The 129,104-nt window shown below is 56.7% G+C and overlaps 3 protein-coding genes across 7 annotated transcripts; all 3 read left to right on the top strand.

The window, feature by feature from the left end:
• Positions 1 to 1,329: 1,329 nt before the first annotated feature.
• On the top strand, positions 1,330 to 81,484 carry ERGIC1 (endoplasmic reticulum-golgi intermediate compartment 1). Of its 3 annotated transcripts, none has more exons than XM_028528715.2 (10): positions 1,330 to 1,541; positions 39,447 to 39,508; positions 45,909 to 45,981; positions 56,323 to 56,417; positions 60,138 to 60,262; positions 62,635 to 62,739; positions 64,369 to 64,429; positions 68,621 to 68,721; positions 71,059 to 71,181; positions 79,783 to 81,484. In XM_028528715.2, exons 1-10 carry the CDS (start codon positions 1,345 to 1,347, stop codon positions 79,888 to 79,890), a joined length of 1,050 nt encoding a protein of 349 aa, XP_028384516.2. In that variant the 5' UTR covers positions 1,330 to 1,344; the 3' UTR covers positions 79,891 to 81,484. The 3 variants fall into 3 exon arrangements, with proteins under 3 accessions (XP_028384516.2, XP_035870420.1, XP_035870421.1); XM_036014527.1 differs by lacking the exon at positions 1,330 to 1,541 and adding an exon at positions 1,588 to 1,976; XM_036014528.1 differs by lacking the exon at positions 1,330 to 1,541 and having other exon boundaries at positions 39,193 to 39,508.
• A 5,779-nt stretch (positions 81,485 to 87,263) lies between these two features.
• On the top strand, positions 87,264 to 91,151 carry RPL26L1 (ribosomal protein L26 like 1). 3 transcript variants are annotated; one of them, XM_028527889.2, is made up of 4 exons: positions 87,264 to 87,339; positions 87,716 to 87,892; positions 89,623 to 89,763; positions 90,787 to 91,151. In XM_028527889.2, exons 2-4 carry the CDS (start codon positions 87,725 to 87,727, stop codon positions 90,913 to 90,915), a joined length of 438 nt encoding a protein of 145 aa, XP_028383690.1. In that variant the 5' UTR covers positions 87,264 to 87,339; positions 87,716 to 87,724; the 3' UTR covers positions 90,916 to 91,151. The 3 variants fall into 3 exon arrangements, with proteins under 3 accessions (XP_028383690.1, XP_028383691.1, XP_028383692.1); XM_028527890.2 differs by having other exon boundaries at positions 87,291 to 87,335; XM_028527891.2 differs by lacking the exon at positions 87,264 to 87,339 and adding an exon at positions 87,340 to 87,432.
• A 6,397-nt stretch (positions 91,152 to 97,548) lies between these two features.
• Positions 97,549 to 120,168, top strand: ATP6V0E1 (ATPase H+ transporting V0 subunit e1). The gene is made up of 4 exons (XM_028528358.2): positions 97,549 to 97,728; positions 101,313 to 101,360; positions 112,901 to 113,030; positions 119,677 to 120,168. The coding sequence occupies exons 1-3, from the start codon at positions 97,625 to 97,627 to the stop codon at positions 112,992 to 112,994; spliced, it is 246 nt and encodes an 81-aa protein (XP_028384159.1). The 5' UTR covers positions 97,549 to 97,624; the 3' UTR covers positions 112,995 to 113,030; positions 119,677 to 120,168.
• The last annotated feature ends 8,936 nt before the right edge of the window (positions 120,169 to 129,104 follow it).

Raw genomic sequence — 129,104 nt, forward strand, 5'->3', positions numbered from 1 at the left:
CAATAGGTCTGGGCTGGGGCCGGGAATCTGCCCACAATGCCCTAGCCGCTGGCCTGTGGACCACGCTTTGAGGAGGAAGACTGTGGTCAGAGGCCCACCACTGCAGGACTCCCTCCCACGCAGGGCCAGCCAACGGTCCGCTGAGCCCAGTGGCTGCTCAAGCCCTCAGGTTTCCAGTCTGGGCTGAGATTTCTTCCTCTCCCAAGAGTCCAAGTCCCTTATCGAATGAATGAATGAATGAATGAACAAATGAACGACAAGAAAATGCCAGAGATCAGAGGGAAAGCGAGGCAACTGATCAGGTTGTATGTAGATACCATTGGGAAGAGTTTGGCTCAGGGTCCCCCCCCCCACAGCAGCCCCCCATACTGAGGCTGTGCGTTCCAAATCCTCCCGGAGGGCCAGGTACCAGCACAACCCTCTATTTATAGACAAGCTAACCACCTGCAGGCCCCGCTTTTAGAGCAGGGGCTCCACCTTCCTCCCCTGGGGTTTTTCAAGCCCCAAGACATGGAGACACCGCAGCCTTGATGGGGGGAAGGGAGGTGTGGAAATGGGGAAGTTTGGAATGAGTGTCCTATAGAGGGGTCTCAGGTGATCTCAACCGCCATCTCCTCTCTCCTCTAGGTCAGGGACATGTGGACTACCTGTGACTTTCACACAGGGAAACGGAGGCTCAGAGTCCAGGTGGCCATCTGCCTCTGAGACAACTGGCGTGTCCTGAGTACCCTGGGAAGGTGAAAGCAGAGACAGCCACCCAGCTGACCACAGCAGCTCCGGGGGGCTGAGCCCTTATGCCGTGCCAGGGACTGCACCAAACCAACTTTCTCATTCGATCCCTAGGGGAACAGCCCTTGAATAAATGTCCCAGTCCTCTTGGTGCACATCCGGGATGGGGGGGGGGGGACTCTGCGGAGAAGCCAAGCCCCCCCCTCCCCGCCCCCAACTCCAGAGGTGCAGCAGGGAACTCCCTGTTGGTCAAACGGTGCACCTTCCAAACCAGGGCTGCCTGCTCACCCGTCTCACCCAGTGGCAGGCCCTTACTCCGAGCTAGACGCTGGGTACAGCCCAAATCCGGACCCTTCCATGTATTGGTCACAACTCAAGGAATCTGTTGACAAATGCAACAAACAGAAGCTCAGAGAGGCCGCGGGGCTGCCCCCAAGCCCCAGAGAGAAGGAGAGAGGGAGAGGGTGAAGGAACACAGAGCGCGGGGCTTGGCAAAGATGAGGGTGTCGCTAAGGGCTCCTTTCCCTCGATCTCCCAAGAGCCGCCCCTCCCCCTCCCGGCCCGCGGGCCCCTTAAACCAGGCGGCGGAAGGGGCGTCCAGGCCGGCGGCGCCCAATGGGCTGCGCGGAGCGTCACTTCCCGGCGGTGAGCGGCGAGCGGCGGGTGTCTGGGTGGGGGGGCGCCCGGCGGGGGCGGGGCGGCCGGAGGAGGCGTTGGCAGCCGGCTGGGACCCACGCGGCGCCGCGGCCCGCCTGGCCTGCAGCGCTCCCACCCCTCGGCGGCGACGGCACGATGCCCTTTGACTTCAGGAGGTGAGTGTGGCGACCCCGGCCGCCGGGAAGCCCCGTCTGCAGGCGCCGGGGGTGCCCGGGCATGCTGCGGGTTCCTCTTGCCTGTCACGCACCGGGGGCCCCTGCCCTGTGCATGCATCGGCAGGCTCTCCGGGTCCCCAGGCCGGCCTCCAGCCACACACAAAGCCAGCCAGGGCCGCGGAGGGCCCCCTCGTGCAGCCCCCCACCTCCTCGGCAAAACCACCCACCTCGGGCCACACCATCCCTCTCCCCCCGCGCAACCCCCTCCCCAGCCTGCCTGCTTCTTGCAGCAGGTCCTCACACTTCACAGGCCCGCGTCGCCCTCCCTCCAATCCTGGGACACAGATTTCCTCCCTCCTCCAGCTGGGAGCCCCGGGACCATCCCTTTCCTGCCCTCTGCAGAGCCTCCTTTGGGGGACCCCACCCAGCTGACAGGTGCGTCCTGGGCACGTTGAAAGAGCCCCCAGGGATCCACAGGCTCTGCAGCCCATCCTGCCAGCGGGGCAGCTGGAGGGGTTTCAGTTACCATAGGCTCAGGCTGCCCCGGCTGGGCAGGCGGAACAGGAGGCCTGTCCCCCAGGCGAGTCCTGGTCCTAGGCTCTGGGTATGGGGGCGCCATGGCGAGGGGAGAGGCCGTGGAGCCTGGGCCAGTGCTGTGCAAGGGGCCCAAGGGTCTGGCCTTGGCTTCCTCCAGTCACCACAATGGGTCCTTTGTGGGTCCAACCACCTCATGGTCCACACTGTACTGGGCTAGGCCTTCGGGAAGCCTGCCTGGGAAGGGGTCCCCGCCAGACTGACCCTTGGGACATGGAGCCCCGGGGATGCCCTGGCCTGAGGCAGCCACACCACGGGTGGTGTGGTCAGGAAAACAGACCCCTTCGTGTGGGTGGGAGCCGAGTTAGAATCCAGGCTCTGCCCCTTCCACTGAGCAGTGGGCTACGTTCTAGAAGTCAGGGAGAAAGCTCTGCCTGCAGACCTCTGCTTGCCACTCGGTGGGGTGACCTGAGCACGGGTCCCAGCCGGGTCAGCATCTCCACGTCCCCACCTGCGGATGGGGGCTAACCATCAAGTCCCACCTGTGAGCACCAAGTGTGGGTTTAGAATCGGAAGTGAGTGGGTGAGCAGCTTCTCCGTGAGGCCATTTGCTCGTCTACAAAACCGGGGTTCCGGGGCTCACCTCCCAGGAGGGGACTCTCCCTCCCTGAGTGCTCGTCCCTCCCTCCATCAGGGTAAAGGGACAGCCCTCTCCAGAAGAAAAGCCTGGCAGTGACCCTCGACGGCGGGTGGGCACCGTGGGGGTCAGGCCTGCAGAGGGTGTTGGCTTGGGACCTCTCGCTGGCATGGGCTGACGTGGTGCTCCGGCCCGCCTCGGGCACTGGTGCCATCTCGCAAAACATCTGCCAGCCGCCTGCACCTTCCATGTGGCCCGGAGGCCGGCGCCGGGTCTCAGACAGTTGCTTGAGGACACAGGGCTGTTTCGGACAAGGAAACTCCTCTGATGGAATTCAGGGGCCAGTCTGCCTCCTGACAGTAACATTCCGGCTGTGAGTGAGAGCCACGGTCGGCACCTGGGTTCCTGGCTGCACAGAGCTTCCGCCCTTCCAGGCTGCTACTTCCGGCCCCTTCTCCATCCCCACGTGGTTCAACCACTTTTGACCTTGGGGGAATCCCTGCTTCTAGTCATCGCATCCCTGTCCGCCGTACCTAACCCCCTCATTTTAAGAGGCTGAGCCTCTTGCCCTGGACCTCACAGGGGCTGGGTTGGAGGGTGGGCCAGGGCCCTGGTCACTCGCGGTTCCCGACCTGGTGCCCCTGGAGTGGGAGGTTTGGAGTGTTCGGGGCTGTGGGGGCCCCAGCTTCATGCGGCACTTGCGTCAGCCCCTGGAGGGCGTGGGCTCACCACCTGCCTGGGAATGCGGACTCGACACTTTCCATTCCAACCTTGGAGGATGAGCCTTGGTGTCCCGGAACCTGTACTTTGCAAAGATCCGTCAACTCCAGGGCTCGGGTTCGAAGGGGGGCTCCACCACCCCAGACACCTTCCTGTTCGTCATCGTGGAGTCACCAGATGTTTACCACGCTGGGCCCTCTGTCCTGTGCCCCACGGAGCGAGCCAGGCTGGGGATGTGTGGCCCTGCCTCACAGCACCGGGCGGGAGACGGGAGGTGGGCGTAGGGCACTCACCCGTGTCACCTGTGAGGGGCACTTTTACTCTCATTTTAAGTCACAGGACGGGGAGACTGGCTGCCCAGGGCCATGGCGAGCTGGCGGAGCCGGGGTTTGAATTTGGGGCCCTGAGCGCCCAAGCTTTAGCTCTGGGGGGAAGAAAGGGGAGGGTGTGGAGGGTCCCGCAACCCTGTCACCGTGCTTGAGAACCTTGGGGAGTGGAGCGGGGCCCACTCTGATCGGACCCCCTCCCCCACTCCGGGGCCTGGGAGTGAGCCAGGCTTCCTGCTCTGTTTGTTCTCCTTAAAGCCAAATTGGGAGGATTTTGCCCTTTCTTATCAATACTCCTTGTTTTCCTACCGTCCGGGGGGCCTCGTGCAGCCGGCCTCCTGCGCCTTTTCCTGTCCGGAGTTGGGGGGTGAGCGAGTGGGGAGGGCTCGTTGGGGGGCTACATGGGGCAACCTGTGCGCAGCATTTAGACACGGGAGGCCCCCGATACACCATGGTCCCTGTTGGCATTATTTGTGTTGTTTTTTTTTTTTTTTTTTCACCGAAGCACCTGTGCTAACACTCAAACGTGGTTTATCATTCTTGTCCTCCTTCTCCCTCCCATTAAAACGCAAGCTCCCCAGGGCAAAGATTTTTATCTGCTTGATTCATTGCTGACTCCCAGGACCTGGCCTGGGCCGCCCTGGCTCCTTAGACGTACCCGGCAGGTTTTCAGCTATTGGTGACTTTTCCCCCCTTTTTTCCTTGAATTGGCTCTGAATTGCTGGGGGTAGGAAAGGAGGCAGGGTCTAGAGGAAGGAGCAGGGGCCTTCCAAGATGGCTTGTGTTTGCTTTGCTTCTGGTGCGTTGTTGCATCAATCGCCGAACCCTGCGGTTGTGGAACTGGGCTCGTGACCCAGATCCGGGGGCGTTGGCCCAGACCGGACCCAGTTCCTGGTGGCAGGGGACGAGTACCACCTGCTGCCTCCCGCTCAGCGTGGGGTAGGTGCCGGGGCAGTTCCTGCAGCCCAGGCTGGGCGGGGGGCGGGGGAGCTTCAGCACTGCTTTCAGGGGGGCAGAGGTGGCCAGCTGGCCCACAGTGGGGGCCTCCCAAGTTGAAACCCCGAGATCTGGGGTGTGCCACTACCCTACACGGACCAGCTGTGTCCTGTGACAGTTGGCTTGCCTCCTCAGAGCCTCAGTTTCTTCATGTGCAAGGGGATCGGAGCCTTCCCTGACCCCCCAGGAAGGGCAGGCACAGAGGCATGTGAGATGTGCCCGCAAGGCAGGGCTGCTGCGTAATTTGCGGGGCCAAGTGCACGATACAAACTCAGATCCCCTTGTTGGAAAAATGGTAAGAATTTCAGGACGGTGACAGCAGAGCACTGAGCTCAGCACGAACCCTCCTGAACGTGGGGTCCTGGGAGACGGCAGAGGTCGCACACCCGTATGTGCCGTCAGCCCTGCGGCGGTGCCCGGCACTCGGCCCTTCCCAGCGGCCCTCCCTCCAGGAGACCCCAGCCCTCCAGCCCCAGAGAGACCCCCTGAACGGGTTCCCCAAAATGGACCAATTTTTGCATTTCCTGGTTTCGGCCTTCAAGCAGGGTCCATTGCTCTGAGGGCCCAGGATGAATTCCTTAGGTCCCTCTGTGGCCTTGCCTGAGGGGCGCCCCCTGCAGACCCTTGTGGGGGGGGCCCCCCTCACTGTCTACAGCGGGCTGAGCTGCGGGGTTCTGAGCAAGTGCAGGGTTCACACTCCGCAGGCTGTGGCTGACAGGAGCCCCTGTTTGTCCGTCCCGTCTCATTCCAGAAGACACTTGGGGAAGTTGATGGGAACCCAAACTTTACAACAAGTTTTTTGTTGTTGTTTTTAAAGATTTTACTTATTTATTTTTAGAGAAGGAAGGGAGAGAGAGAGAGAAACATCAATGTGCGGTTGCTGGGGGTTATGGCCTGCAACCCAGGCCTGTACCCTGGCTGGGAATCGAACCTGCGACACTTTGGTTCACAGCCCACGCTCAATCCACTGAGCTACGCCAGCCAGGGAACAACAAGTTTTTAAAAAATTTAAATAAGCTGGAAAAACCTAATCTAAGAAAGATTCGACCAGAGGAAAACTTACGTGAAAACCAAGCCAGAGTTACACGTTGGCTGAGCACCGACTGGGGCCACACCTGTTGTGACATTTATTGGTTCAGTTAGTCCCCCGAGAGCCCCCTTAGGCAGGCGCCTCCGTTGCCCCACTTCACAGGTGAGCCCGTGGAGGTGCAGAGTCAGGGACACGCGGGTGGGCAGGAGGCGCCGGGCCTGGAGCGCTGCCGCCTGGCCCCACAGCCCCACTGGGGGCCGGCGGGCTGTCTGACGCTCACCAAGTTCAGAAACAGGAAACCTCCTCTAATTGGATTCATCGACTTTCTTCTTGTCACTAATCCTTTCCTAACCAAGCTCATTAAGAAGCTTAAAGCTGCCCACCCTTTTTTTTTTTTTAACACCAGCCTCAGGTGGCCTGACACCCGTTTCTGAAATTGCCTCTAAAGGCCCCCCCATGGCGGCCTCACACCAGTTTAGGGCCTCTCTCACCTTGGACGGTCCAGGTCCCCTCCTTGGCCACCTCGGCCTTGGAGCGGGGAGCGCGTGTTTACCTGTTCGTCTGGGCACAGAAGGAGACGGAAACCATCCTCCCAAGGTGCCCTGGGCTCCTGGTGGAGAAGCCACAGGATCCTGAGCTGGGGGTGGCCTCGTGAGTGCCGGTCCCCATCTGGTAACCCTTTCACCCTTTAGTTTGGAGTCGCTGCAGGCAGTTTGCCTCAGGTCTTGACTGGCAGGCACACAGGGAGGGTGTGAGGAGGGCATGTGGGGTGAGGCTCACCAGCTGACTCTGCACCAGCGAGCCTCAACTCGGGCTGTGGGTCACAGTCACTCAAAGCCCCCAAACTGGGCTGCACCCCAGACCCCATAGTCAGGCTCTGGTAAGAGAGGGAGGCAGGTGTCAGAGAGGGGGAAGGGAGGGAGTAAGAGAAGGAGAGAAACCTTGATCGGTTGCCCCTCACACACGCCCCACCTGGGCACTGAACCCACAACACAGGCATGGGCCCTGACCGGGAATCGAACTGGCGACCTTTCGCTTTGCAGGAGGACGCTCAACCAGCTGAGCCAGCCGCTCAGGGCCAGGCGTCAGTACTTTTACATTTCCTCATATGATGTCAGTGCACACCCAGGACTGAGGAGGCCGCCCTGAATGCTGAGAACCCATAGTGAGCTGGTCCTTGCAGGGGAGGCCGGGGGTTGGAGCCTCGTCCCACCTGGCACTCCTGTGCGCCTCTCGGCAAGCCAGCTCCCTGCTTGGGGATTTTCTCACAGTCAAGTGGTCCACGAGGGGCCTTATCTTTCCATTGATAGATCCCCTTGCTCTAGAAAGCGCGGTCCCCAGACCAGCAGCTGCAGCGTCACCACAGCTTGTTAGACATGCGGTCTCGGTGTCCCCCAGCCCCCGCCCTCCCCCCGAGTCTGAACCTAGGCTCACAGGACTCCCTGGTCCTTTGCTCGGTGAGGACGAAGCCCTGCTCTGTGTGGCCGTGTGAGTGTCTCCCGGCCCACGCGAGCCTCTGTGCTGCACCCCCCCCCCCCAACCTTGGAGATTCACAGCCCGTGCTAACTAACGTGCGGAAGGAGCCAGAGCGACTCGGTTCAGCCAGCTTCCGCCAGACTTACGGCTGCCTAAGTCGCCCTGTTGCTCGTGGAGTGCTGGGTACCATTTCTCAGAATGTGGTTTGGGAAATAGCCCTAATTGGTTCTTTCGGGAAGTGGTGATTAGCCTAATTGTTGTCAACCTTAACATTTAGGTCTGTTGGTTTAATGACATCGGCTACGTGTGCAGGCGAAGTACAGGGCAGGACGAACCTCCGGTCGACCCTGCTGTGTGTTCTCGGATGTAAACACCCCAACTGCTGGGAGAGGCGGGAAGAGCTCAGGGCTGGTCCCGTGTGCGGCTGGCAGCCAGGGAGGGGGCGGGCAGAGTGCCACATGAACCCCTGGCCGGCCCAGTGGGTGTCATGGTCGCTGTTTGAGGTGCCCCTCAGAGATGCTGGGGCGCACCTCGGGTACGTCAGGGGGCCCTGGGGACCTGCGCACACCTGACGGTGTGATTCCCCCACCCCCCTGAACCCGCTAGGCAGCACACCTGGACAGGCAGTACCATCCGACGGAAACGAACAGAAAGTTCCGTTAAACCCCATTGGAGGGGAGAGGCCTGGCCGTCGTTAAACTTAAGTCCAGTCACAAGTCCCTGAAACACTGGGGACGGGTGTTGGTGACAGCCCTTCCGGAACACTGACTTCCCTCTGTCACGCTTTGGCCCCAGGGCTTGAATCTCTGGAGGAGGACAGGGCAGGGGCAAGCCCAGCTCACCGGGGATGCCCGCCAGTCCCCCAGCTCACGCCGTATCCAGCATGTGCTGGGCGTGTCGCGGGACTCGGAAGCCACCCTGGCCCCACACAGACACAGAGAGGACTCCTAGGAGTTTATTTTATTTGAAAAACTGACCTATGGTCAAGCGGACCTTTTGGGGGCGCGTACCCGTCTGTGGCATTTAAGACAGCATATCACGTAGCCACCCCCCCAACCTACGGAGCAGTGCCGCCAGCCCAGGAAACTCCGACGCTGCCGCGTGAGAGTCACGCTGTTCGTTTAGGTTTTTAATTGTAGTGAGAGCGCTGAAGACCCACCCTCTTCAGCAGTTCTCGAGGGTGAGCAGCCCCCTGTGGTGCAGCCGGTCCCTAGAACCGGTCCATCTCATGCAACTGAGGGGTCATTGCCGCCCACGGTAGTGTCCCTTCTGCCACCCCTGACGTCCACCCTTCTGCTCTCTGCTCCTACAGGTTCGGCCGCGTTAGCTAAGTCCTGTAAGCGGCATCATGCAGCCTGTGTCCTTCGTGACCGGCTTCTTTTCCCTCAACATAACGTCCTCTGGGCGTGCCCGTGTCGTCGTGTTTGGGGAGGGTTTCCGCCCCTTCTCGAGGCTGAACGTTATCCCGTCATATGTGTGTGTGTGTGTGTGTGCACGTGTGTGTGTGTGCATGTGTCGTGTTTTCTTGGTCTGCTCGCCCACACACGGGCAATTGGGAGCCGGGGTGATCGTGAGCCGTGCTGCGGTGGACACGGGGTGCACGTACGTGTTCACGGTCCGGATTTCAGTTCTTTTCCATAAACACCCAGTCCTGGGATTCCTGGATCCCATGGGGGTTCTGCTTTTAATTTCCGAGGAGTCTCCTTACTGTTTTGTGCAGCGGGGGCACCGTGGGCGCTCCCACCCACAGCTCACGAGGGTTCCCTTCTCGCCACATCCGCGCCAGCACTTGGTGTCTTTATTTGGATAATGGCCATCCTGCAGGTGTGAGGCACCTCACTGTGGTTTTGAGTTGCTTTTCCCTGATGACTAGTGTGACATTTCAGCATCTTTTCAAGTGTATGTTGGCCCTTTGTATGTCCTGGAGAAATGCCTATTGAAGTCCTTTGCCCAGTTTTTGGTTGTTTTTGTTGTTGTCATTTTGAAGCCCCCCCCCCCCCCCCCCGACACACAGTGGAGTTGGAGGAGCTGCTTATGTATTTTGGATATTAACTCCTTTTCAGATTTACGGGTTTCAGACATTTTCTCCCTTTCACTCAGTTAATTATTTCCTTTATTAGGTCAATTTTAAATCAGGGAACTGGGGCCCAGAGCTGCAAAGGGGCTGGCCCAGGGCGCACAGCTGGGGAAATGCAGGACCGGGACTTGAACTTGGCGATTCCTGAGCCAGGGTGCTTCCCCGCAATGCGGTCCTGCCTCGCCAGTACCTTGCCCTTGGTGGTGGTTGTGGTTCCCCACCAGGCCTCCTCTCCCCACCCCCAGCCACGTACACACAGCAGTTTGTGGGCCCTTGGTGGTGCTTGGGCTGCTGTGACGTGTTGCCGGGTCCAGCAGTGCATTCCCGAGTGGACAAGGTGTGTCCAGACCTTCAGGGGAAAGTACGACGTGGCAGGCCGACGCTGGCCACCCCTGCGGAATGTTCTACACTGTGAGCCCCTCCCCCTGCCCGAGGGCTGCCCTTTGGACTCCCCAGAGAGCGCCGTGGGGCCACCCTCGGAACGGACCCTCCCGTGTGCTTATCCGTCCAGGCTTCCTGGGTTCGAATCTCTTCCCCACGTGTCCCAGCCGTGGGACCCTGGGCGGGACCTTGCCTCTGGGAGCCTCGGTTTCCCTCAGCTGCAAGTTGGGTGCCCCCACAGTCCTTGCCGGGTTCCTGCGAGCCCACGTGGGAGGCGGGCTCCTTTGGTTGCCAGTGCTTAGAATGGGGGGGGCAGTGTTTGCCTCCTCCTGGCCTTGCCTGGCCACGCCGGCCTGTGTACCTCACCTGGGGTGGACACAGTAAAACCAGGGCCTCCTGGGTTTGCAGGGCCGGCGACGCGCTCCCATGAGGACCCCGGGGGAGGTTAGACCTGGAGCCTAACGACTCCCCTCTCTTCAGTGGCACCCACGGGGTGACCCAGACAACGAACCATGAACCTGGCGAGAGAGAAAAGGGTCAGTCACACGCCCCGATGCGCCAGGGCCCAGCCAGGTGCCTCAGGGGGCGGGAAGGGGCAGCTCCCGTCCAGCATTGTGGCTGGTGGCCCTGCCCGGGCCCCAGCTTTTCGGGAAGCACGAGTACGATGGGGACCGCTTCCGCTTTCAGTGTCGCTGGACGCCCCGCCGGGCCCCGCCGAGACTCGCTGAGCACTGGTGATGGCTCTGCTGGCCACGTGCCACCTGTGTCACGGGCTGGCCAGGTGCACGGGACTCGGGGCGCAGCCCGCGGACCCTCGGGCGGCGGTCTGTGGGCACGGACTTGGAGCCGAAGGCGGGGGCGTGGCGGACCCACAGGTCTGGGCAGAGGCAGTCTGGGGTTCCCCTCCTTCTCCCGAGGGCGTGGGGGTGGCACCACCAGCTCTGCCTCTGGGCCTGCCGCTCTCTTCGGCAGGCTCGCAGCTGGCCAAAGCCCAGTCTGAGTGACACGCCCTTGCCCCAGATCCTGCAGCGCCTGCAGCCCCCGGGATGTCCCTTCTGGCGTCTTCCCAGGGCTCCGGCGGGGTCACAGGCGACAGTGCCCACTTAGTCCCTGTTGATCGAGAGTCAGGCGAACGGCCTCTCTGGGGTTCCTCTTCCCGTCAGGTGGGAACCAGGGGTTTGTTGTTGTTTTTTTAAAGGTTTTATTAATTTTTTAGAGAGAGGGGAAGGAAAGGAGAAAGAGGGAAAGAAACATCAACCTGTTGCCCCCTGCACACCCCCAGCCGGGGACCTGGCCCGCAACCCAGGCATGCGCCCTGACTGGGAATTGAACTGGCGACCTTTCGGTTTGCGGGGCGACGGCCAACCCCCTGAGCCACACCGGCCAGGGCAGGCACCAGGTGTTATTCCCGTTTGCGTGATGAGGGTGCTGGGCACAGAGAGGGGGGGCAGGACGTGGCCGAGGGCCCACCAACCACGGGGGACGAGACTGAGCCTCGAGTGCTCATCGGTGACGCTGGAGCTGGCTCTTTAACCACACTTTCGTGCCCCGCAGGGGCGCCTTATCACCTCGGTTTTCTTGGGGCCACTTCTGGGGCATCCCCCATGTCCGCCGCCATCTCCTTGGTCGTGTTTATTGTTTGTTGCCATGGAAGCCTCAGTGGGGGCCTCCGGGTCACTGAAGAAGAGGCCAGCTGGTGGCCTTGTCCTGCGTGACGTGCATGTCTGTGGGCAGCACCTCACCGCCCAGCCCCTGCTGGGGAGTGGGCGGAGGGGTGCAGCCCTCCCTGTGGGAAGTGGGGGGGCACCGGGTACCCATCCTGCCCTCTCTTCGGTCCATCTCTGAAGCCCCCATCGACAGGCCAGGAGCTGGCGGTGCTTGGTGGATTCCTCTGTTCGCTGAACGTATTTATTGCGGGCCTACTGTGTGCCGGGCACTGTTCTAGAAGCTGAGGCAATAGCACCGAGCCAGGCAGACAACTCCTGCCACCTAGCCTCACGAGACTCCTGTTTTAGTTCTCGTATTTTCTCTCTCTCTCCCTCCACCCCCCCCACCCCCCCCCCCCCCGCCCCCCGCCGCTTAGAGATTAAACACTGTTCTCATTTGGAAACACAGAGCCTTACGGAAGAGTTGTAATAGTGGTACCCAGACCCACTCCCTCCCCCTGGGGCTCACAGCATATGCTCCCGCATTTGCCACACCTAAGAAACTGACATCAGTCCGTTATTATTATTATTATTATTATTATTATTATTATTGATGAAAAGCCAGCTTTATTTGGAGTTCACCTGTTTCCCACAAATCGGGCCCACGCCACACCCCATGTCGCCTTTGCCGGTCACGCTTCCCGGTCCCCTCTGGTCGGGGCGAGTTCTTGTTCTCCAGGACCGCGGCGGCCTGGGGAGCGCTGACCAGGCGTTCTGTGGCACGTGCCCTGGTCTGGGCTTGTTCAGTCTTTTCTCGTGACTACACTGGCTTCTGGCTGGAGTGGGCCTTCTCAGCGCCCCCTGACATCCATGTGACCCCACCGGTGGCTTTGACCTTCAGCGCCTGGTTCAGGCCCCACTTGCCGGGCTGCCCGTGGCATCGGTGGTCCTTCCTCCCCACCTGGAAACCGGGCTCTGCAAGCCACTGTGGACCACCCGCCTCTCCAGTCCCTTGTGGTTTCACGTGGCTTCGCTGCCTCTTTCTGCTTCCGCCGGGGCAGGGCCTGTGGCGGTGGGCTCCGAGCAGCACCTCTGTGGGGCGATCCTCGAGGCTGTGAGCGGTCTGACAGCCGCACCCAGTTTTTCCAGGACACCCCAGGCCCTGGGAAAGACGAGCCAATAGCCAGGCCCACGGGAGCCTTTCGTGAGAGGATTGGAAGTCTCTCCCCCAGCGTGGGGGAGTGTTAAGAGTGTGTGTGTGAGACCTGTCCCTTCAACTAGACAAGTGGGGACCGTCACTCTGATTCCTGTGAACCCGGGAGGTGGCTGTTGGCCCTGGGTGAGCCAGCACCCCCTCCGTCTCCACAAGCTGAGACCATCTCCCACCCCCACGGGTGGCCCCAACCATCACCTCTCCGAGTGTTCTCCTCCACTGCCCCTGGCTGCTGTGTGTGGTCTGGGGAGGCGTCCTGCAACAGGGGCAGCCACCCTGGACACGGTTTGCCTATATTCATTGCGGCTCCTGCGGTCTCTGTCCCTGTGACCGTCCCTGCCGGTCCATGTGGCTGTGTTGATACAGGAATGCCAGCCTCGCAGGTCTGCTTGGAGGAGCCAGGAAAATCAGAAGGCGGCGCTGGGCACGCGTGGGACCTGGTCACCTACTTGCCGGCCCTGTGGGGGAGGGTTATCCGGTGACAGCATCGGCGGGGACTGTCGAGCTGCGTGCTGTGGAAGGGAGGGCGCCCCAGGTGGCAGGTCTGTCTTCCTGACATTGTTCAGGGCTCTTGACTTGGGTGGAGTCCATGAGTGATTTGTTCGCCGGGCAGAGGAGCTTGGCTTCCTCTCCTGCCCCTGGTTCCCCTCCCCCGACGTCCCACCCACCCCGAGTTGCAACAGCACCCAGTCCCACCCACGGAAAACAGGCTGTGTTCCCCAGAGATCTCTGGAGACTGGGCTGAGAGGTGTTGTCACTTTTGTGTTGGGGACAGAGAGGTGGAGGCCCAGGGACGGGGGCTGGCGGGTTCATTCATTGCTTCATCCTTCGCTCACTCAGGTTTGTCAGGGAGGCTTCCCGGGGGAAAGCAAGCGGGAGGAGAGAGGCAGGGAGGGAGGGGCTGCTGAGTCCGAATCAGATTCAAAGTCTGCACGTGGGGCTCCTGCCCTTCCTCAGGCCCCCACAGAACAGCTGGGAGCCCCCAGTGAGCTGAGACTCCACCCCCATGACCTAGCAGAGGGGTCCCGCTCCGGCAGGTTGGCCGCTGGTTGCCATGCCTCTTGGCGTCTGGAACTGTTTCCAGTTTTATCCTGAGGGCGTGAGGACGTCAGAAGGGAGCTGTTTCTCTAGCCATGGGGATGGGGAATGTCCCCTGCGGACTGTGTCCCAGGGATTCGGGACATCAGACACTCCTTGGGCCCTCGCTGAAGGAGGAGCGGGTGACCGGCGGCTTGTCCTCGTGGGAGGTGACCAGGTCACCCCCAGCCCTGCTAGCGCCACTGGTTGGAGTGGCACTTAGCCCCAGAATCAGAGGACGTCGTGGGGGGGGAGGACACCTGACGTTTCACCCTCACCCCAGCCTCGGGTCAGGCCTGATTGTTTCCATTCTGAGGCGGCAGAGGCCCAGAGAGGCTGAGAGCCTGGCCCAGAGTCACACAGCTGGCAGAGCAACAGAGCCAAGCCTTGATTGAACGTAAGACTTCCTCACCTCCGGACAGGGATGCCTCCTGTCAGAAACGCCGGCCCCTGGCCGTCCGAGTTCGCCCGATTTCCAGTTTCGGTCGAGCAAGTGGGTCCTTTACACCTGGAGGGTTTGTCTCCCTTATCACCTGGGCCCGGGGTGGCCCCACCTCCAGCCCACAGTTCCGTCCAGTGGCCCGAGGTGGGCCCTGGGATCCCGGAGGAGATAGTGACTTTCGGGATGAGGTAAGCTGGGGCAACCCTCGGGAGGAGGTCCCCGTCAGGGACGCCAGGGTAACTCCAAGGGAACGCAGGGGCCGCAAATCTCAATCAACTTGGTAACCATTGCCCGAAAGTGCCCTATGGGACTTAAGACTTTAGGGAGCCCCCAAGGGCGTCCACCTGCGGCCCAGGAGGATGTGAGTGTGGCCCAACACAAAGTTATACATTTTCTTAAAACACTGTGAGATGTTTTTATAAATGTACTTAATGTGCGGCCCAGGACAACTCTTCTTCTTCCCGTGTGGCCCAGAGACAACCGAAGGTTGGACACCCCCAGCCTAGAAGGCGCCTGTGGTCTGGGGAGCGATTTGTTCCCTGGATAAGGACACAGAGTCCAGAGAGGTCACGCAGCTGGAGGGGGGCCGCAGGGACACAGCCCCTGAGCTGACACGGTTGTGGCTGGACACCTCTGTCCCACGATGTGGAGAACTAGACCTGACCCGTCGTCCTCTGCACCCCGATAGTTCCGGGAAGAGGGACGCGAGGAGCCCGGGGTGGTAGACGGTCAGGGTGGTGGTGATCAGAGAAATAAACATGTATGAGCATCTCCTGGGCATCGGGCACAGTGCTACCTGAGACACATAGATGTCCTGTTTCAGGTCTCTCAACAACCCCCGCAACGGGGGGGCGTCGTGCCCTTCTGCAGGAGAGAAAAGAGAGGGAGGGGTGTGCCCGAGGGTTGGTGCGTGTTAAGGTTCCAGGCTGATTAGAAGCAGTAGATACGGGAGCTGGGGGGGCCTCCCAGCCCCCTCCTTTTGGAGCTGGGGACTCCGGGCTCCACGCGCGGAGGGCCCCTGCCCACAGTCGCCCCAGCCACCCAGCCAGGCGCAGGGGCTGGTCCCGCTCTCGGACATGCCCGGCCTTTCCCGTCTCGCTTCGGTCGGCTGAGCTTGCGAAACTGGGTCACGCTGGAAGCCAGCTGGTTTGTCAGAGCTGAGTTGAGCTTGAGTCAAAGGAGGTATGAGAAGGTTCGCCCACCTGCTCCTCCCGCCCCGCCCCGCCCTGGATCAGGCCCCTCGGAGTGGGTCTGCACGGGCACGTCACCTGGCTTGGACCTCCGCCTGCTTCACGCTCCCCGAGGGGTGACACGTCAGCCACCCAGACTCGGCTCTTTCTAGAGCTGCCTTTGTGTGCGGCCGGCAGGCCCGGGGCATGTGGGCTTTGGGGCCTGAGGCTTCCCCTGCTTGCTGTGTGTGTTTGGGCAGCTCGCTGCACCTCTCTGAGCCTGTTTTCTCTGGCCTGCAAACGGGGCCACGAACCCGACCCCGCCGGGCGGCTGTGCAGAGTGAATGTGAGAGCCTCCCACGGCTCCCGGCTCCCAGGGGGCCCTCATTCAGGGTCATGGCCCCGCTACTTCCCTGTCCCCGTTCGGGAACTTCCTGGCCGACTGGGTCCTGCGGAGATCAGACGCTGGCTGCGTTGGGGGGATTGAATTCTGCCCGATCCCAGGTGGGATTATTTGGGCCTCACGTTTCAATGCGTTTTTGAACGAAATGCCAGGATCTTCAAATGGAGATATTTCACATGGCAATGTGGAATGTCTCCACATTGGCCACTAGTTCTCAATGGGCCAGTTTATGGGGACAGGGCAGCCTTGGGGGGGACACAGGCCACAGGCAGAAGCTGAACCAGGCAGAGCCTGGAGCCCAGACAGGGAGGCGAGTTGGGTCCGTGGTCTCAAGCACCCCGATAGTGCCCTGTGGTGCAGGTCAGCCACAGGACCTGGTCTGTGCTGGCTGGTGTCCCCTAGCCCAGCCCACCCCCTCGCAGGGTCTGCCTAGGGGTCTCAGGCCAGTGGTGGACCCCCGGGACCCAGGGAGGGAGGGCTGTCTTTGCAAGGAGCCGGTGGCCTTTGGAAGACAGTAGGGATCAGGGCTAGGAGCTTGGTCTCCCGCTAGGCGGTCATTGCCTCGCTCTGTCTTGGTCACTTCGGAGTCCCCTGGGCCTAGGACAGTGCCGGGCACAGCAAAAAGCTCAGCTGGTGGGTAGCAGGGGGTCCCTGGGTTTGAGTGGCAGCTCTGCTCTGCTCCCCACAGGCTCTCTGACTTGCCGGCGCCTGGTCGGCATCATCAGCGGGGATGGCGAGGTGCCCTCTTCCCGGGGGACAGCGGAGCTGTGAGGAGGAAGGGCAGGTCCCTCGCCCAGCAGGGCGCACCGCCGCGGGACGTGCCGCCACGCAGGGCTGTGCCTGCTGTTTGGTTTACACGGGTGTTTCTGCGCTCGAGCCTCGACACGGGCTCCCTCCCCCTCTCCCCGGGGCTCTGGCCCTGCAGGTGCCAGTGTGGCACTGTCACTTGAGACTCTCCCTGAGCATGCTGGAGGTGACAGCCTCGGGGAGAGAGGGCACGCAGGTGTGGCCGGGGGAGAGGACCTCTGCGGGGAGCCAGCCCTGTTTGTCAGAGAAGTGCCCGTGTGTGTGTGTGTGTGTGTGCACGCGTGGGACTGGGGGGTTCATGGCTTTGCTGAAGGCCCACGAGGTGGCTATCGGTGCTCAGCCGGCATCGCCCGTGCGTGGGGCTCGCTAGTGTGGGGCCGTGGGGCGTGGCCTTGGTGTCCACCCATCGCCAGGCCGGACCGGTTTGCCATGTGCGGCTGTTGCCTGGAAGGGTGTGACGCAGAAGGTACGACACCCAGGAATGTGCCCTCTGCCCAGCAGCCCTGTGACTTGCGAGCGGCTTCTGGGTCTGCCCCTGCCTCGGGTGGGAGCTTCTAGAAGAGCCACGAGTGCAGCCCCTGGGGGGTGCCTGCTGGCCTGCGGAGGCCCCTGTGCGGCCCCAGGGGCTCCCAAGTGGAAGTGGAGGGACCGGCTGGGCTGCCCAGAGGTGTCCTCCTTGGTGGGACTTGCTGCCAGGCACCTCTCGGCCGTTTCCAGGACACACACCCAGAGTGTCCCTCGCTCGGTGTTGGTGAACAGCTCACTCGGGATGGAAGGGGCAGAGCAGGCGTCAGGAGCCTCCCGCAGGGTCCGAGTGAGGGGGTGGCTGCGCACTGCACGCTGGTCCCGGCTCTCCTTTAATCAACAACTGGAGGAGAGACTCGGTGCTTGCGCTTAGCAAGACCAGGGTCCTTGTGTGTGCACAGGGGAGCACCCCAGGCACTGGGACTGTGGGTCCGGGAAGCTGGGGGTGGGCAGAGGAGGCTTTGCTGGATCGCCACGCTCACGTGACCATTTCAGCACTCATCCGGGAGCTCCTGGACAACCCCGGGAGGGCCGGGTCTGCAGACCCTGCCGGCGGATGGAAGCCTGCAGTCCCAGCGGGGCGCTGTGATGGGGCAGGAGCGCCCGGCGTCCAGAGAAAACAGGGTCGGGCGCTTTGAGGCTCCCGCCTGCTGGGCGTTTGGGGCCAAAGTCCTCGCTTCCCTGCCCTACAGGTAACACCCACAGGAGAGCACGTCTCTCTGCACGGGTAACGTCAGGTCAAGGTCTGCCCCAAGCCCAGGGCCTGTGGCTGCAGGACTGGCTCTGAGGGTGTGACTTCCGAGGCTCTCGGTGCCCTCATCTGCCCCCGGTCCAGGCCCCTTCCTAGCTCCGTGGGACCCCCCCCACACACACACACACAGCCGTCCCGGGCTGGGGTGGGCAGTGGGTGGCCTGACCCCCGACAGCTCTGTTCCCGGCAGGTCTCCTCTGTGTCCCCCCCGCCCCCCCGTCCCCTGGCCATCCTCGGGTCTGGGGTCAAGGCAGGGCCAGCCCTGCGAATACCAGCTCCCTGACATATGCATTTTTCCTCTATGATTTTCCTGTTTTGATGAAACACTGCTCTTGGCTGTGAAGGTTCCCAAGAGGGGCCCGAGGCCGGGCCCAGCCAGCCAGCCAGCCAGCCAGCCAGTCATTCAGGAACTCTGCTCCCAGGCCCAGCCCCACACCCTGCCCGAGTGCCCCTGTGGCCTGGGGCCCCAGCCTTCCTGCTCTGCCTGAATGGGGCCCGACCCTCCCCCACCCTCAATTCCCAGGCTCCCAAGTCCACCTCCGTCCGCGTCCTTATCGCTTTTCCCAGCTGACTGAGAAAGGCCGCATTCCAGCCTGAAATTAGACCCGTCCCACCCCCTTCCTTTCTGTTTTCTTCCAGACTTGGGTGGTGTGAGAGTTTGCTCAAGTTCATGGTCACGCCTGCCTGTGTCTGAGCCCGCCGAATGGCCACCTGGTTCCCAGGCTGCCTGTGGGGAAAGGACAGGAGTCAAGTCCATTCACCCACTCATTTGTTTGCTCATTCATCAGCACATGCGCCGAGCACCTACTGTGTGCCGGGCACTGTTGCAGGCTCTGGGCACAAAAAGAGTGGATGTTCCAGTGTCACTGAGGTGCCAGCGCTCTCTGCCCGCCCTGGAGGGGGGGTGTGGTGGCTCTCACTTGCTCCACTTTGCACATTAGAACTGAAGCTCCGGCCCTGGCTGGTGTGGCTCAGTGGACTGAGCCCCGGCCTGAGAACCAAAGGGTCACCAGCTCGATTCCTAGTCAGGGCACATGCCTGGTTTGTGGGCCGGGTCCCCAGTAGGAGGCGCGCAAGAAGCAACCACACATGGATGTTTCTCTCCCTCTCTTTCCCCCTTCCTTCCCCTCTGTCTAAAAATAAATACAATCTTAAAAAAGAAAAGAACTAAAGCTCCAAGAGCTGATACAGGTGTCGGGCTGCTAGTCGCCTCTCTGCCACCTCGGTGGGGGTCCACTTTGAAAGCTCCCCTTCTGTGGGGCCCTTGGAGCCCCCCACGCAGTCCTCCCACCCCCTCAGCTGAGCTGAGCACGGGCATGGGATGGCCGTCTCTGAGGCCACAACACAGCCCACACGTAGGTGGTGGCTCCCGGATCTGGGGGCCAGGCGTCTGCGACTCCAGGCTCCGAAGTCTGTTCTTGGGGGCCCCCGATGATCTGTCGGCCCGGGCCTCTGCACTGGGTTTTGTCCCCGCCGTGTCTGGCCTTGCAGCCGCGCTGGGCCCACAGGCCTCGCCTCAGGCTGCTCTCTGCCAGGGGTGCTTTTGTTGAAAGTATTTGTCCTGAGTGATTCCTGAGTGATTCCAAGTTTTCGATGTCACCTTTGACGCATTGCCCAGCCCAGCCTCCTGCAAGCTTGTCCCTTATTCATTGTTTCAACAAACAGCGTTTGTTCAGGGCCGGGCCCCTGCCAGGGACTGGACCGACGGTGGACCCTGCCCTCAGGGAGCTCGAGGCCTAGGAGGCGGGGGAGCGTGAGACCCGGGGTGGAGACAGCCAGTCCTGGGGCGGCATTCCCAGGGTGCCGGGGCTCTGTCCTCTTCCCACCTATGAAACCAATGTAATAATGATCCTCATGGCTCTCCTAGGAGGTGGGGAGGACCGGTCGTTATAAATATTCTGTGCATTGGGAAGCCGAGGCACAGAGAGGTTGATTAACTTGCTCAGGGTCACCCAGCTAGTGGCAGAGCTGGGAACCGAACCCGAGGACTCCGGTACAGTGCTGCCTGACCGTGAACTTGCTGGATAAAGAAATGGTAATAGCACATGTACATCTCGGGACTGCAAAATAAACGGACCGCTCCCGGGTGTGTGGCAGAATCGAGGTCAGCGGGCACCTGGACGGGGCAGCGCTGGGCTGGCACCGGGCGCAGGCCCAGGCATCAGGGCAGGGAGAGGGACTGGGGGCAGGGAGAGGGACCGGGGTCCGTCCTCTCGGAGGGGGAGATCAGCGTGGGCCTTGTGAGTGACCTCGACGGCGTGAGGAGCCGTCCAGGGCGTCAGCCAGGCCCGTGTTCATTGCGAGCACAAAAACATGTTCCAGAGCCAGACCCCGAGTTCCTCAGGGTCTGGAGTTCTGCCCGAGGGCCTGGGCCTGCCGGTGCTGGGGGGAGAGGAAGGGCCTGGCTGGGCCGGACGGAGGCTGGGCCAGGCCGCCCGGCTCTGCCACTGGCTGCCAGGGTCACCCTGGGTGAGATGTGGTCCACCCTCCTGGACACTCAGTGCTCTGCTTCCAGCCCAGCACGGGGAAAACCACGGAGCCCTTTCTCCAGCCTGCAGGGCCCTGGGGGTCCATTCTCCTCTGTCCGGCCGACCTCGTCCTGTGCCCTCCCCTCCCTGTGCTCCGGCTGTTGCTGCTCCCTGACCAGGTCGACCTCGCTCCCGCCTCTGAGCCTGTGCTGAGCAGTGGCTGTTCCCTCCCCTTGGGATGCCCTTCCCAGGCCGCTCCTTCCCTTCCTCCAGGTCTCTGCTCGGAGGCGCCTGCCCTGACCGCTCAGCCCGAAGCGCATCCCGTGCGTTTGCTCTAGCAGAGCACCCCGTGGAGCGCTGCGTGGCTCTTGGCGCCCTTCACGGCGATCCCACCTCCTTTTGCGTTGGTTAAAAAGTTCCTTAACCGTCTGTCCCCTCCGTGAGAACGTAAATCCCTTCATTCATGGGCCTTGCCTGTCTGCTTCACCCCTGTTTCCCCAGTTCTGCCCCGAGTGCCTGGCACTGGTGGGCACTAATCATTCGTTGGCTCGAGGAATGCACCTTGGTTTCCCCATCTGTAGAGTGGGAAGCATCTTGCCGACCTACTAAAGTTGCTGTAAAGATGAAACACGTATTTAGGTCTCAGTGCCTGGCATGGTGCCCAGCACCTCGTAGGGACTGAGGATTGGTAAACGGAGCAAGTGTGGGGGCTCAGGTGGGGATAGCCAGCCTGGTGTGCACCGCAGAGCACAGGGCCAGGCCAGCCTGGTGCCCACGGGCTCCAAGTCAAGTCCCTGGCTGGGGCAGGATGAGAGGAGGGAAGTGAAGGGGAAAAGGGGAAAGGACGACAGGTCCCGGGATGCAGCGGACTCTGTTTCCATGGAAACGTAGAAGAGGCTGTGTAGCTCCAGGACGGCTTTGCCCGCTGGGGAGTGTGTGAATTCCTGCCAAGGACGTGTATTGTTAAAACCAAAAAGGGGGCTATGGCACAGGTATTCCAGCCGGTGAACGTAGGGAGAGGGATGGGATCTGGAAATGAGGTGGAACCCACCGGTCATAACTGCTATAGTTAAAATCGACTCGTGGGTGCTAACACACATGGGCAAAAGTTTAAGCTGCAACTCACACTTGCGGGGAGCATCTCCCCCAAACATCCTGTCATCACAAAGGGGAAAACGGTAACAAACAGCAGCGAGTTCTGGCAGAGACCGTCTCAGCCCAGTGATCAAGGCTGCTGACACCAGGGCCAGGACATATGGCCCGCCTGTCCCCTGATGTGGCACTCTGACCCAGGCCCATATATTGGGGCTCTTCCCAGCAGGGCACGGCCTGACCTGACTTGCCAGAGGATATCGGACAAACACGCTTTGAGAGAGAGATCCCACAAAATAACCATGGACATTCTTCAAAAGTGCCGCCGTCACGACAGACGAGGCAGGATGTAGTATCGTCACAGATGGGAGGGGACAGCAGCTAGAGGCGGTGCGAGCAGCACCCCGGATTGGACCCGCGGCCAGACAAGGATGTGAGCAGGGCAGCCGGTGAACTCCTAACGCGGCCTGCGGTTGCCGCACGGTGTCTTACCGAGGTGGATGTCTTGGCTTGAAGAATTTTTCTGTGGTTCTCTGAGATGTGAGCGTTAGGGGAAGCTGGGGGGAGGGTTTGTGGGACTTTCTGTCCCACAAAGAGCACCGGCAGGCATGCCATCTGCCGTCCTGTCCTTTCCGGGTCCCACCTAACCCGCCATGTGTCCTATGCGACTCAGATGGTGGCGGGACAGTAAGTGGGAGAGGATGACAGGCGGGGAGGGGGCGGAGAAAGAAGCTCACAAGAGGAAGCTGCGAGTGGAGGACACTAGGCGACGGGCTGGAGGGGAGGACGGGAGGGGCCACCTTGCAGGTGTAGAACCCTGCTTCCGGGAAGAGCTTCTAGCTGCTGGTCGGCTGGCCGGCCTTGACATTGCTCTTCCTTAAGGGGACGTGGGCCCCCCCACCCCATGAGCTCGGCCACCTGGGAGCGTGTCCCTCGGTGACACCCGCTGATCTCGGGCGGGGAGCTGTGGCAGGATCCCCCAGCCCGAATCCCTTAGCAGCGTTCACTGGATCTCAACCCCTCCTGGGCCAGGTTCACCCTTTCGTCGTGTGCCTCCTGTCTGTCAGTCTAGCTCTCTATCTATTTATTTTATTGTTGTCAAGCCCAGTTGTCTCCACTTCTCACCCCCCGCCCCCGCCGTACTTCTGCCCATATTATTATACGCTTTATATTTTTATTGAAATGGATCCGCTTTTAAAGGCTCGAATGGTGAGTTCAAAAATGGTAAACATGTTACCTCCCCCCTAGAAAGGACAACCGGTGTTCACCCCCCAGGAATCCGAGGTCTCCGCGGACTTGAGCGCGGTGAGAAGCCGGGTCCAGCCCCCGGCCATGGCCACAGAGGGCTCGAGCCTGAAGCCAGCTCTTCTCCTCGTTGAAAGAGGGAGATCACGAGGGGATGAAAGACCACTCGTCCCGGATGTGACTCTGCCCCGACCCCGGCTCATTCACGAGAATCGCAGAAGTGGGACAGGCGGAAACCCTCACCGGCGAGGGTCCTATTTGGGGTTCACCTAAACCATCGTGTACGGGCCACAGCAAGGCTCCCCTGGAGCCACCCGGGCCTTCCCCGGGGACAGGCGGTACAGGGCCTGGGCCCCGCTGACCAGGCCATGGGCCCCGTCCGCCCCGAGTCCCCCCGCCCCCGGCCTGGCCCGCCTCTTCCTTCCAGCCCCAGGAGTTCAGGTCTGACTGTTGTCTAGCCTTCCCTGTCTTTGCTCAACTGCAGAGCATTTTGGCCCTTAAAGAAAGTCGAATACCTGAATTTCTTGGAAATATTAGAATTAGTCTCATAGTGCGTTATTGTTCCTACTTAATTCCAAGAACTGGGCTTCGTCACGTTGAGCTGGGAGCAGGGGGGAGGTGGGGAGGGGGGTTCAGTGTGACACATCAGGTGGCACAGAGAATAATCCATACCCAGCCGCCGTTTGAAGAAACAAACTGGCCCTGGCTGGTGTGGCTCAGTGGATTGAGCATGAGCTGCTAACCAAAGGGTCGCCGGTTCGATTCCCAGTCAGGGCACATGCCTGGGTTGCAGGCCAGGTCTCCACTTGGGAGCATGCAAAAGGCAACCAACACACACACTGATGTTTCTTTTCCTTTTTCTCCCTCCCTTCCCCTCTCTCTAAAAGAAATCAATAAAATCTTAAAAACAAACAAACCACACGCCCCCATATTCTCCTTCTGCTTCCACGTTCCCTCTTTGATGACCCCCCTCCCCCACCCCCCCTCCCTGGTTGTAGCTCCTCTCGTGAGTGTGGTGCTGACCCCTCTGGCACCATCCCACTGCCTGTGTGTGAATTCTTAATGGATCCTTAATTGGCATGTGTGTGCATGTGTGAGTGTGCAGGCGTGTACACACACTTTCTGTGTGTGTGCGGTGCTGAGCCCAGACTTAAAAAAATTTAAAAATGTTCCAAGTCTCTCTGGCATTCAGACCCCAGCTCTGTGCTGTTGAGGTCGGGAGAGCTGGAAGGGAGGTCCGGAAGGAAAGGCCAGTCAGAGGGAGGCAGGGAGAGAGCTGAGTGGGTAGGAGGCCTGGGGCGGGTTGGGAGGGTTTGGGGGTGGTGCTCCCAGACTTGGTGAAGCAGCTGTAACTCGGGGTCCCTGGGACACCTGCCTTCGTCTGGGGCTTATGGGGAGCTCAGTGTGCCCCTCATTCTGAACTAAGTTCCTGGGTCCCCCGGGGCCACCTCTGCTAGCCAGCCCTCAGAGGGCCTCATCAGCGGGGGGGAACTTGCTTGTGACCCCTGCGCCTCACACTCTGCAGCCTCAGGCATGCGTAGTAACAGCCACAGCGGTGCGTGCTCACTCACGGTCCGGGGCACGGTGCTAAACCCCGTCAGAGCAGCCCAGCCTTGTGGGCACTGTTTGACACACTGGGAAACTGAGGCACCGGGCAGTGACATCAGTCTCCCAAGGCCCACAGGTGACAAGTGGCATGCTGGGACTCACACCCAGAAAGGCCAGCGCCAGGCCCACTGTGGCCCAACACTGTCCAGCCTCAACTGTAACAGGGGGCGGGAGGCCGGGGCCTTAGCTTCCTGCTGCCCGTCTCTTACTAGAACTACACGTTTGTGACAGTTTCCAGGATTCCAGCTCCAGGCAGGCAGGCAGGGATCGCCTTTGTTTGGGTTACATTGTATCTCTGAGGCCCGCCCAGCACCCAGAGCAGAGCAGGATGCATGCGGAATGAAATGAATGAATGAAGAGTGAATGGGCTGCTGCCGGGGCAGAGCAGTGGAGGCTGTCTGTGAGGAGGCCCCCTGGGGTGCCTCTGAAACCCTAGGCCTGGCTCGGGGAATGGGGAAGCCGAAAGTCGAGGGTTTGAGTCCCAGCTTTGGTGTTCCCGGGGCAGTGACACCTGGGACAACCCTTACCTTCCTCCTCTGGAGAGTGGGGACCATGAGCCTCCCTCCCTCCCTCCCAGGGACCCCGGTACTGCCTTGTCGGGATGTGACACCTCACTGGCCTCCCTGGGTACAAGTGGGCCTCCCCGGTGGGTGGGCCCCCCACAGTAGGCGGGCCCCCGACCAGGGGCATTCAGAGGTGGGCACACGGGAGCCGACCGACTGATGCCGCCCCTTAACTTTCCCCGTGTCCCTGCTTTCTCACCTTGGAGGCCACAAACAGTGCTGACTGGCCTTGGCCACCACCTCCTCTGCTGTCATCTGACACCAAGGAGACAGCTGGCCAGGCCTTGGCCGGCTGCAGAGTGCCACAGCCCCTGGTCGCTCAGTTCTGGCGACCTCTATCACGTCCTGGCTGGGCAGGGTGGCCCTTGCCTGTCCCCACACTCTGCTTTGAAGCCATTCCTCCTGGCTGGTAGCAGCAGGCTGTCACCCGCACCTTCACATTCATCCATCCACTGTCGCTGCATTCTGTCCTCAGCAGGGCTGGCCACGGGACCTCCCCCACACAGCCTGGAACTGACCTCCTGTGACCCCTTCCGGGGTGCCAGGGGGGCCTTTCTGCATCCCAGCGAGTGATCATGTTGGTTTCTCAAAATTGTGCTGGGAGGGAGATGTGATCCCCGCCCCCCATTATACAGATGAGTAAACTGAGGCTCAGAGAGGTCTAGCCAGTGGCCTAAGCGTGGTCAGGATTCAAACCCCGGCCTGTGTGAGCCCAGAGCTGGGGCATCCCCACTTCTCCCCGTGCTGCATTGTAGAACGAAGACAAAAATAAGCCCGTCCCTGGAAGGACAGCCGCAGGACTAGTGACAGACGGCCGCCGCAGCCAGCACCTGCCACGCGCCGGCCACGTGCTGCGGGCTGCGATGGGTGCCTTCCGAGCGTGTCCACACTTAATCCCCACTCCCTCGGGTAGCTGGTCTTCTTTTAAAAAAAGATTGTATTTATTTATTTTTAGAACGAGGGTAAGGGAGGGAGAAAGAGAGGGAGAGAAACTGATCGGTCGCCTCTCGCACGTCCCCACCTGGGGACCTGGCCCACACCCCAGACATTGCACCCTCACCGGGAATTGAACTGGCGACCTTTCAGCTTGCGGGATGATGCCCAACCAAGGGAGCCACCCCAGTCAGGGCTAGTGGGCCTTTTTATCCCCATTGTACAACTGAAAAACACTGGAGGTTGGGAGGAAAATCTGCCCAACGGCATGTGGCTCGTGCACCAGGAGATCGAGCCCTGCAAATCCACACCTGGGGGGCTGAAAACCCAGGTGCGCGGGCTCCATCCACACCCTGGACTGTTGTTGCTCAGTGCTGCAGAGAAATGAGCTCCCAGGCCCTGAGCAGACGTGGAAGAAACCGATGTGCATGTTGCTGAATGATGGGGTCCGATAAGGCTGCACGCGGTGTGGTCTCCAGGGTACGGCATTCTGGAAGAGCAGGGACCAGGGCCCCGTGGAGGCTGTGGCTGGGGGTGCGGGCCGGGCGGATGACCGGGCAGAGCGCGGAGACTATTTAGGGCAGTGAGACCGCTCCGTGGGATTCTATAACGGGGGGTGCATGTCATCGCACCTCCGTCCAAACCCACAGAACGGGCAACACCAAGAGTGGACGCTAACATTGGCTATGGACTCTGGGCCATGATGACGTCAGTCTCGGTCCATCCACTGTAACCGATGTCCCACCCCTGGGGGGGGGGGCGGATGTGTGGAAAATCTGTACCTTCCACTTAATTTTGCTGTAAACCTAAAACAGTCCCAAACAATGGCCTATTTTTAAAAAAAGCAGACCGGTACACAGTGTCCTTGGTGTTTGAGCCAGCCCCAGCCTGACCTGCTGACCTGTGCTCTTCCCACACCCCCAGCCGCGGTGTCTGGTTGGGGGGGGAGGGGCGTGGCTTTGCAGAGGAGGAGGGGGCTTCCCTGGCTGGATGGTCTGCAGCCTCTTCTTGGCCAGGAGTTCCTCCAGGCCTGCTGTCAGGGGTGGTTTGAAACGCAGTCTAGGGGTGTGTTCTCTTGGATGGGGGGAGCCAGAGGGAGGCAGTGGCTGCAGCCAGGTGACCAGGGAGGCCAGCGGAGGGGGGGGCTCTGCCGGGGGTTGGGGTGGGGGGGGCCTGACCCTCCCACTTGGGGAGAGGGAAGGAGGAGGTGAGGGCGGCGATAACCACATTCTTTGGTCCCCATTTCCCGGGACAGCGTGTGCTCAGGCTAACCTCGCCCCTGCCAGGCCATTGCAAAATCCAAGCTCAGTTAAATCAATGTCCTTTGGAAAAGTACATTTTGCTCAGGAGCCAAGAAAAACTGAAGACTCGGCAGCCGGCGCACTGAAGCCGAGAGCCAGGAGTGAGTCACCAAGGGGGAGGGAGGAGGGCCGGGCAGGCCGCGGCCCTCGCGTGGGCCCGGGCTCCCTCTGCTGCCAGGCCCCTCGGCCAGCTCCAGGCCCTCCGCTGGGGCTGGGTACGTGCCGTGCAGCACCCTCAGATGGCTTCCTCGGGGCTCAGAGCCCCCCTCACTGTTTAGAAAGCTTCTGCTCCGATGGAGCTGTGGATAGCATGCATCGCTGGAAAAAGCAAAATTTCTTAACAATGTGCATCACTGATTTAGAGATAACTTTTCTCGAAGATCAGTCTTTGGTAGACAATAAGGCCAAAAGCCCCCAAATTTAGGGGCACCTGGGTGTCATGGGAAGAGCCCAGGATGGGACTCACAGATAGTTTTCATTCTTGACATCAGGAAATTTTGTGTAGCTTCCTGGACCTCCATGTCTCTGCCTTAAAAATGGGCCTGGACTGAGTCAGCCTCGAGAACACCCGGGAAGCATGTCACTGGAGTCCCTGTTCCCGCGTCCTGGGCAGACTGTGATCCACACCGAGTCCATTGTCAGCTTTTACAGACCACATCTGAGCCACAGTTCTTTTAAAGATTTTATTTATTTACTCTTAGAGAGCGGGGAGGGGAAGGAGAAAGAGAGGGAGAGAAACATCAGTGTGTGAGACCGGGGGACCTAGCCCGCAACCCAGGCACGTGCCTGACCTGGGAATCGAACCGGCGACTTTTCAGTTCGCAGGCTGGCGCTCAGTCCACTGAGCCACGCCAGCCAGGGCGGAAGTGTTCTCTTTGATGTGCACCTAGAGCAGTGCGTGGTCCACAGGAGGCACTCAGTAAGGGCAGGGAGAGTGGACGAGCTGGTGGAGGAGAGGCAGAGGGCAGGATGCCTGCAAAGGCCCGGCGCTGGGACCGAAAGGGCCTTTCTGGAGCAGGGTGTTGGAGGGGCCGTGGAGTGAGGTGGGCAGGTAATGTGCAGACAGGGTGGCCGGCCCAACCCAGGTCTCCCAAAGACCCTGACCATCTCGGCTTTTTACATGCAGCCTGTGTGTCCAGAGCAGCTGGAAAACACTGAGATGTGCCCCCGTGAAAACGGCTACCAGCTCCCCTCCTCCCCCGCCCCGGCCCACGAGGAGAACACTTTCTTCGTCCCCTTTGCACAGGCCTGTCTGAAAAGTCTCACCGTCGAATCTGTGGGCCAGGCCCCCCTTTCCAAAGCCCACGGCTGGGCTGGACGCAGCACGGCACACTGACTTCCTGTGCGGGCACACTCCGGAGGGCCGCACGTGGCAGCTTTGCCACGTGCTGCTGGAGTGACCTTGAGCTCCGGGAGCCAGGCACCTTAGCGGCAGGTGTCACCCTGCGCCACACACCCTTCCACCCTTTCCTCCAGCCTCGTTCCTGCCTGTGTTTCCAGGCTCAGGGCCTCAGCCTCCGAGCCACCGCCTCTACACAGTCCCTTTGAGCCTGAGTTTCCTCTTCTGTGACAATGCGGCTGAACCCCATCTTTGTATCTGAGCTGACTTTGAGGCGACAGGGAGACAGCGAGAGTGAAGGGGCTGGCTCAGTCAATGCTCTCCGTCCCTTCTCCGCGCCACCACGTCACCCTCCGGCTCGCTCTCTGCCATCCGTTCCTTGTCCTGCAGCCCTCTTCCGACCCAACCCTGTCCCAGGCTCTCACCCCCACGCCAAGCCAGAACTCAGCCTTGACCTTCCAGAGTAGCTGGGGATGTTGTGCAAAAGGTGGGTCTCACAGCACAGAATAAACTTGGACTTGACAGGCAAGTGCTGGAGGAGGTCAAAGGACACTCGTGCGCCCCCGGAAGGGGACACCTTCCCCCAGGAAACGTGGCCCGGCTGCCCCCCCTCCCCCCTCGTGTGTAGAGGCCTGTGAGTGAGGTCAGCGCTCCCCTCGGGTACTCGAACACGCCGGCTCCTTCCGTTCAGACCCGTCGAAGGCCGTGCCCTGGCGGGGAGCCGTGGGCGTGCAAATCCAGTCCCCGGAATAGCTCCTGCCGCTCAGCGCTTAAATGTCGTCTGTATTTTTATCCGATGATGGGTCACTTCTGCGCCCCGCCCCCCCACCCCCATCTTCTGCCCCTCTAAGAATACATTTCCATTTATAGCGTCTGCACTTGGGATGTTGTTGCGCCCCGGTGTGGGGCCGGCGGGCGGGCGGCCGTGGCCTGGTTCCAGCGATTTGGAAATGCTCCGGGGCCCTTGCTGTCCCCCCCCTGGCCCCGCGCTCCCTGTGGCCTTGACAGCAGGATGCCTGACTCCCAGCCAAGCTCGGGCCCCAGCAGACGGCGCGCCTTTCTGCCTTCTGGGACAGCCTGAGCTCACGGAGCTGTTGGAGGTGGGGGGGCAACCGGGGCCAAGGGGACCCCCGTCCAGCTGTGCTCTGCAGGGCCTCAGGGTGGCACCACGCTGCAGTGTGGGACCCCTCCCCCCTTCCCTGCTGTTGCCCCAGGCCAGACAGCGGCTCAGGAGGGCAGCCGTGAGCACAGCCAGCCAGCACCCCCGGGGCCTGCGTGGATCTCCGGGGAGGCTGCAGAGGGCCGGGGTCGGGGGCATCCTCCTGCTGAAGCCGGCCAGGGTTCCAGCGCTGATTCGGCCTCTTGCTGGCTGTGTGAGGTCAGGCCAATGGCTCCAGCTCTCTGAGTCTGAGTTTCTGCCTTTGGTGCCGGGACCTCGTGGGCAGCTGGGAGGATTCAGGGGATAGGTCGGGTGTGTGAGGAGTGCTTGGCCTGTGGGGTGGGAGTCCAGGAGATGCCAGCCCCCCTTTCTGTCCCTCTGTTAACACATGTGGGTACAAGTTGAAAGGTTGGGGAAACCAGTTTGCAGTTGGAAATAAACCCACGGCTCCTACCTTCATGGTTCTAGCAGCGGCCTTGTCTCAGGCGTGCTTTTACGTGACACCATTCCTGCCTTCCTGCCCCATTCTGCTGTGGTTCGTTCCACAGTGGGGCCCTGGGATTGAGAAATTCGACACATGCGTACACCCATGAAACCAACCATCATCACAACCAAGGCAGCGAGCACACGCATCACCTCCCAGACCTTCCTCGGGCCCCTCCCTCCCTCCGTCTCCAGGCAACCGATGGTCTGCTGTCACTCTAGATCAGTCTGTGCTTCCCAGAGAAATTCCTATAGGTGGACTCACCATCGGGATCCCGGTTTGTCTCTCATTCAACATGACTATTTTGAGAAGCTCATAGCAATACCCACGGCTGTCTGCGGCTGAGTCCACTGTGTGGCTGTGCCACAGTTTGTCCATTTGCCTGTGGATGGACACTTGCATTGTTTCCAGTTTCTGGCTATTACAAATGAAGTTTCCGTGAATATTCATGCACATGTGTCAGTTTGGGGATGGACTCTCGTTGCTCCTGGGGGAATGCCTAGCAGTGGACTGGCTGGATCGTAGGATAGGCGCATGTTTGCCTTTTGAACAAACGGCCACACCCTCATCCACGGAGCTGGTGCAACTTTCCCGCCCACCCGCAGGGTCTGAGAGTTTCAGGTGCTTTCCATCCTCACCCCCCGTCAGCGCGATCCGCCGTTATGATTGTAGCCATTCCGCTAGGTAGAGAGGGGGAGTTCTGTGTGGCTTTAATGCACATTTCCCCAGTGATTTTGATGCTGGCATCATTTCATGGGGAAATGTCTATTCAGACCTTTGGCGCAGTTTTTAATGGGTCATTTGCTTTCTTATTGCTGAGTTGTGAACGTGGTTTATACTGCATATCAATTCTTTATCAGACGTGTGGCTCGCATACATTTTTTCAGTCTGTTGCTTGTCTTTTCATTCTTTTAATAGCACCTTTTGAAGAGCAGAAGTTTTTCATTTTGATGAAGGCTTACTTACCAATTTTTTTCAATGGATCCTGCTTCTTGTGTCTTATCAAAAAAGTGTTTGTTGCCTGACCTAAGATCACAAAGATTTTCTTCTAGAAGATTTATAGCAAGTCTTGAAGTCGAATCTAACTTTGTTCTTTTTAAGAATTGTTTTGGGCCCTGGCTGGCGTAGCTCAGTGGATTGAGTGCGGGCTGGGAACCAAAGTGTCCCAGGTTCGATTCCCAGCCAGGGTACATTCCTGGGTTGCAGGCCATAACCCCCAGCAACCGCACATTGATGTCTGTCTGTCTGTCTCTCCCCCCCCCCGCCCCATTTCTCCCTAAAAATAAATAAATAAAATCTTTAAAAAAAAAAAAAAAAAAAAAAAAAAAGAATTGTTTTGGCTCTTCCAAGCCCTCTCCATATCCATGTGAATCTTAGAATCAACTTGTCAGTCCCTACAAAAATGCTTGCCATCATTTTGTCTGGAATTGAGTTGAATCTGCAAATCAGTTTGGGGAGAAATGCCATTGTAACAATATCGAGTCTCCTGACTCATCCACACTGTATATTTCTCCATTTATTTAGGTCTTTTGAAACTTCCCTCATCCATGTTATAGAGCTTTCCCTATTTGGGTCTTGTACTTCTTTTGTCAAATTTATCCCTAAATATTTAATAGGTTTTATGCGTCTCTAAGGATAATAGAAGCAACCACTTGTGTTAGCTTTTGCTTATACCTTCTATTGTTTCTTTCTGAAGATACAGGCAAGGATGCCAATTTATTTTTATCCACCCCCCCCACCCACACACACGTAAAATTGAGCAAAACGCCGTGTTCCACGGTTCGCTTTTTTCTCTTTCTGGATAGAGATCTTCCTCGTTCCCCTCAACAGCTGTGTCACCCATCACCCTCTGCTTTATGGGTGGTCTGTAGCCTGTGGACCGGTCCCCCCAGGTGGACATTTGGGTGGTCTCTCATCATTGGCTGCTACAGCTGGTGCCATGGTGAACAGCCCTGTGCACGTGTCATTTGGTGTCTTCACCTGGAATTTACTGGATGCCACGAGTGGGCCAGCCCTGCACGGCCCACGGGAGACTGAGGACCAAACCTGGCCTGTCCCAGCCCAGCTGGAGGGGACGACCCTGCAGCCAGCTCGGGGCTGGGCCAGGGAGGTGGGCAAGGCCGCCTCGGGAGCGGCCTTCTAGAAAGTCAGTGTCAGATTTAGTCCTCCTCCTCTTTGGCTAGATTTGGTGGCCTTTGTGGGAAGGAGGGGAGGGGAGAGGGCATGCTGAAGGGGCAGAGGTCACAGGCGGAGGTGACTGGAGCTGGGAGGCCACCCTGCAGAGGGACATCTCCGCCTGGGCCCCGAGATGGGGGGAGAGAGCCCTCGGTGATGGGCTGGAGGGAGAGCACTGTGCAGGGATGTTGTATGTTGGCGGTGTGTGCACAGCGGGTCACCACCCAAGTCTGTACATGCAGGAGGGCATCCCCCTGGCCTAGGCAGGCCGGTGTGCAGCGGGCAGGTGTGAACCTGCCCTGGGGCCAGCCCGAGGGAGCTGGCTGCATCTTGGGCAAGCGAAGGGGGCACGGAAGCCCAGCTGGGGCAGCTACTGTTGTCACTAACATTACTCCCTCCAAGCTCCAGACGGACAGACGGCCTTCTTTCCCCTTCCTTGGAACAGGGGGAGGAGCCGTGTGAGCTCCTGTTAGCTGTTTGAATGTCAAGGACAGGATGGGGGAGGGGCGTGAGGGTAACGCTAGGGCTCCTCGGGACTGGTGGGCGCTCCGGCAGGCGCACACGCGTGCACACACACGCGTGCACACTCAGTGGTTCCCAGGAAGGTGGAGGAAGTGAGCGAGTGAACAAACAAGCACCCCTTTCACTGAACCCCCTGGCACCTGGCTCCGAGGCTTTGACGGGCCGGGCTGACCGGGCCAAAGCGCCAATGAAAACCCTCGCCGGCTATTTTTGGGATGAATGACCCACCACTTCCAATGACTTGCTCCTGAATGGCGTCTGATTTCATGAAGCCTTGGAAACAGTGACATCACAGGCGCTCGCCCGGGCGCCACCCACCTAGGGCGGACCGCAGAGCGAGGCGAGCGCCGTCCACAGGAGTGGGGCGGAGGGTGGGGGGGAGTGCGGTCCCCAGCAGCAAGAGCTAAAATAGCCAAGCTGAAGCATTCTGCTATGAAAAGACATTACAGAAGAGCCCCATTAGTCAGACATTTCCAGTGGCAGTTCCCTGCTGCCTGTTTATTTTAGGTGACGTTACGCCGCCTTCCTCGCCCTGCGGGCTAGCTGGGGTCCCGACCTCGAATTTCTGTAAAGTAAATGCTCGTTGACTTCTGGTGCCCACGTATGTTTCGTGTGTCCTAGAGAACAGCGAGGTTAGAGGGCCAGATCCGGCACCTGTTTGATTAAACGGAGTGACACCTGTATTTACTGCGTCACTAGCATAAGTCACAAACCCAGGTCAACTTTGTTTTCTCCCTGTTGGGGCCTTCGCCCAGTTTTCTTCCAAGTAAGCGCTGCCTTCTCAGGCACAGAGCGAAAAGGGGAAGGGAGAGACTGCTGAGTCCAGATTCTTGGTCTCCATGGGGGGCGGTCAAGGATGGAGCCCCGACTTCTCCCAGCGGGAGCCGATGCCTCTCTGCGAGAATGCGGGCTCCGTGGAAAACGAGCTTTCCTCGTGGGAAATCCTGCTCTACATGCAACAGAGTCTCCCAGTGTCAGTGCTGTGGACATTTGGGGCCCGTAATCTTTTGTTGTGGGGTCTGTTGTGTGTATCTTAGGGTGTTTATTAGCATCCCTGGCCTCTGCCTACCAGGTACCAGCAGCACCCCCAGGGCCACAAGCCAGAAATGTCCCCAGACATGGCCAGATGTCCCCTAGGGGGGCAAAATCCCTCCTGTTTGAGAACCACTCGCAATGACTTTTCAAGAGCTTTTCAAAAGCGTGAGAGAGAACAAGGATTTTGCCAGCTTTTGACCAGCTTGTTTTTGTCGTAAATACTCCGGGGTGAGTTGTGCCTTGGCCTGGGCCAGTCACTGCTCCTGTCCGGGCGTCCGCTCTGTCCTCTGCGGGATGAGTGGGCACCGCAACCTCCAAGTCCCTCCCGGACCGGGCAGTGCGGAGCGGCGAAAGCAGGAGGCCCTGTGGGGCCTCCGTGGTTGGATTCTGGGCCAGCAGCCAACGAACCTCTGGCCCCCGCCAGCCCCAGACCCTGGCCCCGCTCTCCTGGCGTCTGCGTCAGTCCTTCTCAGGTCCAGCCGAGTGTCCTCTTGCTCTCACTTAAACCCACTTTGCCTCTTTTAAAGTGGGTTTCGAAATATCCACGGAATAGAAGAGCCCCGAGGACCGGTCCCCCAGCTTCCCCACCTCCCATTTCACCCCCGTCCCGCCAGGGGCCTCGCCTTGGGGCAGGTGTGCTCACAGACCGGCTCACTCACGCCGGTTCCCCAAGGGCCTGGAGCGGGCAGGGCTGGGCCGGGCGCAGACAGACCAGGTCCTGCCCTTGAAAAACTCAGGGTCCGGTGGGAGGTCCGAGGACGGGCATTTTTAATTTGACAGCCGTCAAAAGTCCACCCTTTGGCTTTCGCTGTTCGAGGCCAAGCCATTCCAGTTCTTTAACCTTCCTTCCCAAGAAGTGCTTTCCACCCAAGTGGCCCTGCTTCGTCATTGGGGAAAGCAGCAAGGACGTAAGCTAGGGCTGGATGCCGGTCCTCGCAGTGCCGCCTCGTAGGTGCGCGAGCTTAGCCAGATCCCCCGGCTCTCTGAGCCTCCTCTCCAAAGGGGTTCACAATCCCTGCCTCGTGGGCTGGCCACGAGGACTGGACAGGCACATGCTGGCTGGGGCCTCCCGTGGGCCTGGCACAGGCTAGGTGCCCACTCAGTAAGCATCCCTTCCCCCGCCCCCGTTCTCCGTGTCCTTTCTCCCACATTCTTGTGACAGTGAGTGGTCACCGCTCGCCTCCTCACTGCATCACCGCGGCGAGGGGCTGGCTGGTGGGGGCCCAGGGGGACGGCTCACTTCCTGGTCTGTCACATGCCTGGGTTCTCACCCTCTTCCCTGTGGCCCATTTTCTCAGTGACATTCACCGCTGACTCACCCGGCTTGTGGTCAGCTGTGAACCCAGGGTCTTTCTCAGCTCTCCCTTTACCCTGCAACCACTCCCCAGCTTGGCTTTTGTGGCGTGGGAATGGGATTATTGTTAAAGACGTTCTGTTGAAGTGGCCCTGAGCAGGGACCCCAAGGCGTGAGGGCAGGGGCCGGGTCTGCCTTGTCCGCCTCCGTTTCCCCACCGTCGAGGGCACTGCCGATAGGTGCTTAGTGACTATCTGTTGGACGAGCGAATGTGTTCTGAACTGGTCCCCATCTTCCAGGAGGTTCCACGCGCTCTGAGGCAGCATCTTCAGAAAACAAATAAACAAAACCTCAAGACCAGTTGACCAACAACTGAGCTCTAAACTGATTCCTCCAAATGTTAGGGTGGTAGAAGGACCACGGCCTACGGACTGGGACTTGGGATTGAATCCCAGCTTTGCTAATCACAGACGTGACGACTTGGAGCAAGTGGCTTCTAGCTAAACTTGGTCTTCTCCCTGGGCACATGGGGTATCAGCACCCTCCAGGGTTATTGTTAACCGTTACATTCAAGGGCGTGTGAGGAGCAGCCTAGCTGTGTGAGGGGCGGCAGTGACCTTGGTTTCTCGCCGTTCGCTCCTTCTGGGGTGTCCACCTCCTTGGCTTGTCGCTGCCGCCTATGGCCTGGTCCAAGCCTGACTTCCTCTCGCAGCCCCTTGCTCACCAGGCTCCCGCCCCTGCCCACCCCCCACAAAGACTCACTCTCCTGGACACCAAGGAGAGAGACTCAGCAAACGTTAGTTGAGCCAGCCCCTCCAATTCAGATGCCTACAGGGACGGGCAGGCGCGAGGAGAGTGGGCTGGGTGGGATTTTCACGGGATATCTCACCCTTAAAATATTTTTTTAACTTGTCATTGAATTTAAACCACGTTTCACTTTTCATCTTGATACAGTGTTTAGACTTGCCGAGACTTCTCCTGTGCCCTTTGCCCAGTTTCCTGAATGTTAGCGTCTCTGTAACTAGACACCGTGTTCAAAGGCAAGGAAGCGGCCCTCGTGCAAACTCATCTACGGATCTAACTCCGATCCCATCAGCGGTCCTGCCGCTGTCCTTCTGGATGCGGGACATCCCACGGGACTTGCTTGCGGCGTCTGTTCCACTGCCTCCGATCTCAGAGGGTCCCTTCCTCTGTGCTGGCCTTCTTGTCCTGGGTCTTTGGGACAAGTGCCGGCCGGGCATTTTGAAACACGACCATCCGCATGGCTTTGCTGGCTGTTCTCCCGTGATTCCCCTGAGGGTGTGCGTTTGGAGTGATGCATGCCCTCCTCAGTACGTCCCATCAGGCACGTCCCTCAATGAGGCATGTGACACATCGCCTCCCGGTGACGATCCCTTGGTCACCGTGATGTCCGCTGAGTTTCTCCCTGGTAAAGTCACACTTTTTCCTTTTGTAATTAGCGAAGGCGTGGAAATGCCTCATCAGATGCCTGCTTTTACTCATTTCTTTTTGTCCGTGTGGATTGTGGGCTTCCTGTGTTAGCCAGGGGGTAGATCTCTTAGTGTGATTACTGTGTGGGGTTCACATTGTCCTTCCCTGGCCCGGGGTGGGGCCCCTCTAAGTGGCTGCTTGTCCTCAGCCACTTAGGCTGATGGGTCCCATCCTGCTTTGAATGCTTCCTTGCTTTCTGACATACGGTGATGCTGCAAGATCATCTCGACTTTTCCCTGCCCAGCCCTAGAATTAGCCATTTCTCCAAAAAGCTGATTCCTTTGAGTCAAGAATGATATTTAGAAGCCAAGGTGTCAGCGCCAGGTGTGTCCGTGGTCTGTCCGTCACCATTCCTGGACCCTCTCTATGGAGCGAGCCAGGAAGTGTGCATGCCGTGGTGTGTACTCACCCACCCACAGGGATATTTCTGTATTGCGTGTGTTGAAAACCATGAATCTACAGCGATTCTTCCGTCTCCACACGAACTCCCCAGGGTTTATTCAGCTTTTCTCTCAGTCCCTCCTGCCCCGCGACAGTGAGGCACCTGGCCCTCATCACCCTCACTGTATTCACTGATTTCATCAGCCCCCCCTGCCCCCACCCCTGTTTGCAACCCCTCCTCCCTGCGCATACTGATACTCTGGTGCTGACACCCCGCTCCTGGCTACCCCTGCCTCGTCACCCTGAGCGGCCTCTGACTTCCCGTAAAGCTCCCAGTGCTGAAAAGACGGCTCCTGTATTTTTTCAGCTGCACAGCCCAGTCTGGGCCTGGGGGCCCTGGATGGTGACTGGTATTAACTGGACCGGGAAGTGGCTCGTCATCCCCTCCCCCCTCCCAGGGACCGCTTCTTCCATTCCCAGCCCGGTGCCCCCTGCCAGGGAACGAAGCCTCCGTCACCCAGACTGGCCCTTCTCTGGCCTCTGCTTTTGCTGTTCTTACTGTCCAGGCTACTCTTTGCCCACACCCACCTTCCTCCTATCCTCCTGCTCTGCTCAGACGCCACCTCTTACAAGAAGCTTCCCGGATTTCCCCAGGTGCCTCCAGCTGACCCCGTGGTGGAACCTACCCCCTGCCCCCGCTCCCTGCCCCAGCCTCACCTTCTCTTTTCCATTTCCTTTGTCTCTGCCGCTGACCCACAGGCATGCAGGGCTGATTTTATCTCCATGTCCTAGTGCCTAAAGGGCGCTCAGCATGTAGCAGGTGCTCATACATGTTACTCACAGCATCAATGAGAGCAACAGCAGTACTTGGGCAGTGCTCCCTGGGCGCCGGGCTGGTTCAGAGTGCTTCACGTGCTCCAGTCTCCTGGCGCGCACCCCTATCTTTGAGATGCGTACGACTGTCACCCCGTTTTACAGACGGTGGGACTGAGGCCCCGGGAGGTTGAGTAAGCGACATGCCCCAGGTCACAGAGTGGCGGTCACCTTTGAGCCCAGGCAGGCTGACTCTGCAGTACCTGCCCTTACCTCTCCTACGCCTGTCGCATGAAAGGGGTCAGCACTTTTGGGGTAAGGGATGTGACATAAGTCAGGGTGGCTGAGTCACACGGTTATACCCTTCCCCACCTCCCCCACCCCCTTAGCACTCCCAGCCCCAGTTTCTGGTGCCCCCCGGGGCCCAAGTACCTGGCTGAGCAGGTAGGAGAGAAAGTGGTACCTTTTAACTTGGCAGCCCACAGGACCTGCCTCGCCCCCGAGGTCTCGGGAAGCTAGCACAGTTGTGATGAAAGTGAGCACACGGGAGTCAGGTATCAGACCTTACATAAGACATCTACATCACTGCAGTGGGTTAGCGGGGCGCTAGCTGCTCCCTGGCCGCTCACGGGACCTGCACGCCAGCCTGTCACCGGCAGGCCCAGAGCAGTGGCTCTTACCAAGCCGGGCTCTAACCAGAGAGCCTGGGAACCTTTGTGTGGACTTAGGGCCCCATTGGTGGAACTCTGCTTGGGAGAGCTGGCTGCTCAGGGCCACGGGCAGGGGAGGGCCAAGTGCATGAGGAGCTTCCCCTGCGAACACTCCACATCAGGTCTGCCAGACGCTTGTCCCTTCCTCCTCTCCGTAGCCTGGCAGGTCTGGGAGTAGGAGCCCTGTGTTTTATAGACAGGGAAACTGAGGCACAGAGAGGTGAAGTATTTGCCTCAAGCCACACAGCAGGAAGAAGACTGACCAAGATTTGAACCCAGGGCGGTCTGATTCAGGGCCCTGCATCTTAAACAGCTGGCCACATGTAAACCCATGGAGTCCCTGTGAGTCCCCAACCCCAAGTCCTTTCGCCACACCCCACGAGCTGTGCCTGCTCCGCTGGGACCCCTGTGAAGGAGAGGCATCCTCTGGGCGCTGGGGATGGAGCCCACGTCACACAGAGCCGTGGGCATCCTCACGGCCCGATGCTGAGACGGAGGCCCCCGGCAGGGTTTTAGGTTAGCCTGGTGCCTCGGAGTCCAGAGGGATCTGCAAGAAGCAGGCTGCAGGGGCCGTGGGAGCAGGGGGCAGGGACGGGGGTGAGGCGGGGAGGTGACGCCCTGGCACGCGGGAAAGACTGCGTTTCCCTGCTCCCTTCACCTCCAGAGAAGCCTCACACTCCCTCGGGGGCTCAGTGTGCTCCACAGACGCCTTCTGAGGGCCCACTCTGCGCCAGGCCCGTGCTGGGGTCTGGGGACGGGGCAGGGGGACAGGACTGCACCAGGTCCCTGCCCTCGTGGGGGCGACCGTCTGATGGGGAAAGGCCAGCCAAGAAACAAGACCAGATGGGGGTCAAGGGCCGCTCGGTGCTAATAAGAGTCGTGAGCCAGCGTGACAAGGGTAAGGGCAGGGTGGGTGTGGGGGACCCATCAGAGGGGGTGTCCCACAGGCCTCTTGGAGGAGCTGGTTCCGGGAAGTGGCGTGACTTGCTGAGCCATGTGGCTCACCGGCCGCCCCGTGTCCCCTGCCGCCCACGGCCGGCGCTCTGTGCCCACCTCACCCCTGTCCCCTTTGCTCTCTGCAGGTTTGACATCTACAGGAAGGTGCCCAAGGACCTCACGCAGCCGACGTACACCGGGGCCATTAGTGAGTAGCCCCGTCTTGCCCTTGCTCCTCCCCACCCCCAGCCCTATGCCCCCCCCCCCCCCCGAAGAACTGCTGGGCCAGGGCGGACGGAGAGACACAGGAGGGGGACAGGGATGATGGGCGTCTCGCCAGGCCCGTGGTCCGTGGTCTACAGCCTCGTCTCCCCGCTGCCCTCACCATCGTCACCTGCAAGGCATCAGGCAGCGCCTGGTTCCGGAGGGAGAACCGGACGTCACGCGTAGTGGCTGCCCTGGGAGGTGGCTCGGGGGGTCAGGGGCCAGGAAGAGCCTGACTTTTCTCTCCAGGCCTTTGAAACTGTTTGCACTTTCGACGTAAGCCTGCTTCTAACCATTTAAAAAACTAAAAATCTCACTCTGATTTGGGGTTCGAAATACTAGTCAATGAAAGGACAGGGCTCTCCTTGGAGAAATGGCCAGTTTCGGGGGGCTGGGCAGGAAGGGGACAAAACATGCCTGGGGTGCCTCGTGTGCCAGAGGGCGCGGAAAAGCCTGGAAGAGCCCGGAGGAGCCCGGAGGGGAGAGATACAGATGGGGTGTGTCAGCGGGACGCGGGAACCTGCCAGGATGACAGAGCCCAGAGGCCAGGGCTGGGGCCGTGTGAGCACAGAAGGGATGATGGGGTGTCAGCTGGCCGCCCGGAGAGCAGAGTGAAGGAGAGCCCGTGAGCCCATGCAGATCTAAACAAATGGGGAAGAAGGGCTGACTGTCCCTTGCAGAAGAATTCCAAACAATGTCGATGAATGCATCCCCGCCCGGGAGTTGGCGCTCAGTTCCCCTGTTTCGGAGTGTGGGCTGGCCTCCGTGACGCGCTTTTAAAGAGAGGAGACCGGAGGGGAACAGTCCCGTGACTACGGTGCTGGAGCAGCACCTTCGCTGGGGTGTGAGGTGAGCATCAGCCAGTGAGAAGTCTCGAGGATGATGTCATGATGTCATACCCCCCTGCTGGGACGCGTCGGGGAGGGCACCTGACTGCCGGAGACCCTCTCCCAGGACACCAGCCAGTCGGTCTGATCACGAGAACACGTCACACAGCTCCAGACGGGGGCACGTCCTGCAGGACCCTCACGGGGACCGTTCAGAGGGGGCCAGGTCCTGAGCACCGAGGGAAGGCCGAGGGACCAGCACAGATTCGAAACCGAGGACAGGCGGTGGCTGAGTGTGGAATGTGGGGCCCTGGGCCCGGTTCCCAGCACAGGCAGAGGTCACCGGTGGGGAAGCTGGTGACCTAAGCTGTTGCTTATGTAGTAACAGGACTGACCGTGTCACTGTTTCCCTGTGACAGGACCACCAGAGGTTAGCAGAAGGGGAAGCTGGGAGTGGGGCGTGTGGGGACGTCTGTACCAGCTTCGTGTCCAGCATTACTCCACAATGAAAAGTTCATTTGGGGAAAGATCAAAATAAACCAAAAGAACTGTGTAAGTAGGAGTGATTGGGCCTCGTTTTTTGGAGGAGAATGGGCTTAGCCTGACGTGTCCCAGTTTGGAAGAGAGGGAGTCAGACGGGACTCAGAGGGCCTTTCCAGTGTGTGGGTGAGGAGGGTGACTGTCCCCTGAGGTCAGGCCCGTGGGGTGGAGTCCGCTGTGGCCTCCCAGGGCAGGCCGTCATCAGGCGAAGGGATGGTCTCAGGGACCCCCATCCCCCACCCTGGCTGGCCCTGCCTAGCTCTCCCTCCCTCCAGCTCAGCACACGGAAGCTGTGGCTGCCTTCTCGAGTCCTGAGTCTCCCCATCTCTGGGGGCCGGGGCAGGTTCTGGGGTCCGGCAGGCCTGGGTGCCTGCTCCCATGTAGCAGCTGGGCAACCTTGGGCTAGTCACTTGCCCTCTCTGAGTCTCAGTTCCCCGATCTGGGTGTTGAAGGACATCAAGTGCAGGGCACGCGCTGAGTCCCCGGTGCCTGGCTGACACTCCGCTGCTTATCACCATCCTCCTGGAGCCCACGGCCCACAGGGGTCCATGGCCGCAGGAGATGGGACGCTTGGTGCCTTGTGGCCCCAGAGAAAGGATATTTGGGGGATGTTGGGAGGAGAGGGGCTTGTTCGTCCACCTGTTCAACTGTGTTGTGAACCTGCGCCCCAAACTTCACCCCAGGCCTGTCCCCTTCCTGCTGCGGCTGACAGCTCCAGCCCCTTCTCCGTCTGCACAGTCTCGCCCGAGTCGGCACGTTTAGCTCCTCAGGTGTGCACCCTTCTAGAATTATTTAAAACATATCGTCAGGCTTGGATATGCATGTATCGCTGTTCCCAGCACAGACGCACGTGGGTGGTGCTCACCGCCTTCCCGGCCTTTCTTTCAGCTGATTTGTCCTGGGTGCCTTCACACCAGCACGTAATTGGCCACGACACTCTTCTTTCCAGCTGTGCCCTGTCACGTTATGCGGGTGACCCGCTGCTTATGTAAGCAGCCCGCAGAGGGTGGGCATTGCTGATTCCATTTTTAAAAGTGGTTTTTTTAAGATTTTATTAATTTATTTTTTAGAGAGGTAAGGGAGGGAGAAAAAGGGAGAGAGAGAAACATCAATGTGTGGTTGGTGGGGGTCATGGCCTGCAACCCAGGCATGTACCCTGACTGGGAATCGAACCTGCGACACTTTGGTTCGCAGCCCGTGCTCAGTCCAATGAGCTATGCCACCCAGGGCTTAAGTGTTTTTTTAAAGATTTTATTTATGTATTTATTTTAGAGAGGGGAGGGGAGGGAGAAAGGGAGAGAAACATCAATGCGTGGTTGTCTCTCATGTGCCCCCCACTCTGGATCTGGCCCACAACCCAGGCATGTGCCCTGACTGGGAATCGAACCGGCGACTCTGTGATTCGCAAGCTGACGTTCCGTCCACTGAGCCACACCAGCTAGGGCTGAATTCATTTTATTGTCATCACACTCATCCTTGTCCGTATCTCTTTGTATCCTGGTAGGGTTATTTCTATAAGGTAGCCTTCCTGGGCCAGGGATTACTGGGCCATGGGGCCTGTGTGCTGTAACATTAGCAGGTACCCCTCACAGCCCTCCGAGACGCGGTGTGTTCTGCGGTCCCAGTCACAGCGTGCCCGGCAGCCAACTCCCTTCCACAGGAGGGAAGGCGTGAAGCCTGGGTGCCAGCCCTCAGCTGCCATTTAGCGAATAAATATCTATTAACCAGGTCCTTGGGGCCGGGCCCCGTGGCGAGACTGGGGCCACGGCGATGAACGGACTCCCGTCTTCGTCCTGCAGGAGCGCGCGCCGTGGCGGACACACAAGCATCTCCCGTGCCCTGTGATAAGCGCCATTAATAACTGAAGAAGCCGGCGAGGGCCCTGGAGACACGGGTCGGGTTTGGAGTCTGCCTCCGCCCCTGAAGCAGCCCTGTGGCCTCGGACAAGTTCACTGACTCCCTGGAGCCGTGGGTCTTAGACCCGGGCGCCCCTCTGCTGGCTACACCGGGTTGCCCGCTCGCCCGCGTCCTCCCGGGGCCGCATTCCTGCTGCCCGGGGCCTGAGTCAGCCTCCGAGGAAGTCTGGAGTCGGAGAGAGAGCCTCAGCCTCTTGCCCAAACATGGATTGAAAAGCCCTTGTCCATCTCCAGTGATCCGAAGGCCTCTCTGGCTGACACCTCCCACCTGGCCTTGGCGTTTTCCATTCACTTATTCATCAAGGATTTATTTCACGTGCCCTCTGAGCCGGGTACCATGCCGGACCCTGCGGCCACAGCGGTACAGTGACGCAGTCTGTGTCCTCCCAGTCCGGGGACAGGGTGAGGGGAGCAGACACGGAGCTCGAGTGGTCAGGGCTGTTGGACACGTGGGTTCCAGCCGCGCAGGCCTGGGGCCTATGGCGTCCACTGGGTGGGTTGACCGGGCTTCCTCGGGGCCTTGAATGAAGCACGCAGGTTTCAGAGAGAGGCCTTGTCCGTCCTCCTCCGATCTGTGCTGAGGGAGAACTTAGGGGCCCGTTTTGCAGGCTGGCGGCAAGGAAGGCAGCTAGGAGACACCGATAGACCTAGGTCAGCATTGACCTTCAAAAACGCCTGCTTATTTTGGGCTCGGTCCTCACTGCAGCACCCTGTGGGTTGCTGGGGCTGAGGGTGGGGCGAGGGGGGAAAGCCGATGCTGAGGAACGGGGGGTCGCCTGCGATGGGGTGCTGTTTGGAAACAGCGCGGCGGCCAGGTGATGGGTGTGGGGGCAGCTCTGTCATCGCCGCAGCTCATGGGTGCCTCGGGGAGGGGCGTGCGCCGGGAAACTGGGACTCCTTCCTGCAGTGGGCTTGCTCGGCGGCTGGGGAAGACACTTGAAAACTCATTTCTGGGCCATAAAAGCAAACAAACAAACAAGCAAACCAACGTGGGCACCCTGGACAAGCTGACGTGGCGCCTGCGCAGAGACTGCGTAGGGAGCAGAGCGTGGCGGGAGGCGTGCGCGCCTTAGGCTGCTGTTGGCTTAGGGAAAGAAAGGGATCTGCCCGCCTGTGGTCGGGTGACCGGGAAGGACGCAGAGCTGTGGCAGTGCGGCCTCCGGGCGGGGACTGCGGTCAGGAGTGAGGGAGAGACTTGCACACTAGGTGCCTTTTAATGCGGCCTGACTCCTTTCTCGCCACGTGCATATTTTACCTCTTCCCCTTCAAGAACAACAACAAAAAAGAAACCCCTTAGAGCTGCCCCAAACCGCTCTTTCAGAGATTGGAGGACCTGGCGAGGGACTCTAGTAGCCCCGTGTCTCGGGGTGGTTTTGGGAGCTGGCAGGGGACTCTGAGGACATCCCCGGGCCCTTCACTTGGACCCTGAGCTCTTGGGGCACCTGTTGTTCGGGCTTCAGCTCCAGAGCACACAGGTTCCCATCTCGTCCCCTCCCAGCGTGGCTCCAAGGCCAGCCTCCTCCTCTCTGGGCCTCCGTTCCTGCACCCCTCACGCGGGCTCGTGCCCCCGTCCGTGGGTGTGTGCAGTGACCAGATGTCCGTCCATGCTCCCTCGGCAAGGCGTACAGTAGGTGTCCAAGAAACGCTCATTCTCTGCCCTCCACGCCCAGAATGCGTCTTTGACCAGTCTTTAATGGATAGATAGATAGATAGATTGATTGATAATAACAATACTAGTGGGGTGATGGTGATATAAGTGGTCTCAGCGCCCATCCGGTGGCTCGGCCAGTCCAGGTGCCAGGTGTCCGGAATGTAGCGGAAGGAGCAGGTGGGGCTGGGAACGAACTTTCTCTCTACAGGAAACCAACGGTCATCCCATGTGCCACGTCACCTTCCCCAGACTGCCCAGCCCTTACAGGTCTCTGTGACGAGAGGCCTAATAGAGGGCTGTGGGGTGTCTGCCTTCCGGGGTGTCAATCTAGTGAGAGACACGGACACAGGCAACCACTGGACGTGGCAGGTGTCCCAGCAAACGGGGGGAGCAGGGAGGAAGGAGGAGCTGGCTCCACTTCTGGGGACGGGGTGGGCTTCCCTGCCAAAGGGACATCTGAGGGCGACGGCAGAGGAGGAGGGATGATGGGAAAGCCAGTCCAGACCGAGGGACCGAAATGGGACGCACGGTCCGGGACCAGCACTCAACCAGCACTGGGCTCTCCGTGTGGCTGTTGGGGCTGTGTCAGGAGATGGGCCTGGAGGTGACCAGAGGCCCAGACCCCCAGGCGCTGGTTGTGTCCTGTGCCACTGCAGGGCCACACACCCCAGCATCGGCAGCGGCCAGACAACCGAGCTCCTTACACGCGCAGGGGCCAGCCCCAGAGCCGAGGTCCCCCTCTCTGCGTCTCTGACTGGGGCCACTCCTCACGTCCGCAAAGAGTGGTCCCTGCCCTTGAAGCACAGAGCTCACCGTCCTCGTTTGCCTACACTGGATGGGAACACGGGCACTGTGGGTGGCACCATGGGGGTGGTGATACACAGAGCAGGCGCTCAGCCTAGGAAGCAGGGAGGCAGGAGGGCGCAGTGGGGCCTGTGGCACGCTGGTGGGCTCAGAGCCCTGCGGGTACAGGGGCTGGGGTGCTCTGCAGCAGCCGGAAGGCCGGACTTTGGGGGGATCTCTGGGTTGTTCAGGGCCAACTCTGTACTCTAGAATGCATCCCACTCAAGCCAAACAGACCCCATTTGGTGGCTACCGCCTGGCCGCCTCCATTTTTGACTCGGCGCGAATCTGCTCCCGTGGAAGAGGGCTGGGCTGGCCCCTGGGACGCTCTGCCCGTGAGGGGGCTGGGCCCGCCCTGGAGGGTCAGGCTCCCTTCCTGGGTGCGGGGTTGCTTCCCACTGAGACCAAGAGTAGGCAGGGGCCTTGGGGGCTGTGGGGGGGGGTCTCTCCCCCTCCCTCTAAGCAGCTTTCCCCTGAGGGCAGGGGGCAGGGAGGGCCGGGGAGAGCCTGGCTGCCCGGGTGAGTGCCCTCCGCCCTCACGGTGCGTCTCTCTGTTGTTCCTTCCAGTCTCTATCTGCTGCTGCCTCTTCATCCTCTTCCTCTTCCTCTCGGAGCTCACCGGATTCATCACCACAGAAGTGTAAGTCACCCCCCCACCCCCACAGCGCATTCCAGAGCTTTCCCAGATGAGAAGAGGGAGGGGCCTGAACACAGAGAGAAACCTCAGAACTCCTCCAACTCCCTTTCCGAGCCTGTGGCATCGCTGCCCTTCTGCCTCTTAAAAGGGTTTTCAAGTCGGAGCAGACGCGAATGCTGCTTTGTTACGGCTGAGGAGGAAACTGGGTTCCGTGCTGCGGGAGGCCCCCTTGGGCCCCCCACGGGCAGAAGGCATTTGCTGTCTTTGCCGTCCCTGTGTTTGGCAGGGGGGCTTTTTCCCCCCCTCTGACTCATCCTGGGGTCATTCCGTGTCAAAGCTGGAAGAGTTCGGAGAAACTGCACGGCTTCCTAGCCGAGGGGGCGTGGCCGCTGACGTCAGAGGCCACGCCCCCTCGGCTAAGCCCCCTGCCCTGTTCCCAGGCCCACGCTCGGGGGCGCGGGCTTCTCCTGGCCGAGACTGACGCATTGTGAGTCCGCCCTGATTCCTAGCACATCCTCTGGGATGTGCAGAACCCAGATGCCGGTGGGATGAGCTAGCCGCTGCCCCCTCGGACGCCCCTCGGAGACGGAATCAGCTCACTGCCTTGGCGGGGAGGCTTCCCGGTCTCTTTGTTTCCATGTTGGCAGCCGAGAAGGTCTTCAGGGGGCTGAGCCCTGGCCGCTCGCGCCCCTGCTCAACACTGGAATTTTCTCTTTTACTCACGGAATTCCTTGGTTTTCCTGACCTCCTCCTCAGCCACGAGGCACCAGGAAATTGAAAACACAGCCGCTGGGTCCCCGATGGGCCTGGTGGCTGTATGAGTGTCACGGCCTTTGACCCTCCCACGGCCCCAGGGCCAGTTGTTTCCGCCGTACAGGCGAGGAAACTGAGGCACAGACAGGCAGGCCGCTTGCTTGCAGTCCATGGCATGCCATCAGGAGGTGGCTCCTGAGGCCTACTGGTCTCGCCTCTTTTTAACCTGTTTCTGCGTGTAGCTTCCTGCCCTCCGAGGTGTGACAGGGTGGGCCTCCCCTGTGCCTCTGCTCCTGTGTTCAACCCCCACGGCACCCATGCCCCAGGGTCCTCACAGAGTGGTGGGAAATGCAATAGAGCAGGACTGGGAGACCCAGGGCTGGGTCTCTGCTCGCTTTCCTGTGTGACCCTGCGCACGTTGCTGAACCTCTCTGGGCCTGAGTCTTGCCGGCGAAACAAGGGACAGTGGATCGGAGTCGCACTCCCTTCCAGGCCTGAGGAGGCTTAGCTGCTTCCCGAGATAGGACCTGCTCCCCCACCCCTAACCACGAGGAGGCCAGAGAAGGGGTTGTGTGTCCCGCTGCACACCCAGCCCCCAATGGGGGGTGACCTGTCCCAGTCAAGTGTCTTCCTGCCTGCGCACATGTGGGCCATTCACGTCTAAGGGTCACCCCATCGCGGGTTGGCGTTGCAAGCACGGAGAGCAGTAAGAGGCTGTGAGGGTTGCCGGTGTTCCAGAGGACCTGTGTGCCAGGATCCTCACACCTGCTGCTGGCCTCTCCAGGCTGCCCCCGTTCCCTGGGAGGAGGGGTGCGGTGCAGGCCCCTCATGTTCTGAGCAAGATGAGAGGAGTACATGTGTGATGGCAGCAAGGAGAGGCCCTGACCCCGCCCCAGGCACCCAGTGGGAGGGTTCACATGTCCCAGGCAAGGGCGCTAGCAGGTGTGAAGGCCCGGAGGCAGGGTTCCCTGGAGCGTGTGAAGTATGGACAGAGCTGGTGCGGCAGGAGCCTCGGGAGGGGGGGTGGGGGGCCACAGAGCACGGAGCAGGGGGAGCCAAGTCAGGCCGGGTCCTGTGCATGGCTGCGTGTTAACGGGGATCGCCCTCAGCCCTGAGCCCCCAGAAGCCAGGGTGAGGCCTGCCATATTGGCTGCTCTGTGGTTCCGTGCTCAGAGGGGCTGACAAGGGCAGCAGGGGACACACCAGGGGTCAGTGGGCAAGCGGCCCTGGAACCTAGCCACTCGTGGTGAGGCTCTGAACGGAGAGACGCAGCAGGAGGAGGGGTGTGGTGCGCTGGGAGGCTTGCCCACGAGAGAGGCACACTCAGAGATGCCGCCGGTCTGGGGCCGGACCACCCCGAGGGCGTGAGGCCTCTTCTGGCTGGTGGAGGTGGTCCTGACTTCCAGGTGTGAGAACGCAACCCCGGGAAGTGCAAGTAAATCAGGAACTTACTGTAGCGTTTGATGCCGACAGGGTCCTATCTTTTCCCGCACTTACTCAGGGCATATTTACTCCCCACCTGACACTCAGAGGTCGGGAGGCCTCCCAGGTGGGAAGAGCCCCTGAATGCTCATTGCCTGGTCCCCTCCCTTGAGTTAGGAACAGGCCTCCCTCACCTCCTGCTGACCTTGGGAGGGCGGCTTTGGGAACCTTGTTTGTCAGCACAGCTCACAGCCAGGTAGGGGGGCTGAGGCAGGAGAGTATGGACGTCAGAGCCTGCGTCTGGAGTGGGCGGGACCTCGCCTGGGGGGCGGGGCGGCACTCTAGCAAGCCTGGACAGGTCCTTCTGTGTACCCAAGACAGGGCTCTCCTTTCCCAATAACACAATGTTCCCACTACCCTGCCCCTCCCACCCTGTCCCCTCCCCGGGACTTCCTCTTCCTGGCCCCCCGGGGGCATCCTGGACCCTGGAGAGGAAGAAAGATGAGGGTGAAGGAAGAAATCAAAACAAGAGGCTATTGATTGAGGGTTCTCCTGTGTCCGGCCCTGGGCTAACACGCACTTTGCTGTTTGCAGCACGTGTGGCTGGAGGTGGGGAGGGGGGAGTGGGGGCAAGAACAGAGACCTGTCGGGGCCACAGGCTCCACTTATGACCTGCAGCGACCCTGACGCCCCCTGTGCCTCTGTGGCCACGTAACCACCGTACAGATGTTGCCCAAAGGGAGCGTGCAGGGGTGCGGACCGAGGACACCCGAGAAGTCCGGAGGGAGGGGGGTGTGCCTCTGGTGTCTTCCCTCTCTCAGAAGCTCGTCCGCCCCCTGCGGAGCCCTGCTGGCTCGGGAAGAAGGGAAGGTCACGGTTCTTTTCCTTCTTGGAGCAGCCGCCCCGCCCTGGCCGTTGTGTGGCCGAAGTGGGTCAGTCCCCCGCCCCCCCGTGAGACTGGAACCTAAGGAAATGAGGTCACCGCTGGTTGGACCAACATGGCTCCAACGTGGGCCTGTGGTTATCGGTGACATAAGACGCTATTCTGGCCCGGCCCGGTGGGAGAGAGGCCTGTTTGTTTGGGTGATCGGACTCCGACCTGGGCCCTGGACAGGCCTCTAATTATGCTGGGGAGAGTGGCCCCACAGGGTGTTGGGAGGTGCAGGGGAGCAAACCACCACCCCCCGCCCCGCCCTTGGAGAACGTGGCCACAGAACATTCCAGCCTTTGGCTGCCCAGGCTCTGGCTGCTCTTCTTATTAACGGGACGGGCATTTATAATGAGAAACCGTAGCCACTGGAGCTCTCCATTGATAATGTTAACAGAACAAACAAGGGGGGCCTGAGACGATATAAAGAAGCCCCCAGGTCCGTTATGTCTGCCACCAGAGGAAAGACGTCTCTCAATACCAGAGGTTTGTGAAAAGGAAAGGAAACGTTTATTTAATGCTATACAAACTTAAAGTAGGGACCTAATGTCTTCACCAAAAATCCTCAAGTCCCTTAAAGTACCCACAAACAGACACAGTCCTTCCTTCCTTCCCCCTTTGCCCAGTCCAGAGTACTGTATCTCCTAAAGCTGTGGGGGTCCCTACTCTGGCAAAGGCACGTAGTCCTCTCTCCCCAGGTCACAGGAGTCCCCACTCTGCCAGAGCCGCATGGTTCTCCCTCCCTCAGGGCCGAGAGAGTCTTCACTCTGCTAAAGCTGTGTGGTTCTCTCTTGCAGGGCTGCGCATGGTTCTCCCCACTTCAGGGCTGTGCATGCCCCTCCCCCCCCAAATGGCTGCCGAGTCTCGGTTTAAATCCCGGCGCCAATCTTTCTCTGCAGCCCCATTTCCGGCTCCTCTCACAATTGGCTACAGCTGCCAGGTTCTGGGCAGGTGTGGCCCTGTGGTGTGGAGCCAATTATCTCCAGGCTCTTCTGGACCCTGTTACACATCCCTATTTGAGGCTCCCCTCTTAGCTGCACCCTGTTACAATAATTGGTGGCTCGATACGCCTCATTCTAATTTCCTGTTCTGATTCGATAGTAGGGGACCAGGTGCCGGCCCCCCAGGCTGGCAGTTTACCACGCTCTGCTCATTCGATCTTCGCAAAGCCCCTTGAAGTAGATACTGCTATTAGTGTCAGCCCCGCTTTGCGGCTGGGGAAACTGAGGCAGCAGGAGGCTAAAACCTCAGTGCGGTTAGAGAGTTGTGGAGCCAGAGTCAAACCCAAGTCTGTCTGACGCCCGAGCATCACCCTGGCCTGTTGTCCGGCCCTTTGCTGCCCAGAGCACGTCCGCTCCCCGGGCACCTGGGAGCCGCTGTTTTTTGGTCCGAATAATTGACCGGGGGATGTGAGTGCCCCCTCCCCGGGTGAGGTGGCCAGGCAGGCAGTTGGGGCTCCAGGAGGCCACTGCCCACTGTGGGAACTTGGAGGTAACCTTGACCGGTGTCCTCACACTCCTCTAGCAGGTCCAGGGTGAGGAGGCCAGGGGCTTCACTGGGAGGAGGAGATGGCCTGGATTGGGAGCCAGGGCCGGGTAGCAGCCACGATTGTCACTGTGCCCTTGGGAAAGGACCAGCGAGAGGGCTGAAGGCTTCTGAGCTCAGTGACAGGATCTGGCGGATGTCTCAGAAAGCTCACCCCTCTCTCTCTTTCTTTTAAAGATTTATTAATTTTTACAGAGAGGAAGGGAAGGAGAAAGAGAGGGAGAGAAACATCAATGTGTGGTTGCCTCTTACCCCCTGCTGGGGACCTGGCCCGCAACCCAGGCATGTGCCCTGATTGGGAATCAAACCGGCGACCCTTTGCTTCGCAGGCCGGCACACTCCACTGAGCCACACCAGCCAGGGTGAAAGCTCACCTCTCGTGAGGGGGTGACCTTGGAGGCCAAGGCCCAGGTGGAGAGGCTGGGTGATGACCCAAGGCAGAGGGTGATGGCCATGCAGCAGGGGTAGGGGCAGGATGGGGTGTCTGCGGAGGGCTGATTTGGGGGGGGCATCGTTACCTACCAGGGAGTAACTGCGTAACCTGGGTCCCTCCCCGCCCCCTCCCACCGAGGAGGCCCGTGCCTCGGGCCTCGCTGATGTGTAAGTTTCCACTGAGTCCGGCTGTGAAGCATGGAGGCCAGCGGCTTCGGGCAGGAATCCGAACTATTCAAGGGCTCTTCTAAAAGCAAATAAAATTGTTTTCCATGGATGTCATCAGACGCACGCCTCAGCCGAGAACTTCAAGGCCCTCCATGACATTCCACCTACGCTCCCCCCTCCACCGATACCTCCCCAGGCCTCCCTCCCTATCGTCCCTACATGGTCTCGGCGCCCCCGCACCCCCACGCCGTCCGCCAGACTCCCCGACACTGTCTGGCGTCCTCCATCCGGAATGCACCCCGACTGACTCCCCCACCAGTGCAGTCAGTTGCCTCCCCCGTCTGTTCCATCAGCAGAGATCGTGAGCCCTGGCTCCGTGCTGGCGGTGCGGAGCCCTCTTCTGCGGGGGGGTGGGGGGGTCAGGTGCCCGCGGGGTGTGGAAGGTGGTGGCAGAGGGAGGCTTATGGGGCACATAGGGCGTGGCCCTTGAGCCCCTCCATAGCCTACGGATGTTTGGGCCATGGGGGTTGGGCATCTGAAGATTATCAGAAAGACGGTGACACCTGGCCCACAGGTGGACTTGGGGGGCCACGCCCCTCAGTTCTTCATTATTTCCCGTCCCACCCGATGTCTCTCAATGGAAGGAATGCAGCCCTGGGCTCTGGAGGCTCTGGGTCTCTAGGTTCAGGTCCCGCCTCTGCCTCTTCCTGCCGTGTGACCTTGGCTGGTCTTGACCTGTCTTCCTCTGAGCCTGGCTTTGTCCTTATGGAAAGAGAAGAGGAACCCCTATTCGACACTGGCTTGTTCTGCGTGTTAAATGAGATACCTGTGAAAGCCCCACCACCTGGGCACCCAGAACGGGGCCATGTCCTTTGACGCGTTACCAGCAAGGCCAGCTTTTCCGGGGGCCTTAGACTTGACCAGGGCCGTGCCCACGGGAGCACGTTCAGTCCTCCCCATGACGCTGCGCCCTGGACTCTGTCCGTAGATGCCGACATGAGTGATGACAGTGACAGCCGTGGGCGGGCACCGAGCGCTCACTGTTATCCGAGACTGTGCCGTGTCTTTGTCCCCCATCTTACTGATCTGGGGAAACTAAGGCTCAGGGACCAGGTCAGTCGGCCAGTAGGTGGCAGAGTCGGGGTTCGAACCCCGAGAGCCTGGACTTCCACTCTGATAGAAGGCCCACGCTGTGACCCTGAGGTTACGTGAGGGACAAACGCCCCTGCCCGGCAGCCTGCCGCTCCAGCGCCAGTCCAGCCCTCACGCAGCCCTGGGAGGTGGCAGAATCCTTAGCCCATTTCTTTCTTTCTCCCTCTTTCTCCCTCCTTCTTTTCCTCCCCTCACTTCTTCCTCTTCCCCCCCTTCTTAGTGAGGTGTATATATATAACTTTGAGATGACGAGTGCACACATCTTAATGACAGGTGTTCACCTGTGTTGACGTCACACCCACGTCACCTCCCCAGGACGGCACACCTCCGCCAGCCGGAAGGTTCTCTTTGCCCCTCCCAGTCAGCAACTGCCACCACCCCCCATTCTGACTTCTGCTACCATAGGTCAATTGTGCCTATGGAAACTTTCAATGTCACTGAAAGCTTTACCAGTTTTAAGTTGGGGAGACCCAGGCTCAGGCAGATGAAGCCACTTGGCCCAGGTTCCCCAGCTCCTCAGGGGCAGGACCAGGTGGTGAGCCCACATCTACCTGTCACTGCCCCCCGGGTCTTCTCATCACCCTCGCTAGTGACGGGGGACCAGGCCCACAGGGGGGCCCAAACAACAGCAAGTCCATAAAAAGTGTTTATTTCAGTTCTAAACAGACGTTTAAAGTCACGGTTTAAAATCGGTTCGGACCCAGGCAGTAAGGTTGGCTGGCCTGGGCAGGCGCCTGCCAGGGACAAGTGACCCGAGGCTGTGAGTGGGCTCTCGGAGCCAGCCGGGGGTGGCAGGAAGCCAGCAGCCCTGGAACATTCACCTTGTACTCAGAAGGCGGACGTGTTGACCTCCCAGGCGGGCAGCCCAGGTGACCCGGCGGTTTACCCCACAGCCTGGGGCTTTCAGGAAGGCGCCTGGGATCAGCCAGGTCTAGGTTTACATGGTAAGCCTGTCCCCGAGCTCTGCAGGTGAGTGAGTGCCTTTGTCACCCGCCTGTACCTCAGTCCCTTTGTCTCGGCTGCGCTGGGGAGCCTGGGCCCCTGCCCTGGGAGAGAGCCCCTGGGGCCGCAAGGGTGAGCTCACCTCGGCACCACACCTGGGCCTCACCTCGCTCTGCAAGCTGAGGTCACCTCCAGCAGATTGCCAGGGGATGACATCATCCCACAATCCCTCAGTGATGCTCCAGGCCCCGCCTTCCAGGTGGGAGAGGTGAGGCGCTTCGAGGAAGAGTCTCACTGGGCAGGGCAGGGGAGCCGAGAGCTCTCCCTGGGTGACCATCCTGTTAATCACCGAGCAGTCTCGTTACTCAGCCCCCCTCCTGAGTTGCCACCTAAGGCTGGCATAGAAATTGGGTGCTGAAGGCTGAGGAGGAGCATTTGGCTGCGGCACAGTCCATCCTCCAGGGTAACCGCCCCTGATCCTGCTGGCTCCTCTCCCACGGGCTCCTGAGTTCTTCCCGTTCTTTGACGTGCGCCCACGCCAGCAGCCTGCCACGCCCAGGCCCTTGTCTTCCCGCCCCACATGCTGGGGCCTCGGAGGGCCAGGGTCCCCCCTCATGTTCTGCCTTGACCCTGGATGCCGAGGACAAGAAGGAGGAAGGCAGAGTAAGCCCTGGGCTGGGGCGGCAGCTTAGCCATTTCCTGCTGTGTGACATTGCGGGTGGGACTCAACCTCTCTGAGCCTCAGTGTCCTGCCTTCGGAGTGGGGGTCAGGACATCTCGCAGGGGCAGATCCGGCCGTCCCTGGCTGGATGGGCGGGAGGCCCCGAAATCTGGAGGCTAAACTGTGCAGGTCTCTTGTTTCTGGGGACATTCTTGGGACCCCACAAGGAAGGGAGCCCCAGGTGTGTCGTTGAGCCCTCCATTTCTTACTAAGTGAGCACCTGCCGTATCGCCCTTGGGGCTGGGGCGCAAGGACAGGATCTTAGTAAAATCAAAATGCCCTCGCCCCGGCCTGACTCATTCTTTCCCAAAGAAGCAGCCGTCGACCAGGCTCTGTGATAATTCAGAGCTGCAGCCTCTTATGTCACAGCCCGTGTGAGGGACCCCAGGGGCTGCCTTGAGCTCTGCCCTTAGCTGCCTGCTAGGATGGCCTGCAGGTTCTACTACCTCTCCCTGCGGGGAGCTTCCCGGGCCCCAGGCTTCCGACACGGCTGCCCAGCGTTCAGGCACCTCGAGCTCAGCGGGCCACGCGGAATCCGGCGCCTTTCCCCCCACCGGTCGGTTCTCTTCCCGTGAAGGGTTCCGGGAAGAATCCACGGCAGTCGTCCGGTGCTCCCCTCGGCCCACCCTCAGGCCGGCCGGACAGCCGAGAGTCCTGCCTGCTCTCGCACCCCCTGCCTTCCTCTCCATCCCCACCACACCCAGGCCAGGCCAGCACGGGTCACCTGCACCCTGAAGCAGCCTCCCGTCTGGACCCCCGAGTGTGCACTGGCCCCTCCAGTCAGCCTCCCTGGCAGCAGACAGAGGGAGCCTAGTAACGTGCAGCCTGACCACGGCGCTGGCTCAGGTTCAAGTGCCAAGGCCTCACTCAGCATGGGGTCGGAGCCCCCCTGACTCGGGCCCCACCCAGTCTGCGACTGCTCCGCACTGCAGCCACAGCGACCTTCACTCAGTTCCCCAGTGAGCCCTGCCCTTGCACCCCCAGACCTCTGTCCCGAGGGCCCCCTCCCTCTTCGCCAGGATGGCCTCCTCCCCCTCAGACTCAGCTGCCACCTCCTCAGAGAGGTCGTTCCAGCCACTCTCCCCGAGGTCAGCTGCCTGGTCCAGCCCTCTCGGGGTGCCCCCCTCCCCGTGAAAGCAGTGGTCGTGGATGGTGGGCTCTGTTTCCCTGGGACGCTTTGGAGGTCTGGGGGCTCCGTGATGGCTGAGACCACATCTCTCTGCTTCCTGTCACTCTGGTGCCGGACAGGCTGGGTGCTCAGAGGGTTAGAGACACGGGTGTCACTGACAGATCCCAGTATGGCGCCACTGTCCCTGACAGCAGGCTGTCACGGTGTCCGTGGAGCCGCCTGCCCCCAAACTGTGCCTCCCCCAGAGACGTCCAGGTCCCTGTCCCTGAAACCTGTGACTGTGATTTTACATGAAGAAGAAAGTTTACCAATGTGATTATGTCTAGGGTCTTGAGATGGGAAGGTGGTCCCGGGTTGCCCAGGTGGGCAGGGCGAACTCACAGGAGTTCTAGGAGGAAGTCAGGAGGAGAGGACGCGCCCTGCGGCCGGCCGGGCAGGTGAAGGCAGGGCTGTGAGCAGAGGCGGCCGCCAGAAGCCGCAAAAGACAAGACGGGGGATTCTCTCGTGGGGACCCTCTGCAGACGGCCGGCCTCCAGAAGTGGAAGCTCATAAGTGTGCGCTGTTTTACGTGGGTACCTTTCCGCCGACGTGCTACAGCAGCCACAGGAAACTGATACGTGGGACTGGTTGTTCTCAGACCTGGAACCCGCCCAGGGTTTGTGAGAGCCGGGATGTGAGGACTGGCACCCAGGGAGCCCTGACCTCACAGCAGGGAGGGAGGTGCCGTGTGCCTGCTGGTGCTGGGCTCGGACCCCTAGGAAGGCCCGCAGTTCTCGTGTCCACGTTTAGACCACCCCGCTCCCCCTCCCCCCCATGTAACAGACGCGTTCCCAGAGGTGACCTCTGCCGAGTCCCCACAGAGAGCGGCAGAGCCGGGATTGGAACCGGGACTGACTCCTGAGCTCTTGCCACGACCCCCACGCCCTCCCTCCGAGTGGGAAGGCCAGCATCTGGGGAGCACGCTTGCCATTGGGATGGGAGCCCCGCTGCCCCGCGCCTGGGCAGGCGCAGGCCCCGCCCCCCCGCCTCACCCCCAGGGGGTGATGCCGGCTATTGGAGCAGGAGTCACCGTGGAGGGTGGTCCCTGGCTGTCCCTGCAGCCGGGGTGGGTGCCCCTGCCACAGCAAAGGCCTCTGTGCTTGTCTCCCGCAGCGTGAATGAGCTGTATGTCGATGACCCGGACAAGGACAGCGGGGGCAAAATTGACGTCAGCCTGAACATCAGTCTGCCCAACCTGCACTGCGAACGTGAGTATCCGCGGCGAGTTCCCTCCTTGACGCGGCGCCAGGACTGGGACCCGCGGAGCGGGCAGGGCGGGCTGCCAGCCACGGCAGCGCAGCGTGAGATTCTCCCCGGCCCTCCAGGGGAGAATGTGACCCCACGCAAACGTGCTTGCTGGGCTTCCGGAGGAAAACACGAGAAACTGCTGGGGGGCGTAATTACCTCCGGAGAATACGTGTTGCGGGGGCGGGGGCAGGGGTGTTCCTTCCTTCAAGTTCCCAAGAAGCAAGAGTCAGGTTTCTCTGAAAATGGGTGTATTGAGGGGGCGCCCTCCGGAGGAACCGGTAAGGGCGTGAGGGAGGCGAGAGGACAAGCAGCGATGTGTGGCATGTGACGGGCTCCGCGGTATGTCCCACCTGGTGGCAGAGGGCCCGGCTGTCAGGATCCTCAACCTTGGTGTCCTTGTCTAAGGACAGCAGGGTGGTGTGTGGGGGTGAGTGGGGGTCATAGAACCTCCCCAGCGCCTGAAGGAGGGAGCCCTCCAGCCAGCCAGGAGTCGCCAGAGGGAGGAGGCAGCTCTGAGCCCTTGGCAGCTGTCACACTTCCTTTCCCACGTCAGGCTCTGCCTTGTTTGTTTCCTTTGTTCCAACCCAGAGAATGAATGACTCGTGTCAACAAAGCTCATTGGAAGTCTGGCGTGTGGCATCCGATGCTGGCTCCCCTGGTCACTAAACCTGTCTGACCCTGGTTACGGCAACCTCCCCGAGCCTCGGTTTCCTCATCTGTAAAATGGGCTCAGTGCTAAACTATTGCCCAAAGTTGTCGAGAGGATAGGATGGGCTGGTGCCTAGACCTGTGGGTGAGTGGACTAGGTGTCCCTGCCAGGACTGGGGTTCTAGCTGTTTCTCTGCCCCAGCCTGGCACGCACCCCCTCCCTTCCTGTTGGAGGGCAGCACCTTGGGTGGGTCTGCAGGCAGCCACCAGGAGGCAGCCCTGTGACTGCTCTTACCGAGAATGACATCACAACTTTGAATCCACAGTGGGCCCCAAGCCAGGCAACCTGTTGGAATAGGTCAGTTTTATTTTTGTCTTATTCTCTTTTTCTTAGAAAAATAATTCATCTGGCAGCTTCTCATTCAGGAGTTGGTCATGTCTCTGGAACAGGGAAATTCTTAGGCCAGAGGACCGGGACCCATGGGGCAGGGGAGGGAAGGGATGTGGTTCTAGGCTCTGTCCCAGCTCCAGGCAGCGGCCCAAGGGGGGCCCGGCGACCTCCCACTGCGGCTGTGCCGGCCTGTGGGGCCCTGCTGCTCTGCGGGGCCCTTGCCCGAACCCCATTGGCAGCTTCTGCCAGAGCCCTGGATCCAGTTGACATTATAGGAGAAAAATGTGCGCTCGCCATTGTACTTGGGGAAAACCCAGAGCCACAGAGAGAGGAGCACTTGCCCATCCTTCACTCCCACGACGACAGCCACGGGGGGCATCCCGGGCCGTTCCGTCCCGCTGGCCTCCCCTTCCGCGGGCCATTTCTGTGCCCGCTGAGGTCATGCTGTGTGGTCCCGTGTCCTGCTTTTAAAACGATGGGGGTTTTTGGTTACACAACCAGTACGGGAATACATCTTTTATTTTGTGAAAGGATCACACGTTCCAAATGCAGACTATAGAAATAGATCAAGAGAACCCTGAAAGGAACCCATGTTCCCCCAGGGTGCCACCCACCCCAGAGGAAGGCCCTGCCAACAGTGGGGACCCCCTCCCCCACCCCCGTGTCCTGTGTCCGCCTGCCTGTCTGCCTGACTGTCCATCAACAACCTTCTTTTTCCGTGATGGGGACCCAGCTGTATGGGGCCTTTCTGGGGCTTCTTTTTTTTCAGCTAATGTCTTGGGGCTGTTCTTACATTGCTCATCGGATTAGTGAAACAGTAACCCCGGCAGACACTCAGTGGGCTCTGAGCCCGGGCCGGGCCCCACCGTGAACGCTTTGGCTGTGCTGGCGCGGCGTCAGGACGAGGGGTGTTCTAGCGGCAAGTCGAAACAGCTTGGGCTCTCGTTTGAGACTCCATGGCGTCCGACCCAAGCGCTGTCGTTTCTTAGCTGTGAGGCCCCAGGCGAGCTCCTTCAGCGCTCTGTGCCTCGGCGCCTCCCCAGAAAGGATGTGGGTCTGACAGCGTTCCCTTCCCCAGGGGAATGTGCGGGCGGCGCCTTCTTACATAAAAGGCGCTTAGAGAGGTGTCGGGTGCACGGTAAGTGCCGGTTCAGTTTTCCCTTTAGCCTCAGAAACCTGGGACGGAGGAGGAGACGGAGAAACAGGGGTTAGGTAACGTGTGTGACGCGCGCCCCCGCACTCAGCCGCTGCCCCGCCGGGGGCGGCGTCTCCCGCTGCTTCCTGTGCCCGCTGCCCCGCCTCCCGGAGGGGGCCGTTCCATGGGGCCAGGCCCCCGCTGACAGGCAGTGGGCTGCTGCCTCCAGCGGTCGCGATCTCAGACGCGGTTGCCCCCGGCAGCCTTGCGCACGGGTCTGGTCACGTGTGCATGCGGAGCACGGGCTCCCGGGACGCGACTGCTGACGCACATGGGGATCCGCGTGTGTCTTCTTTTAAACCGAACACGATGGCATCGACCTTCCCACCTACTGCAGACCCCTGAGCATCCTCTGCAAGGGCTGCCTCGCATCCTCATCTGTGGGCGGGCCCTCGCTCCCTTCCCCGTCTCCACCGAGGGCATGGGAGTGGTTCCCGTGGCTCCCTTGCAGGATTGGCTCATTTAAAACGCTACTTCCAGCTGCTCTTTCTATACACGGCAACCTCCTTCCCAGCGTTCCTTCCAGGGGAATTGCTGCGTTTCTGTAGGTTGTGGGGACCCCACCACCTCCACCTCCACCTCCACCGCTTGGACCATCTCGGGACAAGCAGTGGGCATGCACCTGCCCATTTCCCAGGTTGGGAAACTGAGTCACAGGGGCGGTAGAGCCATGCTGGAGTCGGGGCCCAGGATGCCCCAGGTTTCCCATTTAGTGTATCGAGCCTGAGCTCTTGCAGGGTGGGGCCTGGAGGAACAGGCGTTGGGGTAAGGGAAGGTGTGAATGCATGAATGAGTGAATGAGTGAACTAATGATGAATGAATGAGTGAATGAGCGAATGGGCCTGTTTGACCAGTGAACCCAGGTTCTGTCTGAGGCACATTAAATGGTGAAGTTTATTAAGCAGCTGCCACTTCCTGTGCATTACACCCCATTCCAAGCGTTTTCTACCCGTATTAACTGTTGGATCCTCACGCTCCTCCAAGGAAGGTTTCATTGTTATCACCCCATTTCCCAAGAAAGAAACTGAGGCAGAGGGAAGTTCAGGGCCTCGGCCAGGGTCACACAGCTGGCACAAGGCAGGCAGGGCCAGGATTCAGGCCGCCTCCTAACCTTGACCCTCTGCGGCCTGCAGCCCCACCTCGGGCAGCTGTCACCCCCACGCCCTGCAGTCCTGCCTCAGCGGCCCCACTGGCTGCTGCCCCCTCCTCTCCTTCCCCTCTTCCTTCCCCGAGGAGGCAGTGGCGGGGATGAGGGGAGCTGGCTCCCACTTCCTCCAGGGTCCCTCTGTCCTCCTCCCCTGCGGCCTGACTTCCTCTCTGTTTCTGGGCCCAGACCGTGAGCTCTTGGAGGGCCCGGCCTGTCCATGGAGGGGATGGGGGAGAGGGCTGGTGCTCCGCCCCCGTCGCTCTGGGTGTTTGTGACTCCTCTCTCCTTGGCCGTCGCAGTGGTCGGGCTGGACATCCAGGATGAGATGGGCAGGCACGAGGTGGGGCACATCGACAACTCCATGAAGATCCCGCTGAACAATGGGGTAGGCTGCCGCTTCGAGGGCCAGTTCAGCATCAACAAGGTACGGAGACCCCGGTCCCCACCTCTGCTGCCCCCTCCCTCCCCAGACCCCGATGGCCGCGCCGTGCGCCCACTTGCCTCCCCCCGGCCAGCCCCTGACGGGCTGAGGTCAATACCCAGGTGTCTGGGGTTTCCTGCCGAGGGCCTGGGTGGGGGTTCTGGGCTCCCTGGGGCGTGGAGCCCCTGCTGGCGGGATCAGGCAGCGTGGGAGGGAGATGGCAGCGTTGGCAGCTCTGAGCCCTGCATTCGAGCCCAGCTCCTTCCCCTCTTGGCCAAGCAGTGCCCGCCCAGTCCCCCCACCCATCTCAGCCTCAGTTTTCACATCTTTAGGGGGAGGATGGGATGATCACGTGATGATGCGCCCCCTCCACAAAGCTTATGTGAGGAATAAATGAGCTGTTACTATACATTCATGCAGTCCAAAAATTTGTATCAAGCACCTGCCAAGTCTCAGGGTGGGTGACCTGCTCTGGGGCCGAGAATTGGACAGGTGGGCCTCCCGTCCCAGCGGAGGGTGATCGGCATGCACAGCCCGGGCTCCTGCTGTCTCCCCCTGAGACACCTCGGTCTCATGTGTCCCTGACCGATGTGTTCATTCACTCCGGAGCACAGTTCAGGCCCCCCTTTGACCCCCACCCACCCTGGGCCGGCTAAGGGGTCGTGCTTTCGAGAAGCTCTCAGCCAGGCAGTAGCTCGGAGGAGAAAGCCCGCCGTGGAGGCGGGCCGGGCCCACAGCCGGCCCCCACCCCTTTATCTCGCAGCATCTGGCTGGCACGTGCCCTGCGGCCTCCTTATCCACCCATCAGGAGGCTGGCCAGCAGCCAGAAGTCAGAGTTCACGTGTCCCGAGCTGCTGTGGCAGCCCCCAGCACCCCAGACTCCTCGCTGAATCACCCGGCGCCCCGGGGAAGAAAGCAGGGTGAGCCGGGGCCTGAGGCCTGGCTCCGTGGATGTATTTTTAAAACCCACAGAGGCACTGACGCAGGTTCCTAAGTCACAGGCTCTAAAAGCGTCGGCTTTTCTCTCTCCGGCCCAGCGTGCGCCGGGATGAGTCAGCCACCTGTGATGGATGCCAGGTGCAGGGGGAGCGGGTCACTGAGTCACAGCCCGAGGGGCGGCAGCGGGTGGCAGATGCGCGGGAGCCAGCCTCCTTGGCTCACTTGCCTCTGGGAGCGGGAGGCCCCGGGCCCCGGACGCAACTCTGCATTCTGCCCACGTCCGCGGGGGGCCCCGCGTCACTGCACAGGAAGCACCCCAGGACACACACCGGACGCCCTCTGGTTGTCATTTCCGGGGGCAGCCGGCCACGGGGACTGGAGTCCAGGCTTTATCTCGTGAAGTTTTTGTAGTCAAGACGTCTCTACGTGTCCTCTGCATAAGTCAAAACGGAGTTTAAAGCATTTCTTGAGTGCAGCGCCTCCTCCCCAGGCCCTGCCTGTGGGCATGCCACCCCCTCTTCTGGGAGGTCCTGCTCCCCAACGACAGAGTGGTCCATCCTACGAACCCAACCCAGTGACGGTGCCATCGGCTTGGCACTCGTCGCCTCGTTTAATCCTCCCAGTGACCCCCCGAGGTGGTCATCCCCGTTTTGCCGATGGGGAGACTGAGACCCAGAGCAGCCACGGACCATGTTCAGCTGGGAGGCAGGGCCAGACCGGAGCCACGGGTGAGACGCAGCTGCCGCCCTGTGACAGGTCATCGGGCCCTGAGTGGGCGATGCTGTCCCTCCTGCTCAGCCCAGACCCGGCGACATGCTCCCCCACCGCCTGCCTGCCCCCCGGGCCCAGGGCCCAGACCCCGTGCTGGCCACTCGATGTGAGCTCACCGAGGCCAGCCCCGCGCTGTCCGCCAAGCTCCTCCCGCGTGAGCCCGCAGCCCAGGCCCCTGGTAAAGACGCGTGTTCCCGAGGGCGGGCTGCAGCGTTTGAAACAGGCATGCTCACAAAGGAAGCTGCTGCTGAAACGTGAGCTGTGCTTCTTCCCCTCGTGGGCAACATGTTGATTTGGAGTCCTAGGAAGCCAGGTTGCTCTGCAGGCCTAAAGGTCGTCCCCACCCCGAGGTGGAGCTGGCGGCCGGGAGTGGGTGGCAGGCAGCTGCTGTCTCGGTCCATGGCCTTGCGCCAGGTGCCCTGCAGGGTGCTTCACAGACACGCTCTCCCCTCCGCCCCAGCCAAACGGCCCCCTCGGGCGGCTGCCGTGGCTGCCGCCTTCTGCCCGGGAGGAAGCCGGGGCTCAGAGGCGGGCAGTGGCCCCTCCGGTCTCGTGTCCCGACCACGCTGCGGTCCACGTGTAGATCTGTCTGGCTCCGGGGAGAAGTCCTGCGCCCCACCTGCTGGGGAAGCCCACCCAACTCCTGACACTTGCCTCTCTCCCAGGTCCCAGGCAACTTCCACGTGTCCACACACAGTGCCACGGCCCAGCCACAGAACCCGGACATGACCCACATCATCCACAAGCTCTCCTTCGGGGACACGCTACAGGTGAGCAGCCACACTGCAGGCGGCGTGGCCAGGGACGGGCGGACAGACTGTGTCACCAGAGCCATCTGTCCTTCCCGGGCTCAGAGCGACGCCCTCCAGAGGGGCCGCCCCCTTTGAGCCTCTGCTCCACCCCGCACCCCGTCTGTTTTGCTCCTTCTGAGCTCGCAGCTGCCGTTTCGTCAGCAGCACGCTGGCCTTGGAGCCACCTCAACCTGGGGCCTGGGGCCTGGGGCAAGGGACCTGTCTTCATTAGCAAGTTCTCAGTGCTGATGCTTCCCCTCTGTCGGCCGGAGGGGCACCACATTTTACAGACATGGAGCTGGGACCAGGGAAGCCACTCATGCAGGGACCCCCGAGATCTGTCTGTCTGCACAGCCAGCCCGCTCCCCTCCACGGCCCCCTTGGCCTCTCTGCTCAGGCCCACGCTGCTCAGTGGGTTGCATGGTGAACGAGGTGTCCCAAGTCCTTGTCATGTGACCGAGAGGGCAGCAGGCCCCGCCCGGCAGCAAACACGGAGCACCGGACGCTGACAGCCCGACTCTGCCAGCTGCAGGCGGGGGAGCGTTGATGGCCCTGGAGGTAGAAACTCTTGCAGCCTGTGTGACAGAGGGAACCGAGGCTCAGAGGGAGAGTAGCTGCCTGGCCACGGTGCTGGGGCTGGCAGCCTGGCCCTGAGCACCCCAGGCCTTGCTTGGTGGGAGTTCCATTTCCTGACTGAGGTTGCTGGAGGTGAACACGCCGGTGCACGTGCGCACACACAAGCACGTCCACTGTCACGTCACTTACGTGCACGTGCAGCCAGAATTCAGACCCAGCCTTTGCACGGACCACACCACACATGCCTCACTCCAGACACCTTCAGCCTGCGTGGAAGCCTGCCCTTTGTCACTCAGAATACAGGGTTGTAGGCGACCCCTTCTTTAATCCTGTCGAAAACTCCCTCGGGAGCCCTGGCTGGGGTGGCTCAATGGATTGAGTGCTGGCCTGCAAACCAAAGGGTCACGGGTTTGATTCTCAGTCAGGGCACAAACCTGGGTCATGGGCCGGGGCCCCAGGAGGGGGCGTGCGAGAGGCAACCGCACATTGATGTTTCTCTCCCTCTATTTCTCCCTCCCTTCACTTCTCTCTAAAAATAAGTAACTAATATCTTTTTTTTTTAAAAAAAAAAAAAGAAAGAAAATCTCCCTCAGGGATGTGGGATGGGATTTACTTTTCCTGATGAGGACACTGGTTCAGAGAAGTTCAGTAACTTACCCAAGGCCACACAGCTTGTAAGACACCAGGTGTGTCCGGCTCTGGGCCCTCCTTTCTCTGCCTTGGACAGTCACAGATTCCTCAGACTCTAGAGATGTCTGCTCTGCACCAGGCTCTGTGCCAGGCCCCCGAGTACCCAGGACAGAGTGCACATAGTAGGTGCCCTAGATGGGAAGCACGCTAGTGCCTACTGTGTGCCAGGCCTGTGTGATGTCTGGATCTTGCTCCCCACAACTTCTTTTCGAGGCAGACCCCCATTTTACAAACAGAGGAGGTCCCTAAACCAGATTGCACCTGGCCATCCCCTGACAGCGGGGGCCAGGTCCGGAGGGGGCGGCCTCCTGAGGTCAGCCCCCTCGCCGTGCCTCTCCGCAGGTCCAGAATGTGCACGGAGCGTTCAATGCCCTCGGGGGAGCGGACAGACTCACCTCCAACCGTAAGTGTCACCCCCGGGAGCAGCCTCTCGCCCCGGGATTCCCGGTGCTGCCCAGAGGGACGGGGGAGGGCAGGGGCCGGCGTGGGGCACACCCTGTACGCCAGGCCTCTTCCCCACAGCGAGCGTGGGAGGAAGACGGAGCTCTCTCTGTCTTTCAGAGAAGGGGAGCGAAGCTGACTTGGCCCTGGGGAGAGTCGGCAGCAGCCCCGGGCACTCCGTCAGTGCTCCCAGGCAGCGTGACCGTAGCCACTGCTCCCATTCTCAGTCCTTCAGTGACTGGCCTGAGGTCCCACAGGGAGCGATGGCCCTGCCGGCACCCCTCCCCGATCATGGGGCTGCCTGAGAGCGCGTCTGTGGGTGCCTCTGTGGACCCTGGCTACCTGGGCCGCCGCCACCCCACCCTCTCTTCCTGCTGAAACCCCCTCCCGAGTCCTCTCCCGGCTCGGCTCCCCGGCACCTCGGCCCGGGCTACAGTGTCCTGTGTCCACACACCGGCAGGAGAGTGCACACACGCTCAGGGCCTTGGATGTGAATGCAGGCGGGGCCTGGGAGGCCTGTCTGCCCGCGGGACCCTGCAGGGCGGGTCACCTTGCCTCATCCACCCGGGCTCACCTTTCTCACCCATAAGGCTTTTCTCAGCATTTCTTAAAATACCTTCCGCTTGCCAATCATCAGGAGCCTCAAAAAGAGAAACCACCTCCCCAGGCCCCGCCCCCAGGAAACCCTCCTTCCCACCCTCCGTGTCCCTGTGGGCTCTTGGCCACGGCCAGGAGACATTTGTTCAAAGCGTGGGCAGCAGTGTACCTTCTGATTGCTGTCCTCGGCCCCATGACCTAACTAACCACAGTCCTGTCCGGTGTTTCCGGCGGTGACGGAGGTCCGGCCGCCCACCCAGCGGCTCTGCCAGGCCCCTTGCACTTTCGCTGTGTCAGCAGTGCCGCCGACACGTCCGGTATCTGCCTGTGTCAGCTCCCCAGTGGCCTCCCAGTGGCCCGTGCTGGTTCACGCCGCCGCCAGCAGGGCCCGAGCTTGTGACGGCGCCTCCTGTGTGTATGCGTGAAGGTCACAGACGGCGGGGAGTCGTCAGGGGTCTGGGTTAGGGCAGCGTGGGGCCCCCAGGTAGCCGTGCACACGTGCCCACAGTTAGCACGGATCCCTCAGCTGCCCAGGATGGGACACGGATCCAGCTCGAGGCCCCAGCGTGGGAGCTGGCAGAGGGTCTGGGCAGGAAACCGCGCCTGCCTGGGGGCTAAGGTGAAAGCCGTCCCAGGCCTGCTTGGTGGCGAGAAAAACGCATTTGGTCTGGTGGCAGAGGGCCAGATGGAGGACAGAGGACAGCCTGTCATTTCCTCAGCTCTCAGCCTCGGTCCCGAGCTGGGGGGCTTTCAGCCCTGGGAGGCCCTCTGCACTCACGTCTTCCGAGGGGGCTGCCTCTTGTCATCTGGGTGTCAGCACAGACACCACCACCCGGCAGCCCTCCCTGACCACATTCTCTGTAGGACATCCCACTCCTCCCAAGGAACGAATTGACTGTTTTTCTTGGCTCAGGCCACTCTCTTTGAAGATCCTGACGACAATGAAGTTGTTGACGTTTGAGCTGTGACAGTGGCCTAGTGGTGGTGGGTGTTTTTCTTTCCTCAGGAGGTCTTACCCTTCAGGGAGACAGCACTCACGTGCTTGTGGATGGATTGATGTGATGTTTAGGGTTCGCTGCAACATCAAATGGGACAGGAGGGGCAACGGGGTCGAGTTGAAGCGCATTGGCCGGTGCTGTTCACTGTGACTCCGGGAAACGGGTACAGGGGAGCTCCTCCGTGATTCCTGCATCTTACATGTTTGAGCTTCTCCATAATGAGATGCGTGCAGGGCCGGAGGGAGCAGGAAGGGTACGTGGGCCTGCGTGGACGGCGCTGGAGCCACCGGCCCCAAGGAGGGGTCAGCTGACTGACGAGGAATCCATGTGGGCGTGTGAGGTGCGGGGTCTCGAGTGGATGTCTGGCACATCGTATCAAAGGCTCTGAAACCGGTCGTTGCGTTTGAGTCATCCATTCTACTCATGCGAGAGGAAGCTAGGGAGAGAATTGAGGGTGTCCAGCGATTTAGGGAAATGATGTCCATTAGGTCATCGTTTATGAGAGTGAACATGAGGTCTGTGTCTAGCCGTGGGGGCTCGGGGCAAGGACAGCGTCACGCAGGATGCGTGTGACCACAGTATGGCAGAACCTCACCGACATTCAGGCAGCCAGCGTTTACTGAGCACCTACTACACGCCAGGCACCGTGCTGGGGGCATGGCAGTGCGCACGACCGACCCCACTGTGGGGCCTGCCCTCTGGGGTCTGTGGCATTCTGTTTTTAGAAAATGGTACAGTGTGATCCAATTTTAGGAAAATGCAAACACATGTATACACACAAGTGTGCCGGCTTGCACACAAGAGTGAGAATCCACCGTTTCCTGTGGATGGTGGACTTGTTTTATTTCTGGTGGTTTTTTGTACACGTTTTAATGGAGCTCTTTTGAATTTATTTGTAATTTATTGGGGTGACATGGATTAGTAATGTTAAATTGCCGGTACACGACTCTAATACGACGTCTGTATACTCCACTGAGTGCCACAACCCAGACTGGTCTCCTTCCATCACCGTTTATTTGATGCCCTTCGCCCTCTTCGTCATCCCACAATCCCCTGCTTCCCCGGCCCCTCCATTCCGTTTAATAGAACCATTATAGACGTGATTTCCATGCACTCAGGTTTTCAGCCGGGCGGTGGGCACTTGGAATGCTGTATTTCAAGGGTGGTCTTGGGCTCCTGCTTTCAAGTGCAGACGACTTCTGAGCTCCAGCCCAGGCACACCTTTGGGGGTGAGGTCCAGGTGTCTGCCTTTCCCGGTGACTCTGGCGCTTTTATGATCTGAGGACCACTTCAGGGTCGAGCGGAGAGGCATTGGGGCCTCCGTGGGCTCAGCCCCGAGGCTGCAGGGCTCTTCTCGGGTTCCCAGAGGACTCCGGTCTGCAGACAGCTCCGGAAGCTCTGTCCCTTCCTTCCTGAGACTCGGTGTTAGCAGGAAGAGGCCGCACACACCAGCTGTATCCCCCACCTCTTACACAAGATGAGTGCAGGGTTCGGGGCTGACTCAGCCAGGAGGCCAGGATCACAACCCACGGGCCTACATCTCTGGTTTCTGCTCTTTCAGCTCCACGACCCCTGACCCGAGCTTCTCTGAGCGTCCCAGAAGGCCCAAGGGAATTCAGACCCTTCCCTGGCGATATCTGGCAGCGTTGGGCCAGCACTCTCAGCCCAGCGTTCAATTCCGGTTACCTCATTCTTATCAGAAGCTGATTCATCTGCTCTCCCATTCATGCTTTTGACCAGTCATCCCTCCACCTGTTCATTCATTCAATAAGCATTAGCCGCTGTCTGCTCCGTACCCAGCCCGTGCAGGGCACTGGGGACACAGGGATGAGTAAGGCCCCTGCCCTCTGAGACCTCCCCACCCCACAAGGGAGGGGATGAGAGTTACCCTGGAATCTGCAGCAGGGCCAGGCGGAGGCAGAACAGGTCTCCTGTTCATTGAAAAATGGGGAGAGAAAGTCATCAGTCCTTCATAGAAACCAGAAATGGTTTGCGGGCTCTTTCTTTTTAAAACCCAAACCCAGTTTGTTTTCAAAGTAACAGCAGTCAAACAGGACCAGAGGGCGCACGATAAAATGCGATCTTGATCACATCCTGCCTTCCTCCTCAGAGGCTAAAACGGCTAACAGTTCTCTGGGTATTTTTCCAGAGAATTCTTCCACGTATGTTTGCACGAGGGGAGCGTGAGCCTTCCCTGCGCCCCGTGCACGGAAATGCATTATTCACCCTGTTATGTAACTCAGTTCTTCTGACATCACAGTTCCTCTTGGAGCATGGCCTCTCCCAGCACCCACCTTTCAATGCTTACCCTCCTGATGGACAGTGCCTGGTTTCCAGAAATGTAGTGGGCAGTACAGGAGTAGCCTTTCAATGCCAGGTGTCAATGGGAGAAAATGAAGAGGGGTCCTTTGGTGATGTAAATGGGGAGCCTGCAGCCCCACCTCCCAACCCCCGCCAGCCACCTGCAATGGCAAGCGAGTTTAAGGTTGGAGTGACCTGGAGCCGCCAGCCAGGCGGTGCCCGTCCCCCTGCTTCATTCCGCTGTGTCCTTCCCGCAGCCCTCGCCTCCCACGACTACATCTTGAAGATCGTGCCCACGGTTTACGAAGACAAGAGCGGCAAGCAGCGTTACTCTTACCAGTACACGGTGGCCAATAAGGTAGGCGGGCGGCCGGGCTGGACTGCGCTGAGCTGCGTGCAATAGCGCCCTCTGCTGGCCGAGAGCAGAGGTGCCCGAGAGTCTGAGAAAGAGCAGGCAGGTGGCCTCCTCACCCAGGTCCAGGGGTGGCAAATGTCTCCAGAGCCCTGCGTCTGGCCCGGGTCCTTCAGACTCCGGACCTTGATTGGTCAGCACATGACAGATGCTCTGGCTTTCAGGGCACAGGCACCTTATCCAAAATCATGAGGCTCTTGAATCCCCCCAGTGGCCATTGGTTAACAGGCATGTCCCAGGACCCCATGCCTCAAAGTCATGGAGAAGCCGGCGGGCCCCAGGGGGAGGCAGGGCACGGTCAGAGCCAGGAGAATGGGGTGACCAGCTGCAAGCGGAGAGCCTCGGGCTTCCTCGGAGAGGACCCTGTGAGTGCCTGAACCCAATGGTTGATCCCCCCTCCCCACGCCTCGTTGACCCCTTTCCCACCAAGCTCCTTTTTCTTCCGTTTCAGGGCTGCCCAAACCCCTCCTAAGTGATACAGTGTTTAGCTCAGTTAATAATAGTAGCAGTCAGTGTAGCTGTTACCTCTTGGGCACCTTTAATGGGCTGGAATTTCGCTGAGGTGTCTCCATCGTCTTGTTCGGTTCTCACGACAGCTCTGAGACCGGGACTTGCATTGTCCCCATTTCACAGACTGGACCCCTGAGGCACTGAAGGGTGGTCACTGAGCTACAAAATGGCCAAGTGGGGATTAGAACCGGGTTCTCAGCGGGCTCCAGAGCCCCACCCCCTGGTCACATCGCCACTCAGTCTGAAACAGGGGCCAGAGTCTGCTGGGCGGTGAGCTCCTCCCTCCGGGTGACCGGAGGGCCCTCTGCTCAGATAACTCTCCAGAAGGGAGCCTGCTTCTCTGATTCTCTGTTGTTTCTAGGAGGGCGTGTCCTTGGCACCCTTGGGTGCCGATGGCACCCAACAGCTGGGAGAGTGTGGCTGCAGTCTGAGCAGAAAGGGCGTGAGCTGTGGAGGAGACTGCGGGTACAGGCCGGGCTCAGTCCTTTAGTCCCATAACCACCCCGTGCCTCAGTTTACTACTCTGTAAAATGATGCCCTTCTTATAAGATCGCTGTCAAATGAGGCAGTGCCTTTAAAACGAGGCACCAGATAAAGCTACGGATAAATGCCGCTTTTTTTTTCCCTCTGTCCCTCAGCCCAAGGCTGTGACCCAGTCACCCTGCCCCATCAGGTCTCCCCGGAGAAAGCTGATCTTGTTTTGCCCCAGGCTCCTTCCCCTGAGGCTCTGGCAAGGGCCCTGCGGCCACAGCAGCTGGCTCAGCTCTCTCTGTGGCCTTGGCCCCAGCCTGCCCCGAGAGGGAGCGGTACCCACGGGGACGGTGAACAGAGATGGCAGAGGCCTGGGGCGCTGCGGGGGTGCAGCCTGGTGTCTGGGTGTTGGAGATGAGCGAGGGTATCCCAGAGGTTTCCAGTGTCTTGAAGCGCCCAGACCGGAGAGGACATGTGGTCATTCAGTCCCGAGCATCCTTCTGTCCCGGCCGGGGGCCGTCCCAGGAGGGCATGCTGTAGGGCTGAGCCCTCCGGCTTTCCAGTCCTGTGTGTTCCTTCTCCACAGAACCTCACTCCCCGCTCGGCCTCCAGAGGCCTCTCTCTGTCCCTCACACCCCCCTCAGGATGTCAGTGTGGCATAGAATGTCCCCTCCCCGCCAAGCCTTCCAGGTGCCCCTGGAGAGACTTGGTCATTTATCCCCGCAGCACCCCCTGTCCCTCTGTCACGGCACGTGCCATGTCCCAGTATTACATGTGTTGTTGCGTCTGCCTTCTCCAGACTGTGACCCCCTCTGGGGACGGGGCAGGGCTCACCCCCTCGGGGTCCCAGTCACCTTCACGGTGCCAGGCACCAGCATACGGGAGAGGCGCTTGGGACACTCTCAGTGAACAAGTGAATGGATTTTGCACAGCCCGGGAGCTGAGCCAGGCCTTGATTCACACTGAGCCCAGGTCGCACTGTCCTTTTCCATCTCGGCACTCCGATTCGTATTTTGATTCTGGTGCTGCTTCCGGAATCAACATATGCAGTTTCCAGGCAGCCGAAAGGGTCAAAACGCCCCCAGCCATATTGCCTGTCCACGCACTGATGGCCGAGCCTCTGGAGGAAGGGTGTGAGAGGAGGGGCTGGCGGGGCCGGCTCCCCGGAGGGGGGGGGGCAGGAAAGCCCATCCTCGTGGGCTACAGGGGGGCCCTCCATCTGCCAGCCCCCACCCGCCGTGAGATGCGGTCTGTGTGCCCGCATCTCACATTCCTGCCTCCCCCGCTCTCCCTCCGCCCCAGGAGTACGTCGCCTACAGCCACACGGGCCGCATCATCCCTGCCATCTGGTTCCGATACGACCTCAGCCCCATCACGGTCAAGTACACGGAGAGACGGCAGCCTCTGTACAGGTTCATCACCACGGTGAGTGGGTGGGGCGCCCGCGGCGGGCTCCTGCCAGTCCTTGAAGGCTGGGGGTTCACGTTGTATATGGTGGGGGGCAGGGGTCTTTGATCCCAGGGGCGTGCAGACGCGTCACCAGAGGTACGTCAGGGTCGATGGCGTTTCATCAAGAAAGCTTTTTCCAGAGGGGAATGCCCCTCAGTTCATTTCTGTAGCAGGTCTGCCTGTGGCTCAATCAGTTGCGCATGGTTTTCTCCAGCTTCTCCGTTCCGTGGAAATTATTCCCAGCAGGGTGGACCCTGTTCTGTGTGAATCTTGCAGGAAAGAATGGCCTCCCTTGTCCCCCGAGTCTGCTTTCCCCCCACCCCCTGGAGCTGCCGATATGGTCAGGTTTTCTCTCTCTTTCCCTCCTGCCCCGTCTCTCTCTCTCTCGAGTTCTCTGCCCAGGCCAGTCTTCTGCAGGGCAGCTTCAAGCTCCCGTCCTTTCTCTTGGGTCCTCACGGTCTGTCTGTGTCCACAGCTCCCTGGCCTCCCTTTCACCATGTCCCCGAGGCCAGAAGAGCAGGGTCACGGGGCCCTGCTTCCGCCGAGAGGCCCTCGGGTGTTTGGTACCGGAGTCGGCTGAGGTGAAGAGAGGGGTGATTATCCCCATATCACAGAGGGGACAAACTGAGGCCTTACAGCCCCTACGCTTCTGTGCCTCTTCTTGCTTTTAATACGATTCAGGATCCGGTCCTGGCACTTTCATTTCTGGTGCTGACTAGATTTGCACTAGTCGGGACGCTGTTACAGATGAGACAGACCCCACATCGACCTGCTTGGAGGGGTATAGGCTTCAGGCATGGCTGGATCCAGGCACAAACATTGTCTACAACAGGTCTTTCTTCAACCTGTGTTCCTCCACACCGGCTTCATTTCAAATTGAATTTACCGACAGGAAATGCCCCTTTCTCAGTAATTCCACCCTGAGTCCTGCCTAGGCGAGTGCCGTCACTGGCCCGGCTCGGGTCCCTTGCCGTCCTTGCGGCCTGGAGAAGGAATGGAGTGCGCCAGGCGGCTGGCCCTGCTCAGACCCCCAGGACAAAGGCTGCCAAGGAAGAATCAGGGGCCAGTTACCGGCAGAGGGCGGAGCGGGTGCCAAGAGGCAGAAAGGCCCAATGTCCACGACCAGGCCTGCATCTCCTCACCTGTGAGAGAGCGAAACAGTCGACGATCTCCCTCCCGTGGGTCTTGGCGCCGAGGCGTAGCCCCGCCCTGTGACCGTGTGCCCAGAATTAGAAGCTGAGGTGCAGCAGGCGCCCCCGGGCAGGGGTGGCCTTGTCAGCCCTGGGCCCATGCCACGCGGTGGGATTGGGAAGGACCCTCACACCCCTTCCCGTTCGCTTCTGCCACGCCGGCGGCCGAGGCTCTGAGGGTTGAAACCCTTGGCAAATGGCTGAGCAGTGAAGCGACGTCATGTATTCATTTAGCCTTTGCTAGAATTTTCCGCGTGCCGGGCCCTGGCTGGGCGACAGGGTGGAAGAATTAGACACTATCGCTGCTCTCAGCCGGCTCCCCGGCAGCGGGTGGGTGAGCACCCGGAGAGATGCAGGCTCCTCCCGCGGGGGTGCCGGTGGAGCTGGGCACCAGGCGCCGTGAAAGGGGACCCAGAGGCGGGCACAGTCCCCTCTGTTTGGGAAGCTCTGAGAAGGAAAACCTGAGATGGGTCTGGGAGGACGGGGAGGCGTTTTCTGGACCGAGCGACGGAGAGAGAGTGCAAGCAGAGGGAGCGGTGTGTGCAGGGGCTCCTGACGCAGCATGTCTTGTGAGAGCCGGGCAGCCTCCCTCCGTGGGGACGGACTCCCGAGAGCTGGGCGTCCCAAGAGGGCACAGGGCAGGAGCTTCGTCACCCAGAGGCCCACTGCCTCCCCGACTCTGGCCCTCAGCCTCTCCTCCATCTCCGCTCCATCTCTACTCTGCCCACCTCCACCTAAGTGAGAGGGGGGCGCTGCGGGGAGCCTGCCGATATCCTTAGCCTGCTGGGTTTTCTGAAGGGCCACCCCCCAACCTGCCCGCCTCCGTGACGCCATCTTGGTTGCCATAGCAACCAGGGGTCAGCCCCGCGCCAGCTGGCTGTCCCTGGCAGATGGCGTCATTGTGGAGCTTCCATGGCCCTCGTCACGGGACAGCAGATGTGGGGATGACGTTCGCACGCAGGCACACAGCCCACAGACCACCAGCAGGGGTGGGGCAGGGTGGGGCGACTGGGGAAGTGCGGGCACCTGCTGGGACCCCTCTTCCTCTCTTTTTAAAATCAAACACTTGCGTGCGAAGCCCCCGGACCCCAAGGGGGGCCTCTGCAAATAGCTCCTCAGAGAGGCTGCTGAAGAGGGGGCTTAGGCCGGGATGCCGTCATGGGGCGGCTGCCGGGGCAGCTGCGGGCGGGCTGGAATGAGGCGTGGGTACAGCCGGTGGCGGGCGCGGCCGTGGGCGTGCGGGGAGAGGCAGCCAGGGCCTCCCCAGTGCAATTCTAAGTATTTGGTACCTGGCGCCTCCTCTGGAGCCTGAACAGAGGAGGGCTTCTCCCCCACCCCAACCCCCGCCCAGTCCCCCAGCCCCCACCAGACTGCCCAGGGCTCCTCCCTCTCACCCACCTGGGCACCTTGCTCGGATCTCCGCTTACTGCCCCTCCAGAAAATTCCACCACTAAGGGAATAGACAGATGGTGTTTTTGACAACGTGCTGGTGACCCCCTTGAAAGTACCCCCTCCCACACATGCACATTTGTCCCCTGCCACTTGCTGAAGCCCCTTTTGAGATTCCCATCAAGTGGGTCACGGTGGCAGATCGGTGGCTTCCCGTCACAGCGCCTTCCTTGTGGGTTTTATCCTGTTTGGGGGGGACAGCCAGAAGCCACAGAATGCCAAACTGAGCTGCCGGTATGGCCGCGGCTGTTTTTGCCTCGGACCAGAAAGTCCTGGCTGGCACTGACCGCTCCCGGTGGGCAGCAGGAGCAGCCGAGTTGGGCTCAGACTCTGTGCTACCCCAGAGCTGCTTCTCGCCAGGGAGATGATCCCCCAGACTCCAGACTGCGCCTCAGAGCCACCAGGCCCGGTTCACTGCTCTGTCCCCGGCATAGACCACAGAGCCCAGCCGGCACTTTGGGGCTCAGAAACATGCGAGGGGCGGCTGCATGAGGAAGCGATGATACAGCTACGCCTAGTGCACACCTACTGTGTGCCAGGTCATTTTAGAGTTATCTGCTTTAACCTGTCCACCCCCTGCCCCTGGGACCCTCTGTTCCTATTTTCTTCCTGTTTTGGTTCATTCCTACTTTATACATGAGGCATGGAGGCCCAGAGAGGTCAAGAAACGCATCCAAGGTCACACAGCCAGTAAACGGCAAGGCTGGAACTTGACCCCAAAGCTCCCCTCCCTGAAGGGCGTTGCAGCCACAGAGCTCCCAGAAGCCACGGGGCCATTGGGAGGATACCAGGGTCATTTGCTACAGTGACGTCCACCCCGGGAATCAGGAAACAGTCGTATCGCAGCGGGAAACCAGGTGGTGCTGTGAGCACTTGCAATAAAAGTACAGTCACGCATGTGCAAACCATAAAAAAAAAGCAAACTCTCCAAACCTACGGTTTGTGCGTTTTCTTCTCCTTGTCTGGCTACCTTCCGCCCACGTGTTTGGGCCCCACGGAGGAGCCCGCTCTGGCAGGCCTGCGGCGAGGGGAGGGAGGCGGCCGCGAGAGTTGAGAGGACAAACCTGAGCGGGTTTTACCTGCAGAGTCTGTGGGGGCTGGGGGCAGGGCGCTTTGTAGCTGCGCAGCCGCCTTCTCACGGTTCGGTTCTCTTTTCACGGGGGACTGGGAGGTCCAGGAGGGCAGGGCTGGGTCCTGTCGCCTCTGGTCTCCAAGTCTGCGCCAGGCAGCGTAGGCGGGTGATAGTGTCAAAGGATGAGCAAGCAGAGGGAGGGGTGTCCACTTTGGTCCGCCCCCAAGACAGTTTCCGTTGTCTGAGGAACGGCACAAGTCCCAATTAGCAGCTCAGTTATTCAGTTAGTCTGGGGGGCAGGGGGCAGGGGGGGGGAGCTGCAGTCAGTGCAGAAAACATGCGAGGATGTTTACTCGCATCCTCAACTTCAGGACTCGAAAACTTCAGTTCAGACCCTTCCCGACGATGGGTCAGCAGAGCGAGGTCTTCCAGGAGCCTGCGTCCCGGGGACAGATTGCGCCGACTGCGCGTGCGCACAGGTGCGTCATCGGAAGCCTTGCGCAGGCAGGTTCTGACGCACGCGAGGGAGATCGGGGTGCGGCGGGCTCCCTACACTTATTGTCACAGCCACACAGCTTCTTACCTCACAGACTTGGCTGCGGGGGACTCCTCACTTCAGGACGTTTGAAGACAGAATGGAGAAAGCACAATGTAATGGAGCCATCTGTGCATGCAGGGGGGTGGGGGTGGGGGCCGAGGGTACCCTGCAGGGTGGGGTGAAGCGGGGTGCGCTAACCGGAAGAAGCAGGCCCTTTGCAGCCAGCCTCCCAGACCTGGGTTCTTGTCGCCCTACGTCGTGGCTGTGTGACCTTGGGCAAGTCACCCCTCTCTGAGCCTCTGTGGGAACACTGAGCCTCTGTGTCCCCATCCGTGGGATGGGGGTCACCCATTTCCCCGAGCACTTGCAAAGACCGTATGAGAAGGCAGAGGGAAGTGCCCTCTGAGGCCTGGCACATAGTAGGTGCTCAACCGAGGTGGGTTTTTTCCGAGGGGAGGCTGGTATTTTTCAGCTGCAGCCAGGATGAACATGGCAAGGGGAGGACTCTGTCCCCCCAGTCCCCTGCACTAGAGGGGTAGGTACGGGCGGTCTGGCAGGTGGCACACCTCTGGGTGGGGACCTGCATCCCCGCCCCCAACCCGGCCAGGGCCCAGTCATCAGCTTCCCCTCCGACAGGGCCCCCACCTCTGCCAGGCTGGGCTCCGTGTCCTCATCCTCGGCTCCAGCCTGTCTGCCGCCAGCCAGCCCCACGGCTCTCAGATTCATTATTCATTTCCTCGCACTGTGCTTTTCCACAAGCGCTGCTAGCGATGCCGCCGCCTGGATGGGGAAGGGGGATGACCAGCTCCTGGCACTTAGCACATCGGGCAGCCAGACGGTGGGGGGGGGGGGCATCTCGGCCCCCACGGCCAGCCCCATTTTACAGATGCGAGAAACTGAGGCTCAGAGAGGTACACTGGTTTTCCTGGCCAGAGTCACAGGGCGGGGATCTGACCCTGGGAGTGGGTGCTCCGGAGCCCGCCATGCCCCCCGCCCCCTGTGGCGTGTCCGTCATAGTTGCTCACCGCTCGCCCTGGGGAAGGGCTGACGCCGGTGGGACAACGGAGGGATTCAGCTCTCCTGCCAGTGCGGTCGGAACGGGCCCTTTCCGTATTACACGGAATCGGGAGCCATAATTAAGACGTAAGGGAAACACACACACACACACACCCCTTCCTTTCGAGGTAGACAGCTGACTTCATCCCAGCCAGAGGAGGAGGAGGTCGGGGAGCCGGCAGACCGCAGGGAGGAGGGCCCGCGGAAGAACAAAGGGGCGTTATTGACAGCCGCTGCCACCGAAGGCAGAGGAAAGTGCTTGAAGTCTCAGGCCCACTGGGGCCTGGGTGTCGAATTGTCCTTGTTTTCGAGTCTGGAGCTGGGGCTGCTGACCGGAGGAGGGTGGCACGGGCTGGCTCTGGGGGCCCTGTTCCTTCACGCCTCCCCCCTGCCACCACCCTCCCCTCCCCCCCCCCCCCCCCCCGCACACACATGCAGGTTGTCCCACTGCCTGGGCCTGGTCGGGAGGCGCAAAGTATAGCAATGGTGAGGGACCTGGGGAGCAGGTGGGCAAGGGTCACGGACACTCTCATGGACCCCACAGCTGTCCCGACCAGCAAGGATTAGCCTCCCTGTTTGTGAAAGTGGGAAACTGAGGTCCAGGGAGCCAGGGGGATGCAAGGGCACGCAGTGGGGCGGGGGGCTGCTCCTGGCCAACACCCTGTGAGTGAGTCACCTTCGCACCCCGCCCCCCCCTGCCTTGGGATGGAATTCTGCTGCTTTCCCGAGCAAGTCACTCACTCGTTCATTCGTGTGTCCATTTACTCTCACACTGAAGCACTCCTTTACCGCCTCGGGGAACCTGTCCTGAGTGCCTACTGCGTGTCGGGCACTTCTGCTGTCTTCTGGCCCTCGGGCTTCTGGGTCAAGGAGAGTTTTGGCAAGAGGGCCGAGGTGGGCCAAAGAAGCGGCACTGCCTGTGACCCAGGTGCTTTGCTCCTAACGCATGCTGTCCATCACAAATGCTTCTCGGCACGTACCTGGCCATGCGTGGCCACCTGACCAGTCTAGATGTGGTTTCTGTGACCACCCATATGTCAGCACCCAGGGGCCGCCTGGCCTGAGAGCACCCAGGCCCCCCACTCACAGCCCCGCTCACGCCAGTCACCTCCTCTCGAGCGAGTCAGGGAGGCCTGTGGACACAGTGAGGAGGGCAGGGGCCACGGCAGGTCAGGCGGGCTGCTAGATTTCCTTCGGCTTTTGAGCCTCACCCCCCAGAAAAGGTGTCAGCCTCCTGTCTTCAGTCGCCCGGTGGCGAGCACCTTCCACAGATGTGGGATGGTGGGGGACGTGCTGCTGAGCTGGGGGACACCAGTGGGTTCGCACGGGGCTCACTTCAGGGCCTCAGTTTCCCCACCCCTGTTCTCCCGTGCCACCCCCATGCGTGTGCCGTCTCCTGCTGTGGGCCAGCCCCGTGGACTGGGTGCCGGCTGGGTGTGTGAGTCACGGGCGTGCTCAGGCTCTAGGGTGTGCAGATGAATATAGGTCTGTGTGTGTGTGTGGTTATTTTTTATTTTTTCATTATTTGCTCCATTGCACTGAAGTCACATTTTCCTATCCTCTGATCCAAGCTCTAAAAGCATTTTGTGGTATAAAATCTCCCATCATCTGAGCCGCTCTACCGAAATAAACCGGCTCCCCTGCCGTCATCTCCCTTGAAAAGTGCCCCTTCGTCATGCTCCGAGGCCGGCGGGGAGAGGCCTTGCCCGCTGAAAGCACTTCAGCATAATCCCTCCAGCGCCCCCAGCCTCTCCACTCCCCGGGGGGCTGCTCCGGTTGCTCGGGCTGTTATTACTGGAACGCCAGCTGCTCCACTTACAGCCCATCCGTACAGACCAGCTCTGTCTGCCCTGGGCCTCACGGGCCGCTGCTTAGCTCATCCCGCAGAAAATATCACTTTAAAAATAAATGCTGGTTCGATTCGCACTTCCCTCTTGCCTCTGCTGTGTCTCCTGGCCACCTCCCCTTGGCTCCAGAGGATCCATTTAGGCGCTGCCCTCTCCCAGAATCCTCCAGGGGCCCAGGGTTGTGGCTGGCCAGCCACCCAGTTGTGTCTTCAAGGTGGTCTTGGGGACCCTCTGGGTCCACCCAACATGGCTTCTTCTGAGTCCTGAGGTCATTTAAGTGTGCTTAAATGTCTCATGTGGGGACTAGTGAGCGCTCCGGAGGCAGGCAGACTCGCTCTGCCGCACACTTGGCTGTGTGACTCTGGGCAAGTTACTTCCCTCTCTGGGCCACGCGGGGCCAGGAGTGAAGAGGTTCTTCCCTCCCGGGTACACGGGTGTGGGTGGTATTGGTTCTCACAAACAGCGTGAAGTGTGTTCACGTGGCAAATACTTGTCAGGGTCCCTTGCAGACCTCTCGTGGACTTCCTTTATTTTCACCCTTTCATACTTTGATTGTTTTATGGCACCAGAAAGGAACTCATTGGTGGGTCAGAACACGCTGAGTAACACACAGCACGGGTTTGACACGTCACCCGTGGAGTTCGGACAACTTCACCGCGGAGGGAGGGATTTGGCCGGGCGAGCATTTTGGTGCCTGAGAAGCAGTAGTGTCGTGTCCAGAGGGCAGACCCCGGGACATTTTGTGCCCCAACTCGGCCACCGATTGCGGTAGCCTTAGACACGTGATTCAGTGTCTCTGTGCCTCAGTTTCCTCCGCTGTAAAGCAGGTGTAGGAATCCTACTTGCCTTGTTGGGGAGGCGTGAAGCACCCCAGACCGTGGCTGGCGCAGGGAGGGTGGCAGCGCTGTGTGTTTTGCTGTGGTGATTAGGTGGCGGGGAGTTACGGAGTGCAGACATCCAGGTGACACTCATTGTCATCCCCCGCCACGGCGATTCTTAATCTGGAGCCAGTGTGGCCCCCAGGGGACATTGGGCAAGGTTTGGAGTCGTTCTGGTTTTCACAACAAGGAGTAGAGACTTCGGGCGTCTCATGGAGGGAGGCCCCGGATGCTGCCACACGCCCTCAGATGCACAGGACGGCCCCACAGTGAACCACCTGGTCCCAGAAGAAAATAGTGCCCTCAGGAGCTTTGCCCTGGTAGCTGTCTGGTAGCACCTCGGGCCCCTCTCTCCTCGGTAGCGCTCGCCTTGGTTGTGCTTCTGCATGTGTTGGTGTGATCGTTTGATGACTACCCACCCCACTGGTAGAGAGCGCAAGCTCACACATGCACGCGGTGGGGCTTGCTGAGCTCACGGCCCCGTGATGTGGGAGCGGGCTGGTTTGGCACTCCCTCCAGCGCTGACCTCTGACCTCCCCCCTTGCAGATCTGCGCCATCATTGGCGGGACCTTCACCGTTGCCGGCATTCTCGACTCGTGCATCTTCACAGCCTCGGAGGCCTGGAAGAAGATCCAGCTGGGCAAGATGCATTGACCCCCTGCCCGGCCCCGTGGCCCAGGGCCCAGGCGGCCCGCCTGCCCTGCCTCCCGCACAGCACCCTGTCTCCTCCTGCCCTCTGTCTGGTCCAGGATCTGGCTGCATCCCAAAGGGGGGGGGGTTAGGGAGAGGGAGGGGCGGCTCGCAGTTTCGCAGCTACCTCTATTCCCCGTGTTTAATTCGAGACGAGTTACACTGCCTGAAGTCGTGGTGCCCCTTCCCCTGGGGAGCCCTAAGACCAGCATCAGGCAAGGGGTGCTTGGGGATATTGGGGACCACTCCTGGGAGGGCTGTAGTCCCTTCTCTCCTGTGGGACCAGCCCAGAATCCACGTGGACCAGTTCTCAGCCAGGCTTTGACAATCTCGCAGCCTCCACCATTGGGATACACTAATCACTTGGTTCCCTCCCCCGCTCCCGACCCCCACCCCGGGCAGCCAGCCCGCAGACCTGGACTCTCGGCCCTGGACCAAGCTGCCTAAAGGTACTGCCCTCCACCCCCACCACCACCTGGCGCCTTCAACAAAGGATGGTACTTCCCAGGCAAGCCCCCGGGATGTGGCGCTCCAGGTGAAACCTCGCTCTGCCCCCTGCTTTCCTGTTGGACCCAGAGCCCAGGCCCCCAGCCCCTGCTTTCTTTTTCTCCCGAGAAGCAGATGCCCAGTTGTTGGTCACTGGGCGGGTGGCGGGTCCCCTTCCTCAGTTCACTTTGTTCCTCCAAACTGCCCCCCACCCCCCCACCCCGCCAATGTGCCTCAGCCCCTGCGCCTTGTGACAGCAGCGCCTCTCGGCGGGGGGCTGGTTGTGCCTGGGAAGGCACCCTCGGAGAACCAGACAGGGTCTGGGCACTGAAGCCCACGCGGGGAGCACCTCTCTCTGCAGCCCTGAACTAATCATGTCTCGGCCTCTCCCAGCCGGCGGCCGTCCGTCCCGAGGCCTTAGGTGGGGGGCGCAAAGCAGCCCCACCTTCCCCCCACCGTCTGGACGTCCACCTTCCGGGCTCCCCTCTGCTCCCCCTCATCCTTCCCCTTCGGTCCTGGGAGGGAGGGGAATTTTCGGCATGCCCCGGGGAGGAGCGCGGCTGCCTGTTTTCCATTTATATCAAGATTGTTTGCATACTTTTGTAATTAAGGGGCGTGTCCGGGAGAGGGAGTGCTAACGTATCTATATCGATAGCTTAAGTCTCTGCCATTTGTGATCTTTGGCTCTGGATTCCAAGAGGAAGAGCTTCCCCACTTGCCTTCGAGGTGACTGATGTAGGCAACCGCATTTGGTTATTTCTGGTGTCTATGGCCACTTAGGCGGATTTTTAAAACATTTTTTTACGTTCTGTCCCCCAGTTATGGAAAAGAGCCCCTTCAGAGGGTGGGCGGGGAAGGGCGGGGAAATGTGCGGGGTGCACAGGAATTGAAAACAACCCACTTCTATGCATTTTTAAGGAACAAACTCACAAGGGCGTGGGGACTGTCGGTTTCCTATGGAAGGGACACCCCCAACCCAATAGGCTTATCAACAAAATCTCCAGGGAAAAACATGTTCTAGGTCTTTCCCCACTCCTTGGGTTCAAAGAGATTAAACGGCTGATTTTCAGAACTCCTGCTGTGCGTGTCTTTGTCCTTGTTTGTGGCTGCGCAGCAGGGGGCTCGGGCCCAGAAGGCATTTAATTCTGTGGGAGAGAGGTTGGGAGATGGGGAGGAGACCCTTGAGGACACTCCGAAACGTCATCCTCCAGGCTCAGCGCTCCCCTTACCGAATCCCTGCAGGCCGTTGCCCGGATCTGCCCTTCTCCAGCTGTGCAGCCCCCGCCTCGCAGGGCCTCCGTCTGCCCAGGTGAAGACGGGCTGGCAGCAACACAGCTCCTCAGGAAGTTGCGGAAATGAGGTCTGCACCACGCGCGAGCAAATCCCGCGGGCTCAGAATGAGCGCACGTAGGCAGGAAAGAGGCACCTGGGGAGGTTCCAAACACGGTAGCTGTTCCCTGATGCGACTCCCAAGTAGAACATCATCTTGAGAACAGGGCTGAGACTTCCCCACGCCTTCGAGCGAAGGGCTGCCCACGCGAAGGTGTTTCATGCATTCTTGATTTTTTAAGGACCTGGCATTCCTCACTCCACCTGTAGCTCCTCCGCAAAGAGACAGCGCCATCAGGGACGGCGAAGGGGTGGGACGGCGAAGGGGTTTCCCGGCGGCGTGCCCTCATGCTGTCCGCTGTCCGGCCCTTTAAGGCCTTCACTGGGACCACAGGAACGTGGGGGGACACCTTGGGGGTGGACGTGGGAGCGAACCGGGCTGGGGAACAGCCTTCATGGACCCTCCCCTTCCCTCTGTAACATCCCGTCGGCTGCCTGCCGCCGAGAGCGGTCGGCCTGCCCACCGGGGGTCACTTGTGTGCATTCCCAAGCCCGTTCATGGCCAGCTGTGCCCTGCGCTCTAATGATGTGACTTGGTTAGCCAATGAAACGTGATTGGAAAGTGAAAGAATCTGGTAACACTAAGTCGAATACTTGGGAGAGAAATGATGAAGGTGTGTTGCCACGGGCTCCTCAAAATGCTACTGAATTTGCTGAACAAGACTGCCGGGAAGATTTGGGGGGGCGGGGGGAGCGTGGGCGGAAGTCCTTGAGGATTCTGCCCTCGTACTGAAAGTGTCTAGGTTCTCACTCCACGTCGAACGAACCAAAAACCGAAACTCCTGGGTTGGTTTCGTGCACGGAGAAGGAAGGAGAACCCCACTGCAGGTTTCTCAATGAAGTAGCCTTGCTTCGGGGCCCAGAGGCTAGCGAGTGTGTTTTGATGTTGCATTTATGGTATGTGTGTGTCATTGTTATGGTTTGTCCCTTAAACCAATTCTTCCAGTCATCTAACCAAGCACGGATTACAGTGTTTTCCTGTAAGAGGACTTCTCGGTCGGGGATTACAGCACACAGCCACACGGGGTGGGGGGTGGGGTTAGGTGAGAGGTTGGGGCCGTGGGGGTGCGGGCAGAAATGGCTCCTCCCGGGGAGGCTGCAGGAGAGGTGACAGTTCAGAGCCACAGCGGCGACGGGGACAGTCTGTGCTGTAGTCCGTGCCGCCTGGGGTGAGCACACAGAGGGTGCGCGAGGCCCCGGGAGAAGTGGGGTGAAGCGATGGTGCCGGCCGTCTGGATGGAGCGAGCGCCCGTGAACCTCCAGGCCTTGTCTCTGCTTATTGTCTGGGCGGTGACAAGCAGCCCGAACTTGACCTTTCCAGCTGCGTGACTACATGTCACTGATTTTTTTTAACAACTTGTTTCTGGAATTTTATTTATTTATTTTTTATTTAAATTCTACTTTTCAATCACACGTTACATTCAGTATTGTTTTGTATTAGTTTCGGGCATACGGCATAGGATTAGACAGTCACCTACTTTACAAAGGGGTCCCCCTGGTACTCCCCGTGCCCCCCCCCCCCCCAGCGTTGTACATAGCCACTGCAACGGTATTGACGCTATTCCCTGTGCCGTCCCCACAGATGAGTTTTTTTGACCCTTGCCGGAAACAGACACACATCCTCCATGTGGCAGGTCACCAGTGGTCCCCTCCCTCTGAAGAAACTGGTCCGTGGGCTGCGCCAGCCCGTGGCCCAAGAACTCCAGGGGCTGAGGAGGACACTCCCCCCAGACCCCGCTCCCTCCCCGGCAGTTGCCTCTGTCAGTTGAGCAGTGATGAGGCCGTGCACTCCATTCTGACCAAAATAAATTACTGTTGTCATAACTCTTGTCACCAGTGGTGGGGAGTTCTCCACATGCCAGGCAGGGCGTGATTGTTTGGGCCTCATCTGTCTGAATCCTCACGGCGATCCTATAAGCTGGGTGTCACCTCCTTCTTAGGAAGGACAAAACAGAGATTTAGTAGCTTGCGTTGCGGGTCACACAGCAGGCAGGTGCTAAGGTTGGAATGCAAACCCGCATCCGCCTGACTCCAGGGTGATGACAAATCTTACGGTTCCTCCTCAGTCCCCAAGATCTGACCTGTGTCTAAAGGGAAAACCGACCCTCCGTGCACTGCCCTCACCCCGAAAAAAAAGGGAAAATTGAAAGCAGCGAGGATACTTTTGTTTTTTGCTTTCTTCCTGTGCAGGAAAGCTAAGTTGAACATTGGGGACTTTCTTAAACAAAAATTTAAAACCATTAAAACGTGAGTTTAATTACAGAAAGAGTGGGTTTTCATATCCCCACTGGAGGAAAATCAGAAAAGAGCAAAACGTTAAAAAGGGAAACTTAAAGGAACTCCTCATCCCACTAATCAGAGATCATCATTGTTAACGTTTTAACGACCCCCTCCCAGAAACACAGTGGGGTCGTGCTGTTAATATTATTTCGTAGTTTACTTTGCTCCTCACTTGGTAGACACCTCCCTATGTTACTAACTGTGGGTCCTGTCATCTTTACTGCCTGAGAGCTCATAACCGTATTGAGTACATAGTGCTGGGCCGTGGTCACCCTCCGCTCCCATCACATTCAGAGGCTGTTTTCCCACCTGTAGAAGGGACAGTTCAGAGGACTGGTCACCAGGTTCAATCAGGTGACACGTGCAAAGTTGTTGGCACAGTATCTGACAGTGAAGGCACAGCCTAATAAAAGTAATCATTACTGTTCTTTCATAAGCAGTAATTCCCACCAGTTACTAAGCGCTTGCTTGGAGTCAACCACTGTGCTAAGGGTCCATTGAATCCTGACACCAAACCGATGAGGTAACGACTGTCCTTTTTCCCATGTCTCAGACGAGGAACGTGAGTGACCAAGAAAGATGCTAAATGTCTCATGCAAAGCGACAGAGCCGGGTGGTGGTGGAGATGCAAACCCAGGCAATTAGAACCCGGGGCTTACGCACTTTCCACCCGCCACACCACCCTCTGCCTCTGAGACATAAAAATATCCCCTGGGCAGTTCCTCTGTGCCAGGCTCTGTGCTGGGCCTGGGGCTTCCCATCCCTGTGCATGTGTCCAAGGGTGAGCATGAGGTGACGTGGTGGCCAGTCCCACTAGGTGCTCATTAGAGGGATGCAGCCTCAGGCTCTCATCATCGTGTCCAGTGACGTCATTGCGCTTGCCTTAAGTATACAGGGCCATGGCGGGTTGTAAAGAAATACCTCCCTGTCCTGTTTGATCATAAATACACCTTGATTATCTTGCGTTGTGTTGATCCGCCCATACTTGGCTGCCAGTGAGGTTCTGTACTCCTTGGGAGCAGGGACCAGACCTCTCCACACCCTCTCAATGTCTGGGATCCAGCCCTGTACCTGCAGCTCCGGGTAGGTACCAAATAAATGACGAGTACATTAATGAGTAAAAGGATGCATGTGAGAGTGAGTAGGTGAATGAGCTAATGAATCAGTGTGATAAAGGAGTGAATGAATGAACAGAGAAGGAGCTGGTGAGTGAGTGAGTGAGTGAGTGCCTGAATGACCTGCTCTGAGAACCCTCTTACCTTCCTGTGAACTCACTCCGCTCCTGCCTTGCCCAGGGGCTTCCTCTTTTTTTTTGTCCCCAGTTTCATTTGTTGAAATATAATGGACACTGTAAGTTTAAGGTGTACAATGTGTTGATTAGATACATATTGAGAAATGATGCACTGGGAAGTGATAAACACACTGGTGTCACTTAACACCTGCAGCACCTGGCACGTCTTTTTTTTTTCTGGTGAGAGCATTTAAGATCTTCCTTTCTTATGACTCTTCCCTGCGTCCTTACTCTGGAAGCGGAGGCACACGGTGGGCACCCAACGCTGTTGCCTCAGCAACTTCCACTCTGCCTACTCTGCTCCCCTGACCTCTGCAAACAGCCCAGGTGTGGCCCTCCTCCCCAGTCTGAAAGCTAGGGGTCTCCAACACTGACTACAGGGGCTCTGGAGCGAAACCTCGGATGGGAGGGTGGGAGGATGGGACCCGGCAAGTCCAGGGGTAGGTGAAATGCCCTGGCTGACCGTGAGCATTAGTAAATACTAGTGTGTAACAGTTTCACCACCACGTGTCAAGGAGACAAACAGAGCACGAAACCTGCCTGATTCTGGCAAGACGTTCGCCTCTCTGAATTTCAGGGTGCCCATCTGTTAACTGAGCACCACAAATTCTATCTGGCGTCTGGCATCAAGTAGGCGTCCAAAGGAGACGAACTGAATGAAAGAATGAATCAGTTCATTCAATGAAGGAATCAATGCATGGAGTCTCCCGCACAGCGGAGCCTAGATCGCGAAACCTTTCATTCCAAGGTGCCTCCGCACAGGTTTCGGAGCCTAACGAACGGTCGGGTGGCGCCCACATCCCTGGGCGCTCTTCCGCTGAGGGAGGTGGGGACCGGGAGGGAGGGAGGTGGGAGAAGCTGGCCGCGGCGTGCTGGGCGGGGCCAGGAGGAGTGGGGCGGGGCAGCGGTCACAAACCCGCAGGTGCGCTCACGCCCCAAAGTCCCAGCTGCGCCAGTTGGCCATTTCCGAAGGCGTTTGCTGAGGTTAAAAAACAAACAAAGGGAAGAAAAGGGGAGAGACTAAAACGCGTGGTGTACTGAGAAAGCTTACAGATTGCGTCATCGGAGTTAATGGAAAAAGCCTGAATGGAGCACTCAGTGAAAGTGAGGCCTGGCCCCAGGGCTGTCTGGGAGATACGAATAATGGATGATTGTAATTGAACACTGTGTGCCAGAAACTGTTCCAAACACTCTAAACGGAGTAACTCATTTAGTCTTCATAACAACTCCACAAGGCACCGATTTAAGATCATCCCCATTTCACGGGTGAAGAAACTGAGACTCAGAAACACCGAGGCGGCTCCCCAAGGGCCAATGGCATGAAGAGGCACTTGAACTCTACACCCTGGATCTCCGAACAGAATTTAAAAACTGGGGGGAAGTTTTGCAAAGCCAGGTGGCTGGTTAGCCACGATCCTCAAACATTTGTGTGCCTCAAAATCTTGGCGGGGGCGGGAGGGTTTGCTTTAAATTCAGATACCCTGACCCCAACCGTGGTGGAGCACGAAAATCTGCATTTTGAACAGGCTTCTCGATGATTTTAAGGAACAAGTCAGCAGACTGCATTCGGAGCATCATGCCGTTACAAGCAACCTGATAATATGCCTAGACCACTGATGCGGAGAATAACAGGGGCAAAGAGTTTGGGGTAGGAGAGAGACTATTGATGGTGCACCTACCTATTAAATGAACATCAATAAGCCTCTATTGCAGGTACTAAAAAAGTAGGCCCCTTCTCCCCAGAGGTGCCATCTCTTCCGGGCTCCTGGCCTGACACTCAGGGTCGCTTACCCATCCAGTGGTCCCCAGGAAACGAGGTACTGCGATCCCACCCCAAGCCGCAGGGGGCGCCATTCAGTTTCATTTACAGAGAATGGGGCACCGTTTTCTTTCTGCGTTTACGAGGCAAGGAAACCTCACTTCCGGTTCTGAGCACATACTCTCTGAGTATTTCCGGCGCCAGGTAGGTGAGTGGCTGCAGGTAGTTTTCTCGCACTGTGATGCTCTCCGCTGCATAGGACCCTTCCTCACGTGCCGTGGGGTTACCCACCTCCCCGGAGGTCTCTCAGCGTGACCCCATCCATGCATTCTTCTCTAGCTTTGCCTTCCCGTTTTCTTCCGCTTAAAGACTCTCCCCGCGATCCCTCTGATCAGGCATGCACCCCTTAGTTTAACACCCAAATCGCTCACAGCCCCTCTGCCTCCCCACCCCTCGCGTAGTCGCCTTCTTCCGAGGCCACCTCTTGTAGAGCACTGGGGCGGGGATGAGGGGTGCCTGATGGGGAGCAGGCGCTCGCACCCCACTGAACGCCCCTTCGATCCCTCCCTCGCCGCTCTTTGCAGACGGTCACCATGAAGTTCAATCCCTTCGTGACCTCGGACCGTAGCAAAAACCGCAAACGCCACTTCAACGCCCCCTCGCACGTGCGCAGGAAGATCATGTCGTCCCCGCTCTCCAAGGAGCTGCGGCAGAAGTACAACGTCCGCTCCATGCCCATCCGCAAGGACGACGAGGTCCAGGTACCTGTCCCGCGGGCCCCGGTTACTCAGATGCATAGCTCGCGGGCTTCGCCTTTGCCTGGGGGCGTCACGTGTGCGTGGACGTGGGGGAGTTCTAGACCTCACTGGCCTTCAGCACCCTGGCGAGTAATGTGACCCTGCGGTGTGTTAGACCGCAGGTGGGGGCCCAGAGCCACCAGAGAGTGCCTCTGCCCAACCAACCTAGTTACGAGCATTCAAGTTCAATCCTCTAATAATACTTTTCTTTTAAAAATATTATGCCAGCCAAGCACGACGTCTTTTTTTTTTTTTATTGGCCCCGGGGCTGTTAGAGTGCCAGGCATTGCCCAGGGTGGCTCTCTGCACCAGACTCCGAGGGGGTGACTCCCAGGGCTTGGTTGCCGATGCAGTCGGCCTCTTAGCTGTTCATGGATTTTTCCACCAGAATGTCTCCAGAGGCCCCAAATCCAACATGCTTTCTCCGAAAATCTGTTTCTTCCCCCCACCACCCCCGTTCCATGCCTCTGGGAAAGGCACGGTTTTCCACCCAGTTGCCCGGCCAGACTCGGTCTCATTCTCGGCTCTTTTTCCTCACCTTTCAGTCCGTTCGGTTTAATTTTACCCACCTCTCCAGGTCAAGTGTTTGTCCACTTCTCTTTATTCCAGCTGTTCCTTTAGGCTCATTTTATTAACATCTTTCTTCAGTCTTGACGGTTGTGAATAGGGGCTTTTTCACAGACTTCCACGTGCGAGTCTCTGCTCATATAGAGTGTGGTGGGCCTTCCTGAAGAGGGGCTGGTCTCTTTTCAACCTGAACGTGGCCTTGGTAAATCAGCTGAACAACCCAGGTAGACATTTTAGAAGTAGTGAGGTTCTCCAGTTCTTTATGTGACTTATTTCCTCTGTGCTTGTGAATGAACATCACCTGTATTGGGGCTACTGTTTAATAGGTTCTTGCCTTCAGGGGAACCGTATCTAGTTGATTTTTTAATAGAGCTGGGACGGGAGCAGATTTTTAGTGTAACCCACAAGGTTTTAATTTAACATTAAAATTTTTTTGTCTATAAAACATTTGTATTAATTGTAGAAATCTTAAAATGTGGAAGACTTTGAATTTTAAAAGCAGTCATCTGTAATCCTACTTCCTGCCTATCAGCAACCATTATCGATACTTGGAGATATTTCAGTCTTATCATCAATACATTAAACATATACATACAAGATTCAGATTCTATATATAGCTTTGTGTTCGCCTGTTCTCTTTAAAGGTTATATCTTGAGCATTTTCCTGGGTTATAAATTATGTTTTAAAAACACGGATTTTAAACGGTCGCATGAATCTCAGTATGCTGCCTTCGACCAATCTTTGTTGAGGGCTTCAGTGTGAGTGTGTTTTTTTCCTTCTTAATTTTTATTAACCGAGATATAGTTGATACATAACATTATGTTAATGTTAGATGTACAGTGATTATATCTTTTTACTCTCAGGATTAGGTCTGTGATGGCCATCCTAGTTCAAGGAATTTTTTGTTCTTCAGATACAAAAAGAAAAATTCAAGTAAAGAAATTCCCCCGGACTTAGGATAACACAAAGCAGATTTCTGCCTAATCACGGCTGACTCCTGACAGCCGGGGTCAATCTGCTGTTGTACAAAAAGGTTGTGTGTTAGCCTGTGCGTTCCTGGTGGTGTCCTCGCTGTGACGTTCGTGCGTTAGAAACGGGGGTCAATTCTCCTGTGTGTTTCTCTCAGGTGGTTCGAGGACACTACAAAGGCCAGCAGATCGGCAAGGTGGTCCAGGTGTACAGAAAGAAGTACGTCATCTACATCGAGCGGGTGCAGCGTGAGAAGGCTAATGGCACGACTGTGCACGTGGGCATCCACCCCAGCAAGGTGCGGCCCGGAGCTGGGCGGGGGTAGCGGCCTTGCAGTGTGGTGCCGCCATTAGAGTTGTTGATGCGGTGGTCCTGTTTACACAGGCGACCCTGGCAGGGGACTTCCCAAGGGGGTGTCCAGCGGGCTTGATGGATTCACTGGCCTGGCAATACCATCAGGGATCCAGATGCTTTTCTTGTCTGTTTTGTTAGCCTTGGGGAAGGCTCTGTCTTCAAGCAGGCAGCAAGGGAGTTCTGGGCATTCCAGACAGACCTCACCTCGCCACTAGATAATGTCCAGACGGGGACGAGAGCCCATTTCTTCCTGTGGCCCTCAGCCCCTCCTGGGGGAATATGCTGTTCTTCCTTTGTCCTTACCCTGTGATCTCTGTAGTGCCCAGTAGCTGCAGGGACACAGATGGTTATTTTGTTTGTTTGTTTGTCTGTTTTTTGTTTTTCATTTCAAAATACAGGTGCCTGAACACACCACATACACACTTAATAGTCAGTAGACCCATCAGAGCTCGATCCGGGCATCTGCTTGTCTTTCTTTTCTTTTTTAAATCCTCACTGAAGGACATGTCTGGATTGATTTGAGAGAGAGAAAGGACAGGAGAGAGAAACATAGATTGAATGCCTCCTGTATGTGCCCGGACCGATGATCGAACCGAACAATCTAGACATTTGCCCTGACCGGGAATCGAACCTGCAACCTTTTGGTGTACGGGATAATGCTCTGACCAACTGAGCCACTTGGCCAGGGCAGTGCAGGTGTTTCTTAATGCATGTTGCCAGCCAAGGGAGGATAGACAAATCAGAAACATGCTGGTAGCACAATTTTTCCCAAGCCAATTGATATTTTACATTCCTAAACTATCTAGATGGTCTCCTAGGTCCTCAGGAATCAGGCAGGGAGGAGGTCGGCTGGCAGAAGGCACGTAAGCTGCTGCTGTTGAGGGAGGCTCTGCTGTACAAACTAGTCACGGTGCTAAACCTTTCCACCTAAAACACAGACATCTGCTTGTTTTCTGACTCCTAATAGGTGGTTATCACCAGGCTAAAGCTGGACAAAGATCGGAAAAAGATTCTTGAACGCAAAGCCAAATCTCGACAGGTTGGAAAAGAGAAGGGCAAATACAAGGAAGAACTGATCGAGAAAATGCAGGAGTAAGCGCAACCTGGCGTGCAGCCACGTCCCGCTGTCGACTTCTAGCCCGGGGCGTACTCCTTCGAAACTTCTCGAGACGTCTCCGAACAGTTTGTCCCCTTCCCGTTTCGTTATTGGATATGTGCCTCTGGAAATCTGTTGTTGCTGTTTTGAATAATTTTATGAATAAAAATTGGAACTGTTTCTTCATTCCAAATGGAGTTGGCACTGTTTTGTGGATAAAATCCATCTTATTATCAGTTCCCAGTTGCCATTATTTCATACGTTTAATTGAGCGAGCAGCAGGGGGATGGGCCTGCTCCTGCGTGGACCCTCGTGCTGACGGGGTGGACAGGACTGGGCTGGGCCCGGGTGCGGGGGCTCATTCCGCTCAGTGACCCCACTGAGCAGCTGGTGCTGCTTTGCACAGCCATGCCTCGGGCCTGATGGATCAACCGCTGAGGAGCTTCCTCTGCCTCTGCCCCCAATGAGACCAGATGGTGCGCAGCAGCTCCCTAAGTGGGCTGCCTTGCCCAAGGTCTTGACTTTGCAGGTGCCACAGGCGTCATTTCCGTGTGACCGAAATGCCCCTCCTTTCTCCTGGGGCTAACTCAGAAATGGGTGGCCCATAGGCAAGGATTGGCTCACAGACAGATTTCCTTTGTCTTGTTGCTTTTCGTGATTTAAAAAATATATATTTTTAGAGGGGGTGGGGGAAGAAAGGGAGAAGCCAGCCCACAACCCAGGCATGTGCCCTGACCAGGAATCAAACCAGCAACTTTTCACTTCGATGGCCAGTGCTCAGTCCACTGAGCCATACCAGCCAGGACACTTTCCATGAGTTTTTTTAAAGTTAATTTCCAACACTTAAAACTCATGAGAGCCACAGAGAAGTCCAGAACTCATCCTTCCTCTGAATCCTCTACGGCATCAGCCATGTGGAGCCAGGGGCTGGCTGCTCCCTTTCCGGCTCACTCTGCTCGGGCACCGCATGTGCCTGGCCCGCACGTGCCTCTGAGCTTTTAGATCCCACATCGAACCTACAGTTTCTCTCCAAGATTTAGACCCAGGGCCACGTCTGAGATGTTGCCTTTCCCCTGTGATGTTATCTGTTGACTAAAATACATCAGTTAAGTTTGGGAAATCATGGATTGGGAGGTAGACACAATTTTTACATGGCACATGGAACCCAGTAGGTGTCCCGCACGGCAGCCACATTACTAGCGCACAGAGCTATACGAGCCGTCAGAGTGATGATAACTAGGTCCATCAGTGAGGCCTGCAGTTTGTCCTCATTTGAGATTTGTCTTTATTCTCGACCAACATGTTGTAGAACCCCAAAGTTGCATAAAGTCAGATTTCGTACTAGATCGTTTCTTTTAAGGATGACGTACCGTATTTTGCCGTGTGTAATGTGCTGCCGTGTATACAGTGCACCCATGGTTTTGGCCCAAACCTTCAGGATAAAAATCTTTTGTTTTAATTTTTTAAATTCAATTATTTCTTTCTTTCCTCCCTCCTCCTTTTTTCCTTCCTTCCTTCCTTCCTTTCATTTAGATACTTGTTTTTTGTAGTATAAAAGAATTTCAGCATTTGTTTTTGAACATTAAATTAAAGTATCAGAAATTATATATATATAAAGAAATTATATATATCAGTTACAAAACACAAGAACAAATAGAAGGTATTTCAGGTACTACCCATGTATAATGTGCATCCTTGTTTTTCCCTAAGAAATTTGGACAAAAACGTGTGCATTATACACAGGAAAATACGGTCTCCTCGTGCCTGGTCTGAGCCCTAGGCTCCCGCCGATACCGTTATAACTATGGTATTTCCTAGTAGTCAGACATGGCTTATTTTTAGCGTTCATTCAATATAATTGCTACAGATAAGAGCTTTGAGAGCTTGTTACGTGTGATGCTGTGTGTACAACACAGTTGAGCAAATGTTAGCTATTGTCTTTGGGGAGAATGGAAGTGGGTTTGTCTGCAGGTGCAGAGGGCCAAGTTTTTCTCAGGGGAGTTCAGACAAAGCCGCTGCTTGAATGGAGGGGAGCATCAAGGGCGGCAGTATTGTGTTCTGGCTGCCACAGGAAATGGGGCCTGGGGAGTGCCAGCTGGGTGGGCCTGCCTCGCCTGGGTATTAGCACGTTTCCCGGGACGACTGAAGTAGGCAGTTTCCTACTGACCTTTTTGTCAGATTTGCAGTTGTCCGTTTACTTGAGTGAGTCCCCTTGGGCCATTTCTGGGAAGACGCCCAGCTTTGAAACTTCGGAGGACTGCTTCTGAATGTCTGCTTGCATATTGGGGTTACACGTGGATGTTCAGCCATGGGGCTGTCCATGAAAGTCGGGGAGGCAAGAACTGACTCCTTTGACAACCAGACGGACCTCCACCAGCCTCTAGTGAAGCTGCAGATGACCAACAGTTCCCATCTGGGGGTGGCCTGGGTCTTTCTTCATTGTTCGTTTAAACTGGTATTTTTTAAAAATGTTTTATTTATTTTCAGACAGAGGGGAAGGGAGGGAGAAAGAGAGGGAGAGAAACATCAGTGTGTGGTTGCCTCCCATGCGTCCCCCACTGAGGACCTGGTCTGCAACCCAGGCATGTGCCCCAACTGGGAATCCAACCAGTAACCCTTTGGTTCACAGGCCGGTGCTCAATCAGTTCAGCCACACCAGCCAGGGCTAAACTGGTATTTTTTTTTAAGGAAGTGATAACCTACATATGGTGTGATGGTACAAAAGGTACACGGTGAAAAGTAAGCTTCCTCATCCATCACCTTCACTCCCTGTCCCTCAGTTCTCCCCCGAAGCAGTCACTGTTTCCAGCCTCTTTTGCGCCCTTCCGTAAATGGTCTCTGCACCTGTGACCGGGTGTTTACTGAAAGTTTCACCCATGAAGATGTCTTCATGAGCAAGGCAGGTCATCCAGATTGAAACGGGTGTGCGGCTGATTTATTGCTTAAACACCTTAATTACCGTGTAAACATGCACAAATATTAAATAAAATATTCTCTCCCTGGCTGGTGTGGCTCAGTGGATTGAGGGCCCGCCTGCAAACCAAAGGGTCACTGACTCAATACGCAATCAGGGCACTTGGCTGGGTTGCGTGGCCAGGTCCCCAGTAGGGGGCGTGTGAGAGGCAGCCAATCCATCGATGTTTCTCTCCCTCTCTTTCTCCCTCCCTTCACCTCTCTCTGAAAATGAATAAATAAGATCTTTTAAATAAACTATTCTTAGCCCATCAGAAATAGCTCAAACAACCACATCCTAATTCTACAGCAGGTTTTCAGAGGTCTCCTCTTAGGCAGTAGAAGTCTCTATTTTGTTAGTAGTGTATAATTTAGGGGGGTTTGCTGACTTCCTCTTTGAAACAGGAGCTATGAATGAAGACTTACATACAAATCCCAGTCCTGCCATTTAAAACAGCCAGACTTTGGGCAGGTTACTAATATGAACCTCTTTTCCCCACCATGGAAAATGGGTTTAACCTCTGTGTGAGGTGTTGTGAGCACTGAAGGAGACAGACAGGTGATTCAAAGCACCTAGTTCAATGGCGCATGGGCATCACTCATTGGTGGCTGCCCACAGCCCACCTTCCATACATCCCTGCTGAACAAACAGATAGGGCAGCAGCTTCTCCAGTAACTTCCAGCCTCAGATCAGCCTAGAAGGAGCTTTATGGCTCCGTGGCTTTGGGATTTTGCATGCCAGTTTTTATTGACAGGGCTGGGCTTGGGAACGGGGGGCTCCTTGGGGGTCGCACTGTAGCAGCTCAGTCAACTCTCATTTACTTTACCCCACAACAGGGGTTGCCTCTGAGGCTTTTCCTCGAGGAGTGGTTCTCATGCTTTTGGGGCTGAACACCCTGTGTGCACAGGTCAAAATCACTGAGGACCCCAAAAGCTTACATGTATATGGAGTATATCTATCACATAATTTACCATATTAGAAATTAAAATAAAATCTCAGCATGTAATAAATCCAAAACAGGTTAACAGAACTAACATTTTATAGAAAATAACTTCTTTTCCAAAATAAAAGAACATAGCGAGAAAGGTGTGAGTGTGTTACATTGTTGCAGAATTTCTTGATGTCTGACCGATGGATTCCTACCACGCTTCTTCATTCAATCTGCCGCGAGATCCTGTTTTAGGGGAGGCAGAGGAAGAAAGTTCAGCATCACACAGATTGGTGGTTAGTTAGGAAAGGTGGGCCCTCATGGAGGGACTCCCCAGGGGTCCTTAGTCCACGGCCCGGAGTCTGGTTTATTCCCTGAGGTAGACTTTAAGCGCCTTGCAGGCAGATAATATTTCTTTCTTTGGTGGATCACAGAATCCTAGTCCCTGGCTTTCCCTACAGTTTTCATGTGGACAGCGTGATAAAATGTTTTTTGACAGATTCACTGATAGAGGGAGCTATTGGCCAATACTAGATCACAACTATGATTCCGAGAGTAAGAATTTTTCTCATTTCACAGAGGACAAAATAGAACTGGTGTCTGAACAGCCACTTCCCTGTGCGCCCTAGCATCTGCTTCTCCAAAATGCTGCCAAGAAGGCAAGACAAAACTTAAGACTTAATGAGATCGACTTACAATAAAATATTTGCATCGATTTAAGAAATGAGGAAAAAATCCACAATAGTTAAAAAAATGAAAGCGACACTAATATCCATTGATAGATGAACGGGAAAACAAAAGATGGTACATACAGAAAGTGGAATATTATTCAGCCCTGTGGCATGCGCCACAACATGGATGAAACTGCAGGACATTATGCTAAGTGTACTAAGCCAGACACAGAAAGACAAATGCTGTATGATTCCACTTACATCCGGTATCTAGAGTAGTCAAACGGGTAGCCACGGAAGGTCGGCTGGGGGTTGCCAGGGCTGGGGGAGGGGAAGCGGGGAGCTGGTTGGTGGGTCTGGAAAGTTCTACAGACAGTGCGCGCAGCACTGCGAATATACGAAACACCACTGAACTGTACACTTAGAAGAGTTAAGGTGGTAAAATTTAGGTTCCCTATATTTTACCACAATTCAAAATAAATTTAAAAAAAGAAATGGGAAGAAAGTAGGGGCAAACTTTTCTCTCTACTTTAGCTCTGGCTGACCTCCCCCCTTCTTTACTATTCTGTTCCATCCCGTAGTACAGGTGAGTGCTCACTGAGCACGTTCTGCGTATACGTGCAGGTCAGCTAAACAGCGCCAGTTCTCAGAAGTTTGCCCTCGGTTAGAGGGTTGGTGAAGACACACACACAAACAAGTCCGATGCCAGGAAAGATGCACTAACAGCCCTGGCTGGTGTAGCTTAGTGGATTGAGCGTGGGCTGTGAACCACAATGTCGCAGGTTTGATTCCCAGTCAGGGCACATGCCTAGGTTGCAGGCCATGACCCCCAGCAACCGCACAAGGATGTTTCTCTTTCTCTATCTCCCTCCCTTCCCTCTCTAAAAAAAAAAAAAAGAAAGAAAAAAAAGAAAGATGCACTAACAGAATGAAACAGGTCTTGGAGAAGGAGGTGCTTGGACTGGAATTTGAGGACGATGGAATTTCTGCTGAGGCTGAGATATTGGGGAGCAGTATGAGCACAAAGGTAATTGACTAGTTTCCTGCCTTGTCAGTCAGGTCAAGGCTTGGAATCATGTTTGACGTTACTGATGTTAAAGATGGTCGGTCCAACTTCGTGTTTAATTCAAGAGCCCATTCGACCTGACGAAGACAGAGATCAGGGGTAATGGGGGGGAGAAAGTGTGACTGCTGCAGGGAAGCATCGGATTTGGATTATAGATCCATCTGCTTTCCTTCTTCCTTCTGCCTGTGAGCTTTGTCAAGCTCCTTAACCTCCCTGAGGACTGGTTTACTCTTCCATTCCAAGGTTATCTCCAAGGTGGTTGCATGCTGGTCATTAACATATGTGAGAATTCTTGGTAAGCAGTAGGTACTCCAAGTTCACCTCATTATTCTGGCTAATTCCTCTTTCAAGGCTCCGCTCCAGACTGGCTGGGGGTCGGGGAAAGTCCGACACCATTGTCCGCTGTACCTTCACGCTGCATTGAATGCCCCGCGCAAGCGCATCTCCTCGCCAGCCTGTGAATTCCCGAGGGGGATCTGATTGGTCTTTGCAACCCCAGGCCCTGGCACAGTGCAAGAGACATGCACAGTGCAGCAGGTAAGAGCTCCAGCTTTGAACATCACACCATAGGCGTGGGTATTCACGGTTCTGGCCCTTACTAGCTTTGTGGCTTTGGGCAAGATCCTTAACCTCTTCCCTGGGTCTTCGTTGCTTCAACTGCAAAGTGCGGGTAACAGTTAAAACTACCTCATGGGCTGTAGTGAGGTTTCCAAACTGAAAACTCATGCAGGAATTTGTAACGGTAACTTACTATTGTTAAGAGCTGCTGCATAAAAAGAAGATAACGCTGTAAATAGCTACAGTCTTTTCCTAAAAGGGCCTCGTTCTTATCAGAAAGCTTTGCTGAGCCTCTGATGACTTGACCCCTAGCTCCGGGGCTCTGGGGTGAGTGACGTCCCTCAAAGGAGCAGTAGCCGCAAGACCCGCCAGGTGGGGGCGGAGCTCTGTCTCTAGGCCCTTGGAGGGGCGGGGTCCGGGCGCAGGTCACGTGGGAGCGCGGGAGGCGGGTCCTTGCGCGCGCAGGTCACGCGGTCTGGTGTTGACACTTCCGGGTGGACCAAAGTACGGCGGTGGGACAGGGGCTGGCAGCCATGGCGTACAGCGGCCTGACAGTGCCTTTGATCGTGATGAGCGTATTCTGGAGCTTCGTCGGCCTCCTGGTCCCCTGGTTCATCCCTAAGGTTCCCAACCGGGGGTAAGTGCGCCAGGCCCGTCTGCGGAGCGGCGGGGCCGGGAGGGGGAGGGGGCGACCCCGTACCGCAGGGACCCTGCGGGGTGGCCCCGACCCGCCTGCAGCCCCCGATTTCCTAAAGGCAGCAGCTTCAGTGACCCCTGGCCGGAGCGTGAGGAGGGTGACCTCCGGCGGGCCATTCTTGGGAAGGAGTTTTAGGGGAGCATTTTTTTATCACGTCCTGTGTGGGCACGGTGTAGTCGGAAATGGGTTTGTACCAACCCAAGGAGAAGTTGGGGTTCGGCTTTAGACGATGTAGCCTTGCTCTCCACCCAAATGAAGCCACATCTCCCTAAAGGAATGGGCCGAATAAATAGAACAGAGATTGCCCTCTGCGCTTCCGATGTTGTCGCAGTTGCACAGGACGAGCTCGTGCAGCGACGCACAGCCCAGGCCTTGCGTCTGGTGGGCGCCCGGAGGTAGCTGGGGCGCGATCTAAAGCGAGCTTACGACCCAAGAGCAGGAGGTATTGTTTAGAAACCCCTGCGTCATTCCGTTTGGAGGGCGCTGCTGCCCTGGAGTGTGAGTGTGGCGAGTTCTTAAAATGATAGGTTAAGATACTTTTCCCCATGTTAAATAGAGCTTAATCTATTTTGTAAGTAAACTTTTATAGATTTTTTTCAAAGGGGCTTGAACACACTTTTCTTCTCTTTTTTTTTGCCCTGTAGTTCCTCTTTTGTCTTTTAGTCATTTTTTCTCAGTGCAAGATCATGTGGGGTGAAGCTTAAACTGAAGTCACAGATTGTCAGAAACACCCTTTTTTATTCTGACATTAATTGGTGGCCTCACAGCGCCTTGCCTGCAGAGTAGACATCCAGCAGATATCTGTTGAGTGGACAACTCTGTTGCTTTGAGTAAAAGAAAGAAATTGCTATTACTTCCTGAACCCCTTTTGCTCTCTGAAATAAACTTTTATTGGACCTGTTATTTCCAACTAGTTTAAAAATAAAATGCAAGTTGTTTAAAAAGGAAAAATGGTGCATGCATTTCTGTCACTTGGTAGCACCAGCTCCCCCTTACCTCCCTCCTTCCCATAAAACAGCAGTCATGTAGGGCCATCTTTCCAGCCTGTCATGGACAAAATAGAGAGTCAGAATTCAGGGGCTGGTAAGACGATTTGTGTGAACCCAATGTAATGCCTTAGACTTGCTTCTCATACTGGAGTCAGAGAACAATGAAGTACTTCTTTGCTGTGTTTCTGTCTTCAACTATTTCGTTACTTTACTGTCCTCTAAGCATTTATTAAGGTGCTGGGATCATTGACCCCCTCCTTTCTTAAAGACCCCCATCTGGGGCCCAGCCTGCCAGTCTTGGGACTGGCAGCCACTGCTGTCACCCAGGCTAACGAGTGCCTCCTGTGGAGGGCGGCTGCTCAGCTTCTGCCCCCGGTGTTACGATTCAGGTTTGACCTGCTGGTGACATGTTATCCAGGTCTAAGTCACAGCCTCCACCCCGGTCCTCGTATTTCCTGCTCTTGGCAGGATCAAGCAGGTCTTAAAACACAGTGTCTCCTAGGAGTTCCTGTATTACACTTGGAGGAACACTGCCCCTAGCTGGGTGATCCCTGTGACCTTGGACAAGTTAGTTAACTTTCCCACATTCCCATTTCCTCATTGTAAAATAGAAACATTAGTGCCTAATTAGTGCTAGTTTCCCTTTACCTCCCGAAAGGACTGCAAAACAAATTTTTTTTTGAAGTACATGAAGGAGCCGAATTGCTTCAAGGACTATTGTGGATTTTCTGAACAGGAGAGCCTTTTTGATTTGAAGGGTTACAGCACCTTCGTGAAGGAGCTGCAGGGGAAGGGGAGAAGCAGGACTCTGCCGTTCCTTCCTCTGCCCTGCGAGACCCCCGCACGTGCGCAGGCAGACCTTGGGGCAATGCGGTGTTCAGGGCCTGTGAGGCCGGGAGAAGGGAAGGGCAGAAGGGAAAACTTCTGAACCTTCGTGTAACCCAGCGCCCCGTTCTCTCTCCTTCTTCCCTGTGCCTGGAGGAGAGGAGGGTGAATCCGTGCCGGATGCCGCTTTCCTGGCCCTCCCTGCTTTTTGTGATTTCCCTCATTTCTCTTTAGGGATCCACACATCTCTCAAAGCCTCCGGTTTTTGACAGGGGCTCTGCTGGCAGTAGACGGACTGAGGGGGTGCGGAGAGGCGCAGGGATGGGCGGGCCAGGAGTGGGCAGCTCATTTCTTCAAACAGGCAGAACATTGTCAGACGTAGAAGAGCGGAGAGGGTGGTACAACTGCTGTACACCACCACGGAGGTCCAGTAATGATTACAAGTGCGTAGTTGCTTTACCTTTGCACACATGAGTGCATGTGCACACACATCGCACAGCACTTTTATCTCAGGCACCCTGGGACACCCTTATCCTCCTGTCCCGCTGTATTTTCTCATCTGCACTGGCTGACTCTCTGCATACGGATGGATGGTAGATGGATCGACCCGCAGACCTTGTGTGTTTACTGTTCTCGTTCGTTGACTGTCTTCACCACCGCCCGCAGACTTCACCGGGGCAGGGGTTTCCATCCGTTTCCTTCACTCCCGTCTCCCCAGAGCCTGGGATGTACCGGGCACTTAACGGAAATCTGTTGAGTGAATGAATGGACGGGCCAGTATATGAACCACAGAAAATGCACACACTGAACTTCTAAAGGATGAGTTAAAAATGGAAATAGGAGTTCTGATATTTGCTTAGGGCATGGGGACGTGTCCTTGGACACCACTCTTACTGATGGTGGAGGCCCCGAGAGGTGGTGAGCTGCAGAGCGGTGGGTGAAGGGAGCATTTTAGGAGGACTGGTTCAGGGTCATTGTGCATAGAAAGGAAGGACGGAGGTTTTGACTTTGCTAGCAATTAGCCAGGCGAACCTGATACATTTCAGTGCTATGGGTGGGACCGGAAGGGAAGAACTCCATGCAGGGAAGGATGCTCGAAGGACTACCCACAGCATTCGTGACTCAGGGTGCAGCGGAGGCTTGAGCAGAAGATGACTGATTTGGGGGTAGGCTGGGTGGGAGGAGCGGCAGAGCTGCTTCTGGGGAGCAGGAGGTTCTGAGGGGAGCCTTTGGAAGGAGAGAGGGGAAGAGATTAGCGTGGGTCCAGTTCTAGAAATGTTGTCATTCACTGGGTCCGAGACCCAGGCTTACCCGGAGATGGGGAGAGGTCAGCACTTAGAGAGTCACGTTTTTGGAAGTGTCGTGTCGTTTTGTGGTTGTTACCCACGAAATGGGGTAGTTATTTGGGTGTCAGAACTAGTTGTCACTGCAGCTTTTGTGAGTTCGGTTTCAGGTGGGATTGGATCAGACCACTAAGCTGTGGCATAACCACGTAACCCTTTAAATACAAATAAATGTGTAATCATTTACTCAGACCCCCACCAAATGCACCCCAGGGTGCCCTGCAGCCTACAGGTGGGTGCCGGAACAGAGTCAGGGGCATTTTCTGGGGGCACAGTCCCTGCTGGTTTGGTCACATGGGAAGAGGGCTTGCACCACCCTGCAGTGTCCACACAGTTTGCAAGTTACCTCATCTTTTTTTTTTCCCAGAGTTATCATCACCATGTTGGTGACCTGTTCGGTGTGCTGCTATCTCTTGTAAGTATGTTTCTCTCGTAAGTAGTTTTTTCCCAACACCTTAAGCATTGTTGTTGGCACTTACAATGGGCGTGGGCGTGATGGAAAATGAAGTCCGCGGAGCGTGATCGTTGTGAAACTGTGCAGCTTTGTTTCTCGAAGCTTGTTCCTCATGTAGCATCTAGAACTGGGGTCCGGAGAGGGACAATGGCACACTTTTCCTGTGGTCAGTAATTATATAGTTAAATGTACGGACGGTACAGATACTCTCTCCCCTGTCGACGCTAGTACCGTGTGTCTGGCACAAGGTTAGAGCTCGTCATCAGCCAGAGACTGTCACCGTCGTGCTTTGTATTCCACTGTGGTGCAGTGTTTGGCCTCCTCGCTTCATGCAGACATCATCCTCTGACGCTGTAAAGCCATCCTCTAGTACGACGTTTGTTCTTCAGGTCAACAGAAGTTGAGCTAGAATGGTAATCAAGTAGAATAAGAAGAGTTTTTTAAACTAAAAAAGTTTTTAATTTAAAAGTATAATGATCAGCATCTGTTGGCATAGATTGTGTCGTTTGCACAAATGGTGGAGTGAAAACTGTTTAAGGTCATCCCCTGCGGCTGCTTTTGGGGATACCGCTCTTCCCCCTAACAGAGGTCAGAACTGTGTGGGACGGTTGGAAAGCTGCCTCCAGCTCTTGCCCACTCTGCCCGCTTCCGTGGAGAGTGGGGTCAGTCCCGCTCCAGGACAAGACTGAGCGCTATTCCGGGAACAGTCAGTGTGTGGGGGAGAAAGCCGCTTCAGAGAATTCGAAGGCCTTACGACTTTTCTTTCTTTTTAAATTGTGGTCTATTTCACACACCATAAAATACATCCTTCTAGGGACTTCTTTTCAGGGTTTTGGACCAGTGATTCTTTTCTCAAAGAGAGCTTTCTAGCGTCCTTGAGACTCCCTTGCAGGAAAGTACTGGTGTTGGCCAAACTAGTGCTCGGTGCGCGCACGAGGCGGGAAGCAGTGGTCCGGCCCCGTGGTGAGAGGCCTCGGCTCTCTGCGCCTCTGCACCTGTGAATTCCTCTACCTGCAGACTTTTCGCCGAGGTTTTTTTATTTTTATTTTTTTCGAGATCTTATTTATTCATTTTCAGAGAGGGGAAAGGAGGGAGCAAGAGGGAGAGAAGCATCGATGTGCAAGAGCGTTGCCTCTCGCACGCCCCCAGCTGGGGACCTGGCCCGCGACCCACGCGTGTGCCCTGACCAGGGATCAAACCGGCAACCTTTCGGTTCTCAGGCCGGCACTCAGCCCACTGAGCCACACCAGCCAGGGCTCACTGAGTTTGTTTTTTTTTAAAAACATGAGGGTGAGCCACTCCGGTTTTGGGCATAAATGAAAATCCACCTGCAGTGGTTATTACTGTGCATGTTGACTCTGCGGCCAGCCCTCAGCCACTCATTCAGGTGTGACCCGGGGCGCTCAGAGCGGAGTCGCAGTGGCCAGGCGAGGCTGACTGACGGTGGGGTGTGCCTGCTCAGCACCTGCACTAGCGGGTGAGACTCCAGATGGCTGGGTGAGCCTTTTGTGCTGACGGGAGAGGGAAAGAGGCTCCCGGGGATGCTAGGTCGGCCTCCGGAACGGGAGCGTGACGGGTGGCATGTGGGGGGAACGGGTGAGTGTTCATGCTCACACCCGCTGTGTTCAGCTCTGACGAGTAGGTGAGAGGAAGTGAGTGCGTCATCGGGACTCCGTCGTGTTGGGAGGGGCGGCTGAGTGCCGAGTCCCGGCCCCACGGGCTCGTGCAGCCATCCCAGCTCAGGAGCCACGGGCTAGCCCTGCCGCTGAAAAGGCTTTCGTTTTTATTTCTCTGTAGATCTCTGCCCCCTGAGCAGTAAGGTTGGTGGTAGGGCCTTAAAAACAGGAAAAAAAAAAAAAAAGAAAAACCCCGAATGTACAGAGGAACGATTTCTGAGTAAGGCAAGATGGGACAAAAATGTTTTCTGACTTTCTTTTTCTCCACCTTTGGCATTAGTTAACTTTCATGATAGCCTCTTTAGAACAACAACAAAAACACTTTTCCAGTCAGCCTTATACCTCTCGTTTTCATTTTCAAGTGTAAAACGGGTATCCCTTTGCATCGTTGTGACTCGGGGGGAACTCTCCGTGAGGCCGTACCCCTCGCTGTCGAGATGCTAGACCATTGTTGTCTGCGTTCCAGTGAGCTCTGGCTGGCCGTGTTGACAGTGGGTTGGTGTTGGCATCGGCGGCATCGGTGTATCCGTGAGGGCAGCGCCCGGGGCCCCGACATGTGCGGCCCCGACACGTGCAGCGCTCCTGGAGGCCGCGCATGGGGCAACGAGCTGGACGGTACAGATTTCCTGGACTAGTTTTTTCCTTGAAACCCGATCGATCATATATCCTGCTTATTAGCAAGGTATCCGTCTGAAACATATGGGTGGAATTCAAGCCCTTTTACATACTTGATTCCACAAAGGGGTGGGATTCTATAATAAATTAAGTTAGAAACGCAAAGGAAACTTTACTGTTTGGTAGTAAGTATACGGGTATTTTCTTGAAAATGCCTCTTTTGAAGGAAGATACCCCCAAAGAACTGGATATCCTAAACAAAGTCATATTTTGAAATACATTCATGGCCCTTTGTTTAAAAAAAGATTTTGTTTATTTATTTTTAGGGAGAGGGAAAGGGAGGGAGAAAGAGAGGGAGCGAAACATCGATTGGTTGCCCTTCGTACACACTTCAGCTGGCGACTGACCCCACAACCCAGGCGTGTGCCCTGACCAGGAATCGAACTAGGTGACCTTTTGGTTTGCGGAACAACACCCAACCAGTGAAGCCACACTGGCCAGGACTACGTTCATGGACTTTTAAATTGCCTTCTGTTCGTGGCAGGTTTTTTTTTTTTTTTTTTTTGTCTGTTTTCAGTTTGTTCTAGCTGAAGGTCAGAGTCTGTGGGGCGTGACATGTTTGAGCTCTGAATAGGCCGGGATCTCTGCCAGTGTGACCGGTTTGTGTTAATAGTTGAGCAGAGGAAAGTCAGTTTCAAAACAAAAATCCACTGGGGGACAGGCCGCCATTGGCATGCCGGTAAAACTTCTCAGAGATGTCACGTGAGGGACTGGACACCTAAGGGGAGGTCTCTGAGGCCAGGGGACTGCCGTTTCCTACGGCGGTGGTGGTCTCCTGGGGCAGAGGCCGGGTGCCGCTGTGCATCCTGCAGTCGGGGGTGGGGTGGGGGGGTGGGGGGGCAGCCCCTCCTCCCAGCAAAGAACCATTCAGCTCCAAATGCCAGTATTGCTGTGGCTGAGGAACATGTCCTAAAGGAGGGGCTGGAGAGAGGAGAGAGGAGAGAGGACCGCCAGCACTTAGGTGCACAGACGAGGAAGGGCCAGGAAAGGGTGCCCCTGACCTTTCCCTGGTGAATGAGGGGGAGTGGCCAGAACAGATGAAGGGGTCAGAGGGCAGTGACACCAGCAAGCGCACCCCCCGCAGGGGAGGTCAGTGCTCCCCAGGAGGGGGAGAGAAGTGTCGGGAGGCGGCACAGGGGGAGCCAGCAGTCAGTGCCCCCACGTGCAGAGCCCGAGTTCCTGGACTTGCGGGAGGGAGTGGCGGCTGTCTGAGCGGCGACAGAGCATCCAGCGGACGGGGTGGAGGAGAGGGAAGGGCGGGATGTCGGGTCAAGTGGTGGGATGAGCAGAGCACGTGGGGGAGGAATTAGGGTCATAGTAGATGGTCCTGGGAGGTTCGGGAAATTTTTTTTTTTTTCTGGAAAAAATTGAGGTAAACGGAGACCTGAGATGTGCTGAGCCGAGTGCTTATAGTCCTGTTAGGAGGCGTCCCACCGCGGCGGGACAGTCGGGGGCCCTGGCCGCCAGGTGCCTGCTTCCCCGGGCCGCCGGCACTGGAATGGTGGGGCCAGGCCTTGTTTCGTTTCGGCAGTTTCATTTCCCAGGACACTGCACCATTGATTGCTGCGCCATTGATTTTGCTTTTCTCCATTGAAGGGCTTTGGCATCTTTGTTCAAAATGACTCGACCGCAAATGAGTGCGTCTATTTCCAGACTGACCCTCTCTTCTGTTCATTCATCTCTTTGTCCAGCCTTCTGACAGTGCCGTACTCTCTTGGCTGTGGCGGCTGTGGATTGAAGTCAGGGAGCCTGATTCCCCCGGGTTTGCTCTTCAAGATTATTCGGCTGTCCTAAAATAGCCGTATCCGTTTTAGAATCAACTTGTCAGTTTTTGCCAAAAAAAGCCTGTTGAGATTTTTAACTGGGACCGTGTTCAGTCTATAGGTTGACTTGGAGAGAAGTGATGCTTGAACAGTACTGAGTCTTCTGCTCGCGAGCACGGCACAGCTCTGTTTAGGTTCTCTTCCTTTCCTTCCTCCTCCTACTTGGGGCTCGACTTGCTCTTTTCCCAGCTTCTTGAAGTAGAAACTTAGATCACTTATTTTAAATCTCTGTTCTTTTTAAATGTAAGACGTTAATGAAATCCCCTTTAAGCGTTTCTTCAGCTACGGCCTACAAATTTTGATGATGCTGTGTTTTCATACTTAGCAGTGTGGTGTTTAATTTCCAATATATGGAGCTTTTCTAGATATCTTATCAGAAGGTACACTCTGTAAGATTCTACTCTTGGCAACTGGAACGTGCTCACGCCTCAGCCTTTGGTTACCTCGATGACTGTGTCACGTGCACTTGAAAAGAATGTATATTGTGGAATTGCTGAGTTTTGTGTTCTGTAAACGTCGGGCCAGGGAAGCTCAAGTCCTCTATATCCTCATTGGGTTTTTTGGTCTACTTTTCATTAATTACTGAGAGGGGGTGTTCAAATCATCAGTTGCTGTGGATCTTTTCTGTTTCTCGTTTTAATTATTTTTATTTTGTTTCATATGTTTTGAAGCTCTGTTACTGGGAGCATACACGTTTGTGATTGTTTTGTCTTCTGGATGAATCGGTATTTTTATCATTATAAAATGTCCCTCTTTAATATAAGTTAAAGGTAACCTTTACTTGATTTTTGTTTTCTTTGATATTAATCATCATACTACCTATCTTATGCTCATTGCATCTGTATCCTTATATAATTAGAGTGTGCCTTTTTGCTATAGCTCAGTTTTAGTTTTTTATCTATTCTGAAGGTCGTTGCCTTTTAATTGACCAATAGATATTCATATACAATTAATGTTTTGTGTTCATTGATATAGGTAGGTTTGGGTCTACTATTTTGTCTGTTGTTCTGCTTGTCTCATCTGTTTTTTGTTCCTATGCTCTTAATTCTATGCCTTGTTTTGGGTTATTTGATGAATATTTTTAGTAATCTACCTCAATTCTTCTAAGGGCTTTTTAGCAAACCTTTTTTATATTTTTCTTTTTAATCTTTGCTCTAGTGATTACAATGCGCATTCTTAACTTTTCAAATCTGCTTAGACTTAATATTGAGCTACTTTAGGTAAACGTAACAACCTTGCCTGAATGTAATTCTGTCTACTCCCCATCTTCTGTGCTGTTGGGGTCATATATTTTACGTCTGTGTATGTTGTAAAACTCCTACTACAGTGTATCAGCTTCTACCTCGAGGAGTCATGTGTCTTATAAAGTAATTGAGAGAAAGAATATTTTCTACTTGCCTACCTATTTACCCCTTTTTAGTGTTCCTCACTTGTCTTTTTGTAGGTCTGAATTTCCGTCTGGTGTCCCGTGGCCTAAAGAAAAGAACTTGCTGTGGGGTTTGTTGTTGCAGGGCCGACAGGTCTGGGGCAAGTCCTCTCGGCTGCCACGTGCCCGAAATTGCCTCTGCCGCACTTTTACTTTTGAAGGGTATTTCTTCTGAATGCAGGATTATGGTTGACAGGAATTTTTCACTCATTCACACAGTGTTGAGATGCTTTTCAGTGGTCTTCTGGCCTTACTGTTCCTGCTGAGCACTCAGCTCTCATCTGAGTATTTTGCGTTCTTTTCCCTCTGGATGTCATTCAGGTTCTCTCTTTGTGTTTGATTTTCAGCAGCACGACCGTCGTGTGTGGGGGCGTGGTTTTATTGGAGTTTAGTCTAATGGGGTCTGCTGAGCTGCTTGGGTCCGTGAGTCAGTCTTTTCCACCAAATTTGAGAAAATTGCAGCCTGCTTTTTTTCCTTCTTTTTTTCCTGCTGTTCTTTTTCTCCTTCTCGGACTTCAGTTACATGTATAGTCGACTTTTTTTCTTCTTTCCTCGGATTAGATGGTCTCCGTTGACCAGTCTTCAGGTTTACGGACTGTTCCTCTGTCCACTCTGATCTGTCAGTGAGCCCGTCCAAAGGTTTCTTCCAGTTTGTATATTACACCTTTTAGCTCTAAAGTTTCCATTGGGTTCTTTTTGTATAGTTTTACTGTTTGAGATCCCCAGTCTCCAGCACCACCGAGTAGCTGGTGTCCTGCTCTGTTCAGAGTTCATTGTTGCCGTCTACAGGGCGAGTTTGCTGTCAGCTCCTCTGCTGTGCCCGGAACCAGAGCCAGGGCCTCACCCATTGGCTATTTCATTTTCAGGTCTTACAGCTTTCATTTCTGTAGAAGTTCTCTTGCTTGTCTTATAGTTTTGTGTGCCCCCTCCCTTCTTCCATCCCTCATGCCTTCCCTCTCTTAATTCTGTCTCCCTCACGTATTGTAAGCTTATCTTACTTCTTAAGGCAAAGTTTATTTATAATCTGTGTCCGATGATTCCGTGTCTGCTCTCTGCTGCCTCTCACTCCTGGTGCCTGGTTTCCTCTTGTGTTTGGCGGCAGCCAACCGCCCGCGGCTCATTTCCCCTCTAGTTTTACTTGCGTGCCTTCTTCCAGGTCGGTGTGCAGGGGGCTTCTCCCAGAAGGGACTCCCGTCGCTCTGGTGGAGGCCCAAGGCCGTCACCGAGGTCCCACAGCCGTACTGGCAGTTGGTGGGGGGCCACCCTCGGCCCCCAGAGGCCACCACATGTGCTGTGCGGTCCCCCAGTTGTCAGAGCCAGTAGTCCTCTTGTCCTCCAGCAGTCTGGTTCTGATGAGGAAATAAAGACCACATGGTTCATATAAACTGTGGCGAAAGAGTGGGAGATACAAGGGAGCTCTCTAGGGTGCTCCGGGGCCAAGGGAGGCCCGGGGCAGGACAGGCTTAGAATGGACTCAGGCCTCGTTGGAGAAGGCGTGGTTCGCCTGCCCGACAGTCCAGAGGCTTATTGGCCTGGCCTGGCTGGCGTGGGTCTGGAGGTGCTGGGCGAGCAGGAGGCCACCTTCCGGAGCGCAGGCAGGAGAGCAGGTGGCCAGTGACATGGCTGTGTAGCGGAGTCCCTGTGTGCGGGAGGCCATCAGGGCATGTGGGCCGTGCAGGGACTGGTGCTGGTGTCGAAAGGGCTGCAGGAAAGTCATTTCCAGGCTGAGCCCACGGGATCCAAAAGCAACCGTGTCTGGGCCCGAGCCTGTCCAGGCCTCACCAGACGTCCTCAGCCCACTCCGCCAACTCCCTGTCCCCGCCTGCAGGGTCCCTCCAGCTCCCTCTGCTGAGACCGCCTAACAGCACGCTCTCCTTAAGGAGAGAAGAGGGGGTTCAGTTGTTTATCGCAGAGCACGTACTAAAGGGGACATTCCGAGCCAATCAGCAGGAAATCCGTAAGTGATACACACGCTCCCAAGGCCTTTGTCGGGGAGAGCCCTGTCCCTTTTAGGGGCGCAGCCAGTTAGGTCACATCTACTCTGGAGGGCTTCCCGTTCCTGAAGCCAGCTGTGTGTTACACACTGACCGCGGGGTGGCCGTCGTGCTCGCTGTCTCAGGTTCAGGCAGGACGTGTACGCCAGGGGATGGGTATCTGGGGGGGGGGGGACTCTGGGGAGGGGTCTGCCTGCCCTGGTGGGGTGGGGCGGGGCGGGGCGGGAGAGGAGGTGGAGACGAGGCTGACTCAGAATTGCATGAGGAATTGGTCTGCAGAGGACACAGGCTGTATTTCATTCCGTGCTTGACTACAGTCAGCTGTTCCACGAGAAAGAGAAGGAATAACTAGTATTTGTGAAGTTTCTATTTGTAACTACTCCACAGAGTGCTTTCATAATTCGGTCTTTACTTCTTCACATTTTGGGGCAGGGACTATGACCTCATTTTACAAAAAGGGAAATTGAGGCTTGGGGTGGAGAGGCCACTTGTGCGGAGACAGACAGCTGATATTTGAGGCGCTGGAATCAAAGCCCAGCCCTGCCTAGTGCGGAGCCCCGTATTTTCCAGGAGCGTCTGATAACGCGTTGCCTTGGAAGCACGTGTGTCTTGGATTGGGAGGAGGGCGGATGACCGAGATCATCTCGGTGGAGAGAGGGCCAGTTGCCTTCAGCATCTCGGCTGTCTCTGAAGGAGCCCACTGATAGAGCTCACTCCTGTCACGGCCCTCCCTGGAGGGACAGTGGGTCAGAGGAGAAGTCCTTGCCAGACTTCCCCATTCCAGCAGGGAAGCTGGGCATGTGTCCGCGTGAGCTGGGCGTCACTGGGAAGTAACCACGCCTCTGGTCCCTGTTCTCATGTCTGAATGTGAAACTAAAGAACAAAGCAAGATTTGAGCCCTGGCTGGTGTGGCTCAGTGAATTGAATGCCGGCCTGCAATCCGAGGGGTTGCTGGTTCGATTCTCTGTTGGGGTACATGCCTGGGTTGTGGGCCAGGTCCCCAGTAGGGGACGTGCAAAAGGCAAGCACACGCTGATATTTCTCTCCCTCTCTTTCTCCCTCCCTTCCCCATTCTCTGAAAATAAATAAATAAAAATCTTGAAAAAAAAAAGGCAAGATTAAGAGGTCTAGGGATAGCCTTTTTGCTGGTGGTGGGGTGCTTTATGCTTGGAGGGTTCTCATAGCCAAGAGCTGAGCTCATCACGAGTGGCCAGACAGCGTGTGTAGAATAAGCCCCCCCCCCCCTCCCCCCCCCGCCCATGCGTGTCTCTCCCAAAGCACAGGCTGCTGCTGCCTGGTCTGTCTGTCCCAGTCTTGGGAGCCCCTCGGGGGCTGGCCTCGCTTCTGATCCCTCTTGTGCATCCCCAGAGCCTGACGTGGAGCGTGGCGTTGGTGATGGTTGCGGGATAAATCAGAACGTTTGTTTCAGCCTGGTCTAGTGGGACTCGGGAGCCCTGGGTCCCCACCCGGCCCTATCACTGATTCGCTCTCAGGGTGTTACACTCCCTAGGGCCCAGTTACCTCGTCTTTAGAATGAGGAACGTGGCCTTGACCTTGGGCCATTCCAGCGCTGCAGACAGATGTCACCACGCCTCAGCGGCCCCGGGCGCTTGAATGATCTCAGACGGTTGGTTAGCAGGCTCGGCCTCAGGTTATGGGGACGTGTGCAACAGTGTGGGCGAATTGGAAGGGTACATTTCGTTCTCTGCCCTTGGACACATGAAGTAATGGATTCGTTGGAGTCTGACCTCTTCCTCCACCCACTTCCATCAATTCAGACTGGATTTTCCCCTCCCCATTCTCCGCCGTGTTTCTCTGCCTTGAAGGGAACTTTCAAGTCAGGGTGGGGTCGGGAGGGCAGGCACACAGCTCAGCTGCTCAGAGGGGACGGTTCCTCCCTGAAATTTCAGATGGACTGGCCGGGGCCGTTTCCCAAGGAACTTAGTTGAACTGTGGTTTGGGAGTGTTTTTAAGTGAGATGTTTTGCTTGAATCGAACCATTAAAAATAGTATGTAAAATTTAATTCAAAAAAGTTTCTCAATACTAATCTGAGCAAGCCCAGTGGACTTCCTTCTAGATATTTTCCCCCTCGGGTACCCAGTGGGTGTCATGGGTTTAAGCAGTAATCAGCAGATGGGGTTCCTTATTTCCTTAACCCCCAGATGAATTTAGATTTTGCTAAAAGAAATGTCAGTACTTCGGAAGGTAACCTCTGTTGTGGAAACGTTAGTTTGAGCGGATTTCTGGGTCAGGAGCTCCTACCACTTGATTAGCGTTGGGACCACAGGCAGGTCACCGAGCCTCTGTCTGTCTCAGTTTCTGTAACTGTATTGTGGGGGAATTCAGGGGAAGGTTCCCTGTTTTGAAGCAGAGCACCAGCAGTTGTGCAAAGCTCCCCGGGTCATCAGCGAGCCGCCGGGGCTGGGGACCGCTGCTGCGCAGCGTCCGAGAAAGGGCGGGAGCTGGTATCTCAGGCAGGACCGTACGTTTTTGGTGAAGACAGGGGACAGAGTCTAGTCCAGGTGTAACCTGTTTTTTATTTCAATGCCTGAGCAGTAGCCAGCTCTCTCAGACTCTCACTAAGGGATGGGCGATGGCTGTGCAGCCAGCTTCCCTCGTCCGCTGTGATTGGGGAAGTCCTGGGTCTGTGGAATTTTCCATGACTCGCAGCTCTGCACCGTGAGTGTCCGCCGCGGCCACAGAGCTTTCCAGGGTGTCTGCCCGCACCGTCCCCCCCTTTCTGTCACTGCGGTGTCAGATCGCTGTCAAGCCCCAGCTCCACGCCTGGGGATTTTGTTGGTGTTTGCCCCTCTAGTTCTCGGGCTAGATCAGAGGACCTCATCTGAATTGGCTTTTTGTTTATAAAGTGAGTCGGCCAGAGGTATCTGTTTTGGCCCCGTTTCCTCGGGTGTCGTGTTCCCTGTCACAAAACCACCTTCTGTGGGGCGGGGTGGGGAGAGCGGGTGGCTGTTTCTGGAGGCGCGAGCTGCTGGTGCGGGGCTGGCCACTGGCGATCAGAGTCGGCTTTTTGATCCTTTGACTGGACGGGTTCCAGAAATGACAGCAAATGAGAGAACAGAGGTCCAACCGGACGATGCCCCGGCTGTGTTTGGCCAGTTCCCTCCTTTAGGGGAATTCAAGGCTCTCGCTCAGAGAGGTCCTCAGACTTCATGGAGTATGTGAATGACTGTGTCAGGTGTAAAGCCCCTTGTGAGCAGAGCAAGCAAACGTTAAAGACCACCTGTGTGCTGCTTTCCACGTCTGACCCTGCAGTGTGTGAGACACAGTTGGGGGCTTCCTGTGGGATTGTCCGTAGATTCTGAAGTGGGCAGGGGGGTGAACGCCCGTTTGGTTCGGCGCGTCTGTGGCCCGAGTTTGCGTGGCGAGGGTGGTAGAGAAGGGGCACCCCAGTCAGTGGGAGAGTCTGACTGGGGGCGGGGGAGCTGGAGTGTCACCTGGCTGTGCCAGTGAAAACACGTGTGTCCCACGGGCTGCGGGCCTCGGCATTTGGAGAACGGGGAAGGCGACACCCGTTTTCCCTGAGCATGGGAGCTGTGATGATAAACTGAGATTGGGTAAAAACACTCTAAGGTAAAGATACGCATATGAGTTTGGGAAATCTTAGCTACTCAGAAGGAAGGAAATGGGAAAAGACAGAGAGAGCAGTGGTCCTGGGACGAAGCCTCACCGCCTTGCAGTGGGTCGGAACCACCGGGCGTGCCGGGGGGATGCTCTGTGACTCGAGGGACGCCGGCTCCTGGTTGCACAGTGTGTCACGAACTCGAGTTGAAGGCTGGACTGAGCAGTTTTACTGAAGCCCTTTGCTTTCGCTCTAATTGCAAATGGTCCTGTTCCCACGTGATTTCACCACTTTCTGTTGTCGTTCCTCCCCCACGATTCTTCCAGCTGGCTGATTGCAATTCTGGCCCAGCTCAACCCTCTCTTCGGACCGCAGCTGAAGAACGACACCATCTGGTATCTCAAGCACCACTGGCCTTGAGGAGGAAGACCCGCAGCCCAGGGCTCAGCCACCGAGGTGACTATATACCCTTGACCTTGCACGTCCTGTCGTCCGTCACTCACCGAGAGTTCGCTGTGACTCTTTCTCAGAATTGTTGTGGCATTTCAGCACTGGGCCAGGGCAGGCTGCCGGAAGCCATCGTGGTCTGAAGAGCAGAAGCAGGTTTGGAAGTTAGGTTGGTTTTTGACTGAGGGACTTGTCCACGAGATTCTTTTAAATTCTGCTCTCACCCTGCCACCTCAAACACACTTGGATGCACAAGGTTAAGTTCGCACGCCGTCTTCGAGACACAGCTCGGGAAAGGGACCGCTGGGGTTGATGTCACAAGGCGCAGCGGCCTCAGGAAGTGGCTGGCAGGTTTGAAACTGAGTGCGTTTCTGAATGCTCTGGATGGAGAGCGAAGGGTGCTTTCCTGAAAACTGGTCTGGAAATCGCACTTTGATTTGGTTCTGAGGATCAGAGGGGTGAGGGGTGCTGCGGTGGACAGACCCAGTCACTGGCTGAGGTCGGACACCCTGTCGTTAGTCTCCTCCGTTGCCGTCCTTTTGGTACAGGGAGCGCAGCGCACGTGCTTGGCTGGGTTCTGGGCAGCTTTTGGGCGGGGACCCCCTCTGGGGCTGCCGCCCGCGAGCCTCGTGCTGCCTGTCAGGGACACACGCGTGCCTGGCCCTCCTCTCTCTAGTGGTGCTGGGGTGATGGTGGTTTCAGGTGGTGACGGCCCGGCGCTCCATTGCAAAGGGCTCTGTCAGCCTTTCATCCGGGGATTCGATCCCGTGATGAGCGTAGCCTGAGTTGGGAGTTTCTGTGAAACTGCAAACTGGTGATTTTCTAGTTTTATCATGGCTTCTCCATTTGAGTAGATGAGCTCTAATAAAGATGAACTTGCCCTTGTCAACTAGGGTTATTTAGTAACCTTGAAATATAGATCATACAGGAAAAGCAGAATACATATTTATGTTTTTATTTTAATTTTCAGAGTAAATTATTGGTGCACAAGTTCCTTCTAGGGTGTCCAGTGAGGTTTTCTTTTCTTTCCTTTTTAGTTGTGATCGGTTACATTCATTGTCCTTTTTGTGTTTAGTTGGGTTTAGCTGTTTTCCTTCGGCCTGTGGGAGCCTGTCTAGACCGGCTTCTGTGTCCATCAGGTGCTAGTCTTAGGTGGTTTCTGTATTTTCTGGCAGCGTCAGGTGTCCCTGGCCCCTCGTGTGTGTTTCCTGGCCCCGGCTTGGAATCAGCTGGCCCTCCAGTTGCTTTCTGATTGCCTTCTGGAAGGACCCTGGCTCCCTTGTCAGCCCCCCGGCCCCGCTGGCCCTGGTCTCTCTCGGTGGGGATGGCGTTTAAAAACCAGGAGCCAACTTCTGCGTGCGCCTGTTCCAGCTGGGGTCGTTGCTCCTAAGCCTTTACCCTGGACAGAGCCGTGAGGTGTGCAGTTTTAGGAAGAAAAAGAATCATGTGCGTGTGTCAGTCTTTCTGATTCAAACTTAACATTATAGGTTTTTTATTTCTTTGGTTTTATGCTTGGTGTCTTTCACATATGCTGACAATCTTGGTCCCTAACGCAGTCACTTGATTACTTGCTTTCATTGTCCTATAGGACATGTAAAAGGGTTTCCAAGTAGCCCCAGTGTAACGACCAACTGTAGCTTTCCTGAGTGCGGTTTGGCGAATCTTTCCTGCTTTATTCGTCCCTAGAACGAGGGAAGAGCAGAGCGCCGTTTTCCGAGGTCACTTGAAATAATTCTTTCTGGTGGTTATCAATGTGAGATGTAGTTAGATTAAGTGTTATTTTGTGTTCAGTTCATAGTGATTTTTATTTGTTTGTTTTTATTGCTGATCTGTTACGGTTATCCCAATCCCGCTCCCCATTGCTCTCCCCTGCCCCGCCCACCCCCTTGCTCCCACAGTCAGTCCCCACCCTGTTGTCCATGTCCACCGGTCATTTCATTGCAATTTTTTAATTTATTGCTATTTTTGAATATGTAAAACATATTCCCAAAGTCAAAATTATGAACAAGATATATTCAAAGAAGCCTGTCCTTCCTTCCTTCTGGTATTTCATTTTGCCTAGGATAAGCAAATCCATGCACCCTTGTGTGTGTCATCCCCCCCCCCCCCCCCGCCCCAAGGGCTGGCACGGGAAAGATACATCACACATACTGTTCTGTAGCTGGCTTTCCCGTGAACCCCGCAGCCTGGAGATCGCTCCCGTCAGTGGGTAGAGATCTTCCTGATTCTTTTTGTAGCTACTGCTGTCCTTCTGGGCTGTTTCTGGTCCTTTGCTATTGTTAATAAGCCACAGTGCCATCCTGTGCTTATGACATTTTATATTTTTGCTAATGATCTTCGGGTTCGATTCCCTGAAGATGAAATCTCTGGTTAGAGGTGAAACTGCTTCTGCTAGATGTCACCACATCTCCTTCTCCTGGGAGTGTGCCGTTCTTGTATTCCCACCAACAGTGTATCAGAATGCCTGGTACCTCGCGGCTGGGTTTTTGCCAATCTGATAGGTAAGTAGTCAGCTCTTTCCCCTCTTTGCCCAGGGTGTTTTGATTTCCCTCTTACATAATTTTTTTAATCTGATGCATAGGATTTTTTCCACAACGTCTCCTGATTTCTTTTAATCGTAGTGAGTGTTAGGGAGGGGTGTTGCTTGGGCTTTAAAGCCGAGGACTTCAGCATTGCCTCTCACTTCACGTCTCCGAGCCTCACTTCCTCGCCTTCTGATTGGACGGGTGGGCCCTTTGGTCCTGCGTAACCCCGGGTGTGTGGACCTTCTCTGCCTCCTGTGTATGCTGACCTAACTGGTGGAGTCCTAACGTTTGCATTCTGGTCCACAGCACCTACTGGGGCTGCTGCTTACAACCCCGTGTTAAAGGTTGTTCCTTTAAAAGCAGAAGGCCAGGAAGTAGGAGGGCACCACCAGGCGAACCCTAATTCTGAGCACCATGGCACGTTTATTCCACGTTTGAGGTGGTGACCCCGGAAACACTAGGACTCAGGGCCTTTGGAGTCACCGCACCCCGTCAGGACATCTCAGGTGTGCATAGCACTGAAACACGCCCGCACCTCACTCTTCTTGGTGGTTAGCTCAAAAGACTGAGCTAAATCCCCTTTTGAACTCTGAGCTTTTACACAACGGTGGGATGATCAGGGGTGCAGAACCCAGATGTAGGCCTGTCTTCGTCCGGTAAGGAAAAGCGAATGATTTTACACACGATTTGACGAAGCGCCCGGGTTTGGAAAGTAGGAGACACGGTGTTCTGCAAGAGGAAAAGGAGGCAGGGTGGTTGGGAGCTTTGGAAACGTTTGATACAGGTGAAATCGACTTGGTCTGAACAACACAGTTAAACACCCACCTAATGTTTCGCTCCCTTCACCACTTTGCCTGCCGTGGTTTTCTTCCACGCGTGAGGGTCGATAGGGTGCGTGCTGGCACGTGGCAGTCATGGGCGGGGAGCCTCATCCGTACCTCTCCGAACGGGGCTCGCGCCACCTTGGCCCCCGCCAGCCTTGTTCCCCTCGCTGCGGGACTGTCACATCAGGGTGACTGTTTTTGTCAGTGTCCTGCTTTCCTGCAGCCTTGGGGATGTCACCCTAGCGTGTCGTCTCCTTGGAGTGGTTTGGCTCCAGAGCCAGTGTCCTGTAAGCTGGTTGGTTTGCCACGTCATCGTAGTGTGTTGCATGAATGCACGTGGTTGCCGCGGTTCTGAAAGGCAGACGCTCTGTTTTCTACAGAGTCTGGAGGGGGGGTGGGGGCGGGGATAGAGGGTGTTGGGAATTCGGCTTCTGCCCTGGGGGAGCTGTTTGTCTCTGCATTCCAGACATATCTGAGTGCTCACAGTGGGCACAGTACTGAGTGGAAATTTTAAGGAAGGCCCCGAAGGGGTTTCCGATGTGGCCGAGGTTGAAATCAAGCCATGCCTGTGACAAGTGCCGCGGTGCAAGGTGTTTCTGGTCGGAAAGCTTGTTTTCTGCCCTGACTTCGGACCGGAGAGCCTGCTGCCGCTTCAGGCCCAGTCATGTCCCCATTTCAGTTCCTGGTGGCTCAGCTTTCCCGCCACTTTGGGTCAGAGCCTGTTGATTGCTTCTTTCTCCATGCCCTGGCATCCAGTTGACCCTGGTGATGGCTCTGGGTCCGCTTCTCCTTCCGACACCCTCGTTCCTGACCCCCGTCGCCGCAGCCCTGAGTCACCCCAGCGGCTCCTCGGCAGGCTGCCCTGTCGCCGGTCAGCGTGTCTGCGAAACACCGGCCTGTCTCCCTCCCGGCCGGAGCGCTGCCTGGAGCGACCGCGGCTGGCCCTGGACCCTCGTCCTCCTCCACGGGCTCCAGCAGGGCTTTGCACCCAAGGCTCCTGAGTTCAGCGGGTGCGGGCCCCTTGAAATGCTATGTCACGTGTCGTAAGCACAACCCACAGGAGATACGAATGACTAATCTGCGGGTTATATCGGCTTCTAACTGGCGGTCAAGGCCTTCCCAGGCGGCCCTCAGACTCGCTTTGCTGCCTGTTCACTCCTGCGGGCCCTGTGGGTTCCAGCCTCACTGTTTTCCTGTTCTTGACCTATTTAGCTTTACTTACCTTTTCCTGCCTCTCGCCACCTGCAGCGTTCATTCATTTAGAAAGTAGATTAGTAAACACTCTTATTTCCCAAACATTCTTCTGCCCCTATTCCACTCCCCGTTCCCTCGGAACTCTTCCAGGTGCTTTCCTGAGCGGCTAGCTTGCAGGGCCTGGCGCTTCCTTCCCGGCCGCTTGGTTTCACAGTGATTTCTTCTCTCCCTGAAGGGGTTTAGCTCCCCCGTTTTTTGCCATTCATTCGATGCCCTGCCTTGTCTCGTTAAATGCACATCTTAGATTGCTTAAATCCCTGGTAGTCCATCTGCTACAGGAAGTACATACCCTGCACATAACAACAGATAAGAAACTATTTTGTGAATTTGTCTGAAATGAAAAAATAAAGATAAAAATAACATCTATCTTTGAAAAATACATCCACACTCATTCTTCCCTGCAGAGACTTCCTGGCTCTGGACTTCATGTTTCCATGTTGTCCGCATTCCCAGTTTCATCCGAGAGTAGCCTCAGCGACTCCCTTGTTGTACAAAGCAAGAACATAGACCCTTTGTTGAGTGGCCCTCCCCGACCCCCGTCCAACCAGAGAGGTGACTGGAGTGTGCGTCTGCTCAGTTCGCTCCACAATCAAACGGCGAGTCCGTGTGTTTAGCGTGAGGCTCGCTCACGTTTATGTTACACTGGGCGGCGTCGTGCTGGAGGGAAAATTGTCCCCAGTTTCCATGTGGCTTTTCAGAAGGGAAGGCCTGTGCTTTCGTTTTGTGATATTTATTTGTCCAGAAAGGCCTAAACGACGAGGAAGCCTAACCAGTGTGTTCTTCACTGAAAGCTGCCTCACAGAACATCTCTGTTCACCAGCCAGGCTTCTCGGGTGAAATTCAGAAGGGGCCGGCACTGGCGTCTGCAGAGAGGCGCTGTCTGCTGGCCTCAGTGGGAGGAGAGGAGTGGGTCGCCGGGTTAGGGGGAAGGTCTGTGAAGCTGGGGGCTCGCTCTGGGGACCGCCCCTCTGCGGCCTGGGTGTACGCATGGTCCCCTGGTCACATCTTGAGCTGAATGTACCTTGTTTGCAGTGTCGCGCCTTAGGATCCTGGTAGCTGGGTACTTTCCACACCGAGGGCCGTTGGGCTGCCCTGGCTTGCACCAGTCTCTTGTCCACTGCTGGGCACCTGGACACTGGGCCCGGGGGACCTTTTGTCACATTGCACTGGGGCTTCTCCTGCCTCTGCCCACTGACCTGGAAAACCTCGAGGGCCCAGCAGATCTCTCTGCCTGCTCTTCGACCATCATCGGTCTTGGCAGGCCTGCCTGCCACAGACCGGTCTCCTCTGATTTTAGCCCATCCCACCTGCATTTAACCCTTGACACGCTGGCACCATGCGTCCCCGCCAGCGTGTTCTCTGGTCCACCAGCTCAAGGCTCCTGTGGAAATTGCCCTTGAAAGATATTTTCTCTTTATTGGCTTTTTACCTTCAGGAGCAGCGTGCATGGCCTTATTTCCGTAGGTGTTTGTAGAGGACTCACGCGACCTCCGGTGGCAGCTGGCCAGGTGCAGGCGCCTGTGCTAAGTGCTTGCCAGCGCTGCGGAGGGGGTGCTGCGGCTCGAAGCGTCCAGCAAAGAAACTCACGTGTGTCACCTACACTTGTGGTGGCAAGAGCGGGGAGCAAACTAGGAGCAACTTCGAGTACCAGGGGCAAAGAGTCAGCTCTCTAGGAGTGTGACAGGAAAGCTTGCCACGCCCGGGGGACCCTCGCTCCTCGCTGTGAGCGGCGAAGGGAAACGGGCGTTCCTGACACCGAAGTGGCTCCTCAGGCTCCTGTGTGACCGGTCTTAGTCACTCCGCTCTTCCTCTTCGACACAGTCAGACCTGCTTGTGATCCGCAGTTTAGCGTGGCCTTGGTCACGGGACCTCTTGTCGCCGCCCTGCAAAGCCTGCCCAACGTGCATGATAATCGAGCCCACTTTGCACCCCAGCGTTTATTGAGTAGCTATATAGTTTAAGTGACTGGCCTCGTTGGGTTTCTTGAGGCTCGCCTCTTGCCCTCGCAGGGGCAGTGTGAGGGCCAGTTACTAGAACGGCTTTGTTTTGCAGGTCGCGGAGAGAGCTCCTCTAGACGCAAAGCCACCTCCACACCCAGACTGCCTTCCTTGACCCGCCTGTGTTGGCCACCAGCTGCCTTACTTAAACACTCGCCCCACAGTGGAGTACCTTATTCTACAGCGCAGTATTTTTCTCCTGTACCTTTTTTACACTTGGATGAATTACGTGCCTCCGTAATCTCAGCTGTGCCGACGACATAAAATGTGTGAGCACTCCTCCGAGATAGAAGGTGCTAGCCTTCTGAGAAACACGCCCTCGCTCCTCGGGACCTGTGGATTTGAAGGCAGCTCCTGCCCGCTCACGACGTGGGAACCCGAGACGTGTTTAAAACTGTCTCGGGACAGTGAGATTGCAGGGCAGCAGCCAGCAGGAGCGCATGCTCCAGGGGGGCTCTGTCCCAACAGATCACACCAAAGTCTATTTTCAGGATAAATTTCTTCTGCCATCTTTTGGAATAAATTATTTTCCTGCTTTCTATGGAAATCTGGTGTTTGTGTTTGTTAAGCTCATTTTTATAAGCTTTTCTTCTCTAAATAATGCCTTTAAAAAAAAAGGCACCGCATTTCAAACTCAGGTTGGATGAAGGAAACCGGCCGTGTGGTTTGAGGTGCCCGAGGAGACTGGTAAGTACTCGCCGGAACCGTTCAGTAAGCACTTGAATGCCTGCTGCAGCCCAGGCTCCGGGGGGTGGGACATGTGGAAATGGGGTCCGTGCACGTTCAAGAGCCCTTATGCTATTTGGAGAGGAAGGTCAGTCTACGTAGAACTATAGTACAAGTTCATGTTTGTCCGCAGCAAGTGTTACGATGGTGTGAGCAGATGGGTCAGTACCAGCCACAGGGACACGTTGGAACCAGTGGCTCAGTGTACCTCCCGCCCTCGGACCCAGGACTGGAGAAACCCGGGGATTAAAAAAGCCTGGGGCGGGGGCGGTAATTCTTGATAGCAAGCCTCTCAGTAGTTCGCTGTTTGGGGGACTTCATTCGTTTTAAGAAATTAAAATAGGCCTACATTTCTCCCGGCCCACGGCTCTTTGACAGCCGGCCAAGAATGGATTTCCTGTTTTGCAGTTCACGCTTTTCTGTCCCTCCCGAACTCTCTGAACTCAGAGCTCTGCTGTTCTCACGACCAGAGAGAGTTTCGAGTTGAAGTGACTTCACTTCTTCCAGCCTTTGCTTTCGTTCTGAACATGAGGCTTTGCTGAGCGTTAAGTGGTCCTGTACTTCACTCTTCCAGCTCAAAGGGGCCTGCTCAGCTAGCGTCACGGAGTCCACAAAGCAGTGACAGCTTGACCCCAGAGGGACCCTAGTGATGCGTGCTAACTAAGCCCACCGTGTGTGGACAAGGGATCTGTACCTTGGGTGCAGCTGGTCAGAGGCAGGCGGGGGAGTGGGACCCGTTTTCTAATTCCCACTCCGGAGTCTTCCTGCTCGCCACCCTGCCTGGCTCAGAGTTGCCCTGGCCAGGAGCCAGCTCCGGGTCTTGGGCGGGAGGGGGGAGTTCTGCCTTTGTGGGTGACCAGGCAGTCTCCCATTAGAGCACCTTGCTTGGCCTTTAACTGACACTTGTCATCCAAGAAAGCAGTGCTGGTGTTTACTGTGGCTACGTAGGATGCCACGGTCTTTGCCCCGGGCCGCCGAGGGAGGGGTGGGGGTTGGCTGAGACTCCAGCACAGCTGTGTACCTGGGTTTTCAAGTCAGGCCGGCAGTCCGCTGTCGCCGGGGATCAGTCTGGAAGCTTCCCCGCTCCCACCCCGCACCACACCACCGTGGTTTGGGGGCTGTGCCTCGAGATGTCCCCAGTGCAGCGGTGCTCCCTCTGAGTGCTGCTGCTGCCAGTCCTGAGTCCCGTGCGCGGCGGTAGCTGCTGAGGAGCCCACGGGTGTGTGACCCGGCAGACCTCAGCTGCGGCCTGCTTTCGGCAGACTGGACGGCTGCTCGGGGACTCTTCTCATTCGTGATCGTGGAGTGGCACATCCCCAATTTAATGGCATCGCTGAAGGCAGAGGTCACCATCTCGGCTGATCCAAATCCCTAGGTTCCGCCTCACTCTGGCACCCTGTACTAATCCATTTGTCTTCCTCTCACTTGCTCTAAATTAGACCTCGGGAAGTAAACTGGATTACGTTGCTTTTCTCTCTCGGGCTGGCTTGCCGTTTGCCAGGATCTGGTTCCTATGAGAGTGTCAGGTGTCGTGGGAATCACGGTGGGAAACACGGGGACAGGAGCACTGAAGGGTCTGGGGCTGCACTGGGGAGGTTTGATGGCCCCCCAGAAGGGGACATCTGTCTCAGCGAGCCCTCGAGGGAGGGAAGAGTCCCTAATGATTCAGCAGCAGCTCAGGCCTGAACCCGGAAGGTTCCCTGCAGACCCTGCTGGACCTGACTCCTGTGACGACTGAATGGACTCAGCACGAGGCGTGTGAAGAAGAGCTCGTTTTCCAGCCAACTGGATAGATTGAAGACCTTCCAGAAAGACGGATCGCAAGCCCTTCGAGGCCAGGTGCGGCATCACCACCTGGCCACCTTGCTGTTGTTGAAACGAGGGGCTGGTGAAATCTGCTCAGGTGTTGTGCAGGGAGCTCAGGAAACTCCCTTGGCCCGGGGACACTTAGTCCTTGAGCCCGTTTTCTTCCTCATCTAGGACATTCTTGGGACTGTGAAGTGCACTGAGTAGGTAAACTCAGATACCTGTGTTCTCCTCACCTCGTCCTTGAGAACTGGACCATGTTGATACAACACGACCCAGCCTCTAGGTGGGTGCTTGTGAATCGTTTCCTCTGGCAGTCCCCTTGCTCCGAGTTTGCCAGGGCTCAGGTCAGGGCCCAGGTCGGAAGGCGCCCCACCCGGCCCTTTCAAAGGATCCTGGCTAGATCCCTCTCCTTCAAAGCCTTCCCAGGTGAATGTGGTGTGGCCTCGTCCGGTGATCCTTAGACTCGGAGAAGCCCTGGCTTTGCAGTCTCCTTCCATCTCTCAGCAGCTTATGTAACTCGGGGCGAATCATTTCATTACTGAGCCTTCGCTTTTTCATGTATGAAATGGGGATGACACCTGCACTTTCTGCTACACTAGGTTGTTACCAAGTGAGATGTTGGTGGTGAAGATGACTTGTAAATTATAATAATAAACAAAGTGTATTTTCCAAACAAATGATAAAATCCCTGGGACCCATTGACAGTACTTTTCTTTTTTTAATTTTATTTTTTTAATGTACTTTTCTATAAAGATATGCCCCGGAGGGACAGCCAACTGATCCTTTTCTACCCCTACATCTGTTTTCCCGTTTGATTAGCCGTTTGTATTTGGGTTACAAGAAAAGCAGAGGTGCATCCCCAGCTCCGGGCCTGAGCTCTGACAGGGCGATGTGTCTCCTAGAAACAATCACAGATCAAGTATCTGGACCACATCCTTCCAGGTTCCACCAGCTCTTTTGCCAGAAGTGGGAGTATTTCCGGCATGCTTTCGAAGATGTAGTTTGCTGGGTCATAGGTTTCTTACGTGTTTTTTGTTGTTTTGTTTAAATGTACAGTGATGTCTATGCCCTTGTCACTGGCCTGACGATGATGACATCTTTCTTCGGTGTTGCTTCAGAAGGAGCACCTTTTTGGTTCATTCCTTCTAGCCACTTTTTTTTCTCTCTCTCTCTTTTTTTTTAAAGCAACGGCAAGAGTCCTGCCATGCTGAAGCAAATTTAGAACTGGGGAATTATTTTAAATTGTTGCTCAGGCATGAAAGAGCTGGCTCTGGATTTCATCTTCCACGAATTGGAAGAGTCGTTTGCTCCTTTATTAACTTTATTTAAGTTATATTTTAAAATATGGATCTGGGCATTTTAGAATGGTTTCATTACCCCATTCATCGAGGCAAGAGCTCTCCCCTGTTTGGAGGACAGCTGTGTTTTAAAGGGAGATGCTGCTTAAAAGTTCTATGTTGCCTTCTGCCCTGTCCTTCTATTTCAGCTTCCTCTCAAGAGTTCAATGGCTACAATTAATTGTTGAAAACCCATATTTTTCAAAGGAAAAAAGCACAATGAAAATACCATTGTGAAAGGTAGTTGTCATAGCGCGATGAATGGAAAGCACCCTTCGTGCCCAACAGAAGGAGATGCTGGAAGAAGTCACACCGCACCCAAATGAAGGAGTCTCGTGGGGCCTTTAATGACTTTTCCCCCAGAATATGTACCTACAGAAGAGATCAAAGAGACAACAAAACCATTAACATTGCCTGTAGATGGTAACTACAAATGATTTTGATAATTTTTTGGGCAGTTTCTCCAGTGGAAATGTAATACTTCAGTAAAAAGAAGCAACAGTAAGAGTTCCTTTGCTAATGAAAGATAATGGAATATCGTGCTTGCTTCTGCAGCACATACACTTTGCACGGCTCCTGCACAAGGTGACAAAAAAAAGGGGGAAAGAAAGAAAGATAATAGAAGAAAAAAAGGGGAAAAAAGGGGGTTTTAAACTTGTGTACATAGCAAAAATCCTGGGAGGAAATAGACGAAAATGTTATAATGATTATTTCTTTTGCAACTGTGTGTGTTTTCCAAAATATCCACAAAGAGTATGTAGTATTGTACTATTATAATGTACTATTATAAAACACCATCCCCCCGATGGTGTTTTTTTTGGGGGGGGAGGTTGGGGGAGACCATTGTCAGAATAGTGTTAGTACTTCCTTCAAACATTATATAACACACCACACACATCCTTTTTTAAAAAGAGTAATTCAGGGTCAGGGGAAGTGAAGTCAGCTAGATTTGTTAAAACACTGAAGCTATTCTGAGTCAATGAAGATTAGCCCGTCCACATAGCAATTCCGATTAACTGTTTCCATTGTGCAGGGCAGAGTGGGAGCACCCAGCGTGTAAAACTGGCCTCCTGTTGCATAGGTGCTCGTAGGGACAGCCCCGTGCAATGAAAAGGGAGCATTGATTTGGATTCTACCCACATGGAAAAGTGGAAGCCTGGGATATTAATGCTCTGGGGTGCCGCATGGGTCAGAAAAAGCCCCACTGTTCTTCCACTCCCAGCTGCTGCAAGCAAGCCTTTCATTCAGGCTGTGCCGCTGCTTCGCTTAAAACCCCTTGTGAAATGTATTGGCCCTTTTTTTTTTTTAACCAAATTCTCCCCGCTTTCCAGGCTAACTCCAAACAGGAGTATGCTAGTGGCTGAGAATGCTCTGCCACTAATAACCTCCTTCTACCCAGAACTCCTCGCCCCCTTCCCAGTTCAGTCCTCTGATCCGAGAGGGCCCGGGAGGCGCTGTCTCACCAACTCCCTCTGCAAGTGGTGACCCTGAGTTCCTGCGAGTTCCTGCGGCACCCTTTATTTGTAATCGCTACCGTGTAATTCACAGGGTGTCTTCCCCTGAGGCTGCAGAAACCTTTGCTGGGCAGGATCTCAGGCTTATTCAAGCGTTTGATCCCTGCCGCCTTGCACAGAGTAGGTGCTCAGTGAGTGTTAATTCACTGCAAGTCCTGCAGGAGGCCAGGCCTTCCTGTGGAGCTGACCATTGGAAAGGGCGGCAGGCAGGAGCTGCAGCCAGCTCACCAGGACTCCTGCAGCCAGAATCCTGGCTTGAGCCTCAGTGCCACTGCCCAGGATGGCAGGGAACAGGTGCCCTCAGGTGTGTGTGGAAAGGCAGGCAGCCCTGCAGGAGCCCAGGTGGGCGCAGAGTTATGGGGGCTCAGAGACAAACAGGGCTTCCCCCCCGCTACTGCCCCCCTAACGGGAGAGAATCCACAGGTGGCACTGGGACTGGCCAATGAACGCAGGTGCAGCATATCTCACTCTTGGGCTGGGCCTTGTGAAAACAAGACACCTCGCAGCTGGTGGGCCCCTCCCTGGTTTTGCTGTAGCAGGAGGGAAATTGATGACCTTGCGAATTTCTGGGGTGAAAAAACCTTGGATACAAAGGGCCCTCCAACTTCAATTTTCTGAGTGTTTTGTTTTTTTTTTTAATTCTTTACTTTAGTATTCTCTTTAAACTGTTGCCTTCCTTGTATGGAAACCCAGCCTCACAGTTCTACCCAGGATCGGGCCCTTTGGAGTGTGTGTCCATTTATTGTACTTCAGCAAACTGTTATCATGGCTGCACGTCTCGGTTCCTGCTTATCAGTCTGTTCCTCCGCTTTCTGTTTTTATCTTCTCCTTCTGGCCAAACCAACAAGAATGTCTTATTGTACCTGCCCTCCGGGAGTCTGTCCTACAACAAATGCTAGATTGTTCTCCTTTGGCTTCCTGGTTTGCTATCAGTCAGAGCTGCTGATACTAACAGTGTACTTTCAGCTCCGTGCTGACAAAAAACCAAACCAAACCAAAACACAAGAACCCACAGGAACCATTCGTTGTCCTAGAAGTTTTCAGTCTGAGTGAGGTGGACAGAACAACTTGGACAGGAACGGGATCACAAAGCGGTCCGAGTAGCTAGCTGCCTTCTCCAGCCAGGCCGTTTTCCCTTTTCTGCTGCTTCTCTTCTCAGACAGCCCCGCCCTGGGAGGCGGAGGGGAGCGGGCACCGACGCTGCCGAGCACCGACTCCGCACCAGCCCCTGCAACAATCCTCAAAATCCAGCCGGGCGGCAGGTCAGGACAGAGGCCAAGGAAAAGCCAGTTAGTAACTTACCCACAAAAAGTTGGGAAGAAAAGGGCCCTGAAATACCTGTATCGCGTTCTTGATGACCACCAGGGCCACCCTTTAGAGAGTCTCATCGTGTTGTGGGCTTTCCACGGGAGTCCGCTTCACCAGGCTGAGTTCCTCCAGGGCGAGGACTGCGTCTTCGAGGACACATTAGACACTCAAGAAATGTTGGTGTTTTTATATCTCTCTCTCCCCTCCCCCTAGTCATCACTGAACACGGGCTTGAGTGTGCTGTCTAATGTACCTCGCATCCTCCAGAATTCACGGATTTATTTGTGTTCAGGCTACTGGATTTAATTGAGGAAACAATATCAACACACGACATGAAGAAGACGAAGCAGTGCATGCATTAAGGGCTCGGTTGTACGGCAGAGGAAAGGGGACGATTAACGAGAGCAGAAATAGACATGGTAGCAATAGACTCATCTCACAAGGGATTCGGGATCTCGAGTCAAAGAGGAGGAACAGGATTTGCATGTTAACTGTACATTCAGACCACAAGCAGTTACTACGCTCTCGTCTCATAGCAGGCGAGACGGTTCTGGGTATGGAGAGTGAGGAATCAGGTTAATAAGTAAGCGATAGGCCAGGGAAGGGCATTTGGGACCGAACTTCGTGGTTTCTGAAAGAAGGAGGAAACCGAAGCTCATAACCATCTCATAAGGAACACTATCCTCGAGATGTTAAGGCAATGGGAAGAAGAGATCTTTCTTTTCCCCACACGCAATCCCCCTCCTCGAACATCTTCTAGAAGAGATGAATGAGGGATCAGTGCCAACTGCCCAGCATCTGTCAGTATGTCTTAGATTCACTCACAGCACAGCTCCAGTCTGGTTCAGGGAAAAAAAAACAACTCAGTTTTTACAAGTATCAGAAGGACACAGCTTTTCCTGGAGATCTTCCAGCTTTGAGTGGATTACTCTCAGTTCTGAAGCTGTGAAATCTGAACAGGTCCAGCAAGGTCCAGAAAGAAATCACTTAGATGTAGAAAGACGATGCTCATTTAGAAGACGCGTACATGAACAGCAGGCAGGGCTCAGTCGGTGCTGTGGCGAAGAAGGCCACCCATAAAGCACGAACTTTAGGACATTGAAAATGTTAGGACCTGTGGCAACTGCTTTAATTATTTTCAGGAGCTCACCGTTCAGGTTAGAAGGGGTGTAGAGAACAGTCAGTTCCGGTCCAGATTCCTGCTGGTGAAGACACCGGGCCACAGAGAGGGCCAGCCCCCGCCTTGGATCTCACTGCTGGGCGCACTCAGACTTGGGTCTTGGGTCCAAGAACAATGTTCCAAATACATCGAGGTTTAAAGTGGGAGAAATGTCTGCGTGTACAAAGAATATCTCTGGAAGGGTACACAGAGTGTGGGGAACTGTGGTTGCTTCTGGGAAGGGGCAACATGGGTGGGAGGGTAATTTAATAGTCACTGAATACCTTTTCAAACCTTTTGCATTTTGTGGTATGTATGTGTTACCAAATCAAAAAGGAAATTATTTTGAAGAATTCATTGGAGTCCTAGGTATTGCTTTATTTCCCCCATAGTCTCATGTTTGTGTAAAACATTTTCCTGCCTCAGGGAGTCCACCCAGTATGTAAATGGTTCTGTAGGAGCAAGGTTAAGCAGCACCTCGGAAGTGGCGACGGCGCTCGGTTACTACTTTGTGGCTAAAACAAGAAGAGCCTCCTGAACCTCAAGCCAATGCTCTTCCAGAGGCTCCACTTCCTGCCAACTTCGACTGTGACACAATCTGGCAGAATAAGCCCCAGAGAAACACAAATCAATGAGCTGTCAGTGATTTCATTCAGTTCAGAGCAGGATATAGCCATTAACAAACCTTGATGGAAAGGTCTCTGTTAGCCAAAACTCTTGCCCTTTCCAAGACAACGGAAGATGCAAAGGCAGGAATCCAATGTAATTCACTAGTAAGCGCCCTCAAGAATGTGCTAGAAGAATCGAGCTGCCCCTTGACCCCAAGGGACTGTTGCCCGGTAGAGGCGGTGAAACTGCCTGTGTCCGGAGGGCTGTGTAAAAATGGAATAGCTAACCATCTGCTGGAGTTTTTCCAAAAACAGTACTACAAGAGAGGAGAGTGTGTGTTGTGTTCCAAGGAGATTTAATGCGTGAATCTCATTGAATGAGTGAGAGAACATGGTTCCAACTTCCCAAGCTAGTTTTTCAGTTGGGGTTTCAACGGAAACTCAAGTTGATATGGAAAATTAGAATGTATATTCGAGACATAATACAATGCTACTTTCTGTGCAGTAGTGAAAACCCTCATTCCTTCATTGTGTTTTGAGACCCTTTGGCATTTTGAAGGACGCAGAGGTGAGACAGACTTTCCTCTTAGGTTTCTACATATACCTTCCTATTAATATTGTGTACAAAAGTATTATTTGAGTAGCTGTTAAACTGCTAAAGTCTGGAGTTATCCTTATTGCTATTTAATCCACAGTAGGTCTTCTAAATGATGTCCTTGAAAAAAATCTAATAATACCATTCATCAATTGCTCACTATTTGCTAAGCACTATGCTAAGTGCTTTATATGAATTTTTTCACTCGGTTCTCACATCTATCAGACACTTACATAGGAGCCTCACAGAGCTCGAATAATTTGTGTTGGGTCACGGGTGGTAGCGCAAGGATTCAAATCCAGGTTGTTATTCAAACAGTATTTAATGACTGCCTACCTGCCAGGCATGAAATGTAGAGTAAACAGCACAGCTAGTCCCTGCTCTCTGGAAGCCTGTGATCTATAGAAGTCTTCCTGATTCCAAAGTC

The sequence above is a fragment of the Phyllostomus discolor genome, chromosome 13 (assembly GCF_004126475.2).
Source record: "Phyllostomus discolor isolate MPI-MPIP mPhyDis1 chromosome 13, mPhyDis1.pri.v3, whole genome shotgun sequence".
Classification (NCBI taxonomy): domain Eukaryota; kingdom Metazoa; phylum Chordata; class Mammalia; order Chiroptera; family Phyllostomidae; genus Phyllostomus; species Phyllostomus discolor.

Bases quoted from the DNA above. Each gene is read 5' to 3' on its own strand.
- ERGIC1 (XM_036014527.1), top strand. From the start codon at position 1,603: ATGCTGCGGGTTCCTCTTGCCTGTCACGCACCGGGGGCCCCTGCCCTG. The intron at 56,418-60,137 runs GTGAGTATCCGC...TGGCCGTCGCAG, and splicing joins GCCCAACCTGCACTGCGAAC to TGGTCGGGCTGGACATCCAG. The intron at 71,182-79,782 runs GTGAGTGGGTGG...CCCCCCTTGCAG, and splicing joins TGTACAGGTTCATCACCACG to ATCTGCGCCATCATTGGCGG.
- RPL26L1 (XM_028527889.2), top strand. From the start codon at position 87,725: ATGAAGTTCAATCCCTTCGTGACCTCGGACCGTAGCAAAAACCGCAAA. The intron at 87,893-89,622 runs GTACCTGTCCCG...TGTTTCTCTCAG, and splicing joins GCAAGGACGACGAGGTCCAG to GTGGTTCGAGGACACTACAA. The intron at 89,764-90,786 runs GTGCGGCCCGGA...GACTCCTAATAG, and splicing joins TGGGCATCCACCCCAGCAAG to GTGGTTATCACCAGGCTAAA.
- ATP6V0E1 (XM_028528358.2), top strand. From the start codon at position 97,625: ATGGCGTACAGCGGCCTGACAGTGCCTTTGATCGTGATGAGCGTATTC. The intron at 97,729-101,312 runs GTAAGTGCGCCA...TTTTTTTCCCAG, and splicing joins CCTAAGGTTCCCAACCGGGG to AGTTATCATCACCATGTTGG. The intron at 101,361-112,900 runs GTAAGTATGTTT...CGATTCTTCCAG, and splicing joins TCGGTGTGCTGCTATCTCTT to CTGGCTGATTGCAATTCTGG.